This window comes from Procambarus clarkii, chromosome 50 (assembly GCF_040958095.1).
Source record: "Procambarus clarkii isolate CNS0578487 chromosome 50, FALCON_Pclarkii_2.0, whole genome shotgun sequence".
Taxonomy (NCBI): domain Eukaryota; kingdom Metazoa; phylum Arthropoda; class Malacostraca; order Decapoda; family Cambaridae; genus Procambarus; species Procambarus clarkii.
The window spans coordinates 32,773,422-32,917,600 of record NC_091199.1 but is presented as its reverse complement, the minus strand read 5'-3'; the positions used below and the strand labels follow the sequence as shown (position 1 = coordinate 32,917,600).

Below are 144,179 nucleotides of genomic sequence, written 5' to 3'. Positions count from 1 at the left end.
GCAGGGTGTGGGAGCCAGATCCTGTGGAGTGTTACGAGTGCTGTGGCAGTGGCCACATAGCTAAGCACTGCTGGTGCCCACACCCAAGTGTGCTCTCTGTTCCGGTGATCACGCACTGAAGGACTGTCTGCATATGAAGACTAGAAACCAAAGAAAGCTGGAACAGGAGCAACAGAACACTGTAACAGAAGCAGGGCAACAACATGAAACTGTGGCTCCGTCTAAACCGCCGCTGAAGTGTTTCAGATGTGGTACGGAAGGAGTAACCATCTGGCACTCAGACTGTACCAAACGGCCAGCCTCCCTTGGCACAAGGAGGCAAGTGCCCGAGACACAACAAGTGTCTACTGATGCCGACTCTAGTACTGTTGACCCATCCCATAGCAGTGACAGTACCAGCAATGCCCCTGACAACACACAACAGCCGCGACAACAGTTAAAAGACACTTGGTAGCCTTGCAAGCACCGATAACAGAACTGGCCGAAATTATAGAGACGGTACGTCAGACTCCTTCACAAGAGATACAGCAGCCTCCACACTGCTGTGTCACAGCCATGGCCCGCGCTGGTAAAGGTTCGTGCGGTGGTGGTAACGGTGGTGGTGACGGCGGTGGTGACGGCGGCGGCGGCGGCGGCGGCAGCAGCAACGGCGGCAGCAGCAGCGGCAGCAACGGCGGCAGCAGCAGCGGCAGCAACGGTGGCAGCAGCAGCGGCAGCAACGGCGGCAGCAGCAGCGGCAGCAACGGCGGCAGCAGCAGCGGCAGCAACGGCGGCAGCAGCAGCGGCGGCGGCAGCAGCAGTCACAGAGATGAGAGCGGCAACGGAGGCGGTGGCGGCGATGTCATCAGTCAATTTAGTGATGACAGCAGTGTTAGTGACACAGAAACATTAACTGGAAAAGGAAGTCGATCCTCACCAGCATATATTAAAATGATTAATGACCTTAACGAACGCTTTCGAGCAAAGAACGAGAATGAAAATGAAAATATTCTGCGTGACAATACTTATGCCATGCAACTTACAGTGAACATTCACTCATGGACCATCCCAAGTTCCATAGTGATCAAGAAACTGATAACATCACCAGATGTTACTGACGACACCAAACATCAGGTTGGTGTGGCTCTTCACGTCGTACAGTCACTTATTGACACATTGTGGAAGTGGGACGAGGACAACAATGGGACCACCAGTCCCACGGAGGAACACCACCAAGACGATAGCTGCTACTGACACAAGGACCATTAGATTTCTCAGTTGGTACATTCGTAGGATTAACAAAAGACTGAATGATCTAATTGCACATGTTACCAGTAACAACATACACGTCCAACATGATAAACAAAACTCCACCAAAGATCAGAGGGTATGCATCCCATACTAACAGTAACGCCACAGGCCTACTAACCTCAGAAGTGATTTACCGCACACTCTTGTTAGCACGTCACACAATGTACACACACAGTACCATCACTTTCATGTACAAACTGCAGCAGGTCACTTCTCATTCCTCAACGTATGTACCAGAAGCCAGAAACTAAATGTAACATTGCTCCCAGATCTAGACAATCATGGGACAATATACATGGGAGTTTTTAATCTAGACATATTACGCTGGGAGACATTACTAACAACGATAATGGATGCAAATTTATGTAATATGATTATGACAACAGATTAACCGTGTATACTACGGATACCCAAACTCATTTATTGGGAGGCAGACTTGAATATTTAATTGGTAGAAACCTTGAGCAAGATAGGTTGGAATGTTCGTTGGTAAATCACTTGGTTAGTGATCACTATGCAGTTTCTGCTTCCTTTAAGGTACAGTGTGATGTACCTAATAGACATCAGAGACGGAAAATGAATATTCCATATGGCTTGCATGACCACTTTATTAATTGTATTTCAAAATGGTATCAAGATTACACAATAACGAATGTGCAACGATCAACAATCGTTGATACGATTACTATCTACTATGACACATGGGTGTGTTGGGGAACAAGCCGGAAGCCTAGCGGAAGTGGATAACACCTACAACCACCCAAATGGGTCCTTGACCCCGTATTTGTTAAAGAACATGAACAAGTAAAGCAACTTGGAACAAGTAAAGTTACATGCAAACAAACCCAAGCACAAGGTGACTTGCATGCATTTCTGGTTGCAAATAGAGAGGTGAGAGACCTCTCGCCTCTCTAATGAGCAACGTTATACGTAATAAACATTTGGAAGAGTTCCTAAAAGTATAAATGAGCAAACAACACTTGTTGAAGTTTGGGGAAAGATACGAAACGCCCCAACAGACAAGGAACCATCAATCTTGCCTGTACAGCTATCGACGTGTCGGACCTTAATGACGTAACTGAATGGGAATTATATCATACACTAAAGACGGGCAAAGCAACTGCTCCTGGAGAGAACGGTATTACTTACAGTTTACTAAGATTAGTCTCACACGTACCACGTAATAAACTTTTAGTGTTGTACAGAATGAGTTTAAGTGAAGGAGTATTACCTGATGCTTGGACAAAGAGTGTCATTGTTTCCATCCCCAAACCACACTCATATAATTATAGACCCATATCTCTAACATCGTGTGTTTGTAAAGTGCTTGAACGCATTGTTCTTAACCGACTCATGTATCGTATACAGGGGCACCTGTCACCAAAACTGTTTGCATTTATGCCTAGGCTCAGTACACAACAGTGTTTTGCTGAGTACTTCGCACATATTGAAGCTTCCCCTCAAACAGTCTTCATCGACCTAGCAGCAGCTTTTGATACACCAAACAGAGAAATCATACTGGAAGAGCTTGCTGAGCTGGGAATACAAGGAAAATTACTGAAATGGATAAAGGGTTATTTGTCTAATCGAACAGCATATGTTTTGTTTAATGGTGTTAAAAGCACAGAGAGCAAACACTTTGAATTGGGAACTCCACATAGAGGGATTCTCAGCCCCTTGTTGTTCAACGTCTGATGCATAAACTTATTAAAGATCTTCCAACTAATAATGAAGACACTGTCATTTGTTATGCTGATGATGTATGTTTACAGGCTGCCTCCGAGCCTAAAACGCAAGTTCTGCTCGATGCTTTTGCAACTAGAGCTGAGGAATGTGGCCTCCTTATCTCTGTACAGAAAACTCGTGCCCTCATTCCGTGTGGTATTCCCCCAGCCAATTGTCATATAGATGGCGAGCACTTGAGAACTGCGAGTCTTACAGATACCTTGGTGACCCCATTAACGACCCTAGGTACCTTTCTTCTCTCAATAGGAGACTCTGGGAGAGATTAAAGCCCTTACGGGTCCTTGTTGGTGTCATCATGGAAGTAACGTGAGACTTGCTAGAATGTTTTATGTATCATTTATACGCTCTGTGATTGACTACAATGATCTACATCTCACCCTGTATACAGACAAAGAGCTGAATTCTCTTGAAACCTTGCAAAATGTACCTATGCGTCTCATCCCTAGGGCTCCAAAGTTTACGAGAATAGTTAATATGAGAGCAGAGTTGAAATTACCTACCATAAGTGAGAGAATTTTGTCAATTAGCACAGTTTTCGGCGTGAAGACATTGAGTAAGTAAGTAATTATCAAAAAGAAGGCACCAAACCGGGAAGGCTATGTAGCACCATCAAATGCGCGGGATAATCAGAAGGCGCTAAATATCACCAAGGATGCTAATACGAGAACAGAAACGCATAACGTGAACGATGTCAAAAGTATCCGAGTCACCAAGAATACTATCGAGAGACAAGCGACCGCAGGGGACGGTCGGAAAACAAGACACACGCTCGTCACGGAAGTCAGGACATTCAACAAGGATATGCACGACTGTAAGAGGGACAATGCAATTAGGACAATAAGGAGCAGGGCGGCGCTCCATCAAGTGACCATGAGTTAAGCGAGTATGGCCAATAAACAACCTCACCAGAGCTGTTTCCCACCGCCGGTTACGGTGGAAGGAGGACGGCCATGAGGAAACACAGCTTTTAAGAGAATGTAGTTTGTTACCAGTAACAGACGACCAACAAGCCTGCCAACGGGTAAGGATGGAGGAATGGATAACCAGGTAAAAGTCGGAATAAGGAATACCTTTACGAGAGATGGGACAAGAGCGGACAGCCTCCCTGGCGGCAGCATCTGCACGCTCATTTAAAGAGACACCAATATGGCTGGGAACCCAACAAACTCAACCGACTTAAATTTACTGTGAACAAGAAACAGCCAATGCTGGATCTCGACAACCACTGGATGAACCGGATTAAAGGACCCGAGAGCCATGAAGGCACTACGAGAGTCAACAACAACTACAAAGTGAGATTGACAATGAGAGAGCAGGAGACGAAGAGCATAAAGCTCTGCTGTGAAGATGCTAGTCTCCAGAGGTAAGCGACACATATAAGTGTGATCAGGAAAAACAACAGAGTAGTCAACACCGTCCGCAGACTTAGACCCATCAGTGAAGATGGAAACGGAGTGGGAGTAAGAAGAAAAGTGCTCAAGGAAAAGGCGTTTTAGAACCGTAGGAGGGGTAAAAGCTTTAGGGATGCGGGTCAAGGACGTACAAAACTGCGGAAGGGGGACTCTCCATGGGGGCATAGAAGGAACTACACGAGGAGAAATATTAGAAATATGAACGGAAAGAGAATCCTGTAAGCGAGATAACCGGACAGAAAGACGGAGGCGGTGAAGATGAACAGGAATCGCAGGAGGGCTAAAAGATAAAGCACGACAGAGGCGAGAGGAAGGATGTTGCAAGGACCACGCTAGATAACGAAGACAGTAGTGATCACGGCGGTCCTGGAGAGATAGGAAGCCAGTATCAACATACAAGCTGAGGACGGGAGTCGAACGAAAGGCACCAGAACTGTGGGGCAAACCAGTATGGTGCAAAGCATCAAGACGGCGAAGAGTGGAAGGAAATGTAGACGAGTAAGCAGGGCAACAATAATCGAGCTTAGACAGGACGAGAGAGGAATGTAAAGCAAGGAGAGTGCGCCTATCTGCTCCCCAAGAAGTATGGGACAATACCCGAAGGAGGGTAAGGGCCTTAGAGCACTCAACACTGAGGTAAGAGATATGGGAAGACCAAGACAAACGAGTGTCAAAGAATAACCCCAAAAGCTTTGCGGAATCTTTGTACTCAAGGGGATGATCATAAAGTCACAAAGAGCAACGAAGAATGACCCGTTTCCGAGTAAGTCATGGCACAAGTCTTAGTAGTAGAGAACTTGAAGCCGTGATCGGTGGCTCAAGACGACACGGCATCAATCAAAAGTTGAAGCCGGCGTTGAAGGAGAGGCGAATCAACACCCTGACAGCAAAGGGTAAGATCATCGACATAGAGAGTGGAGAAGACGCCTGAAGGAAGAGAGGAAAGAAGACCATTGAGGGCAACCAGAAAAAGAGTAGTGCTCAGAACACTACCCTGAGGCACACCTTCGTATTGCTGAAAAGAGGCAGAGAGAGCGGTACCAAGCCTCACCCGAAAGAACGACGCGCGAGGAAGCTGCGGAGAAAGAGAGGGAGATGACCACGAAGGCCAAAAGAATGAAGTTGAGATAGAATATGATATCGCCAAGTGGTGTCATAAGCCTTTTCCAGGTCAAAAAGGACGGCAACAACGGAGGTCTTTGCAGCAAAAGCAGTACGAATATAGACCTCCAAGTTCACCAGGACATCTGCTGTACTCACCTAGTTGTGTTTGCGAGAGTTAAGCTCTATCTCTTTGGTCCCGCCTCTCAACCGTCAATCAACAGGTGTACAGATTCCTGAGCTTATTGGGCTCTATCATATCTACACTTGAAACTTTGTATGGAGTCAGCCTCCACAACATCACTTCTTAATGCATTCCATTTGCCAACCACTCTGACACTAAAAACGTTCTTTCTAATATCTCTGGGGCTCATTTGGGCACTCAGTTTCCACCTGTGTCCTTTTGTGCGTGTGCCCCCTGTGTTAAATAGCCTGTCTTTATCTACCCTATCAATTCCCTTCAGAATCTTGAATGTGGTGATCATGTCCCCCCTAACTCTTCTGTCTTCCAGCGAAATGAGGTTTAATTCCCGTAGTCTCTCCTCGTAGCTCATACCTCTCAGCTCGGGTACTAGTCTGGTGGCAAACCTTTGAACCTTTTCCAGTTTAGTCTTATCCTTGACTAGATATGGACTCCATACTGTGGCTGCATACTCCAGGATTGGCCTGACATATGTGGTATACAAAGTTCTGAATGATTCTTTACACAAGTTTCTGAATGCCGTTTGTATGTTGGCCCGCCTGGCATATGCCGCTGATGTTATCCTCTTGATATGTGCTGCAGGAGACAGGTCTGGTGTGATATCAACCCCCAAGTCTTTTTCTTTCTCTGACTCCTGAAGAATTTCCTCTCCCAGATGATACCTTGTATCTGGCCTCCTGCTCCCTACACCTATCTTCATTACATTACATTTGGTTGGGTTAAACTCTAACAACCATTTGTTTGACCATTCCTTCAGCTTGTCTAGGTCTTCTTGAAGCCTCAAACAGTCCTCTTTTGTTTTAATCCTCCTCATAATTTTGGCATCGTCTGCAAACATTGAGAGAAATGAATCGATACCCTCCGGGAGATCATTTACATATATCAGAAACAAGATTGGACCGAGTACAGGGCCTTGTGGGACTCCACTGGTGACTTTTCACTGGTGAAAACCAAATTGAGAAGGGGAGAGGAGGAAATGGTGTTCCAGGAACCACATCAGACGATTTAATTACTGGTAATTAATTAATTAGAGCAATTAATTAATTAGAGCGACTGGTAATTAGAGCACTGGGGTAATTTGAAACAGTAAGTAAGTGTTGGGCAGCGTATTAATATAGTTTGATTTAGTGCACATTGCTGTGTGTGTATTGCAAAGGGGTTGTCATTGATGATGATTGTTGCGAGTGTTGATCAATCACCGAGGTGTGTTTTGTAGTTCAGTAAATCATTGTGGGGGGCGTGTTCTTGAGGGTTCATGTCCTGAGGGTTATTTTCAGGGTATCTGCAGTATTGTCATTGCAACCGGATTGTAACATAAATCACAATGATTTGTTAGTGTGATTTATCATTGTCATGGGTGAACTCGGTTCAAGACGAGTTATTGGGTATACATATATTCTCCTGTTTATCTGGTAGGACATCGATGTCCAGTATTCAGTGAGGTGATTGCGAGGCAATTTTATTTATTTTTTATTTTGTTTATTTATTTTTACATGCAAGCATGCTTATAATTACAATAAAAGTAAATAATTACAACATGGAACAGACCAAAAGTACAAAGCACAAACGTGCAAAAACATAAAGGATCTGTACTAAACACAAAGACGCCGGCCAGAAGGGCCGACCACAAAACAACAATAATTACAAACAAATTACAACAAGCAAGTTAAAACACAGCGGAATACAATACAGAAATAACACATCAAACACATGAAATATTCAGAAGAAGGCTACCAGCACCGCAAACACACACGGAGAGGCACCAACACAAAACGAAAACAATAATAATAATAATAATAATAATAATAATAATAATAATAATAATAATAATAGAAATAACAACAAAAAAGGAAAACAAATATACAACAAACAGAAAGAAAAGCACAATGGTAAGACACGACAAAAAACATAAACCCAGACCGGGTCACGCCAACAGCCTGAAGGGCACTTAACACGACACAAACAAGCGCACAAACAGCATCGTAAAAACATAGAACAACAAAGCATAACCCAAGAACACGACATCCACAACTAGACACACACACCAACCAAACCCCGGACCGCACAGGAACTGGACACACACACACACACACAAGCCACACAAACCCACAACTACAAACCGGAGAACGCAGGAACCGGGAAACAAACCCGCCCCACCCACACCCGACCCGCACCCCACAACCATGGACACAAATGGAAACAACCCACAATACACAGAGGAATCATGAGCGAGGAATACATTTCTCAGAGACAGGAATATATTTCTCAGGGAACGAATCCCAAGGATACCTTCTCTTATAGGCCTCCCAAATCAAATACTCCGTGTCGGTGGGGGGACGATCCCCCTGCCGCCGTGGGCCCAGCATAAACTCGAGAACCTCCAGATCAGGTGGAAACGGCCACTCCTGAAGCTCACCGACGCAAGTCGCATAACGAGGCTGGGGAGCGCAAGCCACGTCCTTCGAGGTAGCAGACGACACCGATGAAGCGTACATGGGCTGCCGGGACGGCCGTTTCGCCGTACGCACAGGAGCAGGGGACAAGCGACAAGATGGTAACGTCTCCACCGAGACCGCAGGAGACACTGAAGAGATGGCTGGAGACGGAAGAGGCGTCGAGACTGTAGTCGATGAAACGGGGACCGAGGAAGGGGTTACAGAACCACCAGAGCGAGCAGTCTTTTTCAACACCATCACCAGGCCACCCCGCTCACTGTGAACCTCAGCAGGGGGAACCACCCTCACCACGAAGAACCGGAGCCATCCGAGGCAGGCGACGCACCCGAAGCAGGAACCGCAGACACCATATCTGAAGTGGAGGCCGAAACACCGGCACTGGCATCCTCAGGCAAATGCACCTCCGCCGTCACCGGAGTCTGCAACGCAACCAGAGCCACAAGCGTCGAAATCGCCAACGTCAGCCCAAGCTGAAGACGAACGCCAGGAACGCTTAGGCTCTGGCCGCACATCATCAGACCCGGAGGCCGACTCAGAGACACGCGCAATACAAGCCGGACGAACCGACACACGTATAAAACGCCAGCATCCTCAACCACATGGGGCACCAGGCCATCCACAGGAGGAAGCGCAGGATCCACCCCATCACCCAGCACAGCCGGCAAGGGTGCAGGGACAGGGTCAGATGCAGCAGAGGACGAACTGGAAGACGGAGGAATCGAGCAGCAGGCAGTCTGAAGAACCTCAGGGACACTAGTCGGAGCAGGACGAATACCCTGCAATGCCACAACCTCTTGAGGAGAGGCGACAACAACAGGGGGCACACCAGGCGGCGCAACAGGTGACACAGGGGGCACATCCGCGGCTGAAGAGACGGCCACATCCACTGAATCCTCCTCCACAGGAAGCGGCGGAAAATCCTCCTCACTGAAGAGGTTCACGGATGCAACGGCAGGCGCAGAACAGTCAGCAGCCTGATGGCCCAAGAGGCCACAACGATAACACGTCCGAGGCTGGCGGGCATAAAACACCCGAACGTTGTAGCCCATGAGCCGTACAGAGGATGGAATATCTTCCCGAAGCCTCATGCCCAGGGTGCGAATGTTAGTCCTCACACCCTTAAGTGGATTGGAAGACACCACGTTCACCCGTACACTAACCACTGCGCCATACCGGCCGAAGTACCGCCGTAACAGACTCTCTGGAAACTCCAACGGAGCTCCATGCACACTGACGTAAGTGAGGGCACCACTCCGATCAGATAGTGACACAGTGCCCGCACCATCCGGCAGGGGTAATGTCCGCCCCTCGTAACGACGGAGAAAGTCGCAATATGCCAATTCCTTGGTAAACTTCAATATCGCTCGACGAGCCGTCACCAGCTCAACACCATAAACGTTGATCACAGGGATATGAAGCAACTCACACACCAGCCCTATCTCTGGGTACCCAGCCAGCCCGGAAAATTCGAGGCCCACAGACTGAGCCCGCAGTACAGGGGGGAGGGGGACCCCCATCGTGAACTTCACGTCAGCACAGGCAGGCAGTGACACACCTGCCCCCCAACCGACCAAATTGGTAAACAACACCAACAGCCGGAGCGCCAAGGCAACACGTCCGTCCCCAACAGAAGCTCGAGTCAGACCCCTGCAGTATTGTCATTGCAACGGATTGTAACATAAATCACTATGATTTGTTAGTGTGATTTATCATTGTCATGGGTGAACTCGGTTGAAGACGAGTACTTGGGTATACATATATTCTCCTGTTTATCTGGTAGGACATCGATGTCCAGTATTCAGTGAGGTGATTGCGAGGCAATTAATATAACGTAACCAAGGAAACACCCATTGCTTTAAGAGAATTTGTTCTTTAACAAGTAGAGTAGAGTAAGATACGTTTGGGTTAATTATTTTCCTGAAAGCAGCTACGGTAGTCTCAGGGTAGGCTAGCCATCAGCCAGACAAGAATTTGAGTATTGTCTGTCGTAATTACCGGTCAGTTGGGCGGATAATTGACGTGTTTCAGGAAGTCAAAGTAATTACCTTCTATCCGTGTTTGATCGACTAACACGAAGGCTCCATTGTTCCATCAACGTAACGTCGTTATTTATCTGTCAGGAAATACCGGCACTTGACTGACTGGTGGGAAGAGTGCAGTCATTTTAGAATAACGTAAACGTGGTGATTTGCTCCTTAATCACCTGAATTGGTCTGCGTATTGAAGGCTCGGACGGAATTCAAACCTTAATGTAAATTTCTGAGCCAGTGTGAAAGGTTGCGTATTTAATTGATTAATTATTGATCTTGAGGATAGTAATTAATTGCTCTAAGGGTAATCACGAGTGATTACCGTTTTCTTAGCACTTTAGACATTGTAAATCAGAGTTAACTATCGTTAATTGTTAGGAACCAATAACGTAAATTAACATAACTAGTAAAGAGATTATTCAACTGTCTGGACGTATAGGGATTAATGGGATTTAGTCACTGAATATTCGACGGGTAGAGTGTTTGTGTAATTTCCGTGTTACTAGAGACAGTTGTAAGATTTATTAGGTTAACGTAAATGTTACTTTGTTATTAACGTAAATCAAATTTTTATTGATTGTTGATCGTCTGTGGGACGGAGTGTTAACGTAAAGATTAATTGAGGAAGGGTGCTGGAGTGTCCAGTGAACCCATTAGTCATTGATGTGTCATTGACAGGCTACTGATTTAATTGCATTGCAACCGCTAGTGCAGGTGTAGACTGATCAGAGGCATAGAACAGTTAGGAGGTTACTGGAGACGTGTCTCAGAACCTGCTGTGTCATAGTTGCAGGTGTGATTATAGATCTGTGTCTTGCTTGCTTGTTTGATTCCTCTGTGTTCACGCCTTATGTTCGAGTTAGTTCATTATGCAGTCCGAGGGGCTGGTGTCTAGCTGTCATTGATAGTGTCACAGGAAGGATTTCGAGTAACGTCATTGATATTTCTTTTGTTTTTGTTGTTGTTGTAGTTAGTCTTTATTGAATAAACTAAGTTGTTATGTTGAACACTGTCTCTTCGTTACACCCCACACATTTATATGGTTCTGTAAGTTTTTCTTCACACACACGACTATTAAATTGAGACTGATTCATGGGTTTTGGACTAAATATATGGCACCACACACCAATAAATTATTGTTGTGAGAGCCGTGGACCTACTCGCTAGATTCACTTTGGCGAATGGCGAAGGTCAACGGCCTAGTGGAGGGGATTTCAAGCTTTTTGGGGTCTCGGTGCTTGCTCGCGCCTAGTCAGTTGTTCATAAATGGTCCTAGAGTAAGGAATGAGCTGCTTACTACACTGGTGTGTTAGCTAAGGAAGTCCTTCCTGAGGCGACCTAATTGAATATCACGACAGGAATAAAGGTTTAAAGAACTAAAGAATTTTTGTTTAAATTTTCCGAGTTCAATTCCTCATTACCATTCCATATTCCATTTCTTAAACTCTCACAGTGACATCCTCCCTTGAACCACACCTGTGAATAAATTACAGAGAACTAAACTTCATTCACAAATGTGTTATACAACAAGGAATCATTGTTTTAAATAAAACCCAGGCTTACCCTTTTTTTGGGTTGCTGGCATATCATAACCGGCAAAAGTGCAAACACTTTATAATGGCCGCTACAATTATATACACTATTTGTTTTACCTGATACAATACTTCTTATGGTTGATGTAGAGGTTGCTGTGGCTGAAACACTATTGGGCGGTATAAATTAACCTCTGCAGTGCCGCGAATGCGAACCTCAAAGAGACCTTCTGCCTCCTTCCTATTGTTTACAAGTTGCTGTCTGTAGTGACGCTGTGACTCTCCTTCAATGTTTTTGTTCCAATAATATTTGATGGTTCCATTAATGTCTTAAGGATACGAGAGTCACGCTATATTTTTGTTGTATTTAATTATATTCAGTCCTAGTGAACACTTTTTTATTAAGTTTAAACACTAGACTGAGGTTTAAATAGAAATAATAGTTAATATATACACGACTGTTGTGATGACGTCACGGAGTCGCCCATTCCCTTTTTTAATGGGGTAAATGTGTTATGTTATGTCGGATACGTCCATGCATAGTGAATATAGATACTGTGTAAGACCATCTATAGTACCTGCTTGGTTCTATGTACGAACTGCATAGTGACTATTAAGTATGTCCATCAATAAGAACTACAGGTACTGTGTACAGGTACTGCTTGATGGGGTTCTGGGAGTTCTTCTACTCCCAAAGCCTGGCCCGAAGTCAGGCTTTTTTCTGAGTGATTGGTCCACTAGGCTATTGCTTGGAATGGCCGCAGGGTCACATATCCACCACAGCCCAGTTGGTCAGGCACTCCTTGGGGAAAATGATCTAGTTTTCTCTTGAAGATGTATACATTTGTTCTGGCAATATTTCTTATGCTACCTGGGAGGAACAACCGTGGACCTGTGATGCTTATACAGTGCTCTCTGATTGTGCCTATGGCACCCCTGCTCCTTACTGGTTCTATTCTGCCTTTTCTTCCATATCGTTCACTTCAGTATGTTGTTATTTTACTGTGTTGATTTGGGCCCTGACCCTTCAGTGCCTTCCACGTGTATATTATTTGATAACTCTCCCTTCTCCTTTCTAGTGAGTACATTTAGAGAGCTTAGAGACGATCCCAATAATTTAGGCGCTTTATCGAGTCTATGTATGCCGTAAATGTTCTCTGTATTTACTCTATTTCAGCAATCTCTCACGCTTTTTAGGGGGAAGTGAATACTGAGCAGTACTCAAGACAGGACAGTACAAGTGATTTGTATAGTTCAACCATTGTGATGGGATCCCTATATTTGAAAGTTCTCGTAATCCATCCTAATATTTTATCTGGCTGACGCAGTATTTGCTTGGTTATGCTCCCTAAACGTTAAGTCGTCAGACATCATTATTCCCAAATCACTTCCATGCTGCTTTCGCACTTTGTTCACATTTGATTGTGTTTTGTGCCCCGTATTATGTTTAAGATCCTCATTTTTACCGAACCTGTGTATTTGGAATTTATCACTATTAAACATCATGTTACTTTTTGTTGCCAGTCGAAAACTTTATTAATATCTGCTTGAAGTTTTTCACTGTCTTCAGCAGAGGGAATTTTTTCATGGTGATTTTTGAGTCATCTGCAAAGGATGATACGAAGCTATGACTTGTATTTTAGTCTATATCAGATATGAGAATAAGGAAAAAATGACTAAAGGTACTGCATACGTCCATCAATAGTGATTATATGTACTGTGTACGTCCATCAATAGTGACTATGGGTACTATGTTCGTCCATTCAAAGTGATTATAGGTACTGTGTACATCCATCCATAGTGACTATAAGTACTATGTTCGTTCATCCATAGTGAATATAGGTACAGTGTACGTCCATCCATAGTGAATATAGGTTTTATGTACGTCCATCAATAGTGACTATATGTTCTATGTAAGTACATGCATAGTAAATATAGTTAATATGCACGTCCATCCATAGTTGTGGGGAAGAAGTTAGATCTATAATGAAATTATAGTAAAAGTTTAGAAGGAGCAATATTAATATTAAAGATAAGAGAACCAGTGGCTTATGGATCTCAAATAATTTATTCATGAATATAACTAAATATATTTAAAGAAATGGACTGCAATATTAATAGTAATTCAGAACTAAATCCTAACACCCTACAAGTTAGGGGGTGAATAATGGGAAGTTAATGCACTTCAGTTAAAGAAATATTGAGATGTTAATACACATCGATTAAGAAAATAATATATAAAATAATTTGACTCTCAATAATAATAAATAACTCTCTACAATAGAATACTGGAAAAGCCTTAGCTGTTTTGGACGATCGTAGATCACATCATCCTCTACAACACGTTTAATCCAGTCCGATACAGAAATCCATGTCAACAGATGATCGTGGAATCAGTAACATGTCTCCCTCAGTCTTAATACCACGCTGAAAGGCAAAACTTATTTGAACAAATCCACAAGGGCCATGACAAGGATTCGAACCTACGTCTGAGAGCATCCCAGACACTGTCTTAATCGACAATAACTAAATCACATCCAGTCGATTAAGGCAGCGTCTGGGATGCTCTCAGACATGGGTTCGAATCCTCATCACGGCCGTTGTGGATTTGTTCATTTGCTACATCACGCTATTGTGATTTTGTGTGTAGCAAAACTTATTTAATTGCCACTCTCATTTAGTATACGCGCATTTAACCACAAGATCTAAAATAATTGGAGGGATAAGAGCTGCGAATACGTAGTTGGAGTGGAAATTAAATAAGTTTTGCCTTTCAGCGTGGTATTAAGACTGAGAGAGACATGTTCCTGATTCCACAAAGTCACTCCTTCCAGTGACGCATGTGCACTCGCGCTTATGCAGGGGCTCCTAGTATAATTGGTATTATTTTTAAAGAGAGTTCCGAAATATAGGAGGCTTGTCTGACGAATATTTACATCATAATACGGAGTTTATAAGATAGTAAATGCTATTCCATAGTGCAAGTCTAGTGCAGCCACGACCGATAGTTGGCAGACTCTGCCTAGAAAAAAATCGTGGCCAACATTCCTGGGTGTGAGAGCCTCAGTAGTGAGCGAGCCAACAAGGCTGATGCACGCAGCATGAGCGCACAGCACTGCCTTTCAGCTTGTACCATAGCATCGCCTCAAAATGTCAAAATATATATGTACATGCTATTATTTAGCGATGATAGTATTACAGAAGACCCTTGACAGTGATCAAACTGACCAGGATTCTGATAATAGCAGGATTGTGGTGATTTTAGCGCTGTGCTCCATGGTGGGAGGAGTAAGGCTGTGGGAGAGAGAGTGGTGGCGTTGTCATCTGACTGTGTGTGGCCAACTTTTACTGACTGCACTCACCATACCAGATTAGTGGTTTGCTATGGAAAACACATATGTAGATACTTGTATATAACCTGTGTATAAAGTGTAATAACAGCAATAGGAGTAGGTTGGGAGCCGCCATTTTGGTGAGGCAGATGCGTCGTCTGCACGACTTGTCATGTGTACTGGTGGCCACTATGGTCTTTGGGCACCATACCATCTTATTTGTACAGGTATGGTGAATAAAACATGGAGATCTATCTTGAGGTTATCTTGAGATGATTTCGGGGCTTTTTAGTGTCCCCGCGGCCCGGTCCTCGACCAGGCCTCCACTCCCAGGAAGCAGCCCGTGACAGCTGACTAACACCCAGGTACCTATTTTACTGCTAGGTAACAGGGGCATAGGGTGAAAGAAACACTGCCCATTGTTTCTCGCCGGTGCCCGGGATCGAACCCGGGACCACAGGTGTCGGGAAACCGACACACACACACAAATAACACAGTCTCCCCTAGTCTATACTCCCTTCAGGATGGAAAATGGGAGACTCCGTGACGTCATCGACTCCGTGACGTCATCAAAGTCATCGTATATTTACATTATGAAACATTGTTAATAGATTAGTTTAGTATCTAAAGTTAACAAAAAAGTAATCACTAAGATTGAATATAATTATTTACAACAAATAGTAGCTAGGTTCCCTTGTTAATGTAAAATTACTTTGAGTGAAGAACCAGAGCATAAGAGCGTCACCCCGGAGAGGAAGGCGTCCATACTACACAACAACAACAAACATGGGATGAGCATACCACGCTGTCTTAACTGGTGTATACAGCTAGACACCCCATTTACGTGTCAACACCAGCTACACAGCCTAACAACCATCACATCAACGACTGTATCCGGCTTATCAAGTATTTTGTATCTGAATTATAATGTGCACATTTATTCATTTATAAAAATAAGTCGGTCATGATGTAGGACATCCCCAAAAACACCGTACGTGTACCCCATTACCACCCTCACAGTTCATGTCATACCTGTAATTGATATGTTTAGGGAACTTTGATTAATTCCTTGCATCCCATACAGGTAAATTGTGAGAGGAGCTTCAAGAATCTGAGCAGACAGTTGGTTCATACACATAATTAACTACTTGTTTGCCAAGCCTTGTCCTTCCCACCAGCCGCCATTACGTGGCACAAAGAGGCAGGGCCACACCCATCTTGAGGCTACACCTACATGCCTTACTAGGCCCATTCTACTGGCTCAGCTAAGACATTTTAGTATAGCAGTAGCAGTAGATATAATTAATTACTTATAATGAAATAACTGAATTAATAGTTTTAAAGGTAAACAATTGGTAGTTTAAGAAGGGACCATAACAAAGTGGTTTAGGCTACCAATTGTCCCTCCCAATAGTGTGTAAGTAGATTTCAGGCAGTTTACCAGTACATACAGTCCACTTAATTAATACTTAATCAATACTTACTTACTAAGAAAATAAATAAGACATAATTTTATTTTATTAATTCAATTTGAAAAAGAGAGAGTAGCTACCTGGAATTTTCCCCACAACAGGATCATAAGTCCAGTGTGCTGTCCGCTCGGCCCCCTCTTCTCCAGATACTTATGCTTATATGATACTTATGTACTATATATACAAATGTGTGTATATACTGTAATAACACCACAAACAGTATTGTTGGAGGAGAAATATTAGTGCATCTGGCCTTGAGGGCAGCCGCCACCAGTTGACTCTGTGTAGCTACGTCTTATTGCCTTTACTCACCATACAAGCTTACATGTACAGTTATGGTGAACAAAACATGTAGATACTTATATTTGACATCTGTGTATAGTGAATAAAAGCATAAACAGTAAGGTGGGAGGAGTATGTTGGCGAGTGAGGAGGTGAGTGAGGTGGCGAGTGGCTGGCTGGCTTGTGAGTGACGGCCATTCTTCATTGCTTTTTGACTCACAATACCAACTTAGTGGTTCGTTATGGTGAACAAAACATGCAGATACGTATATATAAAATGTTTATATAGTGTAATAACAGCAAAACTATTTGTATATTGTTCTATGAACGTAATAACTGAATCACTAAAATGAAAACAATAATTTTGAGTACAGCGATGGTTCACACATTTTATTATATAAACATATCACAATACACACTACTGAATAATATTACTGCAAAAAAAAATCAATCAAAGACATTGAAATAATTAGGTAATAATATCTTTGTGGCAACCCCGCCTGACAGCTCGGGCGGAGCAGACGTCGTCTTGCGACTGCTCTGTCAACGCCTCTTTTTTGCCACACTTCCCTGCTCTATTGCGCCCAAATTATGCCACCTACGATTTTTTTTTATTTTTCCCTTGATCAGGGAACACAAATGAACACTTTTATAAGAAGTAAGAGTTTTTTGGATTTTTTTTTTGTTGCGCTTGAGGGTGTTGAAGCCATTATGACCCTTAGCGGCCCAAGGGTTAATAAAGAAAGGTAAATGAGGCTGGAGTCAGCTCAATCCATCAATATATAGAAATTATTGCATGGCTGGCTGACTGACGGAACACGGCCATGATTCTAGGGAGAAATCGGGCGATACTACGCCATAATTAAATGAAATTAATTTCACTACCCTTCTGGTTAGAAGTGTTAGTTAATTATAATGCCTAGTACAAGAATTACATCTTATTGTACTAGCGGTTAGTAATTAAGTGTTGGAAATTTCTAGAAATAGTGACTAAGGTATTGTGTACGCCAATCCATAGTGACTATAGGTACTAAGTACGTCCATTCATAGTGACAATATTTTCTATGTACGTCCATCCAAAGTGACTATAGGTACTGTGCACCTCCATCTATAGTGACTATAGGTACTATGTACGCCCATCCATAGTGACTATAAGTACAATGTATGTCAATTCATAGTGACTATAGGCTGAATGTCCGTCCATCTATAGTGACTATAGTTAAATATGTATGACCAATCCATAGTGAATATAGGTATTGTGTATGTCCATTAATAGTGACTATACGTACTGTGTACGTCCATCCAAAGTGAATATAGGTTCTACGTACATCTATCTATAGTGATTATAGGTAATATGTACATTCACTAATAATGACTGTATGTACTATATATTTCCTTCAATAGTGACTATAGGTACTATGTACTTCCTTCGATAGTGAATATAGGTACTGTTTACCTCCATTAATAGTGAATATTGGTACTATGCTCGTCCATCCATAGTGATTATAGGTACTATGCTCGTCCATCTATAGTGACTAAGTACTATGCTCGTCCATCCATAGTGACTACAGGTATTATGCTCGTCCATCTATAGTGACCCTAAGTACTATGCTCGTCCATCCGTAGTGACCCTAAGTACTATGCTCGTCCATCCGTAGTGACCCTAAGTACTATGCTCGTCCATCCGTAGTGACCCTAAGTACTATGCTCGTCCATCTATAGTGACCCTAAGTACTATGCTCGTCCATCCGTAGTGACCCTAAGTACTATGCTCGTCCATCCATAGTGACTATAGGTACTATGCTCGTCCATCTATAGTGACCCTAAGTACTATGCTCGTCCATCCGTAGTGACCCTAAGTACTATGCTCGTCCATCCATAGTGACCCTAAGTACTATGCTCGTCCATCCGTAGTGACCCTAAGTACTATGCTCGTCCATCTATAGTGACCCTAAGTACTATGCTCATCCATCCATAGTGACTATAGGTATTATGCTCGTCCATCCATAGTGACCCTAAGTACTATGCTCGTCCATCCATAGTGACTATAGGTATTATGCTCGTCCATCTATAGTGACCCTAAGTACTATGCTCGTCCATCTATAGTGACCCTAAGTACTATGCTCGTCCATCTATAGTGACCCTAAGTACTATGCTCATCCATCCATAGTGACTATAGGTATTATGCTCGTCCATCTATAGTGACCCTAAGTACTATGCTCGTCCATCTATAGTGACCCTAAGTACTATGCTCATCCATCCATAGTGACTATAGGTATTATGCTCGTCCATCCATAGTGACCCTAAGTACTATGCTCGTCCATCTATAGTGACCCTAAGTACTATGCTCGTCCATCCGTAGTGACCCTAAGTACTATGCTCGTCCATCTATAGTGACTAAGTACTATGCTCGTCCATCCGTAGTGATCCTAAGTACTATGCTCGTCCATCCATAGTGACTATAGGTACTATGCTCGTCCATCTATAGTGACCCTAAGTACTATGCTCGTCCATCTATAGTGACCCTAAGTACTATGCTCGTCCATCCGTAGTGACCCTAAGTACTATGCTCGTCCATCTATAGTGACTATAGGTATTATGCTCGTCCATCTATAGTGACCCTAAGTACTATGCTCGTCCATCTATAGTGACCCTAAGTACTATGCTCGTCCATCCGTAGTGACCCTAAGTACTATGCTCGTCCATCTATAGTGACTATAGGTATTATGCTCGTCCATCTATAGTGACCCTAAGTACTATGCTCGTCCATCTATAGTGACCCTAAGTACTATGCTCATCCATCCATAGTGACTATAGGTATTATGCTCGTCCATCCATAGTGACCCTAAGTACTATGCTCGTCCATCTATAGTGACCCTAAGTACTATGCTCGTCCATCCGTAGTGACCCTAAGTACTATGCTCGTCCATCTATAGTGACTAAGTACTATGCTCGTCCATCCGTAGTGATCCTAAGTACTATGCTCGTCCATCCATAGTGACTATAGGTACTATGCTCGTCCATCTATAGTGACCCTAAGTACTATGCTCGTCCATCTATAGTGACCCTAAGTACTATGCTCGTCCATCCGTAGTGACCCTAAGTACTATGCTCGTCCATCTATAGTGACTATAGGTATTATGCTCGTCCATCTATAGTGACCCTAAGTACTATGCTCGTCCATCTATAGTGACCCTAAGTACTATGCTCGTCCATCCGTAGTGACCCTAAGTACTATGCTCGTCCATCCATAGTGACCCTAAGTACTATGCTCGTCCATCCGTAGTGACCCTAAGTACTATGCTCGTCCATCTATAGTGACCCTAAGTACTATGCTCATCCATCCATAGTGACTATAGGTATTATGCTCGTCCATCCATAGTGACCCTAAGTACTATGCTCGTCCATCCATAGTGACTATAGGTATTATGCTCGTCCATCTATAGTGACCCTAAGTACTATGCTCGTCCATCTATAGTGACCCTAAGTACTATGCTCGTCCATCTATAGTGACCCTAAGTACTATGCTCATCCATCCATAGTGACTATAGGTATTATGCTCGTCCATCTATAGTGACCCTAAGTACTATGCTCGTCCATCTATAGTGACCCTAAGTACTATGCTCATCCATCCATAGTGACTATAGGTATTATGCTCGTCCATCCATAGTGACCCTAAGTACTATGCTCGTCCATCTATAGTGACCCTAAGTACTATGCTCGTCCATCCGTAGTGACCCTAAGTACTATGCTCGTCCATCTATAGTGACTAAGTACTATGCTCGTCCATCCGTAGTGATCCTAAGTACTATGCTCGTCCATCCATAGTGACTATAGGTACTATGCTCGTCCATCTATAGTGACCCTAAGTACTATGCTCGTCCATCTATAGTGACCCTAAGTACTATGCTCGTCCATCCGTAGTGACCCTAAGTACTATGCTCGTCCATCTATAGTGACTATAGGTATTATGCTCGTCCATCTATAGTGACCCTAAGTACTATGCTCGTCCATCTATAGTGACCCTAAGTACTATGCTCGTCCATCCGTAGTGACCCTAAGTACTATGCTCGTCCATCCATAGTGACTATAGGTACTAAGCTCGTCCGTCCATAGTGACTATAGCTACTATCGTCTGTGAATGACAGGCTGTGCTTGATGCTGAAGGCAACAAGACTGAATACTTCATTCCCAATATTCTTCAACAAATTGTAGACATAATGGCACCAGGAACAAGAGAATATTATTTTAACAATTATCTTGTACTAATTTCTGTGCCTAAAAACTTGATTGAAGTAAAACTGACATGAATCAAGTGTCGAAACTGATACAAAGAAACATCGACACATGTACTGTATATATAACTCCTTACACACAGAGATCACACTAACGTGATGCATCAAATGAACAAATCCACAAGTGCAGTGACGAGGAATCGAACCTGCGTCCGGGAGCATCCCAGACACTGCCTTAATCGACTGAGCTACGACAGGGTAAAAGGGTTGAAACTGAAGTTCTACTGAACTTACTGGATCCCGTAGCCTCTCCGAGGCACAAACCAGGCTATTACACAACCCCCTTCCCTGCACCCGTGCTGGGATGCTCCCGGACGCAGGTTCGAATCCTCGTCACTGCCCTTGTGGATTTGTTCCTTTGATGCATCACGTTAGTGTGATCTCTGTGTGTGATGATGTAAGGGCGAAGAGGGAGAACGGCCTGTTGACATAGCTCGGGTGCAGGGGGGGGGTTGTGTAAAAGCCTGGTTTGTGCCTCGGAGAGGCTACGGGATCCAGTAAGTTCAGTAGAACTTCGGTTTCAACCCTTTTACCCTGTCGTAGCTCACTCAATTAAGGCAGTGTCTGGGATGCCCCCGGACGCAGGTTCGAATCCTCGTCACTGCCATTGTGGATTTGTTCATATGACTCCTTACCTTGCGTATAATTGTCATCAAGAATCAGGTGAGTGGAGATCAGTTCAGTCAGGTTAGCCATCACCATCTGCATATTGTTCACACCTGTAAACAGTTGCCTCTATTAAGATTGTATCCTTACATGTGTAACTATGATGTGTTCAACCCTATAAATTATCTTCTGTACTGGTGCCTTATGGTGATGTTTTTATAAGCAGCAAATATTTTGTTTACTAACTCATTAAAAAAACTCCCAAGGAACTGTGAACATAACTTTGTTCTTATTCTCACCTTCCTGGACGCCTCGCTGCTCCTCCTGCAGCTGGTGTATAGCAATCAGGTTAAAAATGGAGTTAGCTGTCAAGTCCAACTCCTCCGTATGGCCCATGGTGGCCTCCGGGAGGATGACGTTAGTTGTCAAGTCCAACTCCTCCGTGTGGCCCATGGTGGCCTCCGGGAGGATGACGTTAGTTGTCAAGTCCAACTCCTCCATGTGGCCCATGGTGGCCTCCGGGAGGATGACGTTAGGTGTCAAGTCCAACTCCTCCGTGTGGCCCATGGTGGCCTCAGGGAGGATTACAGTTGTCAAGTCCAACTCCTCCGTGTGGCCCATGATAGCCTCCGGGAGGATGACGTTAGTTGTCAAGTCCAACTCCTCCATGTGGCCCATGGTGGCCTCCGGGAGGATGACAGTTGTCAAGTCCAACTCCTCCGTGTGGCCCATGGTGGCCTCCGGGAGGATGACGTTAGTTGTCAAGTCCAACTCCTCCGTGTGGCCCATGGTGGCCTCCGGGAGGATGACGTTAGTTGTCAAGTCCAACTCCTCCGTGTGGCCCATGGTGGCCTCCGGGAGGATGACGTTAGTTGTCAAGTCCAACTCCTCCGTGTGGCCCATGGTGGCCTCCAGGAGGATGACGTTAGTAGTCAAGTCCAACTCCTCCGTGTGGCCCATGGTGGCCTCCGGGAGGATGACGTTAGTTGTCAAGTCCAGCTCCTCCATGTGGCCCAAGGTGGTCTCGTGGAGGATGACGTTAGTTATCAAGTCCAGCTCCTCTGTGTGGCCCATGGTGGCCTCAGGGAAGATGACGTTAGCTGTCAAGTCCAACTCCTCCCTGTGGCCCATGGTGGTCTCGTGGAGGATGACGTTAGTTGTCAAGTCCAGCTCCTCTGTGTGGCCCATGGTGGCCTCCGGGAAGGCGGCCGACCAGCCCACCAGGACACCGAGGAGAGGCAGCAGACAGACAGACATGACTCTCACCACCACACTCACACTACACACTAACCAACACCCTGCATGACTGCTGGCTGGCTGGTTGGCCACCACGCACTAAGTACACCCGCGCTCAACGCCCACACTGATAAATATACTGGTCAACCAGGAAACTATCCTTCAATATTCCCAGTTCTTACTCATGCTTTTATAAAGAGGAGACTTCAAGAGAGAAAAATTAGCATAAAAGAATAAGAAAGAATGTAGAGATCTGTTACTAAGAAGGTTAAGCTATGAGAACTAAGAGAACTGCGTCTCACAACCAGGGAGGAGTTAACAAACTGAGGGGAATTGATCATAATATCCAAGATACTGAGGGTAATGTACAAGGTGAACAGGGACAACGTGTTTTTATAGAACAAGCGGATGTAAGTTGAAGTTGGAAACCCAAGTTAGTAGAAGAAAGATAAGGACATAATCACACCCTGTATGTGTAGGCAACACGAGGAATGCTCTGAAAGAAGAAGTTGCAGATGCCACCTCTCTTCAAAAATGTTAAGTGATTGTGAACGTGAGAATAGTTAAACTGTCATGCAACAAGTACAAAATGTCCCGAGAAGGCGAGGTTTACAGAGCTATGGTTCACTTACCTTAGTAACACGTCCTCAAACCAAGCCCATTCTATCCAGCGGTCGACCCCAAAGACGCATTCTTCAGTTTTAACATTCTGTTCATTCAAAACAGAAGTCTCAACGTTTTCTCACATATAAGTTAATATATTATATATTATCAAATTGGATATATTTAGGCATTGGTTAGATTAGGTCAGATGTTTAGGTTCTGTTGCCGATTATTTGTATTTGTAGTAAGTAGGTAAACAACCCATCCTCGACTCAAGTCCATTACATCCAGCAGTAGACCCCACAGACGCATTCATAAATTTTTACATGCTAATCATTCAAAACGGGAATTTTGAATGTTATAATATACAAATATATTATAATATTAATTTACATGTGAGAAAATTCCCGTTTTGAATGAACAGCATGTAAAACTTTAAGAATGCATCCGTGGGGTCGACCGCTGGATGTAATGGACTTGAGTCGACGACGGGTTGCATCATTCATAAATAGGGGGTGTGGCGGGTGCATGGAATGGTCTTTGGCCTTCGTTTACGAGGACGCGCTGCCCTTATACACTGATAGGTAAGTACCACCACCCATGCTCACTTCCTCATCACCTCCTTCCCTGCACACACCACCACCACCAACCACACTACCACCCCCCACCCTCACAAAACCATCCACTACTTCTTGCACCCATGCTCTACAAATTACAATATAACATCTCCTACTATCCTCCGCCTTCACACCACCAACCATCATCCACCATTACCCTCCACCTTCACACCACCAACCACCACTACCCTCCTAATTAACACCACCAACCACCATCACCCACTACCCTCCATCTTTACACAACCAACCACCATCCACCACTACCCTTCACATTCACACCACCAACCACCATCCCCCACTACCCTCCACCATCACTCCACCAATCACCAACCACCACTGCCCTCCACCTTCACACCAACCACCATCCACCAATACACCTCTAACCACCATCCACCACTATCACACCACCAACAAACATCAACCACTATCCTCCATCATCACTCCACTAACCACTATCCCCCAATTCCCTCCACCATCACACCACCAACAAACATACACCACTACCCTCCACCTTCACACCTTCAACCACCATCACATCCCCAACCACCATCCACTACTACTCTCCATCATCACACCACCAACCACCAACCTCCACTTTCCCTCCACCTTCACACCACCAACCATCATCTACCACTATCCTCCACCTTCACACCATCAACCACCATCCAACACTACCATCCACCATCACACCACAAACAAACATCCACCACTACCCTCCACCATCACTCCACCAATCACCATCCCCTACTACCCTCCAATTTCATACTACCAACCACAATCCCCCACTACCCTCCACCATTTCACCACCAACCATCACCCCCACTACCCTCCACCTTCACACTACCAACCACCACCCCCACTACCCTCCACCCTCATACTAACAACCACCATCCCCACTACCATCCACCTTCACACTACCAACCACCACCCCCACTACCCTCCACCCTCATACTAACAACCACCATCCCTACTACCCTCCACCTTCACTCTACTAACCACCATCCCCACTACCCTCCACCTTCACTCTACCAACCATCACCCCCACTACCCTCCACCCTCATACTAACAACCACCATCCCCACTACCCTCCACCTTCACACTACCAACCACCACCCCCACTACCCTCCACCCTCATACTAACAACCACCATCCCCACTACCCTCCACCTTCACACTACCAACCACCACCCCCACTACCCTCCACCCTCATACTAACAACCACCATCCCCACTACCCTCCACCTTCACTCTACTAACCACCACCCTCACTATCCTCCACTTTCACTCTACTAACCACCACCCTCACTATCCTCCACTTTCACTCTACTAACCACCACCCTCACTATCCTCCACCTTCACTCTACTAACCACCACCCTCACTATCCTCCACCTTCACTCTACTAACCACCACCCTCACTATCCTCCACCTTCACTCTACTAACCACCACCCCCACTATCCTCCACCTTCACTCTACTAACCACCACCCTCACTACCCTCCACCTTCACTCTACTAACCACCACACTCACTATCCTCCACCTTCACTCTACTAACCACCACCCTCACGATCCTCCACCTTCACTCTACTAACCACCACCCCCACTATCCTCCACCTTCACTCTACTAACCACCACCCTCACTACCCTCCACCTTCACTCTACTAACCACCACACTCACTATCCTCCACCTTCACTCTACTAACCACCACCCTCACTACCCTCCACCTTCACTCTACTAACCACCACCCTCACTACCCTCCACCTTCACTCTACTAACCACCACACTCACTATCCTCCACCTTCACTCTACTAACCACCACACTCACTATCCTGCCAAGTTTACTCAACATCCCACAAAACGTTTTCGCGTTTTCTTAACGTTTTAAAAACGACATTTTATAGTTTTAATCAAGTGTTAAAATACGGTTTATACACGTATTTTGAAAGTTTGTAAGGTGCGTATAAAACATGAGGTCTTGGCATTTTAATAAAGATGTTTTAAATGTTATGCTATAACGTTTTGGAGCAAAGGGTTTTAAAACATTAATTCTAAATATTAATTATTGGAATTATTAGTTATAATTATCTCTATTGCATTTATATATAGAGAGAGAAAAGAAAGTGAGACAGCAAGAGAGGAGAGAGATTGAGGAGAGAGAGAGAAGAGAGACAAGAGCGAGAGAAGAGAGACAAGAGCGAGAGAAGATAGAGCGCAACTAGGTGAGTACAACTAGGTGAGCGCAAGTTGTGTTGTTGTGTTGGCGGTGGTGAACAGATGGCTCCCCGGCCATCCCCTCCCCCACACTCTTATCACTCTTTCCCCTCGAGCACCACTTCACGCCCCTTACATCATATTTAGCCGGTCTCCTACTCCATGTGTTCTCATGTGTGGGAGCCACTCCTCCCCTCAACATACTCATAATAGTAAATAGGTACCTGGGAGTTAGACAGCTGCTACGGGCTGCTTCCTTGGGGGGGGGGGGTGTAACAAAAAGGAGGCCTGGTCGAGGACCAAGCCACGGGAACGCTAAGCCCCGAAATCATCTCAAGATAACCACCCCCCCCAATACTGCCACTCCCTCTACCACCACCCCCACTACTGCCACTCCCTCTACCACCATTCTCTTTTCTGCCATCCCACTACCGATACACCCACTACCACCACCCCCCATTACTGCTATTCACATTACCATCACCCCCCATAACTGCCACTCCCTCTACCACCACACCGAATACTGCCACTCCCTTTACCACCACTCCCTCTTAAAAGAGAGATTGGCTGTTTGGCAGCCGTGCGGAGCGGTTCTGTTTACATTCGCTCCTCAGTCTTGCCTGGACGTTTGGCGTGCACACAGCTGGTGGCGTTTTTTTGTGGCCTCTGGCCTGGCGGTTGTTGTTGTTGTTAAAGATTCGCTACCTGAAACAAAAAGTTCCAGGTAACACGGGCTATGGTGAGCCCGTAGATAGTTATTGCGGCCTGGCGGGCCGGCGGGATGGCGTTGCCCATGCCGCCTATAAAGCATGTGGATACGGTTGAGCTGGCCTTCTCTGGTCTGGTGAACTACTCATTGTTGGAGGTTGCTCTCCTGGATGTGCTGGGTGTCAACATTGCAGATGTGTGTGGTGTGCAGCTGGCTGGGGAACATCGGGCCTTGGTTAAGCTGACTGACGCTGTGGTGTACCGGGATGTGGTCGACAAGTATGATGGGCGTACTGTACCTTTGTCTGGCGCGGCGGGTACGGTTTCTGTAACGGACTTGTGTGTTCAAGTGACATTTGTGGTGGTGCGGGGGCTGCCGTTTGAGTTCCCTGAGAGCCTGCCCCGCCGGTTCTTGGGGGATATGGGAGTGTTCTCGCCTGTCGGGCGAATGTGCTGAGGTCTGGCCGTCTTCGTGGCGTCCTGATGGGTGTCCGCACGATTACCATGAAGCTGAGGAAGGCGATCCCGTCGTCGATGGTGCTGCTGGGGTTTAAGGTGCAGTGCTTTTATGCGGGACAGGAGCGCACATGTTTTCGGTGCGGTATGGCTGGACACCAGGCTGCTGGTTGCCGTAATGGCACCGTCCGGTTGGTCAGTGTCTTCCGAGAAGAGGATTTTCCACCTCTACATGGCCTTGTGGACCTGGGGGATGATCCTGCCGGGTTGAAGCCTCCCCCTGCACCTACCGGTGATGATGGCGTTGTGGGTGCAGTGCACCCCACTGGTGCTGACGTGCCGGGTCCGATGTCTGTGGACCCCCCTGGTGTGGGTGGTAGTGCGGTGGTCACGCATGTGGAGGTGCATCCGCCTCCGGTTGCCATAGCCGTCGATGTTGACGCTTCGTTGTCGCCGGTGGAGGATGTCGCGCCAGATTCTGGTGCGCCTGGATTGGTATGTGCCTCTGCCCTTGGTGTGGAACCCTTGGAGGCAGATGAGTTCTTGGAAGGGGGTCGCCCCTCTCATCGTCCTTCCACCACTGCTGTCCAGGGTCTAGCTGGCTCTCAGACGAAGCGCCGGAAGACGAACAGGAGTGGTCGCTCCGGGGACCGAGGGCCTTCGGTGCGGAGGTTAGAGCCTGATGCGAGTGTCGGTGATGGTGAGGGTGTGGCGGTGTCTGTAGTAGACCCATCGGTGCCCGGCGGTAGAGGGTGTGTTGTGGACCCTCCTGGTGATCTCGTATGTGGGTCCCCTGGGGTACAGAGCCCGGAGTGGGCGGTGGTGGATCCGGGGGACTGTGGTAGTGATGATCACGGCCTTGTGATGAAGTTCCGGAAGGACTCTGGCCTCCCCCCCCCCCCCCCCCCGCCCCCTGTGGGGAGTGCGTCTCCGTCGCCTGGGAACTCGGTGGCGGCTGCTACTGCTTCCATACACGGGGTGTCGGCCGGACCGGTCTGACGGTTTTGTGGTTAGATAGGGTTTATCTCTTTTTCCAATGGATCCTAAATTAACGTGTGCTTTGTTGAATGTGAATGGTTTGCTTTCTGTGGCTGTGCAATTGGGCCTGGTGTCGATGCTGCGTGAGTGGAGGGTGGATGTGGCTTTTGTGCAGGAAGTGGGTTTGTTACATGTGTTGGCTGAGGGGTTTACGGTGGTGTTAAACCCTTCGCATGGCTTGCGTGGAGGTACGTTGATCCTGCTTTCTAAGCGGGCCCCGATTTCCGTGCTTCACACGGAGATGGACGAGGGTGGTCGGGTGCTGTTAGTTCGGGTCTCCTTTTTGGGGTCTGAGATCTCTCTCTTGAATGTGTACGTGCCATCTGGGGCGGCACAAAGGCAGAACCGGGAGGTTTTCTTTTCCCGTGATGTGCTGCATTTTTTGCGGCACGATACGAGGGGGATGATTTTGGGGGGGGGGGGATTTTAATTGAATTACGGCGCCGTGGGATAGCAATAGTCTTCGTCCAGCGAGTATCTCGCTGGCTTTGACTGCTACCTTGAAGAGTTGCGGGTTTCGCGATGCGGCCGTGTTGCAACGGGGTCCTTTGGAGTACAATTTTCTCTCGCGTGGGGCTTGCTCTCGCCTTGATCGTTTTTACGTGCCTACTGGGGGTGGTTCGGTTTTTTCGTTGCAGACGGTTCCCGTGGGGTTCTCGGACCATTGCATGGTGGTGTTGCAGGTGGGGATTTGCAGCCAGGTGTGGGTTGGCCGTGGCTGGTGGAAACTGAATTGTGGGTTCCTGAAATGCCCTGTTGTGTGTGCCCAGTTCCGGGCCCGGTGGGCTGTTTTGGCCGCTTGGAAGGGGGCGTTTCCCTCGGTCCTGGAGTGGTGGGAGTGGGCTAAGGTGGAATGTCGGTCGTTTTTTTGGGTGATGGCGAAGCGGGAGGCGTCGGGAAGGTTTGGTCTGTTGAGGGTCTTGCAGGCGCGGTTATTTCGCCTGTATGGGTTGCTGAATCAGGGTTTAGATAGGTTTCGGGAGATCTCAGTGTGTAAGGATCTCATTTGTGGGCTGAGGGAGGAGATGGCTGAGGGGGTACTTGTGCGGGCTAGGTTGGAGGAACGGTTGTGTAGTGAGAAGCTCTCGCAGTTTTTACTGCGGAGGGAACGGGTGGGGCGTGCCTCTGTTTTGTTGGCAGGTCTTCATCGGCCGGACGGTTCGGTTTTGTCGGACACGGGGCGGTTTTGCATTATGTGCGTGGTGAATTGGAGTCTTTGTATGGGGTGATTGCGGGGGATGAGGGGTTGATGGAGTCCTTCCTCCAACACTGTGCACCAGGGTTGTCGGGTATGGATTGTGTTGGTCTTGTGCGGGAGGTAAGCCCTTCGGAGCTTTGGGAGGTTGTGCGGTCCTTTCGTCGTGGTAAGGTTCCAGGGTCGGATGGGTTTCCGATGGAGTTCTATGTCGAGTTTTGGGATGTGCTTGGTGCCGATTTTTTGAAGGTGGTTCGGTTTTGTCTTCGGAGTTTGTCTCTGTCCGTTTTGCAAAATGATTGTCTTGTGCGGCTTCTTCCGAAGCCGGAGGACTTACGTTTTTTTGCAAATTGGCGGCCTATTACGTTGCTAAATGTGGATTACAAGATTATTTCCAAGTTGTTGGCTGGACGTTTGCGCTCGGTTGTGTGGTCGGCGATCTCTTGGGGTCAGTTTTGTGGCGTTCCGGGTAGGTCGCTGGTGCAATGCAATTCCCTTTTACGGGATTTGCTCCTCTATGTGGAGGAGTCTGGTGTTCCTGCGGCCATGATAAGCCTGGATTGGTCCAAGGCTTTTGATCGCGTGCCAATTGGGTTTGTTTTGCAGGTCCTGGAGAGGTTTGGTTTCCCGCCCCAGTTTGTGGGCTGGATACGGATGTTGTATGCTGGTTGTAGTAGTAGGGTGTGTGTCAATGGGTTCCTTAGTGCTCCCTTCGCTATTCGGCGTTCGGTTCGACAGGGGTGTCCTCTGTCGGTGCTTCTCTATATTCTGTTTCAGGAGCCCTTTGTTCACGCACTGCGTGCTTGTCGTTCAGTTGTCTCACCGTGTTTGCCGAATGGCTTGTCCCTCAAGATTTGTGGTTATGCGGACGATATGGTCTTGTTTGTTGCCTCTGAGGGTTCTGTGCCTGCTGTTCAGGATTTGGTGCTTCAGTTTGAGTCGGCTACAGGGGCTTTGGTCAATCGTGGAAAGTCTTGTCTTCTGGGGTTGGGGGGGTTGGACCTCTCGTTGGGTGTGGTCTGGTTCTTGGTTTCCGGTGGTTCAGTCCATTCGGGTTCTGGGGATTACGTGGTTCAGGTCGTATGTGCAGTCTTTGGAGTTTAATTGGGAGGCAGTTTCGCGGGGGGGGGGGGGGGGGGCGTAGCTGTGGGGATGTTGTCGCAACGGGCCCTGACTATTTACCAGCGGGCGATTGTCGTGTCTTGTAAGGTCTTGTCGTGGGTCTGGTTTGTTGTGCAGTGTTTTCCGTTGGATCGGCGGAAGGCTCACGCTCTGGAAAGTTTGGTGTATCGTTATGTGTGGTGTTGCCGGTATTATCCGGTTCGTCGATCTACGTTATGCCTTAAGGTGTCAGAAGGTGGAATTGGTATTCCTGATGTCTATGTGAAGGCGTTGGCTTTGTTTTGGGGGTTGGTTTGGAGGAGTTTGGTGTTAGGGGGTGGGTTAAACTCCTTGGGGTTGTTTTACTGCTCTATGAGGTTTAGTTTTTTGCTTGCTCTGGATCGTTGCCAGGAGGTGGCCCTGTATACGCCTCCAGTGTATTCGTGGGCGGTTTTGATCCTTCGGGCACTTTGTCAATTTCCTGGGTTTGTCTCTTTTGGTTATCGAGAGGTGTATGGGGCGCTGGCCTCTCGGGTGCCTCCCAGGATCGAAAGTTTGTACCCTTGTTTCGACTGGGGGAATGTGTGGGAGGTGTTGAGTGGGCCGTGTATTGTGCCACGGACGCGTGAGTTGGTTTTTCGATATTTGCATGAGTCTTTGGCTACGAATGCGAGGCTCTTTATGTTGGGTTTGGTCGCCTCTGATAGTTGTGTTCATTCTGGGAGACGTGAGACTCAGTTGCACGTCTTTTATTTTTGTGCGCGGGTTCAGGGTTTGGTTGGGTGGTTGCGGGATGTCATTGCAGCCTTTTGTGGTCCAGGGGTGCAGGTTGACCTATTGCGTTTTTTTTTTTTCGTTCCCTCAGGGCTCCAGGCGGGTGCGTAACACGCTTGGGGTGTTGTTAGCGGACTATATTTTTTGTTTATGGGTTGGTAGGATGGAGGGGTATGGGGTGGGGAAGCTTTTGGGCTTTTTGAAAGGCCGTCTGTCTTATACTATGTGGTGGTTGCGTCGCTCCTTTCCTAGGGTTTTTGATGCTTGGTTCATGGTCGAGTATGTCCGGGGTGCTGCGTTGGTGTAGGTGGTGGGTTCCTGTACTCACCTAGTTGTACTCACCTAGTTGTACTTGTGTGGGTTGAGCTCTGGCTCTTTGGTCCCGCCTCTCAACTGTCAATCAACAGGTGTACAGGTTCCTGAGCCTATTGGGCTCTATCATATCTACACTTAAAACTGTGTATGGAGTCAGCCTCCACCACATCACTTCCTAATGCACTCCATTTGTCAACCACTCTGACACTAAAAACGTTCTTTCTAATATCTCTGTGGCTCATTTGGGCACTCAGTTTCCACCTGTGTCCCCTAGTGCATGTGCCCCTTGTGTTAAACAGCCAGTCTTTATCAACCCTGTCGATTCCCTTGAGGATCTTGAATGTGGTGATCATGTCCCGCTAACTCTTCTGTCTTCCAACGAAGTGAGGTTTAATTCCCCGTAGTCTCTCCTCGTAGCTCATACCTCTCAGCTCGGGTACTAGTCTGGTGGCAAACCTTTGAACCTTTTCCATTTTAGTCTTATGCTTGACTAGATATGGACTCCATGCTGGTGCCGCATACTCCAGGATTGGTCTGACATATGTGGTATATAATGTTCTGAAAGATTCCTTACACAAGTTTCTAAAGGCCGTTCTTATGTTAGCCAACCTGGCATATGCTGCTGCTGTTATCCTCTTGATATGAGCTTCACGGGACAGGTCTGGCGTGACAGGTCCTGTGGGTGTGGTTGTGTGTGTTTGTGTGCGTGTTCCTTTGATTCGGTTCCCTCTGGTGGGTGGGGGTTTGGGATGTCTGTGTTTTTTTGTCTTTGGGGTTTTGTGTGTGCTGGGGTTTGCTTGGTTACCTTGTGTGGCAGGGTTTTGTTTGTGTGTGGGTGGGTATGGGTGTGTTGTGGTGTTGCGTGGCATGTCTGTCTCTCTCCTGATGTGTCCGGTGCGTGGGTGTTTTTTCTGCTTGGTGGCTGGCCGTCCTCTATCTGTGGGGGTCGGGTTTGTGTGCTGGGTGGCTGTGTTTGTCTCGTATGTGTTCCATTGTTGTGTGTTTTTTGTATGCTTGTGTTCATTGTCATTTTGTCTTGCTGCCTTGTGTTTTGTGCTTTTCATTATGGTTCCTGTTGGCACGCCCCGTATGGGTGGCATGTGTTGTTTGTTTGTGTGTTTATGCTTTTTTACAATTTGTTCTGTTATCTGTGTCATTTTACTGTGTTATATGTTCCAATGTCGGTTTGTACTATACCGATTCCTTTATTTTTACTATGTTATTTTACTATGTAATGCTAATGTGTTCTGTTTCCTTTATTTTATGTACTGTGCTGTGTATTGCTTTGTTGTATTCCATTGTTATTTTCCTGCATTTACTTACTATGTTGTATTTACAGTGTTATATTAACATGTTTGTTATTGTGTTCTCGATTATGTGGTGTGTTGTCTGCTGTTGTGTGGTGTGGCGCATGGTGCGTGTGTTGTCTGCTGTTGTGTGGTGTGGCGCATGGTGCGTGTGTTGTCTGCTGTTGTGTGGTGTGGCGCATGGTGCGTGTGTTGTCCGCTGTTGTGTAGTGTGGCGCATGGTGCGTGTGTTGTCTGCTGTTGTGTGGTGTGGCGCATGGTGCGTGTGTTGTCTGCTGTTGTGTGGTGTGGCGCATGGTGCGTGTGTTGTCTGCTGTTGTGTGGTGTGGCGCATGGTGCGTGTGTTGTCTGCTGTTGTGTGGTGTGGCGCATGGTGCGTGTGTTGTCTGCTGTTGTGTGGTGTGGCGCATGGTGCGTGTGTTGTCTGCTGTTGTGTGGTGTGGCGCATGGTGCGTGTGTTGTCTGCTGTTGTGTGGTGTGGCGCATGGTGCGTGTGTTGTCTGCTGTTGTGTGGTGTGGCGCATGGTGCGTGTGTTGTCTGCTGTTGTGTGGTGTGGCGCATGGTGCGTGTGTTGTCTGCTGTTGTGTGGTGTGGCGCATGGTGCGTGTGTTGTCTGCTGTTGTGTGGTGTGGCGCATGGTGCGTGTGTTGTCTGCTGTTGTGTGGTGTGGCGCATGGTGCGTGTGTTGTCTGCTGTTGTGTGGTGTGGCGCATGGTGCGTGTGTTGTCTGCTGTTGTGTGGTGTGGCGCATGGTGCGTGTGTTGTCTGCTGTTGTGTGGTGTGGCGCATGGTGCTTGTGTTGTCTGCTGTTGTGTGGTGTGGCGCATGGTGCGTGTGTTGTCTGCTGTTGTGTGGTGTGGCGCATGGTGCGTGTGTTGTCTGCTGTTGTGTGGTGTGGCGCATGGTGCGTGTGTTGTCTGCTGTTGTGTGGTGTGGCGCATGGTGCGTGTGTTGTCTGCTGTTGTGTGGTGTGGCGCATGGTGCGTGTGTTGTCTGCTGTTGTGTGGTGTGGCGCATGGTGCGTGTGTTGTCTGCTGTTGTGTGGTGTGGCGCATGGTGCGTGTGTTGTCTGCTGTTGTGTGGTGTGGCGCATGGTGTGTGTGTTGTCTGCTGTTGTGTGGTGTGGCGCATGGTGCGTGTGTTGTCTGCTGTTGTGTGGTGTGGCGCATGGTGCGTGTGTTGTCTGCTGTTGTGTGGTGTGGCGCATGGTGCGTGTGTTGTCTGCTGTTGTGTGGTGTGGAGCATGGTGCGTGTGTTGTCTGCTGTTGTGTAGTGTGGCGCATGGTGCGTGTGTTGTCTGCTGTTGTGTGGTGTGGAGCATGGTGCGTGTGTTGTCTGCTGTTGTGTGGTGTGGCGCATGGTGCGTGTGTTGTCTGCTGTTGTGTGGTGTGGCGCATGGTGCGTGTGTTGTCTGCTGTTGTGTGGTGTGGCGCATGGTGCGTGTGTTGTCTGCTGTTGTGTGGTGTGGCGCATGGTGCGTGTGTTGTCTGCTGTTGTGTGGTGTGGCGCATGGTGCGTGTGTTGTCTGCTGTTGTGTGGTGTGGCGCATGGTGCGTGTGTTGTCTGCTGTTGTGTGGTGTGGCGCATGGTGCGTGTGTTGTCTGCTGTTGTGTGGTGTGGCGCATGGTGCGTGTGTTGTCTGCTGTTGTGTGGTGTGGCGCATGGTGCGTGTGTTGTCTGCTGTTGTGTGGTGTGGCACATGGTGCGTGTGTTTTGCGTTTGTGTTATTATTGTATGTGTTTCTTTGTATGTGTATTCCTGTTTATACTTTACCCTTGGTTTATTGTGCTCCTTGTGCGCTTTTGTAATTACTGACGCTTTTGGCGCGCCCCGTCTGGGTGGTGCTGCTTTTGTGTGTGTTCTTATGTGTTTTATGTTATTCTTTGTTTTCACTTTTGTGTTGATCAGTGTTACTTGTTATCTGTGTTGTTGTTATTCTGTGTTCTTTGTTATTCTGTGCTTTCCTGTTTATATGGTTACTATACGCTGTACTTACTCTGTTTTAAAAAAAAAAAAAAACTCCCTCTTCTGCCACTCCCACTACCGACACTCCCACTACCACCACCAATACTGTCACTACCTCTACCACCACTACCCAGCACATGTAGTTGTACTCACGTTGTAGTCACCTAGCATATAGCAAAACTCAATTACGGGGTCACCATAGCCCGTGCTACATGGACACTTCGTCCTGAGTAGCTAAATCTGTAACAACAACAACAACAACATTCCCTCATTACAATCGACTTGAGAATGGTCCAGGACGGACCGACACGTCGTCGTTCCTTCACTTTCTAATGTGTGGTTTAGTCAACATATTTCAGCCACGTTATTGTGACTCCTCGTCTGCAAGTAGAGGAGTAAAAGTAATGAGTTAGCACAGCTAGGTTAGGTACAGGTAGCAGGTTAATACAGCTAGGTGACTACAACGTGAGTACAGCTACATGAGCTGGGTAGTGGTGGTAGAGGTAATGTGAATAGCAGTAATGGGGGTGGTAGTAGTGGGTGTATCGGTAGTGGGATGGCAGAAAAGAGAATGGTGGTAGAGGGAGTGGCAGTAGTGGGGGTGGTGGTAGAGGGAGTGGCAGTATTGGGGGTGGTGGTTATCTTGAGATGATTTCGGGGCTTAGCGTTCCCGTGGCTTGGTCCTCGACCAGGCCTCCTTTTTGTTACACCCCCCCCCCCGCAGGAAGCAGCCCGTAGCAGCTGTCTAACTCGCAGGTACCTATTTACTGCTAGGTAACAGGGGCATCAGGGTGAGAGAAATATTTTGCCCATTTGTCTTCACCTCCACCTGGAATTGAACCCAGAACCTCAGGACTACGAATCCAAAGTCCTGTCCACCCAGCTGTCAGGTGGTAGTGGGAGTGGTAGTAGTGAGTGTGGTGTGGGTAGTGGGAGTGTCGGTAGTTAGAGAGGCAGTAGTGGGAGTGATGGTAGGGGAAGTGGTGGTAGTGAAGGTGGTGGTAGTGGGAGTGATGGTAGTGGGTGTGACAGTAGTGGGAGTGTCAGTAAATGGAGAGGCAGAAGAAGGAATGATGGTAGAGGGAGTAGTATGGGTCAGGGTAGTGGGAATTGTGGTAGTAGGAGTAGCGGTAGTGGGAATTGTGGTAGTAGGAGTAGTGGGAGTGGTGATAGTGGTAGTGGTGGTAGTGTAGGTGACGGTAGAATAAGTGGTAGTAATGTGGGTGGTGGTAGAGGGAGTGTTGGTAGTGTGGGTTGTGGTAGTGTTGTGGTGGTAGTGGTGGCAGTGTGTGTGGTGGAAGTGTTGGTAGTGGTATTGGGAGGGGTGGTAGTGGGAGTGGTGATTGTGTGGGGTGGTGGTAATGCAACGTTTGGTAGTGGGAGTGGTGATAGTGTGGGAGGTGATAGTGGGAGTGGTGGTAGTGGTAGAGAGAGTGGTGGTAAGGAGAATGGTGGTAGAGGGAGTGATGGTAGTGGGAGTGGTGGTAGTGTGAGTGGTGGTAATGAGGGGTGGTGGTAGTGTGGGTGGGAGTGTGGATGCTGGTAGTGGAAGTGGTGATAGTGGGAGTGTTGCAAGTGGTAGTGGTGGTAATGTGGGTGGTGGTAGTGTGAGTAGTGGTTAGGTTATCTTGAGATGATTTCGGGGCTTTAGTGCCCCCGCGGCCCGGTCCTCGACCAGGCCTCCACCCCCAGGAAGCAGCCCGTGACAGCTGACTAACACCCAGGTACCTATTTTACTGCTAGGTAACAGGGGTATAGGGTGAAAGAAACTCTGCCCATTGTTTCTCGCCGGCGCCTGGGATCGAACCCAGGACCACAGGATCACAAGTCCCGCGTGCTGTCCGCTCGGCCGACCGGCTCCCCAAGGGGTGGTAGTGGGAGTGGTGGTAGTTTGGGTGGTTGTATTGTAGTTGGTGGTAGTATAAGTGATGGTAGTGTGGGTGGTGGTAGAGGGAGTGTTGGTAGTGTGAGTGATGGTAGTGGGAGTGGCAGTTTGGGTAGTGCTAGTGTTGGTGGTCGTAGTGTGGGTGGTGGAATTGGGAGGAGTGGTGGTAGTGTGGTTAGTATTAGTGGGAGTAGTGGTAGTTAAGTTTGGGTAGTGTAGGTGGTGGTAGTGTGGGTGGTGGTAATGTGGGTGGTGGTAATGTGGGTGGTGGTAGTGAGTGTTGATAGTGTGGGTGGTGGTAGAGAGAATGGTGGTAGTAGTAGTGTTGGTGGTGGTAGTGTAGATGGTGATAGTGTAAGTAGTGGTAGTGTGGGTGGTGGTAGTGTGGGTGGTGGTAGTGTGGGTAGTGCTAGTGGGAGTGTAGGTGGTGGTAGTAGGAGTGGTGGTAGTGGTAGTAGTGTAGGCAGTGGTAGAATGAGAGTTGGTATTGGGAGTGGTGGTAGTGTGGGTGGTGTTAATGAGTGTGGTTGTAGTTTGGGTGGTAGTAGAGGGAGTTGTCGGAAATCCGACACACAAAATAACATAAGTAACCCATGAAAGAAAAGGAGAATGGGTTATTCTGTGACGTCATACAACAGACGTATTTATATATATCTCATCTTTTTTTAAAACAACAGTCTAGTGTTTAAACTTAATAAAAAAGTATTCATTAGGACTGAATATTCTTTTCATCACCAGGAATATAGCTTAACTCTCTATTCCTTAATCATAAATAGAACCACCAAATATTTTAGGCGGCTTCCCTAGAGGCGTCGTCACGTACGCCTGAGAATCATAAAAAAAAAAAAACATGAGAGTGCTGTTGGAGAATTGTGATACGAGCCTCCCACGACAGATATTTTACTCTGTCATGGAGCTACCACAGCAGTTCTACTACCCAACATAACACTTGAGTATCCGACTGCATTATACTTGTATTATAAATGTGTACACTTAAGTAATATTAGTTAGGTAGCCGGTTATGACTGAGCTTTAAAGCTCAACCAAGTACTTACTCAACATTATACTTCCCTCTTATTCATGTCATACCTGTGCCTTAATATGTTGGTGTGCTTTAACTAATGTCATACATCCCAAACAAGTAATTGTGAGGGAAGTTACTGCAGCAGACAGTTGGCTCCCAACATAATTATAGAAATTTCACCCTGAAGTATATCAAGCCTTGCAGGCCTCCAGGTAGCCGCCATTACGTGGCACTCTGAGGCACAGGGCCACACCCAATCTGATGCTGCCATTACACACCCTTAGTAGGCAACAACTACAGTAACAGCTTAGGCTCTTTTGTGTTTCATACTGTAGACATTTTATTAATAGTTAATAATTTAATTTGCTGTAATAATAGTAGATTAGACCACCATATGTGCTATGATTTATAATATATATCAAAGACTAGGTAAACAATTTGTGGTTTATGAAGGACCCACACCAAAGTGGTTTAAGCCACAAATTGTCCCCCCAAATTATGTGCATAAGTTTTAGCAGGTTGAATCAGAATATACAGTCGACTAACTAACTCAGAAGAAAAATAATGAAATATTAAAGTCAACTGTAAATAAAATAAAGTAAATATTTAATATTCATAAAAAGAAAAAGAAAAAAAAGCCTGCTAGGATTATCCCATAGGAGTGGTGATAGTGTGAGTGGGGTGTAGAGTTGATGGTGGCAATGTGGGTGGTGATTGTTGGAGTGGTGGTAGTGGGAGTGGTGGTAGTGGGAGAGGTGGTAGTGGGAGAGGTGGTAGTGGGAGGGGTTGTTGGAAATTTTCCAACATTAATACATCATTTCTTGTATTATAATACATCACCATTGTATTAATCATAGTGATTACTAACTCTACTAATTTGTAGAACTAACAGAAATTAATATTTTTCTATATGTGCGTCATATACCAAATTCTTCCTACTTAGGATGGCAATATTGCATCAGACAACTTTGCAGAGGTATAAATACTATCCACATGCGAGAGAATTGAAAAATATTCTCGACTTCTGTCAGTATTCTTTACATGAATTACTGACAATATAACCTTTAATGTTCTAATAACAACGTGTTATCATCAAAAAGATCACTACATAACAGTATATCTGTTATCTTAAATTAACATGGAGGAAGCAGAAATTTCTCTCCATTTCTCATTTAATAAGAACGCTGTTAATATTAATTACTATTTGAGAATTTAACTAATATCTATCTCCCTATAATTGCAACCCTAGTCTCATTAATTCATTAAGTAGAATATTCATAAGGGAAAGAATTTAACTTTCTACTGAAACATGAGCACGCATGCGCGGGCAAGACGGGTTGAGGGAGGAGGAGGAGGAGACTTGGCCACGAGACATCAGGACAGCAACAAGTACTGAGAGAGAGAGGAGACACTTTAGCAAGCTTCGCGATTGACCATTGCAATTAATTGACCCTGGAGTGCATAATTACTCCATCAGCAATCCTAAGATTGCATCGGCGAACACCAACACGGTTAAGTTGTTCTAGTATTGGGTGTATAGAGCTCTTTACATTTGACCTTGACTCTTATTTCGTCGTTAGGACGTGCCCCCTCCTCAAAACACAAGTACATCCCCAGTGAATTAATTTCAATCTATTTTCTTGCCTAATTTGACATCTTCAGTAGAGTGTAAACTATTCCTACATTGTACTGGAAATTCCAGCGTGTGTTGAAACTGCCTGAGGAAAAATTTACTTCCTTGCCACGCTAGCGAGTCACATGTTCCAGCAGGTTCCAGATGATGCATCCCCACAACCATGCTACTGTTCACTGTCACAGCTGAAATTTCTTACTGATTTACATACTAACATTTGTGTGTTATTGAGATTCAATAATATCTCGTAATTATATATAATTTATATGTACTATGAATTTAATTACATATTATATGGCATTACAAATTTCATAGGATAAGATTAATTATCTTGTCTAATGCCCATTTATATATATAATATTATTAATCAATTTATTCTCTGCCATGATCAATTAATAACATTTTTATCTAATTTTAAATAGTTCTTAGTAAATCTTACTAACCCTTTTCGTGGAAGAACCAGCCTGATCAAGTGTACTAGGGATGAATTAATTTATAGTATTAAGCCCCCATTTTGGGTGGGAGGATTTGACTCATATTACAGTCCCTTTAATAATCAATGCATTATTAATTGAGAACATCCATAGGACACTAGTTTCTGGAGTAAAATATCTTATCACTTGTTCTACCCTGTTTTCCATTTTTTCTCAAAAAGTGGTGGTCCTTTGTAGCTATCAAATTAGCATAAATTTAAATGAATTACATGAGTCAAGTTTTCCCTCACAAAATTTGGTCACTTCAGACCGGATAGATAGCCGAGATAAGTTATCCTCAGCTATAATTAATTATTACTAACACCAGTTATGTGTCACCATTATTAGCCTATACAAATATTTCATTTACAGCTGTGATCAGAGAGAGCTCCTATTATAGCCTAAACCACATTAAATAAATAATTACTGATTCACCCAAGTCAGTGAATTCATAAACATTTCAGGGTCCAGTATACTAATCCAAAATACTGATCCCATTAATTAATCATTGCTAACCCTGATAACATTATATTTCCTCAATTAGGAAGTACATTCAGATGTTAAACATTATTTACGGCAGTAGAATTCTTGCCATTGACAATTAATAATATTGTGTTCATTAAATTTCTCATACACGTAATTTCTACAAGTGTATATATTATATAAAATTATAAAAAATCCAAAAATATAGCACTATCTTACACATTATTGCACCACATTTATTGTAGTTATGCCAACCAAGCAGAGGTGGGATATTTTAGACTGCAACGGTACTTAGATTTGTACAAATTCAGTCTACACCATTAGCTGCATTAATAGGTAGAATTATTACCTAACTAGTACTGTTAGACAGTGCTGGTGAATTATTATTTATGTAGTGCTGACCCTAATTAGGATGGGATTTATAAACCATTTATTGTGTAATTATATTTCGTTACCTATTTCTACGTTCATCTTTGAGTGTTACTGAAGTGTCACTACCCATCCAAAGCTGATTTTGAGGAGCTAGGCCAAAGAATTCCTGTAGAGACAACAAAGTACTACTCAAATCTTAGTTGCTTATTATTAGGTAGGTAGCTAACCTACAAATGAGGTAAATTAATATCAGCCTATTTAAGAAAATATTAGGCTGTTAATAACTATACCTGCTTTATATGTATGAGCAAGTATCATAGCTGTCCAAGTAGCTATATAAGCCCTATAAGGTTCTAACTCACAGCCAGTGACCTGGAGCTGCTGTGAAGTACAGACGTGTCGCCTGGCTTCTGGTGGTTTGGGGTGGTTGCGGTTTTCGTCGCCATGTGGTGTGGGCGTTTCTGCCCCTCCCCTGCTGTTGCTGACCGGCTGCGTGTTGACGTGGCGGGCTTGCCACAGGAGGCCATCTGACAATGAGAAGACTGTTATAAACCTTGTACACCAATTACTAGATTTATCTCAACCAGAACAATCAGTTGACTCGTTACAAGCTTTTAGTTTTCAGCTTGAGTCACTGTTAAATTCCTTCAGCAAGGAGGTGGATCACCCCACTGCTGAGTGGATGACTAAAATTATCATCCAGAGAAAATTGACTGGTGAGGTACGCAATAAATTGTATACATACCAGAATGGTAATGTCCTGTCAATGCAGGATATACTTGCAGGTTTGCGTAATGTAATAAATGAATCAGCAAACCAGGCATTTAATAATTCTTCTGAATGCACAGAAACTGTACCCACATCAGTTTCCTTACCTGAAACTCCTAAAGTGACACTGTCATTAGGTAATAAGGGTACTAATAATCAATGTAATAACAACAGGTCAAACACTGATTCATCAGTAAGACCCAAGAGTCCAATAAGTACTTCCAAGAGTCCAATAATTGCTCCCCTGAGTAGAACAATTACTCACAAGAGAATAATTAACAAGCAAATGCATGCAGCAAAACCTTCACAACCTGTAGTTGCAGTTTCACCTAAATCGGTGTTCCCTGAACGAACTGTAGGATGGGGATTATGTTTTTTTTGCAATATAAAACATTCTCTGTACAAATGTACTGATTACCTTAATAGAGACACGAGTCAGACGACTCAAACAGTTACACAAATGTACTAGGCGTCTCAAATCATATAATGTTAACAGCTGTGACACCCCACTGAACACCTGCAATAGGTGTAGAATGGGCAAGCATCATGCTGCACTGTGCAAATTTGTCGAAACTAATTATTTCAATCCAAGAATAGGAGGCAAAGAACCTACACATGTACAGTGCTGCATGGTGCCAGATGTTTACAGCGTAATTTCCCCAGCATCTCAAGAGGATGCAACCATGCTGTTACGGCCCTTCTGGGATGCAACCGGGTCCTTCTCTGATGGTAGTAGAGTTTTGGAATCCGGCCCCAAGTTAGTAGAGGCTTTCAAGGGGTGTGTTCCGTAATGCAAGTAAAACTAAAGGGGGAGGGATACACATATTCCAATTTATATATATATATATATATATATATATATATATATATATATATATATATATATATATATATATATATATATATATATATATATATTTTTTTTTTTTTTTTTTTTTTCCACCACCATGTATAAATAAATAACAGTCACACGTGGGGATTATATCTACACAATTATGTACTGGTTCGTCTTCCTCGGAAGACACTGGATGTTCGACGGTGCTCACTCTGGGTAGCCCTGGTTCCTTCTTCCGTGGCCCACGATGAATCCACTATGACTATGCCGAATCTACCCTGTCCACAGGCCAGCCAAATCACAGTCCCACTGGGTGTGCGGCCTTCAACCACAATCCAGTCTGATACCTGTATCTGGCCTCCTGCTCTCTACACCTATCTTCAATACATTGCATTTGCTTGGGTTAAACTCTAACAACCATTCGTTTGACCATTCCTGCAGCTTGTCCAGGTCTTCTTGAAGCCTCAAGCTGTCCTCCTCTGTATTAATCCTTCTCATAATTTTGGCGTCGTCAGCAAACATTGAGAGGAATGAGTCAATGCCCTCTGGGAGATCATTATATCAGAAACAGGATAGGTCCGAGTACAGAGCCCTGTGGGTCTCCACTGGTGACTTCACGCCAATCTGAGGTCTCACCTCTCACTGTAACTCTCTGCTTCCTATTGCTTAGGTACTTCCTTACCCACTGGAGCGCCCTACCAGTTACATCTGCCTGTTTCTCCAGTTTGTGCATAAGCCTTTTATGGGGTACTGTGTCAAAGGCTTTCTGACAATCTAAAAAAATGCAGTCCGCCCATCCATCTCTTTCCTCCTTAATCTTTGGCACCTGATCGTAGAATACTATTAAGCCTGTAAGGCAAGATTTGCCATCCCTGAACCCATGTTGATGGGTTGTCACGAAGTCCCTTCTCTCCAGATGTGTTACTAGCTGTTTTCTCACGATCTTCTCTATCACCTTGCATGGTATACAAGTTAAGGACACTTCCCTGTAGTTCAGTGCCCTTTGTTTGTCATCATCTTTGTATATTGGGACTACATTAGCAGCTTTCCATATTTCTGGTAGGTTTCCCGTTTCCAGTGACCTCCTATACACTATGGAGAATGGCAAGCAGAGCGCTCCTGCGCACTCTTTCAATACCCATGGTGAGATTCCGTCCAGGCTAACAGCCTTTCTCACATTCAGATCCAACAGGTGCCTCTTGACCTCATCTCTAGTAATTTCGAACCCCTCCAAGGTTGCCGGGTTTACTGCCACCTTTCCTAGCGCAGTGACCTCTCCTCGTTCTATTGTGAAGAGCTCCTGGAACCTCTTGTTGAGTTCCTCACACACCTCTTTGTCATTCTCTGTGTACCTGTCCTCACCCGTTCTAAGTTTCGTTACCTGTTCCTTCACTGTTGTTTTCCTCCTGATGTGACTTTGTAGTAGCTTTGGTTCGGTCTTGGCTTTATTAGCTATATCCTTTTCATACTTTTTCTCAACTTCTCTTCTCACACTAACTTACTCGTTCCTGGTTCTCTTGTATCTTTCTCTACTGGCTGGTGTTCTGTTATGTCGGAAGTTCCTCCACGCCCTTTTGTTCTGTTCCTTTGCTTTCATACCTGCCCTATTAAACCATGGATTCTTCTTTCGCTTCTCGTTTTTTTCTTGTCAGGCCAGAATAAACCTGTTTACTGTCTCCTGACACTCTTGGGTGACATAGTCCATCATGTCATATACAGACTTAGTTGTGAGTTCTGTGTCCCATGGCATATCCACTCAGAATTTTCTCATCTCCTCATAATTTCCCTTTCGGTACACACAGCCGTACAGCCGTTTGTTTCCCAGTTCTTTTTTGGGGGAGATAATTCCTAGCTCTACCAGGTACTCAAAGATCAATTCACTGTGATCACCCCATTCCCAAGGGGGCTTCCAACTTAACTTCCCTTATATCCCACTCATTTTGGGTAAATATCAGATCAAGCATAGCTGGTTCACCCTCTCCTCTCATTCTTGTCGGTCCCTTGATGTGTTGGCTTAGAAAGTTTTTTGTTTCTATGTCCAGCAGCTAGGCTCTCCATGTGTCCGGTTCTCCATATGGGTCTCTGTTCTCCCAATATATCTTCCCGTGGTTGAAATCTCCCATGATTAGTAGTCTGGATCCGTTCCTGCTAGCTACAGAAAGTGCTCTCTCTATTATATTGATGGTGGCCATGTTGTTTCTATCATCTTTCTGTCTGGGTCTTTTGTCATTTGGTGGGGGTTATATATGACTACTACTACAATTTTTGTCCTCCAATTGCTATGGTACCTGTTATGTAGTCACTGAAATCTTCACAGCCCTGAACAACCATCTCGTCAAAACTACAGCCTTTTCTTATCAGCAAAGCTACACCACCTCCTCTTCCTTCTCTCTCTTTCCTCACTACATAGTAACCCTGTGGAAATACTGCATTTATTTTGGTTTTAGTTAGATTTGTTTCTGTGAGTGCTATTTTGTCTGGGTTTTCTTTTATTGCCTATTCACCAAGTTCACTTGCTTTATTTGTAATTCCATATATGTTAGTGTACATTGCCTTGAAGCTCACTTTCTTCTGTTCATTCTCTTGTCCCCCTCTTGGTGAGCGTTCTGTTGACAGAGGAAGCTGTTCAATAGGTGTGAAGATCTGTGAGGTGGTTAACAAGGTCACAGTGGATTCTGGGATGGAGGGTGGGGGTTCAAGGGAAGGGGGGACAGGTAGGGTATGAGGTAAGGAGGTAGGGGGGACATGGAGGATTTGGGGTGAGGGGGGAGGAGGGATAGGGAGGGTATGTGATGAAGGGGGAGTGGGGACTTGGGGGGGGGGGAAGGGGAGACATGGTGGGAATGGGTGAGGAGTGACAGGGGTGGGTGTGGAGGGAGGATTGAGTGAGCATTTGGGTGGGGGCAGGTAAGGTGAGGGTTAGGGAGGGTTTCTATGCAGAGGAGGGTGGCGGTGTTGCCCTCTCTCTGGTGTTGCTGGGATGCTCGTTGTGGGTTCCCCTCGTGTCTCTGGGACTGTTGTGCTGGGGGCTGTGATTTCCTGGTTTGCTCCTCTCTCCCTGCACTTTCTCTTTGCCTCTGCTGCCCTGGCTCTCTCCTCCTTCGTCCTGTCCCTCTGGAGGAATACTTTTTGTATTCTTCCACATACTGCAGATGACTCTTCCTTTCTAGAATAACCTCCTTCGTGGTCTCGTTTGCAAACACTATCTTCACCAGGCGGTCTCTGTCCTTGTTGAACCAGCTCAACCTGAAAACCTTCTCATTGTTTTGTTCAGCCCTTTCCATCGTTAACCTCCTTAGTATCCCATTTACTGCCTCTCTGTCCTTGCTATTCCATTTTTGCCTATTGGATTCTTCTTGTTCTTTGATGCTTACAGCTATCACTGATCTTTTTCTTTCCAGCAGCTCACTGGTGCACCAGTGCACCTGCAAGGTTGCACCTTCTGTACCTTCTGTGAGGTTGCTGCTTGCATGGCTACCTCCCTCACTGTGACCACAACTTCTGTACTTTCTCACTATTTCCGCAAATGTTTCAGTTACAGAGGCATTTTCTTCCAATGCGACAATTCCATCTTACTTTTGGATGATTATCTGATGCTCAGTCTCATTAGTTTTCTCTGTGAGGGATTTGATCACCTCCCTTGCTGCTGTCAGCTCACTTTGCAGGTTGTTAAATGTATTCTTCATTTCATGCATCTCCCTCCTGAATTCCTACAAAACTTGGGCTATCATTTCCTTCATTTGGTCACTTTGACTGTTCCCTGTGTCCCTGGTGTGTCCTCCTGTCATCTTTTTCCCTCTCTCTGATGAGTTTTGATAGGGTTAGGCAGGGGGTGGAGGGGGGCAGAGAGGAAGGAGGAGAGAAGGAGAGAGAGAGAGATAGAGAGCAAAAAAGACAGAGAGCAAGTGAGAGAGCAAGAAAGAGAGGGGTAGGGCCAGATAGGGAAGAGGGCGAGATAGGGGGAGAGGGCGAAAGGGGGGGGGAGAGGGCGAGGGAGGGGAGAGAGGGCGAAGGAGGAGGAGAGGGCGAGGTATGGGGGAGGGCGACGGAGGGGGAGAGGGCGAGGTATGGGAGGAGGGCGAGGGAGGGGGAGAGGGAGAGGCCGAGGACGAGAGAGGAAGGGTGAGAGAGAGAGGGAGGGAGGGAAGGCGAGAGAGAGAGAGGGAGGGAGGGCGAGAGAGAAATGGAGAGAGGGAGAGAGAGAGAGGGAGAGAGGGAGGGAGGGCGAGAGAGAGAGGGAAGGCGAGAGAGAGAGAGAGAGAGAGAGAGAGAGAGAGAGAGAGAGAGAGAGAGAGAGAGAGAGAGAGAGAGAGAGAGAGAGAGAGAGAGAGAGAGAGAGAGAGAGAGAGACACAGTGTGTGTGTGTATGTGTGTGTGTGTGTGTGTGTGTGTGTGTGTGTGTGTGTGTGTGTACTCACCTAATTGTGTTTGCGGGGGTAGAGCTTTGTCTCTTTGGTCCCGCCTCTCAACTGTCAATCAACTGGTGTACAGATTCCTGAGCCTACTAGGCTCTATCATGTCTACATTTGAAACTTTTTTTTTTTTTAAATATATACAAGAGTTCTTACATTCTTGTACAGCCACTAGTATGCGTAGCGTTTCGGGCAGGTTCCTGGAATACGATCCCCACCGCGAAGAATCGCTGTTACAGCCAAGTACACATTTTACTGTTGCGTTAAATAGAGGCTACAGTTAAAGATTTGCGCCCAGTAAATCCTCCCCGGCCAGGATACGAACCCATGACAAAACGCTCGCGGAATGACAGGCGAGTGTCTTACCACTGCACCACGGAGACTGTCAAACTGTCATGACTGACTGTCATGTATGGAGTCAGCCTCCACCACATCACTTTCTAGTGCATTCCATTTATTAACTACTCTGACACTGAAAAAAATCTTTCTAACATCTCTGTGGCTCATCTGGGTACTAAGTTTCCACCTGTGTCCCCTTGTTTGTGTCCCACCAGTGCTGAAGAGTTTGTCTTTGTCCACCCTGTAAATTCCCCTGAAACTTTTCTAGGTGGTTATTATGTCTCACGTCTACACGTGTGGACGCGTGGACTGTACTCACCTAGTTGTGCTTGCGGGGGTTAAGCCTGGCTCTTTGGTCCCGCCTCTCAACTGTCAATCAACAGGTGTACAGGTTCCTGAGCCTATTGGGCTTTATCATATCTACACTTGAAACTGTGTATGGAGTCAGCCTCCACCACATTACTTCCTAATGCATTCCATTTGTCAACCACTCTGACACTAAAAAAGTTCTTTCTAATATCTCTGTGGCTCATTTGGGCACTCAGTTTCCACCTGTGTCCCCTTGTGTGTGTGCCCCTTGCGTTAAACAGCCTGTCTTTATCAACCCTGTCGATTCCCTTGAGAATCTTGAATATAGTGATCATGTCCCCCCTAACTCTTCTGTCTTCCAACGAAGTGAGGTTTAATTCCCGTAGTCTCTCCTCGTAGCTCATACCTCTCAGCTCGGGTACTAGTCTGGTGGCAAACCTTTGAACCTTTTCCATTTTAGTCTTATGCTTGACTAGATATGGACTCCATGCTGGAGCCGCATACTCCAGGATTGGTCTGACATATGTGGTATATAATGATCTGAAAGATTCCTTACACAAGTTTCTAAAGGCCCTTCTTATGTTAGCCAACCTGGCATATGCTGCTGCTGTTATCCTCTTGACATGAGCTTCAAGGGACAGGTCTGGCGTGATATCAACCCTCAGGTCTTTCTCTCTCTCTGACTCTTGAAGTATTTCATCTCCCAAATGGTACCTTGTATCTGGTCTCCTGCTTCCTACCCCTATCTTCATTACATTACATTTGCTTGGGTTAAACTCTAACAGGCATTTGTTCGACCATTCCTGCAGCTTGTCCAGGTCTTCTTGAAGCCTCAAGCTGTCCTCCTCTGTCTTAATCCTTCTCATAATTTTGGCGTCGTCAGCAAACATTGAGCAAACCGATTCTTCCTTTGCTTCTCTGTTTTTTCCTGTCGAGCTGGGACAAACCTGCTTTCAGCCTCCTGACATTTTTGGGTGACATAGTCTATCATGTCTTGTACGGACTTGGTTCCGAGTTCTGTGTCCCAATGTATTTCCCATAGGAATTTATTCATTTCCTCATAGTTTCCCTTTCAGTACGCCAGCCCTTTGGTTCCCAGTTCTTTTTTGGGGGGTGATAATTCCCAGCTCAACCAGGTACTCAAAGCTCAATACACTATGATCACTCATTCCCAATGGAGATTCCAACTTAACTTCCCTTATATCCGACTCATTAGGGTAAATATCAGATCAAGCAAGGCTGGTTCATCCCCTCCTCTCATTCTTGTCGGTCCCTTGACGTGTTGACTTTGAAAGTTTCTTGTTGCCACATCTAGCAGCTTAGCTCTCCATGTATCTGGGCCTCCATGTGGGTCTCTGTTCCCCCAATCTATCTTCCCATGGTTGAAGTCTCCCATGATTAGAAGTCTGGATCCGTTCCTGCTAGCCACAGAAGCTGCTCTCTCTATTATATTGATGGTGGCCAAGTTGTTTCAATCATATTCCTGTCTGGGTCTTCTGTCATTTGGTGGGGGGTTATATATGACTACTATTATAATTTTCTGTCCTCCAGTTGCTATGGTGCCTGATATGTAGTCACTGAAACCTTCACAGTTCTGAATTACCATCTCTTCGAAACTCCAACCTTCTCTCAGTAGCAAAGCTACACCACCTCCTCCTCTCCCTTCTCTCTCTTTCCTCACTACATAGTAGCCCTGTGGAAACACTGCGTTTGTTATGATTTTCGTTAGCTTTGTTTCAGTGAGTGGTATTATGTCTGGGTTTTCTTCTGGTGTCCTTTCCCCAAGTTCACTTGTTTCATTTGAAATCCCATCTATGTTAGTGTACATCACGTTGAAGCTCACTGTCTTCTGTTCATTTTCATATCCCTTTCTTGGTGAGCATTCTGCTGGTGTGGGAAGCTGTTCCGTGGGTGAGAGGATCTGTGAGGTGGTTTGCAGGATCTCAGAGGATTTTGGGGTGGGGGGTGGGGATTTAAGGGAAGGGGGGACAGGTAGGGTGTGGGTTAAGGAGATAGGGGGGACATGGAGGATACGGGGTGAGGGGGGGAGGAGGGATAGGAAGGGAATGGGATGAAGGGGGAGGGGGGACAGGGGGGGGGGAAAGGTGGGAGGGGGGACATTATGGGAATGGGGATGGGGGTGTCAGGGTCGGAATGGGGTGAAGGGGAGGGAGGGTTGGGTCGGGGCAGGTAGGGTGAGGGGAAGGGAGGGTTTCTATGCGGAGGGGGGGGGGGGTGGTGGTGTTGCCCTCCCCTCTGGTGTTGCTGGGATGCTGGTTTTGGGTTCCCCTCGTGTCTCTGGGACTGTTGTGTTGGGGGCTGTGATTTCCTGGTTTGCTCCTCTCTCCCTGCGCTTCCTCCTTGCCTCTGCTGCCCTGGCTCTCTCTTCCTTCGTCCTGTCCCTCTGCAGGAATACTTTTTTGTATCCCTCCACATGCTGCAGACGACTCTTCTTTTCGAGAATATCCTCCTTCGTGGTTACGTTTGTAAACACCACCTTTACAAGTCGGTTTCTGTCCTTGTTGTACCAGCCCAACCTGGAAACTTTCTCAATGTTATGTAGAGCCCCTTCCATCTGTAACCCCTTCAGTAACCCATGTACTGCCTCTCTATCCTTGCCATTCCATTCTTGCCTGTTGGATCCTTCCTGTTCTTTGCTGAATACAACTACCACTGATCTTTTTCTCTCCAGCAGTTGAGTGGTGCACCTTGCTGCTTCCTGGGACGTAGCTGCTTGCATCGCTACCTCCCTCACTGTGTCCATTGCTTCTGAGCTCTTTTTCAGTATGTCCGCAAATGTTTCAGGTACAGAGGCATTTCCTTCCAATGTAACAGTCCCACCTTCCCTTTGGATGATAATCTGATGCTCGGTCTCTTTATTTTTTTCTATGAGGGATTTGATCTCCTCCCTTGCTGATGTCAGCTCACTTTGCAGATTGTTAATTGTAATCCTCATTTCATTCATCTCCTTCCTGAATTCCTCCAGAACTTGGGTTAGCAATTCCTTCGTCTGATCACCCTGGCTGCTTCCCGTGTCCCTGTTGCGGCCTCCTGCCATTTTGCCCCTTGTCAAGAGAGAGAGCAAGAAAGAGAGAGAGCAAAGGAGAGAGAGCATGAGAGAGAGAGAGAGAGAGAGGGAACGTGTGTGCGCGTGGGATGGGATTAAGAAGAGGTGAGGTGTTCAGCTTATGGCAGGTAAGAGAGGGGCTAAGAGAAGGGGTAAGAGAGGGGGGTGGATTATAAGAGGTTTTATCTCCTTTCCACGAAAGGTGTTAATCCCTTCTAGCCTTTGTGTGTGTGTGTGTGCGTGCATACGTACGTGGGCTTAAGTGCATGCGTGCGTGTGCGTGTGTGCGTGTGTCACTAGTGCTCGTAAGCGGTAACTTCTACCCAGATTGAGCCACGCTGAGATTTTAAATATATATACTATCCTGAACAAGAATTTGAAAATATTTTACCTCATACTGTACACCTGATTAATTGATCAGAGAGGGGGTACATACCAGTCTGTTTCCCGCTCACACAACTAGATGAGTAATGATGATGTATGGTTGATGATGGTGCTCCGTCGTCGCCTTCCACTTGGTGAATCTCTAAGTGCTAGTAGATTGACGTTGTCGGTTCTTCTCTACACAAATCTCTGGAGTCACAGTCACCACCCAACAAACACAGTCAACAGTTCCACGGCGGGTAGTCCCCACCTGGCCGTCAGGTCAGGTCGCTCTACGCGGTCCTCCACACTGTATGCACCGGTGATTCCACTAGCGTCACAAACCTCACAAATCCAGCTCCGAACATCATCCTGCTTGGGGACTTCAACCTACGGCACCTGAAATGAAAGCACCTGGCTAATACAGTAATATCAGAAAGAATACCAGGAAGTAGCCTAAATGAACAGGCACATGCAAATGACCTGCTACGGTTGTGTGACAGGTTTGCCTTAAACCAGCAAATAGTAGAACCAACTAGGAAGGAGAACACGCTTGACCTCATTTTCACTAATAATGATGAATTGATCAGGAACATAATGATTACAAATACCTGTTACTCAGATCACAACTTAATTGAAGTTATGATAACCATGGGGAGTAGACCTTCAAAACCAGTCCAGATTCCCGGTGGAGGAGATTTCAGCAAATTCAACTTCAATAATAAACAGATAAACTGGGAGCAAATAAACCAGGACTTCACAGAAATAAACTGGGAAGAAGAGCTAGAAAATGCAAACCTGAACCAGTGCCTGGAAAAAATAAGCTCAGTAGCACTAGAAATATGTTTAAACCGCATACACCTAAGAAAAAAGAGGAAGAGATGCAGATTGGAACGGGAACGTCGTTCCCTATATAGGCGAAGAAAGCGAATTGCGAAACAACTTGAGAGTCGCACCCTATCTCAAGAACGGCGAAGAAGGTTAGGTAAAGAAATAGAAACAATTGAACGCAAGCGACAAGAATCATACAAAACCCAGGAGAGGAAAGAGAGGAAATGGCCATCAGTGAAATAGAGAAAAATCCTAAATATTTTTTCTCCTATGCAAAATCAAGATCAAAAACCACATCTAGTATCGGGCCCCTGCTAAAGGGAGATGGAACTTTCACCGATGACAACAAAGAAATGAGCGAGCTACTGAGGAAGCAGTACGACTCTATTTTCAGTGAGCCATTAAACGCACTAAAGATTGATAACCCAAATGAATTTTTCATGGATATGATACCAACATTAAATCATATATCAGACGTCACCCTATCCCCACTGGATTTTGAAGAAGCCATAAACAGTATTCCTATGCACTTTGCACCAGGCCCGGATTCTTGGAACTCCATATTCATCAAGAGCTGTAAAAAAACATTATCGCAGGCCCTCCACATTCTGTGGAGACATAGCCTAGATACTGGCGTTATTCCTGATATACTAAAAACAGCAGAGATAGCACCACTTCATAAAGGAGGAAATAAGGCAGAGGCAAAAAATTACAGATCGATAGCACTAACATCGCACATTATAAAAAAATTTGAGAGAGTGCTAAGAAGTAAGATCACAAAATACATGGAATCACAGCATCTCCATAACCCCGGACATCATGGTTTCAGAACAGGGCGCTCTTGCCTGTCGCAGTTGCTGGACCACTATGATATGGCATTAGATGCTATGGAAGACAAACAAAACGCTGATGTAATTTACACAGATTTCGCAAAAGCTTTTGATAAATGTGACCATGGCGTTATTGCACATAAAATGCGTTCAAAAGGAATTACCGGAAAAATAGGCAGATGGATCTACAATTTCCTGACCAACAGAACCCAATGTGTAATAGTCAACAAAATAAAATCCAGCCCATCAATCGTGAAGAGCTCAGTCCCCCAAGGTACTGTCCTTGCTCCAGTACTTTTTCTCATCCTCATATCGGACATAGACAAGAACACAACCTATAGCACTGTATCATCCTTTGCAGATGACACTAGGATCTTCATGAGAGTAGGCAACATAGAGGACACGGCAAACCTCCAGTCAGATGTAGATCAGGTCTTTCTATGGGCTACAGAAAATAATATGGTGTTTAACGAAGATAAGTTCCAGGTCATGCGCTATGGAAAAAATGAAAATATAAAAACGGAAACCACGTACCAAACTCAGGCAAATCATAACATAGAACGTAAAGGCAATGTAAAGGATCTGGGTGTACTCATGTCGGAAGACTTTACCTTTAAAGAACACAATAAAGTATCCGTCACAACTGCAAGAAAAATGACAGGTTGGATAACAAGAACTTTTCACACTAGAGATGCTATACCGATGATGGCACTTTTCAAAACGCTTGTGCTCTCTAGAGTGGAGTACTGCTGCACAATGACAGCCCCTTTCAAAGCTGGAGAAATTGCTGACCTGGAGAGCGTGCAGAGATCCTTTACTGCTAGAATCCACTCAGTAAAACACCTAAACTATTGGGACCAACTAAAGAGCCTAAATCTGTATCCCTTGAGCGCAGGCGCGAGAGATACATAATAATTTACACGTGGAAAATATTAGAGGGGCTGGTCCCAAACCTGCACACAGAAATAACATCACATGAGACCAGAAGACATGGCAGGATGTGCAGAATACCCCCGTTGAAAAGCGGAGGTGCAACAGGTACTCTGAGAGAGAACTCTATCAACATCAGAGGCTCGAGACTGTTCAACTCGCTTCCGCTACACATAAGGGGCATAACTGGCAATCCCCTCACAGTGTTCAAGAGAGAACTGGATAAGCACCTCCAAAGGATACCTCATCAACCAGGCTGTGACTCATACGTCAGGCTGCGAGCAGCCGCGTCCAACAGCCTGGTTGATCAGTCCAGCAACCAGGAGGCCTGGTCGACGACCGGGCCGCGGGGACGCTAAGCCCCGGAAGCACCTCAAAGTAACCTCAAGGTAAGGTAGCTATCTTCTTGAGGTTATCTTGAGATGATTTCTGGGCTTTAGTGTCCGCGCGGCCCGGTCCTCGACCAGGCCTCCATCCCTAGGAAGCAGCCCGTGACAGCTGACTAACACCCAGGTACCTATTTTACTGCTAGGTAACAGGGGCATTCAGGGTGAAAGAAACTTTGCCCATTTGTTTCTGCCTCGTGCGGGAATCGAACCTGCGCTACAGAATTACAAGTCCTGCGCGCTATCCACCAGGCTACGAGGCACCCGGGGGCTACACTTTGGTTTCTTCGCACTATCGCTAGCGATATGACTATACTATGTAGCACCCTGCTAGCTACACACTGCGAGAGGCCAGATACTATGATCTAGCCACAATAATCCTTCAATGTCCAGAGAAATTGACGAATTTCCGCGGACCTCGCTAATCGCGTGTGTCTCCTACCGTCGCTGGCCTACTCCTTCTGTGTGTGTGTGTGCGTGTGTGGTGTTGACCGTCCTCTGAGGTGTCCACTGTCCTCACACTTGGAAGGGGGCAGTAGTGTGGGTGTGGTGTGTACGACCATCTGAGGGGGTCTTTCACTGTCCTCACATTTGGTGGGTGCAGTAATGTGTGTGTGTGTGTGGAGTGGGCGATCCTATGTGGGGTCCACTGTCCTCCCTTTTGGTAGGAGCAGTAATGTGAGGTGTGGACGTTCCTCTGATGGGTCCTCCACTGTCCTCACACTTGGAGGACAGAAGCAAAAGTGTGTGTGTGTGTGTGTGTGTGTGTACTCACCTAGTTGTGTTTGTGGGGGTTGAGCTCTGGCTCTTTGGTCCCGCCTCTCAACTGTCAATCAACAGGTGAACAGGTTCCTGAGCCTATTGGGCTCTATCATATCTACACTTGAAACTGTGTATGGAGTCAGCCTTATTATAGTCTGTGGGTTGGTTGGTGTTGTCGTGTTGATCCTTCTCTATGGACAACCCAACCCACAACTCGGTAGAGTGCTTATACTAGGAGATCACCCTTGGCACTTCTGGCTCTTGGAGAGGGGTTCAACGTCACACGTTTAGGGTATGCGGCTCCAACGCTTAGCCTCGTTGTCACGTGCACACACCCACTCGAGCCGCTGTGACTCCCCACTCTCTCCTTATGAGGTATGATCTCCTCAATCCCCTATGACTTACTAGTATTACCTCTTACCCTGTCCACAGCAGTGGTTCTTGGTTCTTTCTCTCTCTCTCTCCTTCTTTACTACTTCCTGGGAAGCCTTACTAGGACAAGGGCAAACACCAGCAAATTGTGATACATTTACTGGACAAAGCACATACACAATACATACACACATATAATAATAATGAATCCTATACTCTATAATATTACAATCAGGTTGCACTCCAACACCATCAGAACTCTATCATCAGCTTATCAAGTGGTATCCTATCATCTGATTCACCACCTGATACTATCAACCTCCTCAAGTTGATCAAGCCTACATACACTGTTGCACCATCAGCAAGATAATATATATATAGAAAATCAGCATTTGAATGCAATAACATATATCAGTATAAATGTTCATTGATACACAACAATGATCAATCGATCACTGTCAGTCCTGGAACGCATACATCTGTAGGTAATCCAACCTACGACTGTAACTCTAAACTTCAGTATAAAACACTCCTTGACATAAGAATGCAAACAGTCACTCACCTCTCACTGCGTCTTGCACGCTAATGACAACCAAACACTATCAACTCCCTATAAGTAATCCACCAGAACTTCCCCTTCCACCTCTGGAAGTTCACTACCCTGATATCCTTAGGTTCTTCCGGGCTTCACTACCAGGATCCTCTGCAGCTCCTCCAGGCTGCTATCATGAAGTTTCCTTGAGCAACTACGGTGCTTCACCCTTCTGCTAGGGTCCTCCACAGCTCTCTTGGCTGCTACACCATAAAGTTTCCTCGAGCCACTATGGTGCTTCTCCACCTCTACAGAAGCACGTGACACTCCTCTTCACTGCTGCTTCTCCTCACAGCTCGAGGTCCTCTGCTCCACTACCTTGGAGTCTCATCAGCTACTTCATCTGCTGGCTTCGAAGTTCTCAGCAACTTCTTCCCGACACTCCAATAAAATGTTCCCCTTTAACACATAAACAAAAAATATTCACACAATATGTTTGCCTCAAACCTCTATCTGTTCTCTACATACAGTGAGAGTGGACTCCCCCGTTTTGGGCGGGTCCATACTCCACCTCGCCTGGCGGCGGTCCTCACTCGCTGGGAGGGTCTTCCTCCTGTCAGGAGCCGGGCTCCCTCAGTCGTCCGTCAGAGCTCAGAGGGGACAGACGTCGCTCCGTGCTCCTCCCTCTTCACTCTCCTATTTCAGGCTTTCTGCCTTATTAAAACATGTCTAACTTATAAATAAACATTGCTACTGTCGCTGGGCACACGACCAACTACAAGCAATCACTATGAACTGGCGTATATCGTGCTTACCACAGATTAACTGATCGAGGGCGCTTTCCCTCTGACGGCGTCTGGTCAGGGCGCTCCACACAGCCCACGAAAATGCCTCTGAGCAGCTTATTAAACTCTCCTCGCCGTCCAAGACTTGACACCACAACGTTCTCAGCTCAATTCCACAGCTGGCACGTCTGCACACTTCTCTTCTCTTAGAGATATATCACTAGGGGTTCCCTTCTGGCGGGAGCTCAAACGGAGCGCGGCTTCCCCCTGCGATGTCTGGCACTCAAGTGAGGTCAAGGTCCTCCGGAAACGAGCCTCACGCCTCCAGCAAAATGTCCACATCTCCTAGCCAGTCATTTATCTATTTTCTTCTGCATTGCCCATAATCTCAAACTGTTACACATATCCAAGCAACTATTTTGCATATGCGTTATCACCTCAATATTCGCTAGACCTTCTAATCAGGTCAGGCTTGATGAATAACTCTCAAGGAGGGAGACTCGTTTCTCCTGCAGGCTGAGATCATAACACTCCCATCCCCTTATTTTTGAGAGTTATTCCAGTGGCAAAGCTCGGGATAATACATCCGCCACCACACTGTCTCGTTCTTCAACCGATTGGTTCAGCCGGTTAGTCTGTTTATGTACTCCCTTAGGAGTCTACAATTAGTTCGTTGCACCTTGCAACATCTGGCTCACAACTCTCCAGAAACATGATCTTTTCATAAACGATCTGACTTCTCTGGCACCTCTTGGTTAGGCTGTCCTCCTTGGACGCCTGCACTCCATCGGTCCACTCTACTTATTGTTCCCACCCTCCGTCACTTCGTCTTCTTCTCTTCACGTCCAGAGTCAGACGTCTACTGTCTGTACCTCCTCTGTCGTCTTCACACTTCCATCTACTGCCGTTATACTTTCGTCTCCTGTCATCATACTTCACTCCCTCGTCTTCACCGACGATCCTCCTTTTCGTCTCCTCATTTATCTGAGACCTCATCCTGTTCGACTCCCACCGAGTCCTCGGCTTTCCTCTATTCCACCATGCTTGTATCATCTTCCTCTTACACTTTTCACCTCTATACAACTCCATTTCTTCTCCTTCAACTCTTCTTCGTTCCCTAAAAGTTTCTTCGAGCACTGCACTACATCCAACAGCACTCGACCATACATGTCGCTTTGCCTCTCCCAAAGTGCTCGTAAGCATCTCTCGACACATACTGTCTCTTCTCCTCTCATTTTCTCGGCTATCACTCTTCTTCATTATTTCTCCTCCACGTTGTCTGTGAAACATGCCAACTCTTGACATCTCAAACAACTTAACTCCACTATCCATATGCCTCTGTGCTCGTGGACAACGTGACGCTCTACTCCCGTCCTCAGTATGTCCACATCCTTCCTCATTCCTACTCAGCACAGTTGCATTCGCCTTCCGACTCTTAATTTCAGCAGTCTGGGCTCTACTCAGGTCCGCTCTCTTCACCTGATTTTTCTTCGGCTGGGCCATCTTCACTTTTGACCTCACCGAAACTTCATTCTCCTGGGCTGGACCTTCATCAAACAGCCATGCTATATCTACGTCGATATCTTCCACCGGCTGAATCGACACTGTCTCACCTTCTCCAGTGTCTTCCTTGTCGGCCACCTCTGCCTTCGTCACTACCGAGACAGGGTACTCAATGGCTTGGCGGTCTCCTGACTCATCTCCTCGGATGTCAGTCAGGTTCACACTCTCAGGTGTCCCACCCGTGCCGAGGCCTTCTGGGCACTCCTCTGGCACAGTCTCCGCTACGACTCTCGGCAACACCTTTGTCCCGCACAAGTCATTCCCCAGGATCACTTGGACTCCTGGAACAGGTATGTCGGGGCACACTCCCAACATCACCTCTGCCGACACATATTCCGACCTTAGCTGGACAGTACATACGGGCATGTCACTCTCAGACAATAACCCATATACTCTCATCTTGCTCCTGCCAGCTAACCGTCGATCATTCCCAATCAGGCTTCTCGTAATCAAGCTCTGATTAGCTCCGGTATCTCTTAAGATACCAACTTCTACTTCAGGTTGGCTTCCTATTCTGATCCAACCTTTGCTCATGAACGGCCTATACCTCTCGTTCACTAAGTTCGCTCTCTGTGGTTTGTCTTCGAACACATTAGTATATTTACCTCGGGGGTCACACATGGCCAGGGTCACAACTCTCTTGCCCTGTCGACAATCTCGCATCACGTGACCCAATCCGTTACAATTGTAACATCTCATCTGGGAAAAGTCTCTTCTATATGTACCAGAGTAGCTCTGACTCTGCCCATTCGTATTGGACTTCCACGGGCCAGACGTACTACTTGTACTCTGTGGAGCTTTACTGGACTCTTGATTCCCTGGATAACGATTAGTTTCTTGTTTAGCTCCTCCATCCTCACTTTCAGATGAAGTGCGCGACCTACTCTTCTGAGTTTTAGGGTACTTACTTTTATCTGCCCATTTATCAAAATTTTTCTCACCCCAGACTCTTCTGGGTCTTTCATAATTTCTTCCTCCCCAGACTCCATTGGATCTGCAATTGCTGCGTCTCACCTCGCTTCTCACTCTGTTCTCCCTCAAGCTTTTGTACGCTTCAGTAATCATATCCGCCCTATCTGCGGCATCTTTCACCGCCTTTATCCCTGCTTCTTGGATCTTGAACTTTGTTTCGGGATGCATCATCTCCAAGAACTTCTCCATGACCATCAGTTGCTTCAGGTCAGCGTAAGATCCAACTCCAGCAGCCTCAATCCACTTCTGGAATCGTCTTTCCAGATCTCTTGCTGTCTCAGCAAACGTACATGCTCCAACTTTGATCATTTCTCTGAAGCGCTTTCTATAAGCTTCTGGGGTTAGCTGAAACGAGCGCAATATGCTGCTCTTTACTGTGGCATAATCCTGGCACTCTTCCAGTGACAATTGGGTGTATGCCTCCCTGGCTGCACCAGTCAATCTTAACTGGACCAGCTGGGCCCATTCCTCCTGTGGCCAATCCTTGATACTGGCTACTTTCTCAAAATGCTCGAAGAAGCTCTCTGCCTCTTCAGGAACAAACAAGGGAATTTCCTTCTCCCTAACCCTAACATCTGGTGGGTGTGATACCTGGGTGGTGCTCTCTGGCAACCCATGTTTAATCCTTTGCTCAGCCAAGGTTCTATTCGCTTCTATCTGCATTTGTTTTGTTCTCTCTTTTTCTTTTTCGACTTGGGCTTTTTCTTTCTCCTGTTCCAACTCCAGTTCCCTTATTCTGGTTTTCTCTTTTTCTTTCTCCACCTCTAGTCTTGCTTTCTCTTTTTCTTTCTCCTGTTCCAACTCCAGTTCTCTTACTCTGGTTTTCTCTTTTTCTACTTCCAGCTTGGTTTTCTCTTTTTCCTTCTCGGCTTCATTTTTCATCTGGAGTTCTAATTTCATCTTTTCCAGCTGGAACTGTCTCTCCTCACGCTGCATCTGGAGCTCTAACTGGAATCTCTCCAAGCTCCTATTTCGGCTACTCCTGCTACTGCGGCTACTCTTGCTGCTCCTACTCGATCCCTGGGATCTCACTTCATCCTGCCCATCATCCTCCTTTCCACTTTCAGCTCCTTTTTGGGCTCCTTGCTCTGCCGCTTCATTTTTGGCTCTTAACTGCCTCAGGATCTCATCCTTCATCCCAGCTACTTTAGATGCTTTCAACCTAATGCCACATTTTTCTGCTATTTGTTTCAATTGATCCCTCGTGCAACCTTCCAAGTCCTCAGGCTTGCCTGACTCCACAAACGCTTGCACCTTATCCATCTTTGTCCTTTGAGTCTTCCCAAGAAAGAGAGTATACACCTGCGGTCACACAGTTTATCTCAGCAGGGGTGTACAAATCCACTCTTGGACAGGGTGTGGGTGTGTCAGTTCACTATCCCGGACACAGGCCCCCAATTTATTATAGACTGTGGGTTGGTTGGTGTTATCGTGTTGATCCTTCTCTATGGACAACCCAACCCACAACTCGGTAGAGTGCTTATAGTAGGAGATCACCCTTGGCACTTCTGGCTCTTGGAGAGGGGTTCAACGTCACACGTTTAGGGTATGCGGCTCCAACGCTTAGCCTCGTTGTCACGTGCACACACCCACTCGAGCCGCTGTGACTCCCCACTCTCTCCTTATGAGGTATGATCTCCTCAATCCCCTATGACTTACTAGTATTACCTCTTACCCTGTCCACAGCAGTGGTTCTTGGTTCTTTCTCTCTCTCTCTCCTTCTTTACTACTTCCTGGGAAGCCTTACTAGGACAAGGGCAAACACCAGCAAATTGTGATACATTTACTGGACAAAGCACATACACAATACATACACACATATAATAATAATGAATCCTATACTCTATAATATTACAATCAGGTTGCACTCCAACACCATCAGAACTCTATCATCAGCTTATCAAGTGGTATCCTATCATCTGATTCACCACCTGATACTATCAACCTCCTCAAGTTGATCAAGCCTACATACACTGTTGCACCATCAGCAAGATAATATATATATAGAAAATCAGCATTTGAATGCAATAACATATATCAGTATAAATGTTCATTGATACACAACAATGATCAATCGATCACTGTCAGTCCTGGAACGCATACATCTGTAGGTAATCCAACCTACGACTGTAACTCTAAACTTCAGTATAAAACACTCCTTGACATAAGAATGCAAACAGTCACTCACCTCTCACTGCGTCTTGCACGCTAATGACAACCAAACACTATCAACTCCCTATAAGTAATCCACCAGAACTTCCCCTTCCACCTCTGGAAGTTCACTACCCTGATATCCTTAGGTTCTTCCGGGCTTCACTACCAGGATCCTCTGCAGCTCCTCCAGGCTGCTATCATGAAGTTTCCTTGAGCAACTACGGTGCTTCACCCTTCTGCTAGGGTCCTCCACAGCTCTCTTGGCTGCTACACCATAAAGTTTCCTCGAGCCACTATGGTGCTTCTCCACCTCTACAGAAGCACGTGACACTCCTCTTCACTGCTGCTTCTCCTCACAGCTCGAGGTCCTCTGCTCCACTACCTTGGAGTCTCATCAGCTACTTCATCTGCTGGCTTCGAAGTTCTCAGCAACTTCTTCCCGACACTCCAATAAAATGTTCCCCTTTAACACATAAACAAAAAATATTCACACAATATGTTTGCCTCAAACCTCTATCTGTTCTCTACATACAGTGAGAGTGGACTCCCCCGTTTTGGGCGGGTCCATACTCCACCTCGCCTGGCGGCGGTCCTCACTCGCTGGGAGGGTCTTCCTCCGTCAGGAGCCGGGCTCCCTCAGTCGTCCGTCAGAGCTCAGAGGGGACAGACGTCGCTCCGTGCTCCTCCCTCTTCACTCTCCTATTTCAGGCTTTCTGCCTTATTAAAACATGTCTAACTTATAAATAAACATTGCTACTGTCGCTGGGCACACGACCAACTACAAGCAATCACTATGAACTGGCGTATATCGTGCTTACCACAGATTAACTGATCGAGGGCGCTTTCCCTCTGACGGCGTCTGGTCAGGGCGCTCCACACAGCCCACGAAAATGCCTCTGAGCAGCTTATTAAACTCTCCTCGCCGTCCAAGACTTGACACCACAACGTTCTCAGCTCAATTCCACAGCTGGCACGTCTGCACACTTCTCTTCTCTTAGAGATATATCACTAGGGGTTCCCTTCTGGCGGGAGCTCAAACGGAGCGCGGCTTCCCCCTGCGATGTCTGGCACTCAAGTGAGGTCAAGGTCCTCCGGAAACGAGCCTCACGCCTCCAGCAAAATGTCCACATCTCCTAGCCAGTCATTTATCTATTTTCTTCTGCATTGCCCATAATCTCAAACTGTTACACATATCCAAGCAACTATTTTGCATATGCGTTATCACCTCAATATTCGCTAGACCTTCTAATCAGGTCAGGCTTGATGAATAACTCTCAAGGAGGGAGACTCGTTTCTCCTGCAGGCTGAGATCATAACACTCCCATCCCCTTATTTTTGAGAGTTATTCCAGTGGCAAAGCTCGGGATAATACATCCGCCACCACACTGTCTCGTTCTTCAACCGATTGGTTCAGCCGGTTAGTCTGTTTATGTACTCCCTTAGGAGTCTACAATTAGTTCGTTGCACCTTGCAACATCTGGCTCACAACTCTCCAGAAACATGATCTTTTCATAAACGATCTGACTTCTCTGGCACCTCTTGGTTAGGCTGTCCTCCTTGGACGCCTGCACTCCATCGGTCCACTCTACTTATTGTTCCCACCCTCCGTCACTTCGTCTTCTTCTCTTCACGTCCAGAGTCAGACGTCTACTGTCTGTACCTCCTCTGTCGTCTTCACACTTCCATCTACTGCCGTTATACTTTCGTCTCCTGTCATCATACTTCACTCCCTCGTCTTCACCGACGATCCTCCTTTTCGTCTCCTCATTTATCTGAGACCTCATCCTGTTCGACTCCCACCGAGTCCTCGGCTTTCCTCTATTCCACCATGCTTGTATCATCTTCCTCTTACACTTTTCACCTCTATACAACTCCATTTCTTCTCCTTCAACTCTTCTTCGTTCCCTAAAAGTTTCTTCGAGCACTGCACTACATCCAACAGCACTCGACCATACATGTCGCTTTGCCTCTCCCAAAGTGCTCGTAAGCATCTCTCGACACATACTGTCTCTTCTCCTCTCATTTTCTCGGCTATCACTCTTCTTCATTATTTCTCCTCCACGTTGTCTGTGAAACATGCCAACTCTTGACATCTCAAACAACTTAACTCCACTATCCATATGCCTCTGTGCTCGTGGACAACGTGACGCTCTACTCCCGTCCTCAGTATGTCCACATCCTTCCTCATTCCTACTCAGCACAGTTGCATTCGCCTTCCGACTCTTAATTTCAGCAGTCTGGGCTCTACTCAGGTCCGCTCTCTTCACCTGATTTTTCTTCGGGTGGGCCATCTTCACTTTTGACCTCACCGAAACTTCATTCTCCTGGGCTGGACCTTCATCAAACAGCCATGCTATATCTACGTCGATATCTTCCACCGGCTGAATCGACACTGTCTCACCTTCTCCAGTGTCTTCCTTGTCGGCCACCTCTGCCTTCGTCACTACCGAGACAGGGTACTCAATGGCTTGGCGGTCTCCTGACTCATCTCCTCGGATGTCAGTCAGGTTCACACTCTCAGGTGTCCCACCCGTGCCGAGGCCTTCTGGGCACTCCTCTGGCACAGTCTCCGCTACGACTCTCGGCAACACCTTTGTCCCGCACAAGTCATTCCCCAGGATCACTTGGACTCCTGGAACAGGTATGTCGGGGCACACTCCCAACATCACCTCTGCCGACACATATTCCGACCTTAGCTGGACAGTACATACGGGCATGTCACTCTCAGACAATAACCCATATACTCTCATCTTGCTCCTGCCAGCTAACCGTCGATCATTCCCAATCAGGCTTCTCGTAATCAAGCTCTGATTCGCTCCGGTATCTCTTAAGATACCAACTTCTACTTCAGGTTGGCTTCCTATTCTGATCCAACCTTTGCTCATGAACGGCCTATACCTCTCGTTCACTAAGTTCGCTCTCTGTGGTTTGTCTTCGAACACATTAGTATATTTACCTCGGGGGTCACACATGGCCAGGGTCACAACTCTCTTGCCCTGTCGACAATCTCGCATCACGTGACCCAATCCGTTACAATTGTAACATCTCATCTGGGAAAAGTCTCTTCTATATGTACCAGAGTAGCTCTGACTCTGCCCATTCGTATTGGACTTCCACGGGCCAGACGTACTACTTGTACTCTGTGGAGCTTTACTGGACTCTTGATTCCCTGGATAACGATTAGTTTCTTGTTTAGCTCCTCCATCCTCACTTTCAGATGAAGTGCGCGACCTACTCTTCTGAGTTTTAGGGTACTTACTTTTATCTGCCCATTTATCAAAATTTTTCTCACCCCAGACTCTTCTGGGTCTTTCATAATTTCTTCCTCCCCAGACTCCATTGGATCTGCAATTGCTGCGTCTCACCTCGCTTCTCACTCTGTTCTCCCTCAAGCTTTTGTACGCTTCAGTAATCATATCCGCCCTATCTGCGGCATCTTTCACCGCCTTTATCCCTGCTTCTTGGATCTTGAACTTTGTTTCGGGATGCATCATCTCCAAGAACTTCTCCATGACCATCAGTTGCTTCAGGTCAGCGTAAGATCCAACTCCAGCAGCCTCAATCCACTTCTGGAATCGTCTTTCCAGATCTCTTGCTGTCTCAGCAAACGTACATGCTCCAACTTTGATCATTTCTCTGAAGCGCTTTCTATAAGCTTCTGGGGTTAGCTGAAACGAGCGCAATATGCTGCTCTTTACTGTGGCATAATCCTGGCACTCTTCCAGTGACAATTGGGTGTATGCCTCCCTGGCTGCACCAGTCAATCTTAACTGGACCAGCTGGGCCCATTCCTCCTGTGGCCAATCCTTGATACTGGCTACTTTCTCAAAATGCTCGAAGAAGCTCTCTGCCTCTTCAGGAACAAACAAGGGAATTTCCTTCTCCCTAACCCTAACATCTGGTGGGTGTGATACCTGGGTGGTGCTCTCTGGCAACCCATGTTTAATCCTTTGCTCAGCCAAGGTTCTATTCGCTTCTATCTGCATTTGTTTTGTTCTCTCTTTTTCTTTTTCGACTTGGGCTTTTTCTTTCTCCTGTTCCAACTCCAGTTCCCTTATTCTGGTTTTCTCTTTTTCTTTCTCCACCTCTAGTCTTGCTTTCTCTTTTTCTTTCTCCTGTTCCAACTCCAGTTCTCTTACTCTGGTTTTCTCTTTTTCTACTTCCAGCTTGGTTTTCTCTTTTTCCTTCTCGGCTTCATTTTTCATCTGGAGTTCTAATTTCATCTTTTCCAGCTGGAACTGTCTCTCCTCACGCTGCATCTGGAGCTCTAACTGGAATCTCTCCAAGCTCCTATTTCGGCTACTCCTGCTACTGCGGCTACTCTTGCTGCTCCTACTCGATCCCTGGGATCTCACTTCATCCTGCCCATCATCCTCCTTTCCACTTTCAGCTCCTTTTTGGGCTCCTTGCTCTGCCGCTTCATTTTTGGCTCTTAACTGCCTCAGGATCTCATCCTTCATCCCAGCTACTTTAGATGCTTTCAACCTAATGCCACATTTTTCTGCTATTTGTTTCAATTGATCCCTCGTGCAACCTTCCAAGTCCTCAGGCTTGCCTGACTCCACAAACGCTTGCACCTTATCCATCTTTGTCCTTTGAGTCTTCCCAAGAAAGAGAGTATACACCTGCGGTCACACAGTTTATCTCAGCAGGGGTGTACAAATCCACTCTTGGACAGGGTGTGGGTGTGTCAGTTCACTATCCCGGACACAGGCCCCCAATTTATTATAGACTGTGGGTTGGTTGGTGTTATCGTGTTGATCCTTCTCTATGGACAACCCAACCCACAACTCGGTAGAGTGCTTATAGTAGGAGATCACCCTTGGCACTTCTGGCTCTTGGAGAGGGGTTCAACGTCACACGTTTAGGGTATGCGGCTCCAACGCTTAGCCTCGTTGTCACGTGCACACACCCACTCGAGCCGCTGTGACTCCCCACTCTCTCCTTATGAGGTATGATCTCCTCAATCCCCTATGACTTACTAGTATTACCTCTTACCCTGTCCACAGCAGTGGTTCTTGGTTCTTTCTCTCTCTCTCTCCTTCTTTACTACTTCCTGGGAAGCCTTACTAGGACAAGGGCAAACACCAGCAAATTGTGATACATTTACTGGACAAAGCACATACACAATACATACACACATATAATAATAATGAATCCTATACTCTATAATATTACAATCAGGTTGCACTCCAACACCATCAGAACTCTATCATCAGCTTATCAAGTGGTATCCTATCATCTGATTCACCACCTGATACTATCAACCTCCTCAAGTTGATCAAGCCTACATACACTGTTGCACCATCAGCAAGATAATATATATATAGAAAATCAGCATTTGAATGCAATAACATATATCAGTATAAATGTTCATTGATACACAACAATGATCAATCGATCACTGTCAGTCCTGGAACGCATACATCTGTAGGTAATCCAACCTACGACTGTAACTCTAAACTTCAGTATAAAACACTCCTTGACATAAGAATGCAAACAGTCACTCACCTCTCACTGCGTCTTGCACGCTAATGACAACCAAACACTATCAACTCCCTATAAGTAATCCACCAGAACTTCCCCTTCCACCTCTGGAAGTTCACTACCCTGATATCCTTAGGTTCTTCCGGGCTTCACTACCAGGATCCTCTGCAGCTCCTCCAGGCTGCTATCATGAAGTTTCCTTGAGCAACTACGGTGCTTCACCCTTCTGCTAGGGTCCTCCACAGCTCTCTTGGCTGCTACACCATAAAGTTTCCTCGAGCCACTATGGTGCTTCTCCACCTCTACAGAAGCACGTGACACTCCTCTTCACTGCTGCTTCTCCTCACAGCTCGAGGTCCTCTGCTCCACTACCTTGGAGTCTCATCAGCTACTTCATCTGCTGGCTTCGAAGTTCTCAGCAACTTCTTCCCGACACTCCAATAAAATGTTCCCCTTTAACACATAAACAAAAAATATTCACACAATATGTTTGCCTCAAACCTCTATCTGTTCTCTACATACAGTGAGAGTGGACTCCCCCGTTTTGGGCGGGTCCATACTCCACCTCGCCTGGCGGCGGTCCTCACTCGCTGGGAGGGTCTTCCTCCGTCAGGAGCCGGGCTCCCTCAGTCGTCCGTCAGAGCTCAGAGGGGACAGACGTCGCTCCGTGCTCCTCCCTCTTCACTCTCCTATTTCAGGCTTTCTGCCTTATTAAAACATGTCTAACTTATAAATAAACATTGCTACTGTCGCTGGGCACACGACCAACTACAAGCAATCACTATGAACTGGCGTATATCGTGCTTACCACAGATTAACTGATCGAGGGCGCTTTCCCTCTGACGGCGTCTGGTCAGGGCGCTCCACACAGCCCACGAAAATGCCTCTGAGCAGCTTATTAAACTCTCCTCGCCGTCCAAGACTTGACACCACAACGTTCTCAGCTCAATTCCACAGCTGGCACGTCTGCACACTTCTCTTCTCTTAGAGATATATCACTAGGGGTTCCCTTCTGGCGGGAGCTCAAACGGAGCGCGGCTTCCCCCTGCGATGTCTGGCACTCAAGTGAGGTCAAGGTCCTCCGGAAACGAGCCTCACGCCTCCAGCAAAATGTCCACATCTCCTAGCCAGTCATTTATCTATTTTCTTCTGCATTGCCCATAATCTCAAACTGTTACACATATCCAAGCAACTATTTTGCATATGCGTTATCACCTCAATATTCGCTAGACCTTCTAATCAGGTCAGGCTTGATGAATAACTCTCAAGGAGGGAGACTCGTTTCTCCTGCAGGCTGAGATCATAACACTCCCCTCCCCTTATTTTTGAGAGTTATTCCAGTGGCAAAGCTCGGGATAATACATCCGCCACCACACTGTCTCGTTCTTCAACCGATTGGTTCAGCCGGTTAGTCTGTTTATGTACTCCCTTAGGAGTCTACAATTAGTTCGTTGCACCTTGCAACATCTGGCTCACAACTCTCCAGAAACATGATCTTTTCATAAACGATCTGACTTCTCTGGCACCTCTTGGTTAGGCTGTCCTCCTTGGACGCCTGCACTCCATCGGTCCACTCTACTTATTGTTCCCACCCTCCGTCACTTCGTCTTCTTCTCTTCACGTCCAGAGTCAGACGTCTACTGTCTGTACCTCCTCTGTCGTCTTCACACTTCCATCTACTGCCGTTATACTTTCGTCTCCTGTCATCATACTTCACTCCCTCGTCTTCACCGACGATCCTCCTTTTCGTCTCCTCATTTATCTGAGACCTCATCCTGTTCGACTCCCACCGAGTCCTCGGCTTTCCTCTATTCCACCATGCTTGTATCATCTTCCTCTTACACTTTTCACCTCTATACAACTCCATTTCTTCTCCTTCAACTCTTCTTCGTTCCCTAAAAGTTTCTTCGAGCACTGCACTACATCCAACAGCACTCGACCATACATGTCGCTTTGCCTCTCCCAAAGTGCTCGTAAGCATCTCTCGACACATACTGTCTCTTCTCCTCTCATTTTCTCGGCTATCACTCTTCTTCATTATTTCTCCTCCACGTTGTCTGTGAAACATGCCAACTCTTGACATCTCAAACAACTTAACTCCACTATCCATATGCCTCTGTGCTCGTGGACAACGTGACGCTCTACTCCCGTCCTCAGTATGTCCACATCCTTCCTCATTCCTACTCAGCACAGTTGCATTCGCCTTCCGACTCTTAATTTCAGCAGTCTGGGCTCTACTCAGGTCCGCTCTCTTCACCTGATTTTTCTTCGGCTGGGCCATCTTCACTTTTGACCTCACCGAAACTTCATTCTCCTGGGCTGGACCTTCATCAAACAGCCATGCTATATCTACGTCGATATCTTCCACCGGCTGAATCGACACTGTCTCACCTTCTCCAGTGTCTTCCTTGTCGGCCACCTCTGCCTTCGTCACTACCGAGACAGGGTACTCAATGGCTTGGCGGTCTCCTGACTCATCTCCTCGGATGTCAGTCAGGTTCACACTCTCAGGTGTCCCACCCGTGCCGAGGCCTTCTGGGCACTCCTCTGGCACAGTCTCCGCTACGACTCTCGGCAACACCTTTGTCCCGCACAAGTCATTCCCCAGGATCACTTGGACTCCTGGAACAGGTATGTCGGGGCACACTCCCAACATCACCTCTGCCGACACATATTCCGACCTTAGCTGGACAGTACATACGGGCATGTCACTCTCAGACAATAACCCATATACTCTCATCTTACTCCTGCCAGCTAACCGTCGATCATTCCCAATCAGGCTTCTCGTAATCAAGCTCTGATTAGCTCCGGTATCTCTTAAGATACCAACTTCTACTTCAGGTTGGCTTCCTATTCTGATCCAACCTTTGCTCATGAACGGCCTATACCTCTCGTTCACTAAGTTCGCTCTCTGTGGTTTGTCTTCGAACACATTAGTATATTTACCTCGGGGGTCACACATGGCCAGGGTCACAACTCTCTTGCCCTGTCGACAATCTCGCATCACGTGACCCAATCCGTTACAATTGTAACATCTCATCTGGGAAAAGTCTCTTCTATATGTACCAGAGTAGCTCTGACTCTGCCCATTCGTATTGGACTTCCACGGGCCAGACGTACTACTTGTACTCTGTGGAGCTTTACTGGACTCTTGATTCCCTGGATAACGATTAGTTTCTTGTTTAGCTCCTCCATCCTCACTTTCAGATGAAGTGCGCGACCTACTCTTCTGAGTTTTAGGGTACTTACTTTTATCTGCCCATTTATCAAAATTTTTCTCACCCCAGACTCTTCTGGGTCTTTCATAATTTCTTCCTCCCCAGACTCCATTGGATCTGCAATTGCTGCGTCTCACCTCGCTTCTCACTCTGTTCTCCCTCAAGCTTTTGTACGCTTCAGTAATCATATCCGCCCTATCTGCGGCATCTTTCACCGCCTTTATCCCTGCTTCTTGGATCTTGAACTTTGTTTCGGGATGCATCATCTCCAAGAACTTCTCCATGACCATCAGTTGCTTCAGGTCAGCGTAAGATCCAACTCCAGCAGCCTCAATCCACTTCTGGAATCGTCTTTCCAGATCTCTTGCTGTCTCAGCAAACGTACATGCTCCAACTTTGATCATTTCTCTGAAGCGCTTTCTATAAGCTTCTGGGGTTAGCTGAAACGAGCGCAATATGCTGCTCTTTACTGTGGCATAATCCTGGCACTCTTCCAGTGACAATTGGGTGTATGCCTCCCTGGCTGCACCAGTCAATCTTAACTGGACCAGCTGGGCCCATTCCTCCTGTGGCCAATCCTTGATACTGGCTACTTTCTCAAAATGCTCGAAGAAGCTCTCTGCCTCTTCAGGAACAAACAAGGGAATTTCCTTCTCCCTAACCCTAACATCTGGTGGGTGTGATACCTGGGTGGTGCTCTCTGGCAACCCATGTTTAATCCTTTGCTCAGCCAAGGTTCTATTCGCTTCTATCTGCATTTGTTTTGTTCTCTCTTTTTCTTTTTCGACTTGGGCTTTTTCTTTCTCCTGTTCCAACTCCAGTTCCCTTATTCTGGTTTTCTCTTTTTCTTTCTCCACCTCTAGTCTTGCTTTCTCTTTTTCTTTCTCCTGTTCCAACTCCAGTTCTCTTACTCTGGTTTTCTCTTTTTCTACTTCCAGCTTGGTTTTCTCTTTTTCCTTCTCGGCTTCATTTTTCATCTGGAGTTCTAATTTCATCTTTTCCAGCTGGAACTGTCTCTCCTCACGCTGCATCTGGAGCTCTAACTGGAATCTCTCCAAGCTCCTATTTCGGCTACTCCTGCTACTGCGGCTACTCTTGCTGCTCCTACTCGATCCCTGGGATCTCACTTCATCCTGCCCATCATCCTCCTTTCCACTTTCAGCTCCTTTTTGGGCTCCTTGCTCTGCCGCTTCATTTTTGGCTCTTAACTGCCTCAGGATCTCATCCTTCATCCCAGCTACTTTAGATGCTTTCAACCTAATGCCACATTTTTCTGCTATTTGTTTCAATTGATCCCTCGTGCAACCTTCCAAGTCCTCAGGCTTGCCTGACTCCACAAACGCTTGCACCTTATCCATCTTTGTCCTTTGAGTCTTCCCAAGAAAGAGAGTATACACCTGCGGTCACACAGTTTATCTCAGCAGGGGTGTACAAATCCACTCTTGGACAGGGTGTGGGTGTGTCAGTTCACTATCCCGGACACAGGCCCCCAATTTATTATAGACTGTGGGTTGGTTGGTGTTATCGTGTTGATCCTTCTCTATGGACAACCCAACCCACAACTCGGTAGAGTGCTTATAGTAGGAGATCACCCTTGGCACTTCTGGCTCTTGGAGAGGGGTTCAACGTCACACGTTTAGGGTATGCGGCTCCAACGCTTAGCCTCGTTGTCACGTGCACACACCCACTCGAGCCGCTGTGACTCCCCACTCTCTCCTTATGAGGTATGATCTCCTCAATCCCCTATGACTTACTAGTATTACCTCTTACCCTGTCCACAGCAGTGGTTCTTGGTTCTTTCTCTCTCTCTCTCCTTCTTTACTACTTCCTGGGAAGCCTCACTAGGACAAGGGCAAACACCAGCAAATTGTGATACATTTACTGGACAAAGCACATACACAATACATACACACATATAATAATAATGAATCCTATACTCTATAATATTACAATCAGGTTGCACTCCAACACCATCAGAACTCTATCATCAGCTTATCAAGTGGTATCCTATCATCTGATTCACCACCTGATACTATCAACCTCCTCAAGTTGATCAAGCCTACATACACTGTTGCACCATCAGCAAGATAATATATATATAGAAAATCAGCATTTGAATGCAATAACATATATCAGTATAAATGTTCATTGATACACAACAATGATCAATCGATCACTGTCAGTCCTGGAACGCATACATCTGTAGGTAATCCAGCCTACGACTGTAACTCTAAACTTCAGTATAAAACACTCCTTGACATAAGAATGCAAACAGTCACTCACCTCTCACTGCGTCTTGCACGCTAATGACAACCAAACACTATCAACTCCCTATAAGTAATCCACCAGAACTTCCCCTTCCACCTCTGGAAGTTCACTACCCTAATATCCTTAGGTTCTTCCGGGCTTCACTACCAGGATCCTCTGCAGCTCCTCCAGGCTGCTATCATGAAGTTTCCTTGAGCAACTACGGTGCTTCACCCTTCTGCTAGGGTCCTCCACAGCTCTCTTGGCTGCTACACCATGAAGTTTCCTCCAGCCACTATGGTGCTTCTCCACCTCTACAGAAGCACGCGACACTCCTCTTCACTGCTGCTTCTCCTCACAGCTCGAGGTCCTCTGCTCCACTACCTTGGAGTCTCATCAGCTACTTCATCTGCTGGCTTCGAAGTTCTCAGCAACTTCTTCCCCAAAGAACAAACCTGCAACCCATCGACACTCCAATAAAATGTTCCCCTTTAACACATAAACAAAAAATATTCACACAATATGTTTGCCTCAAACCTCTATCTGTTCTCTACATACAGTGAGAGTGGACTCCCCCGTTTTGGGCGGGTCCATACTCCACCTTGCCTGGCGGCGGTCCTCACTCGCTGGGAGGGTCTTCCTCCGTCAGGAGCCAGGCTCCCTCAGTCGTCCGTCAGAGCTCAGAGGGGACGGACGTCGCTCCGTGCTCCTCCCTCTTCACTCTCCTATTTTAGGCTTTCTGCCTTATTAAAACATGTCTAACTTATAAATAAACATTGCTACTGTCGCTGGGCACACGACCAACTACAAGCAATCACTATGAACTGGCGTATATCGTGCTTACCACAGATTAACTGATCGAGGGCGCTTTCCCTCTGACGGCGTCTGGTCAGGGGGCTCCACACAGCCCACGAAAATGCCTCTGAGCAGCTTATTAAACTCTCCTCGCCGTCCAAGACTTGACACCACAACGTTCTCGGCACAATTCCACAGCTGGCACGTCTGCACACTTCTCTTCTCTTAGAGATATATCACTAGGGGTTCCCTTCTGGCGGGAGCTCAAACGGAGCGCGGCTTCCCCCTGCGATGTCTGGCACTCAAGTGAGGTCAAGGTCCTCCGGAAACGAGCCTCACGCCTCCAGCAAAATGTCCACATCTCCTAGCCAGTCATTTATCTATTTTCTTCTGCATTGCCCATAATCTCAAACTGTTACACATATCCAAGCAACTATTTTACATATGCGTTATCACCTCAATATTCGCTAGACCTTCTAATCAGGTCAGGCTTGATGAATAACTCTCAAGGAGGGAGACTCGTTTCTCCTGCAGGCTGAGATCATAACAGCCTCCACCACATCACTTCCTAATGCATTCCATTTGTCAACCACTCTGACATTAAAAAAGTTTTTTCTAATATCTCTGTGGCTCATTTGGGCACTCAGTTTCCACCTGTGACCCCTAGTGCGTGTGCCCCTTGTGTTAAACAGCCTGTCTTTATCAACCCTGTCGATTCCCTTGAGGATCTTGAATGTGGTGATCATGTCCCCCCTAACTCTTCTGTCTTCCATCAAAGTGAGGTTTAATTCCCGTAGTCTCTCCTCGTAGCTCATACCTCTCAGCTCGGGTACTAGTCTGGTGGCAAACCTTTGAACCTTTTCCATTTTTGTCTTATGCTTGACTAGATATGGACTCCATGCTGGAGCCGCATACTCCAGGATTGGTCTGACATATGTGGTATATAATCTTCTGAAAGATTCCTTACACAAGTTTCTAAAGGCCCTTCTTATGTTAGCCAACCTGGCATATGCTGCTGCTGTCATCCTCTTGATATGAGCTTCAGGGGACAGGTCTGGCGTGATATCAACCCCCAGGTCTTTCTCTCTCTCTCTGACTCTTGAAGTATTTCATCTCCCAAGTGATACTTTGTACCTGGTATATATCTTAGTATCTTTGTATCTTTGTATCTCCTGCTTCCTACCCCTATCTTCATTACATTACATTTGCTTGGATTAAACTCTAACAGCCATTTGTTCGACCATTCCTGCAGCTTGTCCAGGTCTTCTTGAAGCCTCAAGCTGTCCTCCTCTGTCGTAATCTTTCTCATAATTTTGGCGTCGTCAGCAAACATTGAGAGGAATGAGTCTATACCCTCTGGGAGATCATTTACGTATATCAGAAACAGGATAGGTCCAAGTACAGAGCCCTGTGGGACTTCACTGGTGACTTTACGCCAGTCTGAGGTCTCACCAATCACTGTAACTCTCTGCTTCCTATTGTTTAGGTACTCCCTTATCCACTGGAGCGCCTTACCAGTTACTCCTGCCTGTTTCTCCAGCTTATGCATCAACCTTTTATGGGGTACTGTGTCAAAGGCTTTCCGACAGTCCAAAAAAATGCAGTCCGCCCACCCTTCTCTTTCTTGTTTAATCTTTGTCACCTGATCGTACAATTCTATCAAGCCTGTAAGGCAAGATTTACCCTCCCTGAACCCATGTTGGTGGGTTGTCACGAAGTCTCTTCTCTCCAGATGTGTTACTATGTTTTTTCTCACAATCTTTTCCATCACCTTGCATGGTATACAAGTTAAGGATACTGGCCTGTTGTTCAGTTCCTCTTGTCTGTCACCCTTTTTGTATATTGGTACTACATTAGCAGTCTTCCATATTTCTGGTAGGTCCCCCGTTTCCAGTGACATACTATACACTATGGAGAGTGGTAGGCAAAGTGCTCCTGCACACTCTTTCAATACCCATGGCGAGATTCCATCCGGCCCAACAGCTTTTCTCACAACCAGCTCCAATAGGGGCTTCTTGACTTCATCTCTTGTAATTTCGAACCTATCCAAGGTCACCTGGTTTGCTGCCACCTCTTCTAGCGCCGCGACATCTCCCTGTTCTATTGTAAAGACCTCCTGGAACCTTTTGTTGAGTTCTTCACACACCTCTTTGTCATTCTCTATGTACCTGTCCTCGCCCACCCTAAGTTTCATCACCTGTTCCTTCACTGTTGTCTTCCTCCTGATGTGACTGTGTAGTAGCTTTGATTCGGTCTTGGCTTTATTAGCTATATCATTTTCATACATTTTCTCAGCTGCTCTTCTCACGCTGACATACTCGTTCCTGGTTCTCTGGTATCTCTCTCTACTTTCTGGTGTTCTGTTATTACGGAAGTTCCTCCATGCCCTTTTGTTCAGCTCCTTTGCTTTCATACATTCCTTATTAAACAACGGATTCTTCCTTTGCTTCTCTTTTTTTTCCTGTCGGGCTGGGACAAACCTGCTTACAGCCTCCTGACATTTTTGGGTGACATAGTCCATCATGTCTTGTACGGACTTGGTTCCGAGTTCTGTGTCCCAATGTATATCCCATAGGAATTTATTCATTTCCTCATAGTTTCCCTTTCGGTACGCCAGCCCTTTGGTTCCCAGTTCTTTTTTGGGGGTGATAATTCCCAGCTCAGCCAGGTACTCAAAGCTCAATACACTATGATCACTCATTCCCAAGGGGGCTTCCAACTTAACTTCCCTTATATCCGACTCATTTAGGGTAAATATCAGATCAAGCAAGGCTGGTTCATCCCCTCCTCTCATTCTTGTCTGTCCCGTGACGTGTTGACTTAGAAAGTTTCTTGTTGCCACATCCAGCAGCTTAGCTCTCCATGTGTCTGGGCCTCCATGTGGGTCTCTGTTCCCCCAATCTATCTTCCCATGGTTGAAGTCTCCCATGATTAGAAGTCTGGATCCGTTCCTGCTAGCCACAGAAGCTGCTCTCTCTATTATATTGATGGTGGCCAAGTTGTTTCTATCATATTCCTGTTTGGGTCTTCTGTCATTCGATGGGGGGTTATATATGACTACTATTATAATTTTCTGTCCTCCAGTTGCTATGGTGCCTGATATGTAGTCACTGAAACCTTCACAGTTCTGAATTACCATCTCTTCGAAACTCCAACCTTCTCTTAGTAGCAAAGCTACACCACCTCCTCCTCTCCCTTCTCTCTCTATCCTCACTACATAGTAGCCCTGTGGAAACACTGCGTTTGTTATGATTTTCGTTAACTTTGTTTCTGTGAGTGCTATTATGTCTGGGTTTTCTTCTAGTGCCCTTTCTCCAAGTTCATTTGTTTTATTTGAAATCCCATCTATGTTAGTGTACATCGCCTTGAAGCTCACTTTCTTCTGTTCATTTTCATGTCCCTTTCTTGGCGAGCATTCTGCTGGTGTGGGAAGCTGTTCTGTGGGTGAGAAGATCTGTGAGGTGGTTTGCAGGGTCTCAGAGGATTTTGGGGTGGGGGTGGGAGTTTAAGGGAAGGGGGGACAGAAGGTGTGGGTTAAGGAGGTAGGGGGGACATGGAGGATACGGGGTGAGGGGGGAGGAGGGATAGGGAGGGTATGGGATGAAGGGGGAGGGGGGGACAGAGGGGGAAAAGTGGAAGGAGGGACATGATGGGAATGGGGAAGGGGTGTCAGGGTCAGAATGGGGTTAATTTTGGGTGGGGGCAGGTAGGGTGAGGGGAAGGGAGGGTTTCTATGCAGAGGGGGGTGGTGGTGTTGCCCTCCCCTCTGGTGTTGCTGGGATGCTGGTTTTGGGTTCTCCTCTTGTCTCTGGGACTGTTGTGTTGAGGGCTGTGATTTCCTGGTTTGCTCCTCTCTCCCTGCGCTTCCTCCTTGCCTCTGCTGCCCTGGCTCTCTCCTCCTTCGTCCTGTCCCTCTGCAGGAATACTTTTTTGTATCCCTCCATATGCTGCAGACAACTCTTCCTTTCGAGAATGAACCTCCTTCGTGGTTTCGTTTGTAAACACCACCTTTACAAGTCGGTTTCTGTCCTTGTTGTACCAGCCCAACCTGAAAACCTTCAACCTTGTGTGTGTGTGTGTGTGTGTGTGTGTGTGTGTGTGTGCTGACCTATTTGTACTCACCTATTTGTGCTTGCGGGGGTTGAGCTTTGGCTCTTTGGTCCCGCCTCTCAACTGTCAATCAATTGGTGTACAGATTCCTGAGCCTACTGGGCTCTATCATATCTACATTTGAAACTGTGTATGGATTCAGCCTCCACCACATCACTGCCTAATGCATTCCATCTGTTAACTACTCTGACACTGAAAAAGTTCCCTCTAACGTCTCTGTGGCTCATGTGGGTACTCAGTTTCCACCTGTGTCCCCTTGTTCCCGTCCCACCAGTGTTGAAAAGTTTATCCTTGTATACCTGGTCGATTCCTCTGAGGATTTTGTAGGTTGTGATCATGTCTCCCCTTACTCTTCTGTCTTCCAGTGTCGTAAGGTGCATTTCCCACAGCCTTTCCTCGTAACTCTTGCCTCTTAGTTCTGGGACTAGTCTAGTGGCTTACCTTTGGACTTTTTTCAGCTTCGTCTTGTGCTTCACAAGGTACGGGCTCCATGCTGGGGCCGCATACTCCTGGATTGGTTTTACATATGTGGTGTACAAGATTCTGAATGATTCCTTATACAGATTCCTGAACGCTGTTCTGATGTTAGCCAGCCTCGCATATGCCGCAGACGTTATTCTTTTTATGTGGGCTTCAGGAGACAGTTTTGGTGTGATATCAACTCCTAGATATTTCTCTCTGTTCGTTTCATTAAGTACTTCATCTCCTATTCTGTATCCTGTGTCTGGCCTCCTGTTCCCATTGCCTAGTTTCAATACTTTGCATTTACTCGGGTAGAACTTCAACAGCCATTTGTTGGACCATTTACACAGTCTGTCTAGGTCATCTTGTAGCCTCCTACTATCGTCCTCATCGCGTGTGTGTGTGTGTGTTCGTGTGTGTGTGTGTGTGTGTGTGTGTGTGTGTGTGTGTGTGTGTGTGTGTGTGTGTGTGTGTGTGTGTGTGTGTGTGTGTGTGTGTGTGTGTGTGTGTGTGTGTGTGTGTGTGTGTGTGTGTGTGTGTGTGTGCGTGTGTGTGTGTGTGTGTGTGTGTGTGTGTGTGGTGTGGACGGTCCTCTGAGGGGTCCACTGTCCTCACATTAGGTGGAATCAGTAGTGTGTGTGTGATGTGGACGGTTCTCTGGAGTCAGCCTGCACTACATCACTTCCTAGTGCATTCCATTTACTGACTACTCTGACACTGAAAAAGTTCTTTCTAATGTCTCTGTGGCTCATTTGGGTACTCAGGTTCCTCCTGTGTCCCCTTGTTCGTGTATCACCCGTGTTATATAATTCATCCTTGTCTACCCCTGTCAATTCCCCTGAGAAATTTGTATGTGGTGATCATGTCTCCCTTAGCTTTTCTGTCTTCCAGTAACGTGAGGTGCAGTTCACGCAGTCTGTGTTCATAACCAACCCGTTCTCGCACTTGCTTTAGTCAATATTGGCTTATTTAATAAGTGCATATGTGAGATACTAATTGATTGTTAATATTTTAGTTTACCTTGAAAAGCTTCATAGAAAACACCGACCTCACCTAACCTTCTTAGTATGTTAAGATAAGCATCTTATTGCTTCAAATTTACAATTACTACTTAACCTATCAACGGTATAGGTTAAGTAATAATTGTAATTAAGAAGCAATAAGATGCTTATCTTAACATACTAAGAAGGTTAGGTGAGGTCGGTGTTTTCTATGAAGCTTTTCAAGGTAAACTAAAATATTCACAATCAATTAATATGTCACATATGCACTTATTAAATAAGCCAATATTGACTGAAGCAAGTGCGAGAACGGGTTGTCATAACTCATACCTCGCTGCATACTCCAGGATTGGCTTTACATATGTGGTATACAAGGTTCTGAAGGATTCCTTACACAGATTTCTGAAAACAGTTCTGATGTGAGCCAGCCTCGCATAGATCGCTGATGTTATTCTTTTGATGTGGGCTTCAGGAGACAAATTTGGCGTAATATCAACTCCTAGATCTTTCTCTCTGTCCGTTTCGTGAAGGACTTCATCTCCCATTCGGTATCCAGTGACTGGCCTCCTAGTTCCTCCTCCTAATTTCATATCTTTTTTGTTTTGGTAGGGACGCGTGTCTTATTTTCCTCGGCGTCATCCCTTTTATATGAAAGGAACCATCGGAAATGCATCCGAGGTGCCGTGTATTACCTTGAAGCTGGCTCCTTTCTGTCCATCCTCAGTAAACTTTGAGAATCCGGGATGGGAGGGGGTAGGGGGGAAGTGGGTGGTGAGGGGGTCTGATGGTAAGGGGTACCTGGGTTGTGAGGGGGCTGGGAGGATCTGGTTTGGCGAAGGTGGGGGGAGAAGAGAGGGCTTGGCTGAGTGGGAGAGAAGAGAGGGCTTGGTGGGGTTGGGAAAAGAGAGGGCTTTGGAGGTAAGGCCGGAGGTGGGGGCTTTGGGGGGCGGGGAAGAAAAGAGGGCTTTAGGGACAAGGGGAGAAAGAAGGGCTTGGGGGGGGGGTGAGAAAGAAAGGAGGGCATAGTGGGGTGGAGGAAAAGGGAGGGCTTAGGGGGGTGGGGGAGAAGGTAGGGGATAGGGGGTGGGAGAGAAGGGAAGGCTTATTGTGGTGGGGGAGAAGGGGGCTTGGGGTGGATAAGAAGGGTAAGAAGGATAGCTTGGGGGAGTAGGGAGGGTTTGGGGGTGGTGGAAAGGGGAAGCCTTGAGGAGAGGGGGAAGTGGGGTGTGGGTTGTCCAGGTGGCCACTCAGTGGGGGGCTCATAGGGGCTGGGGCAGGTAGGGCTTCTATTGGGTGGGAGGTGGGTGTGATCCTCTTCTCACTGGGATGTTGAAAAGGCCTGTGTAGGGTTCCCCACTCCCCTCTGTGATTGTAGGGTGCTGGGCTGTGGCTCCCTGATTCTTGTATCACTCCTTGCCCTCCTTACTCGCTGCTGCGGCCCTCAATCGCTCCTCCCTAGTCATATCCCTCTGCAGGATTACCTTTTTGAACTTCAGTACATTGAATAGGCTGCTTTTCTTTGCTAAAACTTCTGATTTTGTGGCCTCGCTTTGAAAAACCACTTTTTCAATCTCTGTCCTTGTTGTACTGGCCAATCCTCAAAACCTTTTATATATTCTGTTCTTCCCTCTCCATCTGTACCCCTTCAAGGATTTCTTTAATTGTGGCTCTGTCCATATCTCTACTCTCCCCTGGGTTGGCCCCAATTTGCTCCTTAATACCTACTACAATTACTGTTCTTTTCCTCTCTATCAGTCGGCTAGTGCATCGTGCTGCTTCCTGAGAAGTAGCAACTTTCATGGCCATTTCTTGCACTGCAGAGACAACTTTTGGGGTCCTGCTAAGTATGTCTACAAATGAGGGTTGTGTTGTGGAAGTCCCTTTTGCGGATACATTACCATCTTCCTGAGGGCTGCTTCGTGTTTGAAAGTTGGGGAGGATTCTCTTTCAGGCTTTTAATCTCCTCCTTTGCCTCATTCAGCTCATCCTGCAGGTTGGCTACCTTCTCCTCCATTACCCTTAGCTCCTCCCTGATATCTCTCCACATTTGAAAAAGTATCTCCTGAAGCGAGTCATCTTGACCTTCTCCTCTGTGCTATGGTTTTCCCCTCCCATGTTTGTTTCCTATTCCATTTCTCCAATCCAATGAGTGGGATGACGTGTGTGTGTTTCCTATTCAAATTTTCTAATGTGTGTGTGTGTGTGTATTGATGTGTGTTTGTGTGCGTGTATGAGAGTGTTTGAGTATGTTAGTGTGAGTGTGTGTGGTGTGTGTAGTGGGTGAATGTGTGTAGTGGATGAGTGAGTGGGTGTACTGGATTGGGTGAGTGGGGGTAGTGAATGGGTGTGTGTAGTATGTATACTCACCTAGTTGTACTCACCTAGTTGTGCTTGCGGGGGTTGAGCTCTGGCTCTTTGGTCCCGCCTCTCTACCGTCAATCAACAGGTGTACAGATTCCTGAGCCTATTGGGCTCTATCATATCTACACTTGAAATTGTGTATGGAGTCAGCCTCCACCACATCGCTTCCTAATGCATTCCATTTGTCAACCACTCTGACACTAACAAAGTTCTTTCTAATATCTCTATATAATATCTCTATATATCTCTATATAAATATATATATATATATATATATATATATATATATATATATATATATATATATATTATATATATATATATATATATATATATATATATATATATATATATATATATATATATGTATATTGTGCTTTATTATGCATTTGATGGTTACAAGATATATATATATATATATATATATATATATATATATATATATATATATATATATATATATATATATATATATATATATATATATATATATATATCTGTGGCTCATTTGGGCGCTCAGTTTCCACATGTGTTCCCTAGTGCGTGTGCCCCTTGTGTTAAATAGCCTGTCTTTATCTACCCTATCATTTCCCTTGAGAATCTTGAATGTGGTGATCATGTTTCCCCCTAACAATTCTGTCTTCCAGCGAAGTGAGGTTTAATTCCCGTAGTCTCTCCTCGTAGCTCATACCTCTCAGCTCAGGTACTAGTCTGGTGGCAAATCTTTGAACCTTTTCCAGTTTAGTCTTATCCTTGACTAGATATGGACTCCATGCTGGGGCTGCATACTCCAGGATGGGCCTGACATATGTGGTATACAAAGTTCTGAATGATTCTTTACACAAATTTCTGAATGCCGTTCGTATGTTGGCCAGCCTGGCATATGCCGCTGATGTTATCCTTTTGTTATGTGCTGCAGGAGACAGGTCTGGCGTGTTATCAACTTCCAAGTCTTTTTCTTTCTCTGACTCCTGAAGAATTTCCTCTCCCAGATATTTGGAGAGGCCTCCTGCCAAATACAAGGCAGGAGGCCTTGTATTTGGCCTCCTGATCCCTACACCTATCTTCATTATATTACATTTGGTTAGGTTAAACTCTAACAACCACTTGTTCGACCATTCCTTCAGTTTGTCTAGGTCTTCTTGAAGCGTCAAACAGTCCTCTTCTGTCTTAATCCTACTCATAATTTTGGCATCGTCCGCAAACATGTGCATGCGTGTGTGTGCGTGCATGCGTGTGTGTATGTGTTTGTGAATATGGTCACTTGTAGGGGGGTGGAGGGAGTGTATTTGGCGATGGAGATGGTGAGTGAATGAGTGTGTGTGCGCACAGGAGCGTGTATGTGATATTCTATGCAGTCATGTGCATTTGCTTTTGTGTGTGTGGGATGAGAGGTTCTGGGATGGTGTGTGTGTGTGTTCTTACCTAATTGCACTTACCTAATTGTGCTTGCGGGGGTTGAACTCTGGCTCTTTGGTCCCGCATCTTAACCGTTAATCAACAGGTGTACAGGTTCCTGAGCCTATTGGGCGCTATCATATCTACACTAGAAGATGTGTATGGAGTCAGCCTCCACTACATCACTTCCTAATGCATTCCATTTGTATACTACTCTGACTCTGAAAAAATTCTTTCTAACGTCTCTATAGCTCATTTGAGCACTCAATTTCCACCTGTGTTCCCTAGTGCGTGTGCCCCTTGTGTTAAAAAGTCTGTCTTTATCTACCCTATAAATTCCTCTGAGAATCTTGTATGTGGTGATCATGTCCCCTCTAATTCTTCTGTCTCCCAGTGACGTGAGGTTTAATTTCCGTAGTCTCTCCTCGTAGCTCATACCCCTCAGTTCTGGTACTAGTCTGGTGGCAAACCTTTGAACCTTTTCCAGTTTAGTCTTATGATTGACTAGATATGGACTCCATGCTGGAGCTGCATGCTCCAGGATTGGACTGACTTATGTGGTATATAATGTTCTGAAAGATTTCGTACACAAGTTTCTAAAGGCCGTTCTTATGTTAGCCAACCTGGCATATGCCGCTGATGTTATCCTCCTGATATGAGCTTCAGGGGACAGGTCTGGAGTGATATCAACCCCCAGGTCTTTCTATCTCTCTGACTCTTGCAGGAATTCATCTCCCAAATGATACCTTGTATCTGGTCTCCTGCTCCCTAGACCTATCTTCATTACATTACATTTGCTTGGGTTAAACTCTAACAACCATTTGTTCGACCATTCCTGCAGCTTGTCCAGGACTTCTTGTAGCCTCAAGCTGTCCTTCTCTGTCTTAATCCTTCTCATAATTTGGGCGTCGTCAGCAAACATAGAGAGGAATGAGTCTATACCCTCTGGGAGATCATTTACGTATATCAGAAACAGGATAGGTCCGAGTAAAGAGCCCTGTGGGACTCCACTGGTGACTTCACGCCAATCTGAGGTCTCAACCCTCACTGTAGCTCTATGCTTCCTATTGCTTAGGTACTTCCTCGGGTACTCCGGTGTGTGTGTGTGTGTGTGTGTGTGTGTGTGTGTGTGTGTGTGTGTGTGTGTGTGTGTGTGTGTGTGTTTACTAGTTTACTAGTTGTGTTTTTGCGGGGGTTGAGCTTTGCTCTTTCGGCCCGCCTCTCAACTGTCAATCAACTGTTTACTAACTACTTTTTTTTTTTTTTTTTTTTTTCCCCACACCACACACACACACGTGTGTGTGTGTGTGTGTGTGTGTGTACTCACCTATTTGTACTCACCTATTTGTGCTTGCGGGGGATGAACTTTGGCTCTTTGGTCCCGCCTCTCAACTGTCAATCAACTGGTGTACAGGTTCCTGAGCCTACTGGGCTCTTTCATATCTACATTTAAAGCTGTGTATGGAGTCTTACGTCCCTGGGGCTGACATGTGTACTCACCTAGTACTCACCTAGTTGTGTCTGCAGGATCGAGCATTGACTCTTGGATCCTGCCTTTCGAGCATCGGTTGTTTACAGCAATGACTCCTGTCCCATTTTCCTATCATACCTGGTTTTAAAATTATGAATAGTATTTACTTCCACAACCTGTTCCTGAAGTGCATACACTTTTTTAAAATAAAATAATTTTTTTTTTTTTGCATACTCATAATTAAAATTATGAACAGTATTTGCTTCCACAACCTGTTCCAGAAGTGCATTTCATTTTCCCACTACTCAATCTAAAAGAAAACTTCCTAACATCTCTGTGACTCATCTGAATTTCAAGCTTCCATCCATGTCCCCTCGTTCTGTTACTATTCCGTGTGAACATTTCGTCTATGCCCACTCTGTCAATCCCTCTGAGTATTTTATACGTTACTATCATGTCCCCACTCTCCCTTCTTCTTTCTAGTGTCATAAGGCACAGTTCCCTTAGGTGCTCCTCATACCCCATCCCTCATAGCTCTGGGACGAGTCTCGTTGCAAACCTCTGAACCTTTTCCAGTTTCATTATATGCTTCTTCAGATGGGGACTCCATGATGAGGCGGCATACTCTAAGACTGGCCTCACGTAGGCAGTGTAAAGCGCCCTAAATGCCTCTTTACTTAGGTTTCTGAATGATGTTCTAACTTTTGCCAGTGTAGAGTACGCTGCTGTCGTTATCCTATTTATATGTGCCTCAGGAAATAGATTAGGTGTTACGTCCACACCCAGGTCTCTTTCGCGCGTCGTCACAGGTAGGCTTTTCCCCTTCATTGTGTACTGTCCCTTTGGTCTCCTATCTCCTAGTCCCATTTCCATAACTTTACATTTACTCATGTTGAATTCCAGTAGCCATTTCTCTGACCATCTCTGCAACCTGTTCAGGTCCTCTTGGAGGATCCTGCAATTCTCATCTGTCACAACTCTTCTCATCAACTTTGCATCATCCGCAAACATCGACATGTAGGACTCTACGCCTGTAAACATGTCATTAACATATACAAGAAATAGAATTGGTCCCAGCACCGATCCTTGTGGTACTCCACTTGTTACTGTTCGCCAGTCCGACTTCTCGCCCCTTACCGTAACTCTTTGGCTCCTTCCTGTTAGGTAGTTCCTTATCCATGCTAGGACCTTTCCCACCACCCCCGCCTGCCTCTCGAGTTTGAACAGCAGTCTCATGTGCAGTACTGTATCAAAGGCTTTTTGGCAGTCCAGAAATATGCAGTCTGCCCAACCATCTCTGTCCTGTCTTATCCTCGTTATTTTATCATAGAATACCAGAAGGTTTGTTAGGCACGATTTCCCTGTCCAGAACCCCTGTTGATGTTTGTTCACAAACCTAATGTTCTCCATGTGTGCAACCAGTCGTAGCCTAATTATTCTTTCCAGTATTTTACAGGGGTGGCTTGTCAGTGATACAGGTCTATAGTTAAGTGCCTCCTCCCTATCGCCTTTCTTGAAGATCCGCACATTTGCCTTCTTCCAGCAACTGGGCAATTCTCCCGACATAAGTGTCTCATTAAAGATCATTGCCAGAGGCACGCTGAGGGCCTGCGCTGCTTCTTTTAGTATCCACGGTGATACTTTGTCTGGTCCAACTGATTTAGTTGCATCTAAAGTTGCCAACTGTTTCATTACCTCCTCTGCTATCATCTCTATATCTGATAGTCTTTCATCTAGGGTAACCCCTTCCAACAATGGGAGCTGCTCAGGCTCGGTAGTGAACACTCCATGGAAACTGGCATTCAGTGCCTCACAGATTTCCTTGTCACTTTCAGTATATGCCCCCTCTGTCTTCCTTAGTCTTGTCACTTGGTCGTTCACCGAAATTTTTCTTCTTATATGACTGTGTAGTAACTTAGGTTGTTTTTTCGCTTTGATTGCAATATCGTTCTCATAGTCCCTTTCCGATGTTCGTCTTATGTTAATGTAATCGTTCCTAGCTCTGTTGCATCTGATCCTGTTGTCCTCTGTACTTTGTCTTCTGTACTTCCTCCACTCCCGCCTGCTGACCATTTTTGCTTCCTGACACTGTCTATTAAACCATGGGTTATTATATTCCTTCTAATTTTTTCCCTTTACTGTTGGTATAAATCTCTCTTCGGCCTCCTGGCATTTCTGTATGACTAGGTCCATCATATCTTGGACTGTTTTTCCTCTAATTTCTTCCTCCCACTGCACTTCACCCAGATAGTCCCTTATCCTCTTATAGTTCCCTTTCCTGTAGTCAACTCTCCTTTCCCAGATCTCTTGTCCCATGGTCATAAGTTTGAATTCCGTCATGTAATCAAAGACTAGGACACAATGGTCACTGGCCCCTAGAGGTATTTCATGCTCTAATTTCTCGATATCTTCTACGTTCTGGGTGAAAATCAGGTCTAATAGGCTCGGTGCATCTCCTCCTCTTTCCCTTGTGTCTTCCTTCACATGTTGTGTTAGGAAATTCCTGTCTATAACATCTACTAATTTTGTTCCCCACGTTTCGTTCCCTCCATGGGGATTCCTTGATTCTCAATTTATCTCTCCATGATTTAGGTCCCCCCATGATCAGCAGCTTTGCTCTCATTCTGTGGGCTAGTGTTGCTGCCTTCTGCAGTTCATCTATACATGCCTTGTTGTTGTCATCATACTCCTGCCTGGGTCTTCTACTGTTTGGTGGAGGATTGTAGATTACCAAGATCACAATCTTCCTCCTATCTACTGTCAGAGTTCCATGAATCAAGCTTGTGCACTCATTGGTAACCCGATATCCCAGGTCTTCAAACTTCCATTTCCGCTTTATTAGGAGTGCCACTCCCCCTCCCCCTCCCTGTCTCTGTGTCCTCTCTTTTCGTATCACCTGGTACCCTTCAGGAAAGATTGCATCTGTGATCATGTCATTAATTTTAGTTTCCACAATTGCAACTATGTCAGGATCTGCCTCACTCACTCTTTCTTTTATCTCTTCTGCTTTATTAGATACCCCATCAACATTGGTGTACCGAACCTTGAGATTCTTCATGGAAACTCTTGTACCAGAGTTCTCCCTTTCTCTGGGTGTCTGGGGGGATCTGGGGGGTGTCTGGGGGTGACTGGGGACAGGGGGGACCTGGGGGATCTGGGGGTGTCTGGGGGATGACTGAGGGCGGGGAAGATCCGGGGGGTGTCCGGGGGGATCCAGGGGGTGTCTGGGGGGCCCAGGGGTGTATGGGGGGTGAAAGAGATCTTGAGGGGTGCTTGGGGGGCTAATGGGGGCTAGGCTTCTAGGAAGGTAGGTAGGAGGGTCTGGGGTAGGGCCTGGGTAGGTAGGTCTGTAGTAGGAAGGGCATACTGGGTCTGAAGATTAGGGAGGGTCTGATAGGCATAGAGGGGTTGGGAGATAGCGTAAGGTTGGCAGTCAGATAGAGGTTGAAAGGTTGGGAGGGGGAAGGATAGAGGGGTATTGATGGTCACTGTATTGATGTGTGTGTGTGTGTGTGTGTGTGTGTGTGTGTGTGTGTGTGTGTGTGTGTGTGTGTGTGTGTGTGTGTGTGTGTGTGTGTGTGTGTGTGTGTGTGTGTGTGTGTGTGTGTGTGTGTGTGTGTGTGGGCGTGTGTGTGGGTGTATGCGTGAGGGCATGTGGGTGCATGTGTGAGGGCGTGTGCGGGGGGGGGAGGGGGTGGGGTTATGCATTGTGGGAAATGGGTGGGTGTGTTTTGGGAGAGTGTGAGGCGTGGGAATTTGGTGGGGATGGGTGTGGTGAGAGAGGGGTATTGATGGTCACTTGGGCCTATGTCGCATATAAGTGTCAAGGAACCTGTACCCGGAATGAGCCACCCGGAATTGTAGGTCTAAATATCTCAGATATATTTTAAATTAATTATTTTAAGTTACTCTGTACACCTTATTTGATGACCTAGAGAGGGTACGTGACATCAGTTCACCACGAGGAAGCACATACTAGGTGAGTTTGAGGAGATGTCCATATGATGGGGTTGGGTCGCCTGTCCTCTCCTGCTACTGTCATTCACGTGTTCCTGGCTGTCTCCACGTGTTCCTGGTATACTATTCGTTCCTATCTTCCTCACTATCATCAATCAACATTCGCAACATAGTAAACGTTTCTAAACGGTGCACACACTTTGGGGGATCGATCACTATGTATGCTATAATCTGCCTCACAACACAATACTCGGCAAAGCAATTCGTAGGTCCCGACTAAACTGTCCCACAATACGGCACTGATCTTCCCACTCAACCTCATTATTTTTTCTTGATTGATCTACCGCTGTAGAAGCTCATTATACACTTGATCACTGCATTTGTATACACTTCTGTAAAAAACAACTATGCTTCTTGTCTCTGTAATACTTCAATGTCTTGGGACAAATGATGTTATTCGCGGACGCCTAATGACACACGTGCGTCTCTCACGACTTCAGTCTGCAGGTGTGTGTGTGTGTGTGTGTGTGTGTGTGTGTGTAGTGTGGATGGTCCTCTGAGGGATCGTCTGTCCTCACACTTGGTGGGTTCAGCAGTGTGTGTGTGTGTGTGGTGTGGAAGGTCCCCTGAGGGGTCCACTGTCCTAACACTTTGTAAAAACAGTAGTGTGTGTGTAGTGTGGATGGACCTATGAGGGGTCCACTTTCCTCACACTTAGTGGGAGCAGTAGTGTGTGTGTGTGTGTTGTGTGGACAGTCCTCTGAGGGGACCACTGTCCTCTCACTTGGTGGGTTCCAGTAGTGTGTGTGAGTGTGAATGGCCCTCTGAGTGGACCACTGTCCTCACACTTGGTGGGAGCATTAATGTATGTGTGTGGTGTGGACTGTCCTCTGAGGGGGGGCCACTGTCCACACTTGGTAGGTGCAGTAGTGTGTGTGTGTGCGTGTGTGTGTGTGTGTGGTGTGTGGACGGTCCTCTAAGGGGTCCACTGTCCTCACACTTGTTGGGAGCAGTAGAGTGTGTGTTTGGAGTGGACGGTCCTCTGATGGGTCCACTGTCCACACACTTGCTGGAAGCAGGAGTGAGTGTGGTGTGTGTGTGTGTGGTGTGGATGGTCCTCTGAGGGTACACTGTCCTTTATTTGGTGGGTTCAATAATGTGTGGGTGGTGCGGAGGGTCCTCTGAGTGGTTACACCACACCACCCCCCTCTTTGGGTGGTGTGCGTGCTGATGGGCACCATGTAGGGGCCTTGTGAGCCATCGGACCACCCGCTGAGGGGTCGCCTGTGAGAGGCCGCCCTGAGTGGATGGTTGGGTGTTCAGGCTGGGGCGATAGGGGGACTGGGGTCTTAGCACCGGTGTTGGAGAATGGACGATGTGGTAGGACTCCCCTGTTGAAAAGGGGTAGCACCGCTGGGGACGACGCACCCTTCCTGCACTGGCCCGCGCTCGGCCTCATTGGCTGCGCTGATAGGTGGTATCCCTTGGTTCCAGGTCCCAAACTTTGATTTTGTTTGCTATATGGATGACGACACGACTTCTCCTACCCAGGCTCATAGGGTGGGCGACCAGGCCCCTGAGTTGGACCGTCCTGGAAGGACGGGATCTGTAGCCCTCGCGACAGGGCCCGGTTTAGGCCCCGACCGGACTCTTCCTCCCTGCTCCCCTCCCTCCTCTGTGGTTGGGTCGAGCCCCAAGCCTGCTGTGGTGACCGCCTCGTCCCCTTGAACGGCTCCATCTCTTATTGAGACTACTGTGCCTTTGACCCGTCTCTCTCTAAAGGTTCTCATCACCGTCACCGCCACGGCCGTTCTTGTATGCTCCCTTCCCATACTAATTCGTACCATGCTTTGTTTGGTCCTGATATGTGGACTAAGTACTTTGACATCCACCCTTTGGATTCAACTCCTGACGATTTTTTCCTTCATAGGCATCTTGTAGATTCAGTAGATGCCTCTGTTACCTTTAACCCCACCCGTCTTGGTACCCGTGTCGTTGCTGCTCCTTCTCAGGATGCAGCCACCCTCTTGGCCGCCTTATCCTGCATTCGCGAGACCCCTGTTCGGGTCTCAAAGACAGCTTGGTTGAATGCCAGTGTTGGCACTGTTCTCTTCCTGCACCATGTTGCGCCTGGTGTTAGGAATCTAAAAGACTGCCACGAGGATATCAAGCATATCCTCGAGGCCCAGTCATTCTGTCCTCCAGGTGGATATGTTTACTCGTCCCCCTCGTGGTCATCGCCGTCTGCCCCTTCGGGTTGTGAAGGTTACTGTTGATAATCGGACCCTTCCGCCCTCTGTCATTCTTGCTGGTGCTAGAAGCTCCGTTCAGGAGTATGTTCCATCTCCTCGGCTCTGCAAGTGCTGGAGGTTTGGGCATGGTGCCCTCAGATGGTCTAGTCCTGTCTCTCTCTGTCCCATGTGTGGAGGCGAGGGTCACTCTAAGTTGGAGTGCACTTCTCCCCAGGCCCACTGCCTCAATTGTGGTAAGGCCCACCCTATCTTCTCCCGCATGTGTATTCATTACAAACTTGAGGCGGCCGTCCTCAACTTGAAGCACCGGGACCGTTTGTCTTTTCCTGAGGCTCGACGCCAAGTTCATCATATCCCCTCTTTTGCTGGCGTCTCCTATGCTTGCATGGTGCGCTCTTCCTCTCCTCGTCCTTCCCACCTTCCTCAGTCTCACAACCGTTTCCAAGCCTTAGACCCGGACACGCCCACCACCACCTGCCCTGTTTCACTCCGTTCTGTCCCGGAGGGTCCCCCTCTTGGTTCTCTGTCTAGGGCTCCCCTTCTTTCTACCCAGTCTGTCATGTCTCCTGTGTCTTCTTTCTCCTCTCTCTCTCTCTCTCTCTGGTCCTCCTACCGATCATTCTCCTCTGTGTCTTGGCTCTCTACGCCTCCTGACTGTGCGGGCTGATGTCCATTGCTCTCCTGGTGGTCGTGTTGTTCGCTCTCGCTCTTCTCCTATCGAGACTCTGGAGTCTGTTGCCCAATACATTGCTGCTGGGACACCTGTGTTTTTGAGTCAGAAGCGGAAACCTGGCTCCTCTCCTTCCTCCTCCCCGGTAGGTAAGAAGGCTTCGCTTTCTTCCTCTCTGATTCTATCGTTCCTTTCCCTCCCACTTCAGTGGTGAGGCCCCCTTTTCCTGCTGTGGGGGTTTCTTTAGCCCCCCGGTTCCAGCCCTTGCTGAGGTGCGCTCCCCTCTTTCTGCCCCTCCTCCTCCTCCTCTTCCTTCTCCTCCTCCAGACCCTGCTCGTCCGCCTCTGGTCTGTCCTTCCACTTCTTTCTCTCCGTCTTTACTCAGTTTACCCATGCCCCCTAACCCTGACTTCGCTGACCCTGATTCTGACCCTGTGCTTCTTTGATGTGCTGTGTTCCTTTTTCACCTTTGATTCTTCTTTGCTCTCTGTTGCTCTCCTCTCTCTTTTTGCCGATGTCTATTCTTCAATGGAACATCCGTGGATATTACGCCAATTTACTTGACCTCCAACTTCTAATTTCACAGTTTTCGCCCCTTTGTGTCTGTCTCCAGGAGCCAATGCTTGGTGCTCGTCCTGGTCGCTTCCGTGGCTATTCTCTTGTCTCCCCCCCCCCCCCAGCAACGGGGCCCATAATTTTTCTGCTCTCTTGATTTGCTCAGATGTTCCTTTTGTCCCCATACTTTTTTCCACGCTTCTCCACTGTTTTGCTGCCCGTATCTTTGTGCGTAGATGGTTCACGGTTTGTTCCATTTATCTCCCCCCCCTACTCGCCCCCCCCCCCCCCCCCCCCCGCTGTCCCATTTTCTCTTCCCGATCTTAAGCACCTCCTAGACTCCTTGCCGGAGCCTGTGCTCCTGGTGGGTGATTTCAATTGTCTTCATGCCCTTTGGGGTGATGTGCTGATAAACCCCCGGGGTCGCCTCCTTGAACCTTTCATCCTCTCTTCTTCCCTGTCCCTTCTTAATTCTGGTGAGCCCACTCATTTGGACTCTCAGACTCACTCCCTCTTTTGTCTCAATCTTTCTCTGTGCTCGTCATCCCTTTCCTTAGATTTCGGTTGGTGGGTCCTTGATGACTTTCATGGCAGTGACCATTTTCCTATCCTTGTTACTTTTTTCTCTTTGCACCCTCCTCTCTCCTTCCCTAGGTGGTGGTTTGCCGAGGCTGACTGGTGCTTCTTTACTCTCCGTGCTACTATTTCCGACCTCTCCATTCTGCCTCTCCCTCGCGCCCTCCTTCTTTTTCATGACACTGTGTTTGACGCTGCCCTCCGCTCTATTCCTCGCTCTTCCTCTCGGGGAACGTGGAAGTGCATTCCCTGGTGGAATGTGGACTGTGCTTGGGCTGTCCGCTGTAAGCGTGCGGCCGGGAAGAGACGGCTGATTCTTTTCTTTTGTTTCGGAAGGCGAGTGCGATGGCCCGTAGGACCATCCGTGCGGCTAAACGTGCTTGCTGGATGTCTTATGTCTCCACCGTTACGTCCGAAACTCCTCTGCCACTGGTCTGGAAGCGTATCCACAAGATTGCGGGTAAGTTCGTTCCCGATGTTTCGCCAGTAATTCGCCTCAATGATGCTCTTGTGGCGGACCCATTGCAGGTCGCGACTGAACTGGGTTCCCATTTTTCATCTGTTAGTTCAGGTTCTCATCTTCCCCAATCCTTCCTTCTTCATAAGCCTATTCTTCAATCTCGTCCTTTAAATTTCTGTACTTCGCCTTCCCTATAATGTTCCTTTCTCTCTCTCTGAGCTTCAGTCTGCCCTAGCCCTTTGCAGTTCTACGGCGGCGGGCTCCGATGGCATTCATTATGAAATGCTTTGCCATCTCCCTCCGTGCACGTCTCAGTATTTACTGAGTCTGTACAATCGGGTCTGGGAGTCGTCGTCAGTCCTTGAAGACTGGCTCGATGCTGTTGTCATCGCTGTTGTCCTCCCTGTTCGGAAACCAGGGTCTCTCGGGTCATCCCCTAAGGACTTCGCCCTATCCCCTCATGAGTTGTGTCTGCAAGCTCTTTGAATGTATGGTTAACGTTCGTTTGATGTGGTTCCCAGAACACTATCACCACCTCTCCCCTTCTCAATTTGGTTTTCGCAAGTGCCACAGCACAACAGATGTCCTGGTGAACCTTGAGGTCTATATTCGTACTGCTTTTCCTGCAAAGACCTCCATTGTTGCCGTCCTTTTTGACCTGGAAAAGGTTTATGACACTACCTGGCAGTATCGTATTCTGTCTCAACTTCATTCTTTTGGCCTTCATCTCCCTCTCTTCCTCCAAAGTTTTCTCTCTCGTCGTTCCTTTCGTGTGCGGCTTGGTACCACTCTCTCTGCCCCTTTTCGGCAGTATGAGGGTGTACCCCAGGGTAGTGTTCTGAGCACTACTCTTTTTCTAGTTGCCCTCAATGATCTTCTTTCCTCTCTTCCTTCTGGCGTCTTCTCCGCTCTTTATGTTGACGATCTTATCCTTTGCTGCCAGGGTGATGATTCCCCTCTCCTTCAATGGCGGCTTCAACTTGCGATTGATGTCCTGTCGTCTTGGGCCACCTATCCTGGCTTCAAGTTCTCTACGTCCAAGACTTGTGCTATGACTTTTACTCGGAAGAATGTAGTTCTTCGTCCCTCTTTGTCACTTTTTGGTCATCCCCTTGTGCATAGAGATTCCGCTAAGCTTTTGGGGTTAGTTATTGACACTTGTTTGTCTTGGTCAGCCTGTGTCTCTTACCTTCGAGTTGAATGCTCTAAGGACTTTAACCTACTTAAGGTTTTGTCCCATACTTCTTGGGGAGTGGATAGGCGCACGCTCCTCCACTTGCACTCCTCTCTTGTCCTGTCTAAACTCGATTATGGTTGCCCTGCATACTCTTCTGTTTCTCCTTGTACTCTTTGCCGTCTTGATGCTTTGCACCATACTAGGATGTGTCTCGGCTCTGGTGCCTTTCGTTCGACTCCCGCCCTCATTTTGTATGTTGACACTGGCTTCCTCTCTCTTCAGGACCACCGTGATCGCTACTGTCTTCGCTATCCTGCGCGGTCTTTACAACTTCCTTCCCTCGCCTCTGTCGTGCTTTAACTTTTATCCCTTCTGTAGCTCCTGTTCCTCTTCATCGTCTCCCTCTTTCTATCCAGTTATCTCGCTTACAGTATTCTCTTTCTGTTCATATTTCTAATGTTTCTCCTCATATTGTTCCTTCCTTGCCTCCGTGGAAAGTCCCCCTTTTGAAGTTTTGTACGTCCTTGACTTGTATCACTAAAGCCTTTACCCCTCTGACGATTCTGAAAAGCCTCTTCCTTGAGCACTTTTCCTCGCACTCCCACTCTATTTACATCTTCACCGATGGGTCTAAGTCTGCAGATGGTGTGGGCTACTCTGTTGTTTTTCCTGACCGCACTTATATGTGTCACCTCCCTTCGGAGGCTAGCGTCTTCACAGCAGAACTTTATGCTATTCTCTATGCTCTCCGTCTCTTGCTTTCTCATTCTCATTCCTCCTTTGTGGTTGTAGTTGACTCTCGTAGTTCCCTCATGGCTCTAGGGTCCTTTAATTCTGTCCATACAGTGGTCATCGAGATTTAACATTGGCTGTTTCTTATTTCTAGTAAATTTAAATCAGTAGAGTTTTGCTGGGTTCCCAGCCATATTGGTGTTTCTTTCAATGAGCATGCGGATGCTGCCGCTAAGGAAGCTATCCGTTCTTGTCCCATCTCCCATAAAGGTATTCCTTATTCCGACTTTTATCCTGTTATTCATTCTTCCATCCTTGCCCGTTGGCAGGGTTGTTAGTACTCTGTGGTTGGTAACAAGCTGTGTACTCTCAAACGTAGTGTGTCCTTGTGGCCTTCCTCCTACCATCGTAACAAGCGGTGGGAAACTGCTTTGGCGAGGCTGTGTATTGGCCATACTCATTTAACCCACCGTCACTGAATGGAGCGCCGCCCTGCTCCTTATTGTCCATATTACTTTGTCCCTCTTACAGTTGTGCATATCCTTGTTGAATGTCCTGACTTCTAGGACGAGCGTGTGTCTTGCTTCCCGACCATTCCTCGCGGTCACTTGTCCCTCAATAGAATTCTAGGTGAATCGGATACTTTTGATATCGTTCGCCTTATGCGTTTTTGTTCTTATATTGGCATTCTTGGTGATATTTAGCGCCCTCTGATTATTTTGCACTTTGATGGTGCAACATAGCCTTCCCGGTTTGGTACCTTATTTTGATAATTACCTTACCTTAGTACTCACCTAATTGTGCTTGCGGGAGTTGAGTTTTGTCTCTTTTGTCCCGACTCTCAACTGTTAATCAACTAGTGTACAGATTCCTGAGCCTACTGGGCTCTATCATATTTACATTTGAAACTGTGTATGGAGTCAGCCTCCACCACATCACTTCCTAGTGCATTCTGTGGGAAAAAACCTGATGGGATTGATATGAGAGGAGATCTACCAGGGACTTGTACTGTACTAAATTAAAATTACTGTCTGCAAATTAATTCAACTAAAGTCTCTAGCTAGGGTCGTAAATCGTAGTTCCTCTTTTCCTATGACAGATTGTGGGCTGTAAGGGTCAGGTGGGGTGAATAAATTAGTTGATAGGCTGATTGAAGATCCACAGTCCACCTGCAGACAAGTATCTCACATTAACTTGTATTTTATACAAGGATCAGATTTTAATAAATTCAGTTCTATGACTGAACACTGGTTCTGTTTAATGCAGGGATTTAAACATATACATAGTCCAGCCTAGCACCATAACTATCAACAGCCAATATATTCTTATACTAATAACACAACAATTTAAATTGTAGAAGTTTGATAAAGGACCTTAAATGTAGTCGAAGTACTGTTAACTAAGCACTAAAGATTATATTCAATTAGATAAACTTATATGATAAATTAAAGATAACTAAGCAAGCAATTGTTGACTTAATTTATATATTGAAGGATATATATAGATATATTCAATTTCAGTAGCTAGAGAGAGTCAGTAGCTGCAATATTAATGAATACTCACTGAAATATGAGGCATAGCCTCACCATATAACCGACAGACAGATTTATTGGATATATTAAAGTTATACAAGCATACAATTGGATAATTAGTACACTAATAACATTCAATATACTTCTCTGAATGCCGGTGCCTGTTTGAAAAGTGTGCCAGAAAAATCTCTTGTCGAGTTTAGGCACAATATTTTATATCACAGCTTTGCTGAAGATTGTTCTGGTAGCGTTGTTATGTGATTGTCCTTAATTGCGTTTGCAGTAGGATGATAGCTGATGATATTGGAGGTGGAAACAGCGTCACATTGTGTGCTCTACTGTACACTTATTAGATATATTTTAGGAATTTTTCCTTGTAGATATATTGTCCAAGTACTCCCCAAGTTCTAGAGGTGGTGATAAAGATAATTGGATAAGGTGTACTGAGCTAATTAATGTCCGCAAGGCACCGTCACACATGTTCACTGTTTGTAAACACACGCGTTCTGCCCCGGGGCTCTCCCGTCAGTGGTTTGCTCCCGAGTTGGCTCCTCCCTCTCCCTTGAGAGGGGTAACTTTCAATGTATGTTGATTGATTATTTTTACTGTCTAGACATATGACTGAGATAAGATGTGATTATAATATAATTAGATATAGGATATTAAGATTATAAGTAGTACTGGATAGTACTATTGATTCTTATTAAGGATTCGTTTAAATCCCTACCAGAAATCGATTCAATCGTTCCAAATTTTGTTAATTAAGAAATCCTTCCAGAAGCTACTGGATCCTTGAGAAATCATGCACAAAGTCACGTAGGCAACCAAGGGCCCTATGGTCTACATGATCATAGGCATTGTCATCTAGGATCCAGATGTATAATGAATCTATTGAGATTCTGATATGATTTTGATATGGTTTTGTTATGATTTAGATATGATATAGAAATATTACATTTCATAGATAATAATATAGATATAGTGGGTAAAAATTTCCCACACATTCCATTTATTAACTACTCTGACACTGAAAAAATTCTTTCAAACGTCTCTGTTGTTCATCTGTGTACTAAATTCCCACCTGTGTCCCTTTGTTTGTGTCCCACCCGTGCTGAATAGTGTCTTTGTCCACCCTGTCAAATACCCTGAGAATTTTGAAGGTGGTTACCATGTTTCCCCTTACTCTTCTGTTTTCCAGGGATGTGAGGTTCAGTTCCTTTAGCTTTTCCTCGTAGCTCATTCCTCTCAGTTCCGGGACGAGCCTGGTGACATACTGCTGAATCATCTCTAACTTTGTCTTCAGTTTAACTAGGTATGGTCTCCAGGCTGGAGCTGTATATTCCAAGATTGGTCTAACATAAGTGGTATACAGGGTCCTGAACGATTCCTTACATAAGTTTCTAAAGGCAGTTCTTATATAGGCTAGTCTAGCATATGCCACTGATGATATTCTCTTGATGTGGGCCTCTGGGGACAGGTTCGGTGTGATATCAACCCCCTAGATCTTTCTCTCTATTTGACTTTTGCAGGATTTCACCTCCCAGATGGTACCTTGTGTTCAGCCTACTGCCCTTCGCCTAATTTCATTTCCTTACACTTTCCTTAGTTGAACTTTAGCAACCATTTTCTAAACCATTCCTCCAGTTTTTCCAGGTCATCCTTTCGTCTCTGTCTATCTTCATCCGTCTTGATTCTTCTCATAAATTTTGCATCATCAGCAAACATTGAGAGGAACGAGTCTATACCCTCCGGAATATCGTTTCCATATATTAGAAACAGGATGGGTCCAAGTACTGAACCCTGTGGGACTGCGCTGGTGACATCTCGCCACTCTGATGTCTCCCCCCCTCACCGTTACTTGCTGTTTCCTTTTGCTTAAGTACTCCCTTATCCACTGAAGCACCTTCCCTTTTACTCCAGCCTTTTGCTCCAACTTTTTTAAGTCTTTCATGGAATTCTGTGTCAAAGGCTTTTTGGCAGTCCAGGAAAATGCAGTCGGCCCACCTCTTTCCTGCATAATTTTTGTTGCCTGGCCATAGAATTCTTTTAAACCTGTGAGGCATGATTTACCATCCCTGAAACCATGTTGGTGGTGGTGCATTACAAAGTTATTTCCCTCCAGATGCTCTACGAGCCTTTTCCTCACGATCTTCTCCATCACCTTGCATGGTATATACGTTAGGGAAACTGGCCTGTAGTTCAGTGCCTCTTGCCTGTGACCCTTCTTGTATATTGGAACTACGTTAGCTGTCTTCCAACTTTCTGGTAGGTCTCCTGTTACCAGTGACCTGTTATACACCATAGAGAGTGGCACACTTAGTGCTTCTGCACCTTCCTTTAGTATCCATGGTGAGATTCTGTCAGGCCCAATAGCCTTTGTCACATCCAACTCTAGCAGACACCTTTTGACCTCATTACTGGTGAGGTCAAATTCCTCCAAGGTTGCTTGGATTGCCTTCTCCTCATTTAGTGCAGGGGTTTCCCCTTGTTCTACTGTGAATACCTCTTGGAATCTCTAGTTGAGTTCTTCATCTTGTCATTCTCTGTTTATCTGTTCTCCCCCTTTTTTCAATTTCATCACTTGTTCCTTTACTGCTGTTTTCTTCCTGATGTGGCTGTAGAGCAGCTTTGGTTGGGTCTTGGCTTTACTCGCTATGTCATTTTCATACTGTCTCTCTGCTTCCCTCCTCACTCTGAAGTACTCATTTCTGGCCTTCTGGTATCTCTCCCTGCTCTCCGGTGTTCTGTTATTTCTATAGTTTCTCCATGTTCTTTTACTCAGTTGCTTCGCTACCTTGCATTCCTGGTTGAACAATGGGTTTTCCTGTTGTTTATCGTTTTTCTCCTTTTGGACCGGGATAAACCTGTCTGCAGCTTCCTGGCACTTCTGGGTGACAAAATCCATCATGTCCTGTACTGTCTTGTCTCTAAGTTCTGTTTCCAATGGTATTTCCCTTAGGAAGTTCCTCATCTCTTCATATTTTCCTCTGCGGTAATTTAGTGTTTTCCCCTCTGATTCCATCCTTGGATAGGTTATCCCTTCCTCCACCAAGTACTCAAAAGTCAGTACACTTTGGTCACTCATTCCTATGGGGGCTTCAACTTTGACTTCCCTTATTTCTGACTCATTCAGGGTGAATTTCAGGTCGAGTCTAGCTGGTTCATTGTTCCGAACCTTACCTCCTGTGGAGGTTAGTTTCAAGTATAAAATGTTGGTGCACACAGTGGATAATTTTTATAAGAAAATATCTACAGCTGGTTTCTGGGAGGCCGCGAGTTACCAGTAATACTCCGCCCAGCAAAGTAGTACCTTCTCAGCTGGAGATGGTCAGGAATAATGTGAACTGGAATAGTCTAACTATGTGAGGGAAAAATGGACTCAATCTAAAAGCATGCGTGGGGAATATGGTAAATAAAGTCAATAATGGGTTTAATTGCAAATGTAAAGCATAGAGTATTTAGGGGCGATGACGCAAGAGAGGTGGACGCCATCTTGACTGGAGGGGGAGGTGTATCGCTGCCGACCCGGTCCTGCTATTTGAAGGGTTTTCTCCGGTCGTACAGTCAGATAAGCCCTTCCTTGTATAAAAACAGGGTTGCAAGATAGGGTAGAGTAGTTATACAGATTTTGGAGAGGTTTTATACAGGTTTTGGAGAGGTCCAGGTTTCCTAAAGGTGTAAATATATGTGTCACTGGGTTGACGGCTGTGTGTATGGTTCCACGTTTGGGACGATGAGGCTTAGGGTATCTAGAGCCCGCTAGGGACCTTTCCATAATACTAAACGACCATGTATTGTAAGGATATACCATTATTAAATATGTTTGTGTCTTTTGCATATAAACTCTGAAAAAGTTCCTTCTAACGTCCTTGTGGCTAATTTGGGTACTCAGTTTCTACCTGTGTCCCCTTGTTCGCATACCACCAGTGTTGAATAATTTATCCGTGTTTATCCTGTCAATTCCCTTGAAGATTTTGTAGGTAGTGATCATGTCTCACCTTAATCTTCTGTCTTCCAGTGTCGTAAGGTGCATTTCCCGCATCCATTCCTCGTAACTCATACCTCTTAGTTCTGGGACTAGTCCAGTCGCATACCTCTGAACTTTTTCCAGCTTCGTCTTGTGCTTGACAAGGTACGGGCTCCATGCTTGGGCCGCATACTCCAGGATTGGTGTTACATATGTGGTGTACAAGATTCTGAATGATTCCTTACACAGGTTCCTGAACGCCGTTCTGATGTTAGCCAGCCTCGCATATGCCGCAGACGTTATTCTCTTTATGTGGGCTTCAGGAGACAGGTTTGGTGTGATATCAACTCCTAGATCTTTCTCTCTGTCTGTTTCATTAAGTACTTCATCTCCTATTCTGTATCCTGTGCCTGGCCTCCTGTTTTCACTGCCTAGTTTCATTACTTTGCATTTACTCGGGTTGAACTTCAACAGCCATTTGTTGGACCATTCACTCAGTCTATCCAGGTCATCTTGTAGCCTCCTACTATCATCCTCTGTTTCAATCCTCCTCATAATTTTTGCATCGTCGGCAAACATTGAGTGGAACGAATCTATACCCTCTGGGAGATCATTTACATATACCAGAAACAGTATAGGTCCAAGGACTATGTGTGTGTGTGTGTGTGTGTGTGTGTGTGTGTGTGTGTGTGTGTGTGTGTGTGTGTGTGTGTGTGTGTGTGTGTGTGTGTGTGTGTGTGTGTGTGTTTGTGTACTCACCTAGTTGTACTCACCTAGTTGTGTTTGCGGGGGTTGAGCTCTGGCTCTTTGGTCCCGCCTCTCAACCGTCAATCAACAGGTGTACAGATTCCTGAGCCTATCGGGCTCTGTCATATCTACACTTGAAACTGTGTATGGAGTGAGCCTCCACCACATCACCCCCTAATGCATTCCATTTGTCAACCACTCTGACACTAAAAAAGTTCTTTCTAATATCTCTGTGGCTCATTTGGGCACTCAGTTTCCACCTGTGTCCCCTTGTGCGTGTTCCCCTTGTGTTAAATAGACTGTCTTTATCTACCCTATCAATCCCCTTCAGAATCTTGAATGTGGTGATCATGTCCCCCCTAACTCTTCTGTCTTCCAGCGAAGTGAGGTTTAATTCCCGTAGTCTCTCCTCGTAGCTCATACCTCTCAGCTCGGGTACTAGTCTGGTGGCAAACCTTTGAACCTTTTCCAGTTTAGTCTTATCCTTGACTAGATATGGACTCCATGCTGGGGCTGCATACTCCAGGATTGGCCTGACATATGTGGTATACAAAGTTCTGAATGATTCTTTACACAAGTTTCTGAATGCCGTTCGTATGTTGGCCAGCCTGGCATATGCCGCTGATGTTATCCGCTTGATATGTGCTGCAGGAGACAGGTCTGGCGTGATATCAACCCCCAAGTCTTTTTCCTTCTCTGACTCCTGAAGAATTTCCTCTCCCAGATGATACCTTGTATCTGGCCTCCTGCTCCCTACACCTATCTTCATTACATTACATTTGGTTGGGTTAAACTCTAACAACCATTTGTTCGACCATTCCTTCAGCTTGTCTAGGTCTTCTTGAAGCCTCAAACAGTCCTCTTCTGTTTTAATCCTTCTCATAATTTTAGCATCGTCCGCAAACATTGAGAGAAATGAATCGATACCCTCCGGGAGATCATTTACATATATCAGAAACAAGATAGGACCGAGTACAGAGCCCTGTGGGACTCCACTGGTGACTTCACGCCAATCGGAGGTCTCACCCCTCACCGTAACTCTTTGCTTCCTATTGCTTAGATACTCCCTTATCCACTGGAGCACCTTACCAGCTACACCTGCCTGTCTCTCCAGCTTATGTACCAGCCTCTTATGCGGTACTGTGTCAAAGGCTTTCCGACAATCCAAGAAAATGCAGTCCGCCCAGCCTTCTCTTTCTTGCTTAATCTGTGTCACCTGATCGTAGAATTCTATCAAGCCTGTAAGGCAAGATTTACCCTCCCTGAATCCATGTTGGCGATTTGTCACGAAGTCCCTTCTCTCCAGATGTGTTACCAGGTTTTTTCTCACGATCTTCTCCATCACCTTGCATGGTATACAAGTCAAGGACACTGGCCTGTAGTTCAGTGCCTCTTGTCTGTCGCCCTTTTTGTATATTGGGACCACATTCGCCGTCTTCCATATTTCTGGTAGGTCTCCCGTCTCTAGTGATTTACTATACACTATGGAGAGTGGCAAGCAAAGTGCCTCTGCACACTCTTTCAGTACCCATGGTGAGATCCCATCTGGACCAACCGCCTTTCTAACATCCAGATCCAGCAGGTGTCTCTTGACCTCCTCTCTCGTAATTTCGAACTCCTCCAAGGCCGCCTGGTTTACCTCCCTTTCTCCTAGCACAGTGACCTCACCCTGTTCTATTGTGAAGACCTCCTGGAACCTCTTGTTGAGTTCCTCACATACCTCTCTGTCATTCTCTGTATACCTGTCCTCGCCTGTTCTAAGTTTCAATACCTGTTCTTTCACTGTTTTTTTCCTTCTGATGTGACTGTGGAGTAGCTTTGGTTCGGTCTTGGCTTTGTTTGCTATATCATTTTCAAAAATTTTCTCTGCTTCTCTTCTCACCCTGACGTACTCATTCCTGGTTCTCTGGTATCTCTCCCTGCTTTCTGGTGTTCTGTTATTCCGGAAGTTCCTCCACGCCTTCTTGTTCAGTTTCTTCGCTTCCGTACATGCCCTATTATACCAATTATTGTGTGTGTGTGTGTGTGTGTGTGTGTGTGTGTGTGTGTATGTGTGTATGTGTGTGTGCGCGTGTGCGCGTGTGCGCGTGTGCGTGTGCGCGTGTGCGTGTGCGCGTGTGCGTGTGCGCGTGTGCGTGTGCGCATGTGTGCGAGGAGAGTAGGGGAAGCAGGAAGAGAGGGAGAGAGAGAGAGGAAGAAGAGGGAGAGGAAGGAGAGGGAGAGAGAGGAAGCAGAGGGAGAGAGAGAGGGAGAGAGAGGAAGAGAGAGGGGAGAGGAGGAGAGGAGGAGAGGGGGAGAGGGGGAGAGAGGGAGAGAGGGAGGGAGAGAGAGAGAGAAAGGGAGAGACGTGAGGTGAGGTTTAATTCCTCCCAGTGACGTGAGGTGTGCCCCTTGTGTTAAATAGCCTGTCTTTATCTACCCTATCAATTCCCTTTCAGAATCTTGAATGATGTGATCATGTCCCCCCTAACTCTTCTGTCTTCCAGCGAAGTGAGGTTTAATTCCCCGTAGTCTCTCCTTGTAGTTCATACCTCTCAGCTCGGGTACTAGTCTGGTGGCAAACCTTTGAACCTTTTCCAGTTTAGTCTTATCCTTGACTAAATATGGACTCCATGCTGGGGCTGCATACTCCAGGATTGGCCTGACATATGTGGTATACAAAGTTTTGAATGATTCTTTACACAAGTTTCTGAATGCCGTTCGTATGTTGGCCAGCCTGGCATATGCTGCTGATGTTATCCTCTTGATATGTGCTGCAGGAGACAGGTCTGGCGTGATATTAACCCCTAAGTCTTTTTCTTTCTCTGACTCCTGAAGAATTTCCTCTCCCAGATGATACCTTGTATCTGGCCTCCTGCTCCCTACACATATCTTCATTACATTACATTTGGTTGGGTTAAACTCTAACAACAATTTGTTCGACCATTCGTTCAGCTTGTCTAGGTCTTCTTGAAGCCTCAAACAGTCCTCTTCTGTTTTAATCCTTCTCATAATTTTAGCATCGTCCGCAAACATTGAGAGAAATGAATCGATACCTTCCGGGAGATCATTTACATATATCAGAAACAAGATAAGACCGAGTACAGAGCCCTGTGGAACTCCACTGGTGACTTCACGCCAATCGGAGGTCTCACCCCTCACGTAACTCTCTGCTTCCTATTGCTTAGGTACTCCCTTATCCATTGGAGCACCTTACCAGCTACACGTGCCTGTCTCTCCAGCTTATGTACCAGCCTCTTATGCGGTACTGTGTCAAAGGCTTTCCGACAATCCAAGAAAATGCAGTCCGCCCAGCCATGTGTGTGTGTGTGTGTGTGTGTGTGTGTGTGTGTGTGTGTGTGTGTGTGTGTGTGTGTGTGTGTGTGTGTGTGTGTGTGTGTGTGTGTGTGTGTGTGTGTGTGTGTGAGCGTGTGTGTGTGTGTGTGTGTGTGTGTGTGTGTGTGTGTGTGTGTGTGTGTGTGTGTGTGTGTGTGTGTGTGTGTGTGTGTGTGTGTGTGTGTGTGTGTGTGTGTGTGTGTGTGTGTGTGTACTCACCTATTTTTACTCACCTATTTGTGCTTGTGGGGGTTGAGCTTTGGCTCTTTGGTCCCGCCTCTCAACTGTCAATCAACTGGTGTACAGATTCCTGAGCCTACTGGGCTCTATCATATCTACATTTGAAACTGTGTATGGAGTCAGCCTCCACCACAACACTACTTAATGCATTCCATTTGTTAACTACCTTGACACTGAAAAAATTCTTTCTAACGTCTCTGTGGCTCATTTGGGTACTAATTTCCACCTGTGTCCCCTTGTTCGTGTTCCAACCGTGCTAAAGAGTTTGTCTTTGTCCACCCTGTCAATTCCCTTGAGAATTTTGTAGGTGGTTATCATGTCTCCCCTTACACTTCTGTTTTCCAGGGTTGTGAGGTTCAGCTCCTTTAGCCTTTCCTCATAGTTCATTCCTCTCAGTTCCGGGACCAGTCTAGTGGCATACCTCTGAATCTTCTCTAAGTTCGTCTTGTGTTTAACTAGGTATGGACTTCTGGCTGGAGCTACATACTCCAGGATTTGTCTTACATAAGTGGTGTACAGGGTCCTGAACGATTTCTTACACAAGTTTCTAAAGGCAGTTCTTATATTGGCCAGTCTAGCAATATGCCGCTGATAATATCCTTTTGATGTGGGCCTCTGGGGACAGATTCGGTGTGATATCGACCCCCAGATCTTTCTCTCTATTTGACTCTTGCAGGATTTCATCTCCCAGAAGGTACCTTGTGTTCAGCCTTTTTCTCCCTTCGCCTAATTTCATTACTTTACACTTTCCTGAGTTGAACTTTAGCAGCCATTTTCTAGACCATTCCTCCTGTTTGTCCAGGTCGTCCTGTAGTCTCTGTCTATCTTCATCTGATTTGATTCTTCTCGTAATTTTTGCATCATCAGCAAACATTGAGAGGAATGAGTCTATACCCTCTGGAAGGTCGTTTATATATACTTGAAAAAGGATGGGTCCGAGTACAGAGCCCTGTGGAACCCCGCTGGTGACATATCGCCACTCTGATGCCTCTTCCTATCACCGTTACTCGCTGTTTCCTATTGCTTAGATACTTCCTTTTCCACTGGAGCACCTTACCTTTTACTTCTGCCTGTTGCTCCAACTTTTGTAACAGCCATTTGTGAGGTACTGTGTCAAAGGCTTTCTGACAGTCCAAGAAAATGCAGTCTCCCTACCCTTCTCTTTCCTGCCTAATTTGTGTTGCTTGGTCATAAAATTAATTCTATTAGGCCAGTGAGGCACGATTTACCATCTTTGAACCCATGCTGGTGGTGTGTTACAAAGCTGTTTCCCTCCAGATGCTCTACGAGCCTTTTCCTCATAATCTTCTCCATCACCTTTCATGGTATTCAAGTTAGGGAAACTGGCCTGTAATTCAGTGACTCTTGCCTGTCACCCTTTTTGTAAATTGGGACTACATTAGCTGTCTTCCAGTTTTCTGGAAGGTCTCCCGTTTCCATTGACCTGTTATACACTATAGATAGTAGCACACTTAGTTCTTCTGCACCTTCTTTTAGAACCCACGGTGAGATTCTGTCAGCCTCAACTGCCTTTGACACATTCAGCTCCAACAGATTCCTTTTGACCTCATCACTAGTGAGATAAAATTCCTCCAAGGTTGCTCGTTTTACCTCCTCATTTAGTCTAGGGACCTCTCCTTGTTCTATTGTGAAGACTTCCTGGAATCTCTTGTTGAGTTCTTCACACACCTCTTTGTCGTTCTGTGTATCTGTTCTCCCCTTTTCTTAGTTTCATCACTTGTTCCTTCACTGCTGTTTTCCTCCTGATGTGGCTGTTGAGCAGTTTTGGTTGTGGCGGTGTGTGTATGTGTGTGTGTGTGTGTGTGGGTGTGTGGGTGTGTCTATGGGGGAGGTAGGAGGGAGGGCGGGTGTGTATAGGGGAGGTGAGGAGGAGGAGCGGGTAGATAAGTGTGTGTTTGTGCATGTGTGTGTTTGTAGGGGGGGGGATGCGTGGGAACTTGGCAGAGACAGTCACTTCAGGTCAGGTGGTCAGATGATGGGAGGGAGTGAGGGAGATGGAGGGAGTCCCACTGTGAGGGGAGGGTATTTGGTTTAGGAGGGAGGGGAAATCTGGTATGCTACAGAGGAAGTGTGAAAAGGAGGGAGGGGGGGGGGGTAATGTATATGTGATTGTGTGTGTGTGTATTTGTGGTCAGTTGTAGGATAAGCACCTCCAGATGGATAAGCACCTCCAAAGGATACCTGATCAACCAGGCTGTGACTCATACGTCAGGCTGCGAGCAGCCGCGTCCAACAGCCTGGTTGATCAGTCCAGCAACCAGGAGGCCTGGTCGACGACCGGGCCACGGGGACGCTAAGCCCCGGAAGCACCTCAAGGTAAGGTAGGGGTGAGTGGGAGAGGGGGGGAGTGTTTTGGGAGAGTGAGATGGGAAGGGGGGGGGGGTGAGAGAGGGGGTGGAGAATAGGTGTTTTGGACCTTATCACCTTTGCTACAAAGGTGTTAAGACTTTCCTACCCTGACTGAGCGTGAGTGTGTGTGTGTGTATGTGTGCGTGTGCATGTGCGTATGTGCATGCGTGTGTGTGTGCGTGCGTACGTGTATGTGCGTGCGTGCGTGTGTGTGTCATGAAGGCCCCTTAACTGTCAACCTCTACCCGAAATGAGCCACTTTGAGATTTTAAATATATATGATATACTGAACAGGAATTTGATAAAATTTTACCTCACTCTGTACTCCAGAATACTGACAATAGGCGGTACATACCAGTCAGGGCCGCCTGCTCACACAACTGCCTGCTCACAACGTTTCTGCCCGAAACGCTATGCGTAATAGTGGCTTTAGGCATTGTATGTACTGGCTCTATCTATTAATCCAACAAACTTTGTAAAATCTCTTTATGTATGTACCTTACCTAAATAAACATTTATTTATTTTATTTATAACTAGGTGAATATGAGAGATGTCTGGATGACGAGGTGATCCTCGTCCCTCCCACGTGGTGCTTCCCTAAGTGTTAGTAGAGTGATGATGGCGGTTCTTCTGTATGTAACACAAAGCTCTGGAGTCAGTCACTGTATCGTTATGTCTGTTGTGTTACAGATCACTAATTTACTGTGCCACTGTTCACTATAGTCCAAATATCACTTGGTACCAATAAGTAAACAAAGCCTCGTAGCCCTCCCACGTGCCCTGTACTGGTGATTGATCACTGTTTAACACAAAGTTCTAGTGATAGCACAGTATTTTTCTCTCCTATGTGCGGTTATACACTTTGTGACAACCTAGATCAGTGATCTATCACTGTAGCCTTAAATAAACCCATAAACCCTATAAACCTTAAATAAACACACTACTGCACCCTACCAAGTCATATTTGGTGGGGTGCAGTAGTGTGTGTGTATGTGTGGTGTGGACGGTCCTCTGAGGGGTCCACTGTCCTCACACTTTGTGGAAGCAGTAGTGTGTGTGTTGTGTGGGCGGTCCTCTGATGGGTCCACTGTCCTCACACTTGGTGGGTTCAGTAGTGTGTGTGTGTGTTGTGTGGACGGCCTTGTGATTAGTCCATTGTCCTCAAACTTCGTGAGAGTAGTAATGTGTATGTGTGCTGTGGACGGTCCTCTGGGGGGTCCACTGTCCTCACACTTGGAGGGTGCAGTAATGTGTGTGTGTGTGTGTGTGTGTGTGTGTGTGTGTGTGTGTGTGTGTGTGTGTGTGGTGTGGACGGTCTCAAAGTGGTTCACTATCCTCACACTTGGTGGAGGTAGTAGTGTAGTGTAAAGTCTCTTGTATGTATGTACCTTACCTAAATAAACATTTTATTTTATTTTATTTTATTTTTAGTGTGTGTGTGTGGTGTGGACAGTGGACGGCCCTCTGACGGTGTCCACTGTCCTCACACTTGGTTAGAGCAGTAGTGTGAGTGTGGTGTGGACAGTCCTCTGAAGGGTCCACTGTCCTCACTCTTGGTGGGAGCAGTAGTGTGTGTGCGTCGTGTGGACGGCCCTCAGAGGGGTCCACTGTCCTCACACCTATCAGCATTGGTGTCACTGATCCTGTACCCACTAGCAGCAACAGTGTCACTGATCCTGTACCCACTAGCAGCAACAGTGTCACTGATCCTGTACCCACTAGCAGCAACAGTGTCACTGATCCTGTACCCACTAGCATCAACAGTGTCACTGATCCTGTACCCACTAGCAGCAACAGTGTCACTGATCCTATACCCACTAGCATCAACAGTGTCACTGATCCTATACCCACTAGCAGCAACAGTGTCACTGATCCTGTACCCACTAGCAGCAACTATGTCACTGATCCTATACCCACTAGCAGCAACAGTGTCACTGATCCTGTACCCACTAGCAGCAACAGTGTCACTGATCCTGTACCCACTAGCAGCAACAGTGTCACTGATCCTATACCCACTAGCAGCAACAGTGTCACTGATCCTATACCCACTAGCAGCAACAGTGTCACTGATCCTGTACCCACTAGCAGCAACAGTGTCACTGATCCTATACCCACTAGCAGCAACAGTGTCACTGATCCTGTACCCACTAGCAGCAACAGTGTCACTGATCCTGTACCCACTAGCAGCAACAGTGTCACTGATCCTGTACCCACTAGCAGCAACAGTGTCACTGATCCTGTACCCACTAGCAGCAACAGTGTCACTGATCCTGTACGCACTAGCAGCAACAGTGTCACTGATCCTATACCCACTAGCAGCAACAGTGTCACTGATCCTGTACCCACTAGCAGCAACAGTGTCACTGATCCTGTACCCACTAGCAGCAACAGTGTCACTGATCCTGTACCCACTAGCAGCAACAGTGTCACTGATCCTATACTCACTAGCAGCAACAGTGTCACTGATCCTGTACCCACTAGCAGAACAGTGTCACTGATCCTGTACCCACTAGCAGCAACAGTGTCACTGATCCTGTACCCACTAGCAGCAACAGTGTCACTGATCCTGTACCTACTAGCATCAACAGTGTCATTGATCCTGTACCCACTAGCAGCAACAGTGTCACTGATCCTGTACCCACTAGCAGCAACAGTGTCACTGATCCTGTACCCACTAGCAGCAACAGTGTCACTGATCCTGTACCCACTAGCAGCAACAGTGTCACTGATCCTGTACCCACTAGCAGCAACAGTGTCACTGATCCTGTACCTACTAGCAGCAACAGTGTCACTGATCCTATTCCCACTAGCAGCAACAGTGTCACTGATCCTGTACCCACTAGCAGCAACAGTGTCACTGATCCTGTACCCACTAGCAGCAACAGTGTCACTGATCCTGTACCTACTAGCAGCAACAGTGTCACTGATCCTATTCCCACTAGCAGCAACAGTGTCACTGATCCTGTACCCACTAGCAGCAACAGCCTCACTTATCCCGCACCCAATAGCAGCAACAGTGTCACTGATCCTGTACCCACTAGCAGCAACAGTGTCACTGATCCTGTACCCACTAGCAGCAACAGTGTCACTGATCCTGTACGCACTAGCAGCAACAGTGTCACTGATCCTGTACGCACTAGCAGCAACAGTGTCACTGATCCTGTACCCACTAGCAGCAACAGTGTCACTGATCCTGTACGCACTAGCAGCAACAGCCTCACTTATCCCGCACCCAATAGCAGCAACAGTGTCACTGATCCTGTACCCACTAGCAGCAACAGTGTCACTGATCCTGTACCCACTAGCAGCTACAGTGTCACTGATCCTGTACCCACTAGCTGCAATTGTGTCACTGATCCTATACCCACTAGCAGCAACAGTGTCACTGATCCTGTACCCACTAGCAGCAACAGTGTCACTGATCCTGTACCCACTAGCAGCAACAGTGTCACTGATCCTGTACCCACTAGCAGCAACAGTGTCACTGATCCTGTACCCACTAGCATCAACAGTGTCACTGATCCTGTACCCACTAGCAGCAACAGTGTCACTGATCCTGTACCCACTAGCAGCAACAGTGTCACTGATCCTGTACGCACTAGCAGCAACAGTGTCACTGATCCTGTGCCCACTAGCAGCAACAGTGTCACTGATCCTGTACCCACTAGCAGCAACAGTGTCAATGATCCTGTACCCACTAGCAGCAACAGTGTCACTGATCCTGTACGCACTAGCAGCAACAGTGTCACTGATCCTGTACCCACTAGCAGCAACAGTGTCACTGATCCTGTACGCACTAGTAGCAACAGTGTCACTGATCCTGTACGCACTTGCAGCAACAGTGTCACTGATCCTGTACCCAATAGCAGCAACAGTGTCACTGATCCTGTACCCACTAGCAGCAACAGTGTCACTGATCCTGTACCCACTAGCAGCAACAGTGTCACTGATCCTGTACCCACTAGCAGCAACAGTGTCACTGATCCTGTACCCACTAGCAGCAACAGCCTCACTTATCCCGCACCCAATAGCAGCAACAGTGTCACTGATCCTATACCCACTAGCAGCAACAGTGTCACTGATCCTGTACCCACTAGCAGCAACAGTGTCACTGATCCTGTACCCACTAGCAGCAACAGTGTCACTGGTCCTGTACCCACTAGCAGCAACAGTGTCACTGATCCTGTACGCACTAGCAGCAACAGTGTCACTGATCCTATACCCACTAGCAGCAACAGTGTCACTGATCCTGTACCCATTAGCAGCAACAGTGTCACTGATCCTGTACCCACTAGCAGCAACAGTGTCACTGATCCTGTACCCACTAACAGCAACAGTGTCACTGATCCTATACCCACTAACAGCAACAGTGTCACTGATCCTGTACCCACTAGCAGCAACCGTGTCACTGATCCTGTACCCACTAGCAGCAACAGTGTCACTGATCCTGTACCCACTAGCAGCAACAGTGTCACTGATCCTGTACCCACTAGCATCAACAGTGTCACTGATCCTGTACCCACTAGCAGCAACAGTGTCACTGATCCTGTACCCACTAGCAGCAACAGTGTCACTGATCCTGTACCCACTAGCAGCAACAGTGTCACTGATCCTGTACCCACTAGCAGCAACAGTGTCACTGATCCAGTACGCACTAGCAGCAACAGTGTCACTGATCCTGTACCCACCAGCAGCAACAGTGTCACTGATCCTGTACCCACTAGCAGCAACAGTGTCACTGATCCTGTACCCACTAGCAGCAACAGTGTCACTGATCCTGTACCCACTAGCAGCAACAGTGTCACTGATCCTGTACCCACTAGCAGCAACAGTGTCACTGATCCTGTACCCACTAGCAGCAACAGTGTCACTGATCCTGTACGCACTAGCAGCAACAGTGCCACTGATCCTGTACCCACTAGCAGCAACAGTGTCACTGATCCTGTACCCACTAGCAGCAACAGTGTTACTGATCCTGTACGCACTAGCAGCAACAGTGTCACTGATCCTGTACCCACTAGCAGCAACAGTGTCACTGATCCTGTACGCACTAGCAGCAACAGTGTCACTGATCCTGTACCCACTAGTAGCAACAGTGTCACTGATCCTGTACCCACTAGCAGCAACAGCATCACTTATCCCGCACCCAATAGCAGCAACAGTGTCACTGATCCTATACCCACTAGCAGCAACAGTGTCACTGATCCTGTACCCACTAGCAGCAACAGTGTCACTGATCCTGTACGCACTAGCAGCAACAGTGTCACTGATCCTGTACGCACTAGCAGCAACAGTGTCACTGATCCTGTACCCACTAGCAGCAATAGTGTCACTGATCCTGTACCCACTAGCAGCAACAGTGTCACTGATCCTGTACCCACTAGCAGCAACAGTGTCACTGATTCTGTACCCACTAGCAGCAATTGTGTCACTGATCCTGTACGCACTAGCAGCAACAGTGTCACTGATCCTATACCCACTAGCAGCAACAGTGTCACTGATCCTGTACCCACTAGCAGCAACAGTGTCACTGATCCTGTACCCACTAGCAGCAACAGTGTCACTGATCCTGTACCCACTAGCAGCAACAGTGTCACTGATCCTATACCCACTAGCAGCAACAGTGTCACTGATCCTGTACCCACTAGCAGCAACAGTGTCACTGATCCTGTACCCACTAGCAGCAACAGTGTCACTGATCCTGTACCCACTAGCAGCAACAGTGTCACTGATCCTGTGCCCACTAGCATCAACAGTGTCACTGATCCTGTACCCACTAGCAGCAACAGTGTCACTGATCCTGTACCCACTAGCAGCAACAGTGTCACTGATCCTGTACCCACTAGCAGCAACAGTGTCACTGATCCTGTACCCACTAGCAGCAACAGTGTCACTGATCCTGTACGCACTAGCAGCAACAGTGTCACTGATCCTGTACCCACTAGCAGCAACAGTGTCACTGATCCTGTACCCACTAGCAGCAACAGTGTCACTGATCCTGTACCCACTAGCAGCAACAGTGTCACTGATCCTGTACCCACTAGCAGCAACAGTGTCACTGATCCTGTACCCACTAGCAGCAACAGTGTCACTGATCCTGTACCCACTAGCAGCAACAGTGTCACTGATCCTGTACCCACTAGCAGCAACAGTGTCACTGATCCTGTACGCACTAGCAGCAACAGTGCCACTGATCCTGTACCCACTAGCAGCAACAGTGTCACTGATCCTGTACCCACTAGCAGCAACAGTGTTACTGATCCTGTACGCACTAGCAGCAACAGTGTCACTGATCCTGTACCCACTAGCAGCAACAGTGTCACTGATCCTGTACGCACTAGCAGCAACAGTGTCACTGATCCTGTACCCACTAGTAGCAACAGTGTCACTGATCCTGTACGCACTAGCAGCAACAGTGTCACTGATCCTGTACCCACTAGCAGGATCAGTGTCACTAATCCTGTACCCACTAGCAGCAACAGTGTCACTGATCCTGTACGCACTAGCAGCAACAGTGTCACTGATCCTATACCCACTAGCAGCAACAGTGTCACTGATCCTGTACCCACTAGCAGCAACAGCCTCACGGATCCCGCACCCACTAGCAGCAACAGTGTCACTGATCCTGTACCCACTTGCAGCAACAGCCTCACTGATCCCGCACCCACTAGCAGCAACAGTGCCACTGATCCTGTACCCACTTGCAGCAACAGTGTCACTGATCCTGTACCCACTAGCAGCAACTGTCACTGATCCTATACCCACTAGCATCAACAGTGTCACTGATCCTGTACGCACTAGAATCAACAGTGTCACTGATCCTGTACGCACTAGCAGCAACAGTGTCATTGATCCCGCACCCACTAGCATCAACAGGGTCACTGATCCTGTAACCACTAGCAGCAACAGTGTCACTGTACCTATACCCACTAGCATCAACAGTGTCACTGATCATGTACCCACTAGCAGGAGGGTGTGTATCTTTGATCCTGAACTCAATAACAGGAGGGAGTGTTAAATTGATCCCAAATCCAAAAAATAGGAGGGGAATGTATTGTTGGTCAGAAACTCACACCTACAGTACAGTTGGTCATAAAGTCACAAACAAGAGGGGGTGCTCCGTTGATCTCAAACTCACAAGCAGCAGGGAATGTTCCGTTGGCCACAAGTTCACAAATAGTGTATCCGTGTTCCCAAACAAACAAAGAGAAGAGAGTGTACGGTTTATCCCATACTCACAAACAGGAGAGTGTTCAGTTCTTCCCAAACTCCCCCTCTTCCAACATCCTCCCAGCGACTATGAGAAATATTGCCTGAACAACCGTAGACATCTTGAAGAGAAAACTAGATAGTTTTCTCCAAGGAGTTCCGGAGTTCAAGGAGTTCCATATACCCACCACAGACCAATCGATCTGTGGTGGTATGTGAGCCTGCGGGCCGCTCCAAGCAACAGCCTGGTGGACCAAACTCTCACAAGTCAAGCCTGGCCTCGGGCCGGGCTTGGGGAGTAGAAGAACTCCCAGAACCCCATCAACAGGTATCAAGCAGGCAGGTAAGCTCACAAACAAGAAGGAAAGTACCGTTGATCTCAAACACTAAAACAGGACGGAATGTACCGTTGGTCCCAAACTCATAAGCAGGAGAGAGTGTACCGTTGTTCCCAAACCTCACAAACAAGAGGGAGTGTACCGTTGCTCCCAGAACTCACAAACAAGAGGAAGTGTACCGTTGCTCCCAGAACTCACAAACAAGAGGGAGTGTACCGTTGCTCCCAGAACTCACAAACAGGAGGAAGTGTACCGTTGCTCCCAGAACTCACAAACAAGAGGGAGTGTACCGTTGCTCCCAGAACTCACAAACAAGAGGGAGTGTACCGTTGCTCCCAGAACTCACAAACAGGAGGAAGTGTACCGTTGCTCCCAGAACTCACAAACAGGAGGAAGTGTACCGTTGCTCCCAGAACTCACAAACAAGAGGGAGTGTACCGTTCCTCCCAGAACTCACAAACAAGAGGGAGTGTACCGTTGCTCCCAGAACTCACAAACAAGAGGGAGTGTACCGTTGCTCCCAGAACTCACAAACAAGAGGGAGTGTACCGTTGCTCCCAGAACTCACAAACAGGAGGAAGTGTACCGTTGCTCCCAGAACTCACAAACAGGAGGAAGTGTACCATTGGTCCCAAACTAACAAACAGCATGTAGTGTATCGTCTCCAATGACCCCTTCAGGTGCAGGGTCCTGACACAGCGAACGTAATGTACACCTGATGCACCGAGCGTAATATACACCTATATATATGAGGCGCCGGTGGCTGTGTGGACAGCATAAAGGACCTGTAATCCTGTGGCCCGGATTCGATTCCCGGCGCCAGCGAGAAACGAAAATGGGCAGAGTTTCTTTCACCCTAATGCTCCTGTTACCTAGCAGTAAATAGGTACCTGGGAGTTTGACAGCTGTTATGGGCTGCTTCCTGGGGTGTGAGTGCGCGTATGTGGGGAAAAAATAATAGTAACAGTTGATTGATTGAGAGTTGATTGTTGGCAGTTGATTGACAATCATATTCACCAGACGAAGCGAGCGTAATGTACTCATGACCCCTGCACGCAAAATATAATCCTGACCCAGCGGTCGTAATATGAACCTGACCCAGTGAACATAATATACACCTGAACCAGTGAGTGTAATATAAACCTGACCCAGCGAGTGTAATATACATCTGACCCAGCGAGCGTAGTATGAACCTGACCCAGCGAGCGTAATATGAACCTGACCCAGCGAGCGTAATATGAACCTGACCCAGCACTCGTAAAATACACCTGACCCAGTGAGCATAATATACACCTGACCAAGCGGGCATTATATACAACTGTCCCAGCAAGCGTAATACACACCTGACCCAGCAAGCGTAATATACACCTGAACCAGCAAGCGTAATGTACACCTGACCCAGCAAGCGTAATGTACACCTGACCCAGCAAGCGTAATGTACACCTGACCCAGCAAGCGTAATGTACACCTGACCCAGCAAGCGTAATATACACCTGACCCAGCAAGCGTAATGTACACCTGACCCAGCAAGCGTAATATACACCTGACCCAGCAAGCGTAATATACACCTGACCCAGCAAGCGTAATATACACCTGACCCAGCAAGCGTAATGTACACCTGACCCAGCAAGCGTAATGTACACCTGACCCAGCAAGCGTAATGTACACCTGACCCAGCAAGCGTAATATACACCTGACCCAGCAAGCGTAATGTACACCTGACCCAGCAAGCGTAATGTACACCTGACCCAGCAAGGGTAATGTACACCTCACCCAGCAAGCGTAATGTACACCTGACACAGCAAGCATAACGTACACCTGACCCAGCGAGCGTAATATACACCTGACACAGCAAGCATAATGTACACCTGACCCAGCGAGCGTAATATACACCTGACACAGCAAGCATGATATACACCTGACGCAGCAAGCATAATATAAACCAGACCAAGCGAACACAATATACACCTGACACAGTGATCGTAAAATACACATGACCCAGCGAGCGCAATATACACCTGATCAAGCGGGCATTATACACAACTGACCTAGCAAGCGTAATACACACTGACCCAGTGAGCATAATATACACCTGACACAAAGAGCATAATATAAACCAGACCCAGCGAGCGTAATATACACCTCAAGCAGATAGCATAATATACACCTGTCCCAGCGAGCGTAATATACAAATGACCAAACGAGTGCAATATACACCTGACACCGCGAAAATAATATAAACCTGACCCAGCGAGTGTAATATAAACCTGACCCAGCGAGTGTAATATGCACCTAACCCAGAGAGTGTAATAAAGACCTGACCCAGCGAGCGAAATACACCTGACCCAACAAGTGTAATATACACCTGACCCAGCCAGCGTCATGGACAGCACCGCTCCTGTGCCAGGTAAGTCCACTACGGGCTCACCATAGTCCGTGTTACGTGGAACTTATTCCGAATAGCTGAATCTATAACAACAACAGCGTAATGTAAATCTTATCCAGCGAGCCCCCTCCCTGTCCAGCTCATTGTTGCCGTGAGTGGGCTTCGTGGGCGGCTGCCGGAGTGTGATGCTCCTTGGGGCGGTCCCCTGTACTTTTGTATCCTTGTGCTCCTGCTGCTGTTCTCACAAATTTTGCTGGACGCCTTTTACTTTTCCTTCTGTTTCGTTTTTCTCCCCCCTCTTCTCCTTTCTCTCCCCCTAACTGTCTGCCTCGTTGTCGCCGTGAGGGGGCTTGGTGGGCAGCTGCTGGAGTGTGATGCTCCATGGGTCAGTCCTCTGTCCTTTTGCAGCCTTATGCTCCTGCTGCTGCCTTTACCAATTTTGCCAGACCCCTTTTCCTTTTCCTTGTGTTTCATTTTTCTCACCCCCTCTTCTCCTATCAAATTGTCATTTCCTGCCGACCTTTTGCCTGTTTTGATTATTCTTTCGACCTTCTTTTGTTTTGACGCCCGGGTGTTTGAGGAGGCATACTCTTGCACCCGTAGAACTGTAGTAACCAATGTCTCGAGCGAGGGGACCCTTTTATTGTCAATCCTCCTTTCGTCACTGAACCCGCTCTCGACAGACTCACGGTTCTTAAGGTGGTGTTTGTTGGGCGTATACTCACGGTGCACCCCTGGGGGGGCCCCGGCAAGATCGGCGATAGCTTCTTGTTGGGTGTCCTGAGACCCGAACAGGGGTCTTCCCAATGCAGGGGAAGGCTCTAATTGTGGCTCCATGGTGGGTGTGGGGGCACATTCGTGAAAGAAAGTTTTCCCTCGTTTTCATGGCTGATAATGTTTCCCTTGTACATTCTCAGGCTCGTGGGGTGGGCGACCAAGCCCCCGAGTCGGACTGTGTTGGAAGACCGGGCCCTGTAGCCCCTGCTGCATTGGGCCCCGACGACCTGACTACTCCCCTCAGCTCCCCTCCCTCCTCTGCGGTAGGGTCGAGTCCCCAGCCCCCAGTGGTGACCACTTCGTCCCCTGGCACGGCTTCGTATCTCATTGTGACTACTGCGCCTTTTACCCCCAAGAACTCCGGGGGTTCTCAACGCCGTTCCCGCCACGGCCGCACTCGCACAATCCCTTCCCGTAATAGTACTTACAACGCCTTGTTTGGTCCCGCTACATGGGCTAAATACTTTGATCTCCACCATCTGGATTCGAGTCCTCCTGACGATTTCTCCCTCCATAAACACCTTGTTGATTCAGTAGATGCCTCTGATACTTTTAACTCCACCAGTTACGATACGCGTGTCGTCGCTGCTCCTTCTCAGGATGCAGCTACTCGCTTGGCCGCTTTGTCCTGCATTGGGAAGACCCCTGTTCGGGTCTCCAAGAACGCTTGGTTAAATGCCAGTGTTGGCACTGTTCTCCTCCCACACCATGTTGCAACTGGTGTTCGGGACCTCAAAGATTGCCATGAGGATATTAAACATATCCTCGAAGCCTAAGGCCATTCTGTCCTCCAGGTGGACACGTTTACTGGACCCCCTCGTGGTCGTCGCCGTCAGCCCCTTCGAGTTGTAAAAATCACCTTTGATAGTAGGGCCCTTCCGCCCTCTATTATTCTTGAAGGTGCCAGATGCTCCGTTCAGGAGTACATTCCCTCTCCTAGACTATGCAATAAGTGTTGGAAGTTTGGGCACGGTGTCCTCAAATGCACCAGTACTATGTATCTGTGCCCCCTTGTGTGGGGACAATAGTCATTCTAAGTCCGAGTGGACTTCTCCCCAGGCTCGCTGCCTCAATTGTGGTAAAGCCCACCCAACCTTCTCACGCTTGTGTATGCACTACAAACTCGAGGAAGCCGTCCTCAACTTGAAGCACCGAGATCGTCTGTCTTTTCCTGAAGCGAGACGCCAAGTTCGTCGTTTCACCTCTTTCACGGGCGTCTCCTACGCTCGCGTGTTGTGTTCCACCTCTCCTCGTCCTTCCCGTCTTCCTCAGTCTCACAACCGTTTCCATGCCTTAAACCCGACCACACCCACCACCTCCTCCCCTATTCCTTTGCCTCCTATCCCAGATGGTCTCCCTCCCGGTACTCCATCTGGCATTTCCCCCCTTCCTACCCAGTCCGCTATATCACCTTTGTCTTCTTCCCCATCTCCCCCACTCTTTCTTCCCGACTCTTCCCCCAGTCTCTTGACCCTCCACGCCACCTGTCTGTCCCGGCTGATATCCATCATCCTCCCAGCAATCTTCGTGTTGTTCGCTCTTGTTCCTCTTCTCCTGCTGAGATCATTGAGTCTGTCACCCGGTACGTTGTTACTGGAACGCCTGTCTCTTCGAGTCAGAAACGTAAGCCTGGCTCTTCTCCTTCTTCCTCTCCAGCGGGTAAGGTTTCACTTTCTTCCTCACGCCCTCCCTCTGACTCTGTCACTAGATCCCCTCCCATTTCAGTAGTCGAACCCCCTGTCTCTGATATGGAGGTTTCTTCCGCCCCCGATTCCCTCTCTGTTGCTGCCCTTCCTGAGGTGCACTCCCTGATTTCTGCCCCCCCCCCTCCTCCAACCGTCCTTGCCTGCCCCTCTCAGTTGTCTCCTTTTCCTCCGGACCCCATCAGTCCGCCTCTGGTCTGTTCTCTCGCTCCCTTCCCTCTCTCCTTTCTAAGTTTACCCATGCCCCCTAACCCTGATTTTGCTGACCCTGCTCCTGATCAAGACCCTGCTCCTGACCCTGACCCTGATCTTGAAATTCTTTAATAAACTGCGTTCCTCTTTACCTATATTTCTTTCTTGTTCTCTGTTACTGTCCTTTCTCTATGATAATGTCTATTCTTAAGTGGAATATTCGTGGATTTTATGCCAACTTCCGTGAACTCCAACTTCTAATCACACAGTTTACACCACTTTGTGTTTGTCTCCAGGAATCAATGCTTTTACCCCTCCTTCAGTTCTGAAACGCCTCTTCCTTGAGCACTTTTCTTCTCACTCTCACTCAGTTCCCATCTTCACCGATGGGTCTAAGTCTGCTGACGGTGTAGGCTACTCTGTTGTTTTTCCTGACCACACTCATATGTGTCGCCTTCCTCCGGAGGCTAGCATCTTCACAGCAGAACTCTATGCTAATTCTCTATGCTCTTCGTCTCCTGCTTTCCCGGGGGCAATCCTCCTTCGTGGTAGCAGTTGACTCTCGAAGTGCCCTCATGGCTTTAGGGTCCTTTAATCCAGTCCACCCTGTGGTCTTCGAGATTCAACATTGGCTGTTTCTTATCTCCAGTAAATTTAAGTCGGTTGCGTTTTGCTGGGTTCCCAGCCATGTTGGTGTCTCTTTAAATTAGCGTGCGGATGCTGCCGCTAAGGATGCTATCCGCACTTGTCCCATCCCCCATCAAGGTGTTCCTTATTCCGACTTTTACCCAGTTATTCATGCCTCCATCCTTGCCCAATGGCAGAGTTGTTGGTCTTCTGTTATTGGTAACAAACTGCGTACTCCTAAGAGTCGTGTGTCCGAGTGGCCTTCCTACTGCCACCGTAACTGTCAGTGGGAAATTACTCTGGCTAGGTTATGTATTGGCTATACCCGTTTAACTCACGGTCACTTAATGGAGCGCCACCCTACTCCTTATTGTCCAAATTGCATAGTCCCTCTTATGGTCGTACATATCCTTGTTTAATGTCCTGACTTCCAAGACGAGCGTGTGTCTTGTTTTCCGACCATCCCCCGCGGTCGCTTGTCCCTCGATAGAATTCTTGGCGACTCGGATACTTTTGATATCGTTCGCCTTATGCGTTTTTGTTCTCGTACTGGCATCCTTGGTGATATTTAGTGCCCTCTGATTATCCCGCACATATGATGTTGCTACATAGCCTTCTATTGATAATTACTTTACTTTACTTTTCTTTTCTCATTGTCATTCCCCGCCAACCTTTTGCCTGTTTTGATTCTTCTTTCGGCCTTCTTTTGTTTTGACGTCCGGGTGTTTGGGGAGGCATACTCTTGCACCCGTAGAACTGTAGTACCCAATGTCTCGAGTGAGGGGACCCTTTTATTGTCAATCCTCCTTTTGTCACTGAACTCGATCTCGGCGGACTGTCGGTTCTTAAGGGGGGGTTTGTGGGGCGTATACTCACGACGCACCCCTGGTCCTGGTTCGTCGTGTCACCCCCGGCATGATTGGTGATAGCTTCTTGTTGGGTGTCTTGCCTCTAATTGTGGCTCCATTGTGGGTGTGGCGGCACATTCGTGAATGAAAGTCTTTCCTCGTTTTTATGGCAGATAATGTTTCTCTTGTACCTTCTCAGGCTCGTGGAGTGGGCGACCAAGCCCTCGAGTCAGACTGTGCTGGAAGACCAGGCCTTGTAGGCCCAGCTGCATTGGGCCCCGACCTTGCTCCTCCTTTGACCCTCCTGACTACTCCCCTCAGCTCCCCTCCCTCTTCTGCAGTAGGGTCGAGTTCCTAGCCCCCAGTGGTGACCACCGCGTCCCCTGGCATGGCTTCGTCTTTCATTGTGACTACTGTGCCTTTTATATCCCCTCTCACTCTGGGGGTTTTCAACGTCGTCCCCGTCACGGCCGCACTCGCACGATCTTTTCCCATACTAATACTTACATGTAGTGAGATGTTGGAGATCAAAGTATTTACCCCGCTACATGGGGTAAATACTTTGATCTCCAACATCTCACAACATAGCAGTCTCCGTGGTGTAGTGGTAAGACACTCGCCTGGCGTTCCACGAGCGCTATGTCATGGGTTCGTATCCAGGCCGGGGAGGATTTACTGAGCGCAATTCCTTAACTGAAGCCTCTGTTTAACGCAACAGTAAAATGTGTACTTGGATGAAAAAACGATTCATCGCGGCAGGGGATCGTATTCCAGGGACCATAGGATTAAGGACTTGCCCGAAACGCTACGCGTACTAGTGGCTGTACAAGAATGTAACAACTCTTGTATATATCTCAAAAAAAAAAAAAAAAAAAAAAATCTGGATTCTACTCCTTTTGACGATTTATCCCTCCATAAACACCTTGTTGATTCAGTGGATGCCTCTGTTATTTTTAACCCTACCAATTACGGTTCGTGTGTTATTGCTGCTCCTTCTCAGGATGCAGCTACTCGCTTGGCCGCTTTGTCCTGCATTGGGGAGACCCCTGTTCGGGTCTCAAAAAATGCTCGGTTAAATGCCAGTGTTGGCACTGTTCTCCTCCAACATCATGTTGCAACTGGTGGTAGGGACCTCAAAGACTGCCATGAGGATATTAAACATATCCTCGAAGCCCAAGGCCATTCTGTCCTCCAGGTGGACACGTTTACTCGACCCCTTCGTAGTCGTCGCCGTCTGCCCCTTCGAGTTGTGAAAATCACTTATGTTAGTAGGGCTTTTCCGCCCTCTAGAATTCTTGCTGATGCCAGATGTACCGTTCAGAAGTACATTCCCTCTCCTACACTTTGCAATAAGTGTTGGATGTTTGGGCACGGTGTCCTCAAGTGCACGAGTACTGTGTATCTATGCCCCATGTGTGGGGACAATGATAATTCTTAGTCTGAGTGCACTTCCCCCCAGGCTCGCTGCCTCAGTTGCAGCGAGGCCCACCCTACCTTCTCATGCTCGTGTATACACTACAAACTCGAGGAAGCCGTCCTCAACTTGAAACTCTGTGATCGTCTGACTTTTCCTGAATCGAGACACCAAGTACGTCGTCTCACCCCCTTTCACGGGTGTATCCTACGGTCGCATGTTGCGTTCTACCTCTCCTCGTCCTTCCCACCTTCCTTAGTCTCACAACCGTTTCCAGGCTTTAGACCTGAACACGCCCTTCCCTATTCCTTTGCGTCCTGTCCTGAAAGGTCTCGTTCTTGTTCTCCACCTGGAGTTTCCACCCCTTCCTGTCCAGTCCAATTTTATTTTAACTCCAATATAAAAAATTGACCTCATACATAATGAAATGGGTAGCTTTATTATTTCATAAGAAAAAAATTAGAGAAAATTACAACTAACCACACACTACAACAAATTCAGCAAGTGGCTTGCCCCGTTTACCGTCTAACCCACAAAATGCCCTTGTAGCTATTATATTAAGCACAACATAATTGCTACAGATCCTCAAAAGTTTCATTGCAGATAATTAGATGTGCCTGTTAATTCCAGATAAACTATTCATAAGAATTCCACATTCCAAGATTTCTTCACTATTCCGTTTCATTCGGGGACCACCAAGCTAGGTATAGATTCCCAGGAGTGCCACCGTTGATAGCGTGGAAAAAGAGGTAATTGGCTCAAGGACTACCTAGTAACGGCGAGCCTCACAGAAGAACCAAACCGAACCGAACCTAACCCGACCTAACCGAGCTAGACAAGGTACTGACAGCGTATGAAGCGGTTAAGGCCACACAAACCGGACCAGACCTAACCTAGCAGGATAAGGTAATGACAGTATATGGAGCGGTTAAGGGGGACCCACAAACTGGACAGGAACTAACCTAACTAGACAAGGTAATAACAGTGTATGGAGCGGTTAAGGAGGACCCAGAAAAATAGAGGTTCTTTATATAGTGATTATTATGTCATTATAAATGTTTATATTTTACTTATTATTTTAAATAAATATATTTTTGCTAGATCGTGTCGATTCTTGCTTGGGGAACTGGGATGGGGTCCGTTGGAGGGATGGGTTGTGGGGGACTGGGATGGGGTCCGTTGGAGGGATGGGTTGTGTTGGACTGGGATGGGGACTGTTGGAGGGATGGGTTGTGGGGGACGGGTTTTTGGGGACTGGGACGGAGCCCGTTGGAAGGATGGGTTGTTGAGAATACATAGTGAGGGACTGGGTCGGGGCTCGTTGAGCGATGGGTTGTAAGGAATGGGTTGTCGAGGACGGGTAGTTGTCGTGGTGGGGGAGTAATAGGAGTTACTTATATCAGTCCCCCCAAGTTCTAGTGTGTTTATTCAAGTTCAAAGCGGGGCAGCTAAAGAATTAATCCTCTCAATATTCTTTTACATTACAAGTGATTCACCAAGAGGCTCACAATAGTCTCTATACAAGGAGCTTTACATGTATGGTAAGTCATGCAGTTACTAGTCTTTTGCTCCACACCTACCCAATTGGGCAGCAGCCTCACAGTCATGTTCAAAGGCTGATTCATGATTACAATTAATGTCAGTCATGAATTATGTGCATGCATAATTCATGACTGAAATTTGCTTAATATAATAGCTACAAGGACATTTTGTGGGTGAGACGGTAAATGGGGCAAACAGTAAGCAAGTTTGAATCCTTTGCTAAGATTCCTGTCGGTACATCATTATGAATGAAATACACATTTCTTGGACTCCATATCTTGAGGTTATCTTGAGATGATTTCGGGGCTTTAGTGTCCCCGCGGCCCGGTCCTCGACCAGGCCTCCACTCCCAGGAAGCAGCCCGTGACAGCTGACTAACACCCAGGTACCTATTTACTGCTAGGTAACAGGGGCATAGGGTGAAAGAAACTCTGCCCATTGTTTCTCGCCGGCGCCAGGGATCGAACCCAGGACCACAGGATCACAAGTCCAGCGTGCTGTCCGCTCGGCCGACCGGCTCCCTTGATGGTGTTATCTCTGAATTCCACGAGTTTTTTCTTTCGCATTCCATTATATAATGACGCAAAGTATGCGAATAATTCTGCTGACAGAGTGTACATTTAATCTAGTCTACATCAACAGATGTTACAAACTGAGATACATGTAGCCGAGCCTAACCCTAGCAGTGGAAACATCTAGAAGTCTGCTAACCTTATTAGATGACTGATAGAGATGCGGTTCTTCCTGCATACTAGAATGATAATAGCTGGAGTAATTGGGGTGAATTTCACTTTTTTGCCTCAAGTCTGCGAGATTTGTTGATGCTCCCGGAATAATGCTGCCCTCAGGCTGCTCAAAGGTAGTCCAAGATGGTAATCAATTCCCTTCTTATTAGTAAAAACTTTCGGCTAACTCATCAGTTCTATCATGCATTCGGATATCAATAAGGAAAGGAATCGACAGGAGCCAAACTCAGAGTCCATTGATTATTTCATTATATCAGTGTTTAGCCTCAGACACAAGCACAGAAAGAGAAAGGAAATAGTGCAGAGAAAGAGAACAATAAGACTGAGAGTAAATAGCACTTATGAGTAATACTCAGAAAATTATTTTTATCAACATTTCAGATCAAAACTAATACTGATAATCTCGTCTCAAGATATTATAAGAAATTTGTTTCCTAATAATTGTGATGATTGATAAAGATTAAGCCACCCAAGAGCTGACATGGGCATGAATAGCTCGTAACTAATAATTGTGAAAGCCATCCGAACTTGTGTCCTCCAAATGTTACTTTTATTAGGATGCTCAAGTAATTATGTTAAAATAAATAAGAAGCATCATAAGATTCAAATATTTTTAATAAACCTAACACAGTTTTATCTAAAATGTACAATCACAATATAAATCTGTTTATCTCTTTATTATGTTTTCAAACGAAATATGAAGTTTGCGTAATTGCGGCCTGGACCTAGATTCACGAAGCTTCATGTATTTCTTTCAACCCATTCTTGTACTTGCTTATAGTTATTATTTGGCTGATGAGTAAGTGCATATGTGACATACTAATTGTTTGTGAATATTTGAGTTTACCTGAAAAGCTGAATAGAAAACTACAACCTAACCTATCCTTCTTAGTACGTTAAGATAAGTATTTTATTGTTTCTTAATTACCTATTTTTTTTTTTTTTTTTTGTTTGAGATATATACAAGAGTTGTTACATTCTTGTACAGCCACTAGTACGCGTAGCGTTTCGGGCAAGTCCTTAATCCTATGGTCCCTGGAATACCCGCCGCGAAGAATCGTTTTTTCATCCAAGTACACATTTTACTGTTGCGTTAAACAGAGGCTACAGTTAAGGAATTGCGCCCAGTAAATCCTCCCCGGCCAGGATACGAACCCATGACTTAGCGCTCGCGGAACGCCAGGCGAGTGTCTTACCACTACACCACGGAGACTGTAAATGTACGGAGACTATATTGATATTACAGTTTTATAAGAATAATAAAACTAAGCTAAAATATCTAAATAAATTGTAAAGTAACTCAGGATATTGTCAATTTTTTTTATAAAATCTCTATTGTTTAATAAAACTTAAATAGAAGAGTTAGTGCCTTGAAAAAATAGAACTTGGAATATATCATATATGTACTTATTTATAAGCCAAATATTGACTATAAGCAATAAGTCACATATTGACTGTTTTGTGCGAGAATAGGTTGATTTCTTCGTAAGTAGGTTTGCTACGAAGGTTCCTAACTGCTGGCTAAGAACACGCTAAAGGGGGATTCAGAAAAGTAAACTTACAAAGATTTTTAAGTGGTTCACTTAGGTCTTGCTTGCTAGGCTTTTAGTTTGGCCAATTAGAGAGAAGGTAACATTTTTCATCTTACAACTGTAGCCAATCACGAGTCTAACATATCGGAGCTTATCCGTGACCATGAGGTACTTTGAGCTCTGTAATTACTTCATACACTCAGAAATATTGGAAGATATTATTGTGCTGTACGCAGATTTTGCCAGTGGGGGCTAATAGATTAGCTTTACAATTCTTATTCTCTCCTGATTCCATGTATGACTTGCCGTCCTGTGAGGTGGGGATGTTGGGTGAGCTTGTAGCTAGTTTATGATCTACACTGCAATTTTTCATATAGAATAGGGTAGCAGCACATTGCTGTGTATATCTAAGCATGTTAAACAAATACATTGTTTGAGAGGAGTCTTGTAGAAACTGGTAAGAGTAATTATAATATAATGTTTCCATGATTCAGTGCTTACCTCTTGTGAAAATCGTGAAGTTGATGTTTAGTCAGAGTTGATTTTTTTTTTTTTTGTATTGTGGCTGATATTTTCTCCCTTGACTCCATGTATGCCTAACCATCCTGTGAGATGAGAGTATTAGATAAACTTATAGCTAGTTTTTTATCTACACTGTGTAATCTTCTATATAGAATAGGGTAGCAGCACATTGCTGTGTATACCTAAGCATCTTAATACAAAAAGTCAGTAATCAAGATTCTAAATTATAGTTTGTGTTATTACAAGTTATTACAAGGTGTTATTACATTATTATTAAATCATGTTAACCATGCATCATTAAGATCTCATGATGATATGTAATAGTCATATTTCTTTTGAATCATTCATTAAATTGTGCTTTATGTTTCAATTTTTCACTTACTTGGATATACTGTACAGTACAAAAAATAGGATAAAAATAAACCAGTAATATTTCTTTCATTATATATTTTTTTTTAAATAACTGCATCAATATTTTTACAGCTGACAGGATTTGTTTTACCATACAGGTGCATTATTTGTTAAAAAAATTTGGTTAATTGTTACACACAATGGTGCTACATAGCCTTCCCTGCTTGGTGCCTTCTTTTAATAATTACTTACTGATTAATAAATAAATAATAATAAAAATATATTATTCAGGAAAAGTACACACATAGTAGATTTACAAACTTAATGTTGGATTTATAGACAGAGCTAGTACATACAATACGTAAAGCCACCAATATGCGTAGAATTTCGGGCAAGGTGTGGGGGAAAAACACTTAGACTAAAACTTAATAGTAATGGGAATTAGGTATAAGTTGTGTTGAAAGAAGGAATACAAAAAAAGGGGGGGGGGCGACATAGCAGAAATCAGCAACTGTACACGTTGGTGAACAAACAGCATTGTTTAAAAAATAGCAAGACATAGGTTGATATTTAGGGGTAAGGTAGGTTACATGTAGTTAATTAGGTAGCACTTGGTTTTACTCTTAAACTGGTTGAGAGAGGTACAGCCTTTGACATGATTCGGGAGGTCATTCCATATTCTGGGTCCCTTGATTTGTAGAGCACTTCTAGTATGGTTACACACATCCAAATTGTGTAACAGAAAGAGGTCTTGGAGACAAATTTCTTCCATGCTAAATGTAGAGGAATAAGCTGAGCATTCCTCAAATAAGCTGCCTCAGCTTATAAGGTAAATAAAATAAGCATTCCTCAAATAAGTAGCTGCCTCACCTCACTGCCTTACTGCTACATAGCCTTCCAAGCATGGGGCCTTCTTTTGATAAATACTTGTTCGACACCCAAGTTGTGTAACAGGAAGAGGTCTTGGACCCCTACTTCCCTCTCTCTTTTTTAATAGTTCATATAGTCATAATTATAGCTTTAAGTATTCAATGAGAAAAGTTTTTGAAGTTTTTACCCTTCTCCTTGCCTAACATCATTTGTGTAGGGGACTGGGAAGTCTCTGAAGAATCGCAAGTCTCACCCAGATTTAATTTCAAAATAAAACCTAACAAAATAAATTAAACATAGCAGGTGTACCTTAGCTATACATACCCACCTACACTTATTACTAGGTGAACTTGGCGATAGTAAATGCTCCCATCAGGCAGGGCTTATCACCTTCTCTCATATTTCATATTCACTAGTGTTTATTTACTTAATAACTACTGGTATAATATCTTGCTATTATAAAAGCTAATTCTAATACCATAAAAGACATATTTACTGCGAGTTTAGAGTAGAGAATGCATATATAACTAGCACGAAGGACTCCTCTTCACGAGATTCACCAACTAATAATCTTTTGTTAATATAAAATCGATCCTCCGTGTTGTGTAGTAGAGAATAATTGAGTTATATCCAGTTTACATAAAACTACGAGTGGACGTGTGCAACCTTAGCCGACGGAGCAAACTTACAAAAGCAAAGGTTTTCCTTCTTAGTGTGCCTACCTGAATACCGACGTAGCCGCTACGAAGGCGCTAAGAAGGAAAAACATTTGTAAGTACCTTCGTGAATTTGGCCTCCTGGGGCCAGATTCACGAAAGAACTTACGCAAGCACTTACGAACGTGTACATCTTTCCTCAATCTTTGACGGCTTTGGTTACATTTATTAAACAGTTTACAAGCATGAAAACTTCCCAATCAACTGTTGTTATTGTTATAAACAACTTCCTGGTGCTTCGGAGCTCATTAACTGTTTAATAATTGGAAACAAAGCCGCCATAGATTGAGAAAAGATATATAGGTTCGTAAGTGTTTGCGTAAGTGCTTTCGTGAATCTGGTCCCAGGTTTCTTTGGCTCTGGGGAGAGGGACCGGTTGCCCTGTTTTCTAATATCTCGTTTTCTGTAGTGGGATCTAAGAAAATGAGTCTATGTGAGTCTAACTGGGATACATAGTTAATGTTCCCCCACCCCCAAATCAAATATAAAGTGCGATTCTTATGCTCATTTTAAATTATACTGTAGGTTTTACTGTATTTTACTGTAGGTTTATTTACCTTAGAGTAAAGGGGACAAGATAAAGTAAGGGACTCATTAGGTAGGTAGTAGGCATCCATCAGTCTCAGGAGACTATGGAATTGCGCTCTGGAAGTCGGTCTGGAGTGGCCTCTCCAGGGCATAAAGCCAGGGTAGCTTGATACAGGGAAGATGCTGTCACCCATGCAGCAGTTTTCCCCTCTCCACTGTGCCGAAAGTCTCCAATGGAAATGCAAACGCCAATACGATTGGTTCCAGCTCCGTCGCAGGAACTGTCAGAACGAGGTTGAAGGTAACATCAAACTGCCCTAGGGGCTCCAGCTCCAGAGGTTACCTCGAAGTTGGTAAGTGAAGGCACAGGGACTCCAAACCCTGAGACCGCCGTGGTCGGGGCCGGAGAAGAACCACCCCCAGCAAGGGCAAGAACGACCATAGCCTCCTGAAACAATGTTGTTGTATTATTGTGGTTTAGTTATTCTTAATAATTTCAACAACCGTTGCAGCGCGAGCCCCCTGGGGGTGAACGTCCGAGCCCCGCACCTAAGGGTTACAGACAGAGATTGTCACAGCCACTTTTCACCCGAGGCCAGCTTCCGTCAAGACCAAGCAGAAGGAAGAGGTATAATTATTAATACAACAATTATTATTATAATTGTTGTAATTAATTATAATTGCAAATTATTGTATTATTATAATACAAATATAATTAATTATTAATTATATGCTCCTCCTTCTGCTTGGTTTTGAAGCAAGCCGGCCCCGGAAGATAGGGGGCTGTGACGATTTCTGTCTGGAAAACGTAGGTGCTTGGCCGGGAAGTCCACCTCCTGGGAGGTCTAGTCTGGCCCAAGCTCTGCTTCAGGAGGCTTGGCTAGTTCTTGTTCTTGCTGTGGTTGTTCTTCTCCGGCCTCGACCACGGCGGTCTCTAGGTTTGGAGTCCCTGTGCTTTCTTTTACTGTGATAACCTTGTTACTGTGATATTTAGGTCAAAGGCTTAAATGGTGGTGGGGTTCCCTCTTTCACTCCTGTTTCTTTTCCGGTTCTGCATTAGCACAGTGGTTTTAGTCTTGTTTTAATAACATTATCTTGGTGACGGATATAGATGCTCAGTACGCAATAGTGTGTCCCATTCTTCAACTGTTTTTCTAATCATTTTAGTCGCTGTGGATTTTACATCTAATGCTGCTATTCTTGCTGGATTATTGTTGAGTTCGATGCAGGGCTTCAGTTACTTCACATTCCAGTAAACAATTCAATAGTGGCGCCTCTGCATATGTTCCACAGATATGACATCTCTTAACTATTGGGTTTATTACCTCCCAGCAACACTTATACCAAGTCTGAGTCTGTGTCTGGCTACAGCAATGTCTCTGAATTTATTTTTGACAGGCTTGAAAAAGGAGTACACAGTGGCTTGTTTGTATCACATTACAGAGGAACTTTCGTCCGCTACTTAGGCTCTGTGGCGACTTTTGATAGTTAGGTGTATTTTCTTCTTGATTTCCTCCTAAATCTGTGAAGAACTTGGAGGCTTGCCACTGCTCTACCAGTACAACAGGTAGAGCAGTGGCAGTTTTTGTTAGTGAGTCTGCCTTTTCATTACCATCTATGCCAATGTGACTTGGTATCCAATTTATGGTGAGTGACAGCCCTAGCTTGTATGTTTCATTTCCTAAATGTAGAATTTCTGTGATGAGTTGTGTAGTCTCTTTGCTGGCTAGATATTAATGCCTGGTGCGAAGATTTAAAGTCGGCATGAATAATGACATCATTTAAATTATTCTCAATTGCATAATTTATGGCCTCATTCAGGGCATATAATTCTGTTTGCAATGTTGAGCACTCACTATTCATGCTCCAGTAAGCATCATGGTTGGTAGTGTAAACTGCTGCCCCAGCAGAATCTCTTTCTTGATCAATTGATCCATCTGTGATAATGTGAGTGGTTGTCAGTCTTGAGATGGTTTCCATTTGTTGTTCTATGATTGCTTTGAGCCTCTGCGTGTCACATGCTGATTTTATAACTCGTAATCCTTCAATTATTATCTTTAGACTCGATTCTTCCCATTGAGGAGGCTGCCGAAAGTGTTGATATGGTCTATCATCTCCTTAGTTTTTGATGGTCCGTTTCAAGTCCACTATCTCTAGAATCTTGACCAAATTATCCGTCCATGCACTTGTTCTATATTGATGGTTTCTGGAAAGTGATCTGTGTATGCTATCTTTGATTGACAGTCTGGCAGGAAGGTACAACAAGTTTTGCTGTTATTGTGGCTATTCATTGTTTGATCCTGTTTTCTAATGCTGGTAAGTAGGTTTCCATTCTTAAATTCTCTCAACGCCTCCATAAAGGTGCTCCCAGCATTGCTCTGAAGGCATCATTTTGAGACACTTCCAGTTTCTCCCATTGGCTATCACTGAGGGATGTAAGAGCAGGAGAAGCATAGCCAATGAGTGACCTAACTGCTTGAACGTTGTACATTTTGAGTACTGGTAGAGATGCACCATCTCTAAAACTTGTCAGGGAGCGCAAAGCTGAGTTTCTGACTGTACAACGTAGCCGAAGCTATTCAATTTCTTGAGTGAATTTCAATTGTTTCTCAATTATGACTCCAAGATATTGAAAAGAGGTAAAACACTCAATTTCTTGTCCTTGTATTGCGAGTCTGATTTCTTGAGTTCTCATTTTAACGGCCATTGCTTTGGTTTTATTGCTGTTTATTTCCACTGCTATGCGTTCCGCTTCCCTGCTGATGACGTCTAGGCATTTTCGTGCATGGTTCCTGGCGTCTTTGCCATTGATGATGACCACAAAGTCGTCTGCATAGTTAAGCAGTTTGGCTTTTGGTAACTTGAGCTTCAGGAATTTTTCCATGATACAGTTGTAGAGGAACGGGCGTAGTATTCCTCCCTATGGAGTCCCGTTTTCCCGCCATCTTGAGGAGGATTTTTTCCTTGGAATTTGACTTTAGCTTCTCTGCTAATCAGACTTCCTTTAGTAAAGGCATGAGCGCGTCCTTTGATTTCCTTATCCACCAACCAGCACAGTGTAGCTGGAGCATTGGCTATCTTGAGGTTATCTGGAGATGATTTCAGGGCTTTTTAGTGTCCCCGCGGCCTGGTCCTCGACCAGGCCTCCATCCCCAGGAAGCAGCCCATGACAGCTGACTAAACCCAGGTACCTATTTACTGCTAGGAAACAGGGGCATAGGGTGAAAGAAACTCTGCCCATTGTTTCTCGCCGGCGCCCGGGATGGAACCCGGGACCAGAGGATCATAAGCCCAGCGTGCTGTCCGCTCGGCCGACCGGCTAGCTTTTTCTAGGTCCAGAAAAATAAGGATTCCTGGTTTATTTTTTATTAGATCCTAGAAGGAGGTAATGCATTCTGGGGTTCTAACACCTTCTCTGTAAGCAAACATATTTTGGGGCATTGGATTGGCTTTTCAGTCAATTCGATTAAGAGCCATTCTCTCCTCAGTTTTGGTAAGACAGCTTGTTAACGAGATGGGTCTTGGACTTCCTGGGTCTTTAGGTTCTGGAATTTAAACAATAATTGCACTATTTCAAGAGAGTGATTGAGTTCTTGTCACCCATACTCTATTTATGAAATTCAAGAAGCTTTCTTCAATCTTTTCTCTTAGCTTGGCCAGCTTGGTGTAAGTGATTTTGTCCTCACCCGGAGCTGGGTTTTTTTGTAGCTCTTCTGAGTTCTTTCAGATTCAAAGGTTGGTCTAGTTAGTCAGGTAAGGCTAAAGCATCGTCTATTGTTTTCCATCATGCTGCTTGAAGTCTTAGTTGGTGAGTCAAAGATGCTTGAGAAATTTGAGTGGAACTGGATCTTAAAGCAAATATTATTAGCAAATATATTGCTTATCTTTCTGCTTCTTGACCTGGATGAACATGATGGGGGCGGAGCAGGAGGCAAATTTCCAACAGAAGGTGTGAGACAATAGTAGGTGTAATAATTTTGCTGCCGTGATCTGTGCGACTGTTGTTGCCTTGTGGAGTAGTGCTCTGTTTTCTCAAGTTGTTCGAGGTCCTGTTGTTTAGACTAGAAGCAAATGATGCTCTAGACTGTTGCTGATTCTTATTTTCAAATATTTGGACTGGCCGAAAAGTTTTCAATTGGCTTTCAACTGAGGATCTGGTAATTTGTTGTCGTGGATTTGTGGCTTCAGGTGGCTGGGTGGATCCAAAAGCCTGGATTCTTTTGACTCTTTCTGGACATCGTTTATTCCAGGCGTGATGTTTATGCACGCAGTTTGGGAATTTTGCATATATCAGTGTTGTGTAGCTCGTTGCATATACATCACCGTTCCAGGCCTCTGGTGGCGTCTTTATTATGGCCGAAGCGCTGACGTCTTTAACAGAACAAGGGCTCTGGATTGAATTGCCTTAGCCAGAATTGTCCGTAGATACCAACATTCAGAGCTGATGAAAGATTCTTTAATTAAATTAATTAATTGATGTAAGCACCTGTCTAGTTTCTACATTGTCGTGCTTGCACCTCTGCGCTCTTATGACATTGATGTATTCTAAGAAACTATTTGGATTTAGTTTAACCGGGAAATGTTGTACTGTCATTTTTGAGACTTTATCCTCTGGTTTTAGTCCAACTACTTTTTCCGTATTCCTGAGGTTGGCAATTATGTAGGGTTAGCTGTGCAGGTGTTGAGGTTGGCAGTGTCTTAAGGTTGGCCAGGTGTTGAGGTTGGGAGTGTCTTAAGGTTGGCCAGGTGTTGAGGTTGGGAGTGTCTTAAGGTTGGCCAGGTGTTGAGGTTGGGAGTGTCTTAAGGTTGGCCAGGTGTTGAGGTTGGGAGTGTCTTAAGGTTGGCCAGGTGTTGAGGTTGGGAGTGTCTTAAGGTTATTCAGGTGTTGAGGTTGGGAGTGTCTTAAGGTTGGCCAGGTGTTGAGGTTGGGAGTGTCTTAAGGTTATTCAGGTGTTGAGGTTGGGAGTGTCTTAAGGTTATTCAGGTGTTGAGGTTGGGAGTGTCTTAAGGTTGGCCAGGTGTTGAGGTTGGGAGTGCGTTAAGGTTGGCCAGGTGTAGAGGTTGGGAGTGCGTTAAGGTTGGCCAGGTGTAGAGGTTGGGAGTGCATTAAGGTTGGCCAGGTGTTGAGGTTGGGAGTGTCTTAAGGTTATTCAGGTGTTGAGGTTGGGAGTGTGTTAAGGTTGGCCAGGTGTAGAGGTTGGGAGTGCGTTAAGGTTGGCCAGGTGTTGAGGTTGGGAGTGTCTTAAGGTTATTCAGGTGTTGAGGTTGGGAGTGTGTTAAGGTTGGCCAGGTGTTGAGGTTGGGAGTGCGTTAAGGTTGGCCAGGTGTTGAGGTTGGGAGTGTCTTAAGATTATTCAGGTGTTGAGGTTGGGAGTGCGTTAAGGTTGGCCAGGCGTTGAGGTTGGGAGTGCGTTAAGGTTGGCCAGGTGTTGAGGTTGGGAGTGCGTTAAGGTTGGCCAGGTGTTGAGGTTGGGAGTGCGTTAAGGTTGGCCAGGTGTAGAGGTTGGGAGTGTCGTAAGGTTGGCCAGGTGTTGAGGTTGGGAGTGTCTTAAGGTTGGCCAGGTGTTGAGGTTGGGAGTGTCTTAAGGTTGGCCAGGTGTTGAGGTTGGGAGTGTCTTAAGGTTGGCCAGGTGTTGAGGTTGGGAGTGTCTTAAGGTTATTCAGGTGTTGAGGTTGGGAGTGCGTTAAGGTTGGCCAGGCGTTGAGGTTGGGAGTGCGTTAAGGTTGGCCAGGTGTTGAGGTTGGGAGTGCGTTAAGGTTGGCCAGGTGTAGAGGTTGGGAGTGTCTTAAGGTTGGCCAGGTGTAGAGGTTGGGAGTGTCTTAAGGTTGGCCAGGTGTTGAGGTTGGGAGTGCGTTAAGGTTGGCCAGGTGTAGAGGTTGGGAGTGTCTTAAGGTTGGCCAGGTGTAGAGGTTGGGAGTGTCTTAAGGTTGGCCAGGTGTTGAGGTTGGGAGTGTCTTAAGGTTGGCCAGGTGTTAAGGTTGTGCAGGTGTTAAGGTAGAGAGTGTGTTAAGGTTTTGCAGGTGTTAAGGTTGGGAGTGTGTTAAGGTTTTGCAGGTGTTAAGGTTGGGAGTGTGTTAAGGTTTTGCAGGTGTTAAGGTTGGGAGTGTGTTAAGGTTTTGCAGGTGTTAAGGTTGGGAGTGTGTTAAGGTTGGCCAGGTGTTGAGGTTGGGAGTGCGTTAAGGTTGGCCAGGTGTTGAGGTTGGGAGTGTCTTAAGGTTGGCCAGGTGTTAAGGTTGTGCAGGTGTTAAGGTAGAGAGTGTGTTAAGGTTTTGCAGGTGTTAAGGTTGGGAGTGTGTTAAGGTTTTGCAGGTGTTAAGGTTGGGAGTGTGTTAAGGTTTTGCAGGTGTTAAGGTTGGGAGTGTGTTAAGGTTTTGCAGGTGTTAAGGTTGGGAGTGTGTTAAGGTTTTGCAGGTGTTAAGGTTGGGAGTGTGTTAAGGTTGGCCAGGTGTTGAGGTTGGGAGTGTGTTAAGGTTGGCCAGGTGTTGAGGTTGGGAGTGCGTTAAGGTTGGCCAGGTGTTGAGGTTGGGAGTGTGTTAAGGTTGGCCAGGTGTTGAGGTTGGGAGTGTCTTAAGGTTTTGCAGGTGTTGAGGTTGGGAGTGTCTTAAGGTTGGCCAGGTGTTAAGGTTGGGAGTGTGTTAAGGTTGGCCAGGTGTTGAGGTTGGGAGTGTGTTAAGGTTGGCCAGGTGTTGAGGTTGGGAGTGTCTTAAGGTTTTGCAGGTGTTGAGGTTGGGAGTGTCTTAAGGTTGGCCAGGTGTTAAGGTTGGGAGTGCGTTAAGGTTGGCCAGGTGTTGAGGTTGGGAGTGTGTTAAGGTTGGCCAGGTGTTGAGGTTGGGAGTGCGTTAAGGTTGGCCAGGTGTTGAGGTTGGGAGTGTGTTAAGGTTGGCCAGGTGTTGAGGTTGGGAGTGTGTTAAGGTTTTGCAGGTGTTGAGGTTGGGAGTGTCTTAAGGTTGGCCAGGTGTTAAGGTTGGGAGTGTGTTAAGGTTGCGCAGGTGTTGAAGTAGGGTCTGTACTCATCTATTTGTACTCACCTATTTGTGCTTCCGAGGGTTGAGCTCTGGCTCTTTGGTCCCGCCTCCCAACTGTCAATCAACTGGTGTACAGGTTCCTGAGCCTATTGGGCTCTATCATATCTACACTTGAAACTGTGTAAGGAGTCTGCCTCCACCACATCACTTCCCAATCCAATCCATTTGTCAACCACCCTGACACTAAAAACGTTCTATCTAATATCTCTGTGGCTCATTTGGGCACTCAATATCCACCTGTGTCCCCTAGTGCGTGTGCCCCTTGTGTTAAATAGCATATCCTTATCAACCCTATCAATTCCTTTGAGATTTTTGTATGTGGTGATCATGTCCCCCCTAGCTCTTCTGTCTTCCAGCGACATGAGGTTTAGTTCCCGTAGTCTCTCCTCGTAACTCATACCTCTCAGCTCGGGTACTACTCTGGTGGCAAACCTTTGAACCTTTTCCAGTTTAGTCTTATGTTTGACTAGATATGAACTCCATATCAGAGCTGCATACTCCAGGATTAGTCTGACATATGTGGTATACAAAGTTCTGAATGTTTCCTTCACAAGTTTCTAAATGCGGTTCTTATGTTGGCCAACCAGGCATATGCCGCTGATGTTATGCTCTTGATATTGGCTTCAGGGGACAGGTCTGCCGTGATATATGCTACGAACCTGTTATCTCATTTAAATGAATAACTGATTCGTAACGTTTATTAGAGTAGTAAGTAGTATATATATTATATTTTAGAGGAAATAATGATAGTAGTGTGATTATTTTACCTATTATTGTTGTTTTGTGAGAGTATTATTATGTGTCTTGGATGATTAGCGTATTCATGTTGGATATGTGAGGGAGCGCACGAGCGCCAGGCAAGGAGTCAAGTGGTACTTTAGAGGCCACGCTAGGCTTGACCGAATGCTGTGGGATTAAGATACCAACCTTGTCGTTGAGTGAGGGGTATGAGTATGTTGTTGGCTGTTCCTTGACCCCCAAGCTGTGTTTGTGCGAGTGGGAGTCATCAGTATAATGTATGGATGATTTGCCGGCTTGCTAAATATGTTTTTGCATTCTGTGTATTAACTAGTATTAGTGATTTACCAGTTACTAAGGGGAAGAGTGTAAGTCATCTCCCCACATGTTGTACATGCGGTTTGCTGCCAAGTTTGGGCATGTTAGTTACTGTACTTTTGTATATGTCAGTATTTCAGTTGTAGGCTTACATTATGGAATCTATGTTACTTATACCTTTCACCTGTGAGGGTAAATTAAGTTAGTAGTCGTGTGTAACAGTCATGCTACACTCAGTCTTGTGTCCAGGTGGCAGCAGTCAGAGCCAGGGGAGGCCTACCACCTCAAGTCTGTGTGGAGCCCTAGAGTTAGATACTATGTTGTTAATTAGTACTACTTCATTTACTTAGATGTTGGGCCAGTAATAATCAGCTGATATTGCTTTACCGTTTCTAAGTAAATGAAGGTTAGCCTTGCAAAGATAGCTTACCAAGGAATTAATTAGGCCTAGGGCGTTCGAACACATTTGTCTGAATGCAGGCTGCAGGCAGGCAGCTGCGCGAGTGTTTTGAGCCAGATGTGACGCTGGAGCTGTTGATGGGAGACGAGGACTGGTGATTCTCAGGGCATGGCACATTAAGGTTAAGTAGGGTTACGGTCTTTTTGTTAGTAGAACATTAGTGAAGTTTTGCCATTCCTTTAAGCATTTCCCGGCTGAGTGGGAATTTTCATTAATTGTGTTTTGCTTAGAGAGCCAAGTGCACGAGCTTATTTTATTATAATATGTAGTCTGGAAGAATTATACTGGAGAAATTTAGTCACGAGTTTTTTCTTGCCCCGTTTCGTGCCACAGTATAGAGTTTGGGATTTTTTCATTTGGGTGACTAACTATTCTCGAGCCTTAATCGAACCAGGTCATAACAATATCAACCCCCAAGTCTTTCTCTCTGACTCTTGAAGAATTTCATCTCCCAAATGATACCTTGTATCTGAGGTACTGCTCCCTACACCAATCTTCATTACATTATATTTGCTTGGGTTAAACTCTAATAGCCATTTGTTCTACGATTCCTTCAGTTTGTCTAGGTCTTCTTGAAGCCTCAAGCAGTCCTCCTCTGTCTTAATCTTTCTCATAATTTTGGCATCGTCATCAGCAAACATTGAGAGGAATGCGTTTATACCTTCCAGGAGATCATTTACGAATATCAGAAACGGGATAGGACCGAGCCCTGTGGGACTCCACTGGTGACTTCACGTCAATCTGCAGTCTCACCCCTCACTGTAACTCTCTGCTTCCTATTGTTTAGGTACTCCCTTATCCACTGGAGCACCTTACCATGCACTCCTGCCTGTCTCTCCAGCTCCTTACCTCTCCAGGCAGGGAGCGAGTTAAGGTTGTGTAGGTCTTAAAGTTGTGCAGGTGTTCAGATTAGGAGTGTGTTCAGGTTGTGCAGGTGTTGAGTTCGGGAGTGTGTAAAGGTTGGGCAGGTGTTCAGGTTGGGAGTATGTTAAGGATTTTCAGGTGTTAAGATTGTGCAGGTGTTGAGGAAGGGAGCGTGTTAAGGTTGTTCATGTGTTAAGGTAAGGAGTGTGTACCATACGTAAATATGGTTTGCATATGTTAAAATTGTGCATGTGTTCAGATTAGGAGCGTATGAAGGTTGTGCAGGTGTTGGGGTAGGTAGTATGTTAAGGATTTGCAGGTGTTAAGGTTGTGCAGGTGTTGAGTTTGGGAGTGTGTTAAGGTTGTGCAGGTGTTGAGTTTGGGAGTGGAGTGTGTTAAGGCCTAGAGTGTGTTAAGAGTGTGTTAAGGCCTTCAACACCTGCAGAGGAGGCCTAGGCCTCCTCTGCAGGTGTTGAAGTAGGGATTGTTTTACAATCACTTCTACAAGCTCGGCTGGTGTTTAGGGCAGCTGGGTTGGTGCTGGTGCTGTTGACCATGGTCACTGGTGTGTAGGGCAGCTAGGGAGGAGGTGCTGGTGCTGTTGACCATGGTCACTGGTGTGTAGGGCAGCTAGGGAGGTGGTGCTGGTGGTGTTGACCATGGTCACTGGTGTGTAGGGCAGCTAGGGAGGAGGTGCTGGTGGTGTTGACCATGGTCACTGGTGTGTAGGGCAGCTAGGGAGGAGGTGCTGGTGGTGTTGACCATGGTCACTGGTGTGTAGGGCAGCTAGGGAGGAGGTGCTGGTGGTGTTGACCATGGTCACTGGTGTGTAGGGCAGCTAGGGAGGAGGAGCTGGTGCTGTTGACCGTGGTCACTGGTGTGTAGGGCAGCTAGGGAGGAGGTGCTGGAGCTGTTGACCATGGTCACTGGTGTGTAGGGCAGCTGGGGTGGTGCTGGTGCTGTTGACCATGGTCACTGGTGTGTAGGGCAGCTAGGGAGGAGGTGCTGGTGCTGTTGACCATGGTCACTGGTGTGTAGGGCAGCTAGCGAGGAGGTGCTGGTGCTGTTGACCATGGTCACTGGTGTGTAGGGCAGCTAGGGAGGTGGTGCTGGTGCTGTTGACCATGGTCACTGGTGTGTAGGGCAGCTAGGGAGGAGGTGCTGGAGCTGTTGACCATGGTCACTGGTGTGTAGGGCAGCTGGGGTGGTGCTGGTGCTGTTGACCATGGTCACTGGTGTGTAGGGCAGCTAGGGAGGAGGAGCTGGTGCTGTTGACCGTGGTCACTGGTGTGTAGGGCAGCTAGGGAGGAGGGGCTGGTGCTGTTGACCATGGTCACTGGTGTGTAGGGCAGCTGGGGTGGTGCTGGTGCTGTTGACCGTGGTCACTGGTGTGTAGGGCAGCTAGGGAGGAGGTGCTGGTGCTGTTGACCATGGTCACTGGTGTGTAGGGCAGCTAGGGAGGAGGGGCTGGTGGTGTTGACCATGGTCACTGGTGTGTAGGGCAGCTAGGGAGGAGGGGCTGGTGGTGTTGACCATGGTCACTGGTGTGTAGGGCAGCTTGGGTGGTGCTGGTGCTGTTGACCGTGGTCACTGGTGTGTAGGGCAGCTAGGGAGGAGGTGCTGGTGCTGTTGACCATGGTCACTGGTGTGTAGGGCAGCTAGGGAGGAGGGGCTGGTGGTGTTGACCATGGTCACTGGTGTGTAGGGCAGCTGGGGTGGTGCTGGTGCTGTTGACCATGGTCACTGGTGTGTAGGGCAGCTAGGGAGGAGGTGCTGGTGCTGTTGACCATGGTCACTGGTGTGTAGGGCAGCTAGGGAGGAGGTGCTGGTGCTGTTGACCATGGTCACTGGTGTGTAGGGCAGCTGGGGTGGTGCTGGTGCTGTTGACCATGGTCACTGGTGTGTAGGGCAGCTAGGGAGGAGGGGCTGGTGGTGTTGACCATGGTCACTGGTGTGTAGGGCAGCTAGGGAGGAGGGGCTGGTGGTGTTGACCATGGTCACTGGTGTGTAGGGCAGCTAGGGAGGAGGGGCTGGTGCTGTTGACCATGGTCACTGGTGTGTAGGGCAGCTTGGGAGAAGGTGCTGGTGCAGTTGACCATGGTCACTGGTGTGTAGGGCAGCTAGGGAGGTGGTGTTGACCATGGTCACTGGTGTGTAGGGCAGCTAGGGAGGTGGTGCTGGTGGTGTTGACCATGGTCACTGGTGTGTAGGGCAGCTAGGGAGGAGGTGCTTTTGGTGTTGACCATGGTCACTGGTGTGTAGGGCAGCTAGGGAGGAGGTGCTGGTGGTGTTGACCATGGTCACTGGTGTGTAGGGCAGCTAGGGAGGAGGTGCTGGTGGTGTTGACCATGGTCACTGGTGTGTAGGGCAGCTAGGGAGGAGGAGCTGGTGCTGTTGACCGTGGTCACTGGTGTGTAGGGCAGCTAGGGAGGAGGTGCTGGAGCTGTTGACCATGGTCACTGGTGTGTAGGGCAGCTGGGGTGGTGCTGGTGCTGTTGACCATGGTCACTGGTGTGTAGGGCAGCTAGGGAGGAGGTGCTGGTGCTGTTGACCATGGTCACTGGTGTGTAGGGCAGCTAGGGAGGAGGTGCTGGTGCTGTTGACCATGGTCACTGGTGTGTAGGGCAGCTAGGGAGGTGGTGCTGGTGCTGTTGACCATGGTCACTGGTGTGTAGGGCAGCTAGGGAGGAGGTGCTGGAGCTGTTGACCATGGTCACTGGTGTGTAGGGCAGCTGGGGTGGTGCTGGTGCTGTTGACCATGGTCACTGGTGTGTAGGGCAGCTAGGGAGGAGGAGCTGGTGCTGTTGACCGTGGTCACTGGTGTGTAGGGCAGCTAGGGAGGAGGGGCTGGTGCTGTTGACCATGGTCACTGGTGTGTAGGGCAGCTAGGGAGGAGGTGCTGGTGCTGTTGACCATGGTCACTGGTGTGTAGGGCAGCTAGGGAGGAGGTGCTGGAGCTGTTGACCATGGTCACTGGTGTGTAGGGCAGCTAGGGAGGAGGTGCTGGTGGTGTTGACCATGGTCACTGGTGTGTAGGGCAGCTAGGGAGGAGGGGCTGGTGCTGTTGACCATGGTCACTGGTGTGTAGGGCAGCTGGGGTGGTGCTGGTGCTGTTGACCGTGGTCACTGGTGTGTAGGGCAGCTTGGGTGGTGCTGGTGCTGTTGACCGTGGTCACTGGTGTGTAGGGCAGCTAGGGAGGAGGTGCTGGTGCTGTTGACCATGGTCACTGGTGTGTAGGGCAGCTAGGGAGGAGGGGCTGGTGGTGTTGACCATGGTCACTGGTGTGTAGGGCAGCTGGGGTGGTGCTGGTGCTGTTGACCATGGTCACTGGTGTGTAGGGCAGCTAGGGAGGAGGTGCTGGTGCTGTTGACCATGGTCACTGGTGTGTAGGGCAGCTAGGGAGGAGGTGCTGGTGCTGTTGACCATGGTCACTGGTGTGTAGGGCAGCTGGGGTGGTGCTGGTGCTGTTGACCATGGTCACTGGTGTGTAGGGCAGCTAGGGAGGAGGGGCTGGTGGTGTTGACCATGGTCACTGGTGTGTAGGGCAGCTAGGGAGGAGGGGCTGGTGGTGTTGACCATGGTCACTGGTGTGTAGGGCAGCTAGGGAGGAGGGGCTGGTGCTGTTGACCATGGTCACTGGTGTGTAGGGCAGCTTGGGAGAAGGTGCTGGTGCAGTTGACCATGGTCACTGGTGTGTAGGGCAGCTAGGGAGGTGGTGTTGACCATGGTCACTGGTGTGTAGGGCAGCTAGGGAGGTGGTGCTGGTGCTGTTGACCATGGTCACTGGTGTGTAGGGCAGCTAGGGAGGAGGTGCTGGAGCTGTTGACCATGGTCACTGGTGTGTAGGGCAGCTAGGGAGGAGGTGCTGGTGCTGTTGACCATGGTCACTGGTGTGTAGGGCAGCTAGGGAGGAGGTGCTGGAGCTGTTGACCATGGTCACTGGTGTTTAGGGCAGCTAGGGAGGAGGTGCTGGTGGTGTTGACCATGGTCACTGGTGTGTAGGGCAGCTGGGGAGGAGGGGCTGGTGCTGTTGACCATGGTCACTGGTGTGTAGGGCAGCTAGGGAGGAGGTGCTGGTGCTGTTGACCATGGTCACTGGTGTGTAGGGCAGCTAGGGAGGTGGTGCTGGTGGTGTTGACCATGGTCACTGGTGTGTAGGGCAGCTAGGGAGGAGGTGCTGGTGCTGTTGACCATGGTCACTGGTGTGTAGGGCAGCTAGGGAGGTGGTGCTAATGCTATTGGCCGTATGTTGTTGTATGGATTTGGGGTACATGTGATAGTTATGACATAAATTTGCCCATCATGCATTTCTTAACATTGAAACGCATTTCGCAGTCTTCTGGCCATTTGTAAAGTTAATGTAGCTCTCTTGCAAGGCCTAAATGTAGTCTCCACTTCCTACCTTAGAATAAATCTGTGTCATCAGCAAATTTGATGATGTGATTTGTAATGTTCTCATTGATGTCATTGATGAATATCATTAAATACGTTGGGCTCAAGATGGAACCTTGTGGTACCTCACTCATCATTATGACCAGTCCGATTTATTTCCATTCAGGGCAACCCTTGCATTCTTCGTTGTAACCATTGTTTACAGTTGTTCTGGCATAAAGTATACTGTCTGTTTGGTCAGCGAGCACTTGTGTGGCCTTAATAACCATCCAGAGGTTGATAGGCCTAAGACAACAAACCAAACTAACAAGATAAATTGTTCTGCATCATTTTGTTTCTCTTGTTAGGCCCCATTTAGATTATACATTTCAATTATGATCGCCATACTGCAGAATGGACATGTTTACGTTCAAGTTCAAGTTCAAGTATATTTATTGAGACAAGAAAGAAATACATCTCAAAGGGATAGAGTAGCTATCCCCCCCCCCCCCCCGGCATGACGTTACTTGAACGAGAGCAGCGAAGGACGGCAGTTGCTCCCAGGAAGTGAAAAAAGTTGAAAAGTGTTAAAAAAGTGTTTGCATATGGTGAGAGCTTAAGAAGTCAGTAATTATCAGATCAAGGCGCCAAGCAGGGAAGACTATGAATCACCGTCGAGAAGTTGAAATATCTTAATGTATATTATCTAGAAAGTTGATGAGTAAATGTCAACATGACTGAAGTATTAACATGGGTGAAAGATGAGAGTAAATGTCAACATGACTGAAGTATTAACATGGGTGAAAGATGAGAGTAAATGTCAACATGACTGAAGTATTAACATGGGTGAAAGGATATAACAAAACGAAATTAAAAAAACTTTTAAACATGTTCAAACTGTAATTTATTTTAAAATATGCTTAATAAAGGTTAAAAATATAGTGTGCCATCTAGATATCTTAGGTCAAACAACAATAACCTTAAATGGATAATCATGTGATTAAAAACCTTATCGGTAGGAAAAAACTTTGATCAAAGGCCTAAGAATGGGGAAGCTAATCTTGAACAACAATATCCCAAACTAGTTAGAAATGTTAAGGAAATAATAAAAGCATCAAGAAATAATGAATTATATAAAGCAGACCAGGCAATGACAATTTCTAAAACATTTTTTTCTGATATATTAAAGAAAGATTAAGGAAAAGACTACACAAATTATATCTGAAGCAGGTCAAGTAACTGAGAATGAAAAAGAAATGTGACTTATTTCAAATAAATTCTTCGTCTCTGTATTTCCTAAAGAAACTCAATTACGCACTCAGAAGAAAAAGTCTTTGAAGGTCGAGACGACAAGTTAACTAGTTTAGTGGTTAACTAGCTTAGTAGGTTTAGTACTTAACTGGTCTAGTTACTAGCGAGGAGGTTATTAAACATATATGCAAACTAAAGGTAAACTAGTCCCCAGAGCCAGACTCATTGTCTACCATATTTAATTATTCATTAGACTCGAGCAGAGTACCGGAGTGATGGATGGTTGCTGATGTGGTGCCAACATCTGCAAATGGATTTAATTGATAATTGCCAAAGCCTTTCGTTTTCACCTTGAACAACAGATTGATAAAGAATTAACGACATGGTT

At 46.5% G+C, this 144,179-nt stretch overlaps 1 protein-coding gene across 1 annotated transcript; it reads left to right on the top strand.

Moving 5' to 3' along the window:
- The first annotated feature begins 27,632 nt into the window (after nucleotides 1-27,632).
- LOC138351741 (collagen alpha-2(I) chain-like) lies at nucleotides 27,633-120,899 on the top strand. The gene is made up of 2 exons (XM_069303769.1): nucleotides 27,633-28,364; nucleotides 120,741-120,899. The coding sequence occupies exons 1-2, from the start codon at nucleotides 27,633-27,635 to the stop codon at nucleotides 120,897-120,899; spliced, it is 891 nt and encodes a 296-aa protein (XP_069159870.1).
- The last annotated feature ends 23,280 nt before the right edge of the window (nucleotides 120,900-144,179 follow it).

Excerpts from the sequence above, each read along its gene's own strand:
- LOC138351741 (XM_069303769.1), top strand. The coding sequence starts at position 27,633 with ATGAAGCTGAGGAAGGCGATCCCGTCGTCGATGGTGCTGCTGGGGTTT. Across the intron at positions 28,365-120,740 it reads TGGACCCTCCTGGTGATCTC|GCTCGTGGAGTGGGCGACCA; the intron begins GTATGTGGGTCC and ends GTACCTTCTCAG.